Source organism: Callospermophilus lateralis, chromosome 14 (assembly GCF_048772815.1).
Source record: "Callospermophilus lateralis isolate mCalLat2 chromosome 14, mCalLat2.hap1, whole genome shotgun sequence".
Taxonomy (NCBI): domain Eukaryota; kingdom Metazoa; phylum Chordata; class Mammalia; order Rodentia; family Sciuridae; genus Callospermophilus; species Callospermophilus lateralis.
The window spans coordinates 29,451,774-29,595,952 of record NC_135318.1 but is presented as its reverse complement, the minus strand read 5'-3'; the positions used below and the strand labels follow the sequence as shown (position 1 = coordinate 29,595,952).

At 38.4% G+C, this 144,179-nt stretch overlaps 1 protein-coding gene across 3 annotated transcripts; it reads left to right on the top strand.

Moving 5' to 3' along the window:
- The first annotated feature begins 67,567 nt into the window (after positions 1-67,567).
- Atl2 (atlastin GTPase 2) lies at positions 67,568-121,529 on the top strand. 3 transcript variants are annotated; one of them, XM_076833668.1, is made up of 14 exons: positions 67,568-67,701; positions 96,684-96,928; positions 106,244-106,378; positions 106,743-106,847; positions 109,287-109,337; positions 109,837-109,893; positions 111,718-111,810; positions 114,917-115,055; positions 115,847-115,974; positions 117,157-117,213; positions 118,193-118,264; positions 118,865-119,296; positions 120,721-120,735; positions 120,832-121,311. In XM_076833668.1, exons 1-14 carry the CDS (start codon positions 67,584-67,586, stop codon positions 120,937-120,939), a joined length of 1,755 nt encoding a protein of 584 aa, XP_076689783.1. In that variant the 5' UTR covers positions 67,568-67,583; the 3' UTR covers positions 120,940-121,311. The 3 variants fall into 3 exon arrangements, with proteins under 3 accessions (XP_076689783.1, XP_076689780.1, XP_076689782.1); XM_076833665.1 differs by lacking the exons at positions 120,721-120,735; positions 120,832-121,311 and adding an exon at positions 121,318-121,529; XM_076833667.1 differs by lacking the exons at positions 67,568-67,701; positions 120,721-120,735; positions 120,832-121,311 and adding exons at positions 68,062-68,234; positions 121,318-121,529.
- The last annotated feature ends 22,650 nt before the right edge of the window (positions 121,530-144,179 follow it).

Here is a 144,179-nt window from a genome sequence, read left to right as displayed (position 1 = left end):
TCAGTGAGTTTTACATTTTGGCAGGAGGAGCAGGCAGACAACCAAGAAAGAATGAAGTAAATACTCAAAAAGAGGAAAGAGATGGGATTTCAATATGTTGAATTGCTGCCTTCCCAGTCTTCCTGGTCAATAGAGAATGGCTGTCAAAGAGATGTGACCCACCTCCCACTACAGACCAACAACACATTGGTGGACAATTTGTTGAGCACTGATTATGGGCCACACATTGTGCCACACATAATCATCTCTCTAATTTAATCATCATGTCAGTTTTACAAATAGGTACTATTATTAGCTTCATTTTACAGATGAGGAAACTGAGGCTTAGAAAAATTACTTGCTCAGGATCACATTGCAAGTAGTTGCAGAAGTGGGATTTATAGCAAAGTTCAACAAAGTTCAAAGTTCAACACCAAGTTCCATGGCCTACCTCTTCACTACTGCAAACCCAATTCCAGTAAAAGGCAGTGCAGAGCAAGTGTAATTTGTACACTTCTTCTGGATGACTATTGGTCTCTGGAACTGCGTAGAACTCTTCCCCATGCCAGGGGTCCAGGGACTGAGGACCTGAGAAATAGTAACAATTTTAAAGAGAATGAAAAATGTTTATTTGCTATTCTTGCTCTGAATATAAGACTCCTTAAAACTGATGTTTGCTCCAACATGTCTGTGCTCCCATGTGGAGAGGAAAGGTGAGCTGTTTTGCAATAATTCTTTCATGTCTTTTGACTCTGACAACATGAGAAAAATATACAGAAGTAGGACCACACCTTCCCCCTAGCGAGCTCAGCAGAAGATGAGCTCAGCAGCCTGCATTATTTTCTTAAAGGTACAGCTGCAGGATAGCCTCAGCTGCATTGGTTTGGAAACCCTGAAATGGGGGTCAAGACTCTCGGGCTGGTTTTGGCACAGTTGTTATTCCTGATCCCCTTCCGCAGGGAGAAGGCAGGTTGTGAAGACTGCAGGTGCAGGCTTTGGAGAGATAAGTACAGTAACAGAGGATGGCACTGCCAAATTGCAGGCAGAATGCATGGGTGGCTCAGCTTCCTTGCTGCCTGTGTTCTCCTTTTGTACACCTCCCTCTCCCAGGCTCAGGAGGTGCCAGGAGGAAAGCTGCAACAGAGTTTTTAGCTCAGCTGTCATTGGGGCAACACCCAGAAGGTCAATTGCGGTGAAGGCAGGAAGTGAGACTGGATAATCTGAGGATGTAGACATCTTGAGAGCTTTCAGTAAACCCTATCTCTAAGGACCAATGTCATACTTTATGGTCAATCTTCCACTGCCAGCAGAGAAAAGGACCACGGGGCTTGCTGTTTCCTGTCTCTGGTCTTGCTGGTTTTATATTCTCAATGCCTAGCAAGGTGCCTGGCACATAATGGGTGCTTACTTAGTGCTTGCCAAATCTACTGAGGAGGAGGTACTTAGTGGAAGTTTTGAGGCCATTTGGATAATGGCCTTTTTGTTTTAAGGATTATGCTCTAGCAAAGGGAGGAGTTTCTAGATAGACTTGGGATCCACCACAAACCCTAGTCTGGGCCAGGTGTGGTGGTACATGTTCATAATCACAGTGGCTCCAAAAGCTAAGGCAGGAGGATTGCAAGTTCAAAGCCAGCCTCAGTGACTTAGCAAGGCCTTAAGTAACTTGTATTAAAATTTAAAGAGAATTTTAAAAATGGCTAGGGATGTGGCTCAGTGGTGAAGTGCCTCTGGGTTCAATCCCTGGTACCAAAAGAAAGAAACCCCAAAACACTACTCTGGGTACTATCTCCATGGGAGATTTTAGATGAACACAGAATGTTCTGGGGCTAGAATCTGTAAGGACTTTGTGTCAAGGTATGTAAATTCTACAGCTAGAATTATCAAACCCTAGTACAATCTGGAGACTCAGCGATGTTTTCCCCTGAAAACTCAAATGATCTATATTGAGGCTTCAGTCCATTCATTCTGCCAGTAAATTTAAGGACTAGGGCACAAAGAGCTGGCCTTAAAGAATAGAATCAGAGCAGGAAGGCTACTGAAGAAAAAATTCTGGAGGTTTCCAAGCCTTGTCCTGGAGAAAACACATCTGCCCAGCTGAGCAGCAGGTGCTATCAAAACACTCCAGATGCTGAGGTTGTGTTCTCCCTTCTGTGTGACTTCTTTTAAGCTTGTCAGCAGCATGATTTCTTTGTATCCTTTCTTCACAAGTACCTTAAAGGTGCAAGCTGAGTCTCCACCCCAGAATTCTAGGTGATTTAAGACTGACAGGTCTCCCAGGAAGAGTAGCTTTCTTGTTTGAAGATTCCTATCAGGCCTCTCACAGTCCTGAAGTCTGATCTTGCCAGAGAGATAACTGGGTGAGCCCTACCTGTGCTGCCTTGCACCACCTTGCACATACCTTGGAGAGGACTGGCCTGGAACTTGCAGTGGAGCTGAGGCCTCTGAAGGAACTTCACTGTGGGGTTGTGCTGTTCAGTTTCCTGGAGAGAAATGCAGCCTGTTTGGAAGGTGTTCAGTGTACTGCTTCCAGCAGAGGACCTGGTAAAATTCTGACATGCATTTGTGTTCAGGAAGGACTTCTTCCTTCCTTCTTCTTTCTTATTATCTCCACCTGTCTCCCACCCTTCTCTTAGCCCCAAGTACACCTAGCTTTAACTTTGAACAGCATAACTGCCACAGGGAAAGAAGAAAGTGCAGAGTAATCGCTCCAGGGACAGGTATCCTATTTAGTTTCACCACTTCTGACCTCAAGCAGATTCTGACTGATTCCAGGTCTTGCCTTTAGTTATCTCGTTTAGACTTAAGATCTGGACTTCTCTTAAGTTCTTCCTGGCAGGGGAGCCAGTCTTGAGATCTAAATGTTTCCCTTTAATAGTACCTGAAGTTCCTAGGAATCTTGCAGCACTTTGAAAAGATAAAATCCTTGGAGGATTAAGACTACAATCACTAGTATATTAACTCATCTGAACCTTACTCAAGGTTCTCAAAGGAAGAGGGGCTTCTGGAAGATACTAGTTACCTGAGAGAGGGCCTAGCCCTAGGGAGAATTGCTCAGATGACAGTGACAAGCCTCCTTTTTCCTGGAAAGGTAGGCTCATTTCCAAATTTCACTCCCTGTCCTGCTTAAGGGCTCCTCTGAGAGAATGCACCAGAAGCAGGCTGGTCCAAATTGCTTAGTTGAGGTTCCTCAGTATAATATTCCACCCTTGTGCTGGTGAGGCGGGTGTTGGACAGTTGAATCTGAGGTGCTCTGATATAGAGGAGAGATTACAGCATTCTGTAAGCATTGCCATCGTCAGACAATGCCTCTATCTTTGAAAATATCTTGGAAGACTAAAATGGCTCCTGGTGGTTACTATCTTAACCCTTCTAAAGGGCTGGAGGATTACTGGAAATTTCAAAAGGGCTTACCTACCAGGGTGGGGGACATGTATAAAGCAATACTGACCACATAGGACAATTCTCTAAATTCTGACAGAAAAATACGAAAGTGCTCGGGGACACAACCTAGGTCTATAGGTACCAAAGACATCTTCTCAAAGCAGGTAACCTTCATCAGAGTTTTGAAAGAATAATAGTTTCCCCAAAGATGAAAAGGAAGACTATTCTCAGGAAGTGGAATGCCTCCTACTCTTGAGAATATGGAGTTTGAATTGGTTGAACTTTACACTTTCCTTCATTTAAAAAATCCTATTTTTAAAGGAAGTAGGGAGTTATTCAGAGTATGTGAAGGGGAGGAGGGAGAAATGAGGTTGAAACCAGACCTTCCCACCCTTTGGCCAGTCAGCCACGTTGTCTATTAATCCAACCTGCCAAATGCAATGACTCAGTGGCAGCTGTCAGAATCTGGGTCTTATATCCTCTGCTGTCAGTCCTTGTTGCTACCTGCTTGGCTCCTTCAGCCCAGCTCCTCATCTCTTTTTCCCCCCTTTGTCTTTCTTTGCTTTTTTTTTTTTTTTTTTTTTTTTTGGTACTAGGGATTTACCCCAGGGGTACTTTACCACTGAGCCACATCCCCAGCCCTTTTTATTTTTTATTTTGTGACAGGGTTTCTCTAAGTTGCTCAGAGCCTCGCTTAGTTGCTGAGGCTGGCTTTGAACTTATGATCTTTGTGCCTTAGCTTTCCGAGATTCTGGGATTACGGATGTGTACACCATACCTGGCTTTGCCCCCCCTTTCAACTAACCTCTCTGCCTTTGGCTTCTTCCCTGTCCAGTTCATTATTCATACCATTATTATTAACTTAGAAAAATAAATTTCTTTATTTTAAATTTAAATTTTTTAAATTTAAAAATAAATTCCTAAATTACAGGTCTTGTTTTCTCATCTTTCTGCATAGTGTGTCCTAGTGGATTACCATTCAGGATAACCCTTAGAATGGCTTCTGTAAAAGGTCCTTTGTGATCCCGCCCTTGCCTACCTCCTGAGTAGCCACCATTCCCACCTGCTTTGGACAAACCAAACTACAATGTGTCATGTTGTGCCCTGCCTTCAACTCTTTGGCTGTTCCCTCTCCCTGGAACACCTTTCTGCATCTTGTCCTCTCAGGAAATTCCTGTTCATCTTTTAAACATGGACTCAAATATCACCTCCCTCTACCTTTCCATAAAGTCAATCATTGCCATTATTTATTTATGTTTCTATTGTTACTCCAGCTCTCCACTGTATGCTCTTCTGCAGATTCTGAGCAGCTTTAGGGTAAGAAGTAAGCTGATTCATTTTCACAACTCCTGCCCTAGCACAGGGCTGGGCTCATTATGGAGCTAAATGGAACAGAGCAAGTTTTACTTTGCAAGGTGCAGGCTCCCAGGCCTGCTGCACATGACAATCACCAGAGGAGCTGTAAAAACACCCCAGACCAGTTCAACTGGAATGTCAGGAAGTCAGGCTGGATATAGGTCATTTTTTGGAAGCTCCCCCAAGAGATCCTAATGGGAAGCCAAGATTGAGACCTGTTGGGTGTGCAAAGTAGATGGAAGTGAAGATTGAAAGACTTGAAGGCTAAACACTGCCCCTGATTATTTTCACCATGTTGAGCAAATCACTTATTTTTCTGGTCTCATTTTCTAATCTGTAAATTACAAGTTCTGAACCAGAAGATTTCTAAGGCCCATTTCATATCACCAAGGCTTCTCCAAGCATCATTAAATGTTCCTGGGTCAGAAGAGAGTAGTGAGTGCCTCCACCAAGGTTTGGTTCTAGTCTTCACCTCTTCCTGGATGGATGGCTTAGCCCTTCCTGCTTTACCCTGGGCTCCTTCTTCTCTCTTCCTTTCCCACAGGTCTGGGGATTTTCTGTAAGCCAACCTTGCCAGGAGCTGGGAGCAGTTCTGGCAGAAGACGACCTCTGAATGATGGTTGGCTCAGGATTTTGCACTGAAAAACTGGAAAGGGATCACTGAGGGTCACCAGGTGGATCTCTTTCAGGACCCGGGAGCTGATGCCTTTCAGGAATGAATAGACTGTACCTATTGCGTTTTCTTTTCAAAATGTCATGCTGCATTTTTGAGAGCACATGTGGGAGTATACAATTAAAGTGTTAGCAGTAAAAAAATAAATACAAATGGTGCTTCCCTTGGACTTTGTGGTCTGATCTGTAGGAGCAGGATGCTGGTGGGAAACTCTACCGCTGTGAGATCCAGGCTTCCTGGCTGGGCATACGAAGATTCTCCAACACTTAGTCACAGCGAACAGGAGTGGCCTCTTTCAGCCCCTGCAAACAGTTTCTGTCACCCGCCATCCAATCTGTCCTAGTCATGGGCAAGACTCTGTCTTATGGTAATGAGCAAAGACACAGCCCATGATGCCACTATTTCCATTTGTAATAAATCATATCAGCCTGTCCCTGCAGTCTGTAGGAATTTGGTGCTTTGCAAATAAAAGCAGCTCTAACTTGAGCAGACACAATCCGTTATCCTGCCATCTGTTGTCCTGGTTTCCATATAGAGATGATGAAAAGATAGGGTTTTCTTGAAAGCTTGGCACTTTGGGAACAGAAGAAAACACCCTGCTTTGAAAGATATCAAACTGGCTCTCTCAGCTTAAATGCCACAATCTAGCCGTCTGTCCTTATAGTCCCCATGTTGCTGAGCTTCCCATTTCTGCTATGTTGTATTCTGCATGATGATTAGGGAAAAGCCACAAATTCCCCTTTGTCTCCTCAGTTACCTGCCATTTTTGAGGAATATCCATTCCTCACTCTGATTGCACATTAGAATCCCTGGAAAGAGCTTTGAAAATATGCTGGTTCCAGGACTGTTCCCTCCTTTCAAGATTCTGATTTCATTGGTACAGGGTGGGCTCCAAGCTCCTTCACCTTGTAAAACTGCCTAGGTGATTCTAATATGTGGTCAGGGTTGAGAAGTAAGGGACACAGCATTGTATGTGTCCTTATTTTATGAAAATTATTCGTTGAAGTTGAATATACTCTTGTGCATCTTCCAGACTCAACATTTATTGTACTTATGTGAACAGACATTATGTGAGATATGAGATGAACATAGCCAAATCCTTGCCTTCCAGAAATGATAATTTAAAATTGGTTTTGTGTCATAATTTGTATATTACTAGCATTGATGTTTGTTCCTTAAAAATACCAATAAATTGGGATGGGGATGTGGCTCAAGTGGTAGCGCGTTCGCCTAGCATGTGTGAGACACTGGGTTTGATTCTCAGCACCACATAAAAATAAAATAAAAATATTGTGTCCACCTAAAACTAAAAAATAAATATTTTTTTAAGACTCAATAAATAAATAAATAAAAATTTAAAAACCCAACCTAAAAAGACTCTACCAAACCAAATAGAAAACAACAGTAACCAAAACCAAACTAAACCAAAACAAAATGAACACTCTCTGTGGTTATTTGGCAAAATTGTTTTAAGCATTTGCTATAGTGTGGATCTTACATATTCCCCAAAGGCCCAAGTGTTAAAGGCTTGGTTCTTACTTAGCATTTTTGGAAGGTGGTAGAAAATTAAGAGACAGGGTCTAGTGGGAAGTCCTCAGGTCATCGAGGGCATACTCTGGAATTGGTTATTGGGACCCAGACTCTTCCTCTCTCCTCCTCCTCCTCCACCTCCTCCTCCTTCTTGTGGTTGGGCACAATACGTCTATTTATTTATTTATTTTTATGTAGTGCTGAGGATCTAACTCAGGGCCTTGCATGTGCTAGGTGAGTGCTCTACCACTGAGCCACAAACCCAGCCCCTCTCTTTACTTTTTGGCGGTGATATTGAGCAGGGTTTCTCTGTCACATGCTCCTACCATGATGTGCTATCCCTCCTCCCAGACCTAAAAGCCATAGATCTGTCCAATCATGGACTGGAAACTCCAAAATTAAGCCAAAATAAATCTTTTTCTTCAGAAGTCAATTATCACGGGTTTTGTTACAGTAGTGGAAAGCTAACAGTATTAAAATGGGTACACTTTCTACTCAAGAAATTCCTCTTTAAGAACTTATACTGAAAACAATAGAAAAGGTGTACATAATGAGGATGGTCATCAGAACATTTTCCTCCTTGAATCCTCCAGGGAAATGTTGGAAACTAGTAAAATGGTGAGATATTCATATCTTCTAGAACACTATGTATTTCTTAAAAATATAATGCAAAAGATTTTTAATAGATTTTGGGGGAAGTTCACAGTATACTAAATGGAGAAAATCAGATTCTAACACAATATGTACAGTATCATCCTATTGAAGTAAAAGAACCATCATATATTTATAGGGGGGAAAAACACTGAAATTGGAAGTATACCAAAGAGTTAACAGGAAGTATCTTTGCACTGTGAGGCCACAGGTGATTTGACTGTTTTTCTTTTTCTTTTCTTTTCTTTTTTCCTTCTTTCTTTTTTCTTTCTTTTAGAAAGATACGATAAAAGTAGACCTCGGAGAACTAATGAAGGCTGGCCAACTTTAGGAGTCCGAGGATTCTCCCAGGACTGTCAAATTCCTAAGTGTTGATGTGCCAGTGTGGGAGACCTGGGCTCTTACTCTGAATTTCAACTTTGTTCTTGGAGGTGGCTATCCCCATGTCCTTGCAGTGTCAATGTGCAAGGACTGGCTTGAAACATGAGGAATGGTTACTTCGAACCAGTGGCTTCAGGCTTTCATCATGGAAGGACTTAGGGATGGAGGGAGGGGCTGGCAGTCTTGGAGGCCTTATCTTGGGACTGAAAACTCCCCATTCCTTAGACTGCATTCTTTAAATAGGCAGAATCTCTTTTTACAGGTGTCCTCATTCACATTTTATGTAAGATCACGAAAATATCAATTTTTCTATGTTGTACCCATTATTATCATAATGTGGATTCCTGGGGAGAATGAAGAGATTGTGTTGGTTAGAGTCCAATCAGCAAATCAGAAATCACTCAGAGCATTTTATTTTATTTTTGTATTTTGGATTAAGCCCAGGGATGCTTAACCACTGAGTCACTTTACCAGTCCCCCCCACCTACCCTCCACCCGCCTCAAGATTGAACCCAGGGGTGCTTAACCACTGAGCCACATCCCCAGCCCTATTTTATATTTTATTTAGAGACAGGGTCTCACTGAGTTGCTAAGTGCCCCATTATAGGTGTGCACCACCACTTCTGGTATTTATAGCATTTTAAATAGAGGGAATGTAATCTAACAAGTGTTAGATGAGATGGAGAAACCAACCAGAGGACAAAGAGACAACTAAAAGATTAGCAACAGCTGGATGCTACTACCATCCTAAGACTGGAGGGATAATGGAAGGGAGGAGGTGGATTCCCAAAGCCCAGGGCCAAGAGTTACCTTCAATACAATATCTTTATTTATTTTTAGGTGATGCTGAGTATCAAACCCAGTGCCTCACACATTCAAGTCAGGCACTCTACCACTGAGCCACAGCCCCAGCCCCAAAGAGTTACCTTAAATACAAAGGTGGCCCTGCTGTAAGTGCAGCCCAAGGCAGAGGCAGATAAAAGAGTGGAAGGCACCCCAGCTGCCTTTCTCCTGCCTTCCAATTTTGTGCTGGTCTCTCCCATTGTCCACATGACTGTTAGTGAGTGGCACAGGAGTCTTCCTACCAAAGGAGCAGAGAATGGGGAAGGGGGAGGGATGGAGCTGGGGTCACTTAGGCTGGGACTGTGTTATATAATTAGCCAAGGATGGTGTCTGTGAATTGGCCCTTGGGGTTTATTTCTTCACTGCAGGTTGAGACTCTTTGGCACATAAGGGGTGGCAAACTAAAATTTTTACACATACAATTATTTTAAAAATAGCTCAAACAATTTTTAAAGCAATTTAGAGCCTACTTGTTTTGTATGACCTATGAGAGTTCACCTGACATCTGTTAGCCATTGATAAGATAGATATCTATGGTTATATGGCTCTAAGGGGCTATAGCCCTTAAGAGCTCTCCGAGCCAGTGATACCCTGTCCCCAAGCAACTGGACATGTCACTTCCCTGTCTAATGATCCTTTTTCCTGGGAGTTCCTTCTCCTCCTCTGTAAACCTCTGGGGAACAGATTTACCCTCTTGCACAACTCTAAGAGCTGCTCAGTAAAGTTTGTGTGTTGCTGCTTCTGGTAGTTTCCTTGATCAGCGCCCAATCCCTTGAACTCCCTACAGACTGTCATGCCCTTGTAGTCTCTCTTTGGGGCCCCCATTATTTGTGAAGAATTAGTGGCATATGACCTCATGATACTACATAGGTAGAACCTAAATGGTAAGGAAAGAGCTTTTATTGATTTCTTTAAATTGAACTGTATGAATTCCCATTCCTATTTGCCAATACAAAAATGGCAATTTCATATGGGTTTATCCAATGGTCTAAAGTTGACCTCCCTTTCCATTCCATGAGTCTTGAGAACTTGATTATATTCCTGTCATTCATTTACACATTCTATGGGTACATATTGTATACCTGCTTTGTGGTCTTTGCTTACGTGCTTCTTTACTGTAACTCTCTTCAGTACAGGCCCAGTGATCCCTCTGCCCAGATGATTACAATCTCCCTTTCCTTTCTGCTCCCAGAATCCAACTGTGCTCATTAATTACCAAAGAAAGATTAGTTAAAATGCAAATTCTTAGATCTTCCTACTTCATTCAAATTCCATAGGTCCAGAGTGAAGTTCAAACATGCTTCTTCATTGTAATAAGCATGAAGGGTGTTCTGATACAGGTGGGATGTTCACTACCCTGCAAGAAAGGCCATTCTGGCTTGTCGTTCCAAGAGCTGCCAGAATGATCTTTCTAGGCTGTGTTTCTGTGTCGTTGTCCAGCTTAGAGTCCCATGATGGTTCCTCATTGACTACAAGATGAAGCCCAAATTTCTCAGCTAACAGAAAAGACCTTCCATGATCGACCCTTGGCCCACTTTTGGGGCTCTCCTCCTTCCACCCCACTTCTCCAAGAATACTTGCTGGTATTCTGTCGAATGCTTCCCTAAGTCACTCTGTGACTTGAAACTTTTATGTTCTGGGCCTGTGATTTTTAAGCCAGACCCACACACAATGGCTGCTTCTGATAAACATGAGGCTGTGTCCTCTAGTTCTCCTCTTTGCACCTGTTCTGCCAGCTTCTGACCTGTTGACTTTGTCGCCATCTGACCTGGATTTTGTCCCTATTGACCTCTCAGCTCTCTAAAGATTTGGTTCCTCTCTGGCTCTCCCCAATCCAGTTTTGCTTGCCTTTGAAGTTCCTGACCAGCTTGCCTGGCACATGCCCTGGAGGGACCCACTCTGCCTCCTGGTGAGCAACAATTCAAGAGCTCTTGCTTTTCTCTTTCACCTGAAATGCCCTTTCCTCGCTGTTCAGCCAGGGGAGCTTCTCAAGAATTAGTTTAAGAGCCACATCCTCAAAGATATCCTTTCCAATGTCCCCAGGGAGAATTAGCTGCTGCTTTCTCTGGGCTCTCCTGGTCCTCTGTGCACATCTGCAAGGTTACCCTCAGCACATTATTGCTTTACAGATTTGCCTTCCTCTTGGGACCAGGAACTTATCTTAAGTATTCAGTGAATGCTTCCTAAATGTTCATGCAATGAAGAAAGGATTTCTAATTTCCATCTGCTTCAGGTTTACATTCTGGTTTTCATATGCTGGTTACCTAGAGGATGCTAACCACAAGTTGTACCATTAGTAGCAGAACAAAATTTAGAAATGTGCAAAGCCTAATGAGGTCATGTTTCCCTCTTTCTAGGATAGGTTGTTCAAATGTGTTACAGGTATTTTTTGACCTTGTTGCTAATGGTTGCCTTGTTATTCTATATACTGCCTGCTTTGACATTCCTGTTTGACGTCACCTGACCCTAGGAATTAGTCAACCTTCTTAGAACTATATACTGAGTGGTATTCCCAGAGGATAATTACTAGTCTCTCTGCAACTTGTTAATAATTATAAATAGAAGGAAGCTTAACAATGTTTAGTATATGAATCCTTAAAATCTAATAGATGATACTTACAGATAAATGATATGGTTCTTATTCTCACAGTTAGTTTTGACTTTTCCTCTTTATCATTCACCTTACTAAAGACTGACCTGTGAAAGCATGGGAATCTGTGTGGTCAGGTTAGATCTTGTTTAAGGCTTGTTTTTTTTTTTTTTTTTTTTTTTTTTTTTTTGCTGGCTGTGCCCGGAAGAGCTCATTATAGGAGTTTTGCCTGTGACCTGGTCCCACAGCATGGCCTCCAAGGACAGTGCTGAGCCACAGTTGGGCTCCAGTGAATACTCCACAAAGTCACAAGGGGCAAAAAATGCATACAAAAGACCCAGGTCCTCATATAAGTTACAATACTCAAATGCCACAAAAATAGAAATCATGACCAGCATTATCTTTTTTTTCTGTGGGGAGAGGGTGTACTAGGGATTGAACCCATGGTACTCTATCATTGAACTAGATCCCTAGTCTTTTTAATTTTGAGATAGGGGCTCACTAAGTTACTGAGCCTGTCTTGAACTTGTGGTCCTCTTGCCTTAGCCTCTTGAGTCTTTTGAGGATTATAGGTGTGGGCCACTGCAACTGGCCAGCATTATTGTTGTTGTTGTTGTTATTATTATTATTATTATTATTTTGGTACAGGGATTGAACTCAGGGGCATTCGACCATTGAGCCACATCCCCAGCCCTATTTTGAATTTTATTTAGAGACAGGCTCTCACTGAGTTGCTTAGCACCTCACTTTTGCTGAGGCTGGCTTTGAAAGTGCGATGTTCCTGCCTCAGCCTCCTGAGCCACTGGGATTACAAGCATATGTCACCATGCCCTGCATGTTTTAACAGTGATTTGATATTCAGAAACTAGGACTAACTTTGGCTTAGAGATCAGGATATTGTCTATCTTCTCTCACCAGTAACCATGATGTCCACAAAAGAATTTCAATGACACTTCACATTTTACAGGCATTATTATAAACTCTGTTTATAGGCAAGGAGAACAAGATTAAACATTTTAACCAAGATCACAAGAAGGAAAGACTTTGCAGGTAGGCACCTAGATTTAAAATCCAATATTTTATATAAAATGTTGGATTCTGTTTCTTGGGGAGCAGCTGGAGGTGCTGGTTGGATTTTTGTGAACAAGGTCATGTGTTGTATGCACAACTGATTCACTTAGCCACAAGGAGAAAGGCTGTGTCCTTTCGTCCCCACCAGTGCACATGGTTTTATTAGTGCATGTCATTGGGGTTTTAGGCAATTCAACTTTATTGAACATTTCCTATGTTACCAACTTTGTGCTTGGAGCTGGAAATGTAGTCTTGCCCTCAATCAACTCAGAATGTAATAGTAAAATCAAACACATAAAAATACTGTGATAAGGGCTTTGATAGAGGCATCCATGGGCATGAATGGAGCCATATCTCAGAATAGGAGTTGGGGACCAGCAAAAGTTTTCAGGCATCTCCTGATCATACAAGCCTTAACAAGTATTTAGTTAGGGTAATTGGAACTAGCCAGGGGGAAGCACTCTCCAGGAAAAGGAAGGAGAATGTGCAGACACACACTGTGGTAAAAGAGCATGTGATCCAGCATGGGAAGATTTCAGAGAGGTCAGTGAGAGGCAGGAGGGGCAGGCAGAGTCCAAACTGAGAAGGGGTGTGGGACCCACACTGGAGTTCCACTTTATCTTTATAAATTTAATGAGCCATGAAGGACTTTAAGTTGGAGTGGGGGTATATGTTTTATTAAGCTCCTCACCTATTCTGATCAATTGCAGCAGTTTTTTCTTTGCGGGGCTGTGCCTGGCTGCACCTCCACCCACTTCAAGGGGCTGTAGTGGGAGCAACCCTATGACAAAGTGGACCAAGATGCTGCTCCTGAGGATTTAGGAAACCAGAAGAGAATGGAGGGGAGGTCCTCTTTCCAGCAGATGAAATAGAAACTGCTGGTGGCCAGGGTTTCTGCCACTAGGAGAAAGCTGGACTGCAGGGAAGTAGGAACTTGAGCTCTTGTAGGGAGAAGCAGAGAGTGGCAGAGACGAGGCTCCTAGTTTTAGTTGTTTGTGAGGCTCAAATGTATCCCAGCCTTGATTAAGACTGGATTCTCTGATTTTTCCTTGAATTCTACAAATGTCACTGGTATCCATACAGGACAAATCTTTTATTTGCTTAAGCTAGTTTGAGTTTAGTACCAATTCATCAATTCCATCATGAATCCTCTAAAGAGTAATTGGCTCCTAGTTACAAAAACAGAATGACTTGGGAGAGATAAAAGGTAGCTACTAGGTGCTAAGCCCACCTCGGTATAAACAACTACACATAAGGAATCAATGAATAGGCAATATCTCAGCGAGAGAAAATGTTTGTGCCAGGTCTGTTTGAGACTGTTTTCTAAAAGGTTTATCTATCTTAGATGACTCATTGGTCTATGTAAACTGATTGGTAAAATGGGTTGACCACTTCTGGCTCTCTGTGTGTAGTTAGGTTATTTGGATAAAGTGGAACTGCCGGGTGGGCTTGGTAACCACTCTTTCTTGTTGTAACATTGATTTGTCTTCTATTTTCATCCAACCTTCCATGTGGGAAATTAGAACTTGTTCATTAGAGGTTGGGGGTTGAGTCTTGTTGATGCCCTGATATTAGAGAGTGGTCACAAGGCAGCTCCAGAGATAGTACAAGCTCAGTAATGACAGCCATCTGTGACAAGGGCCCAGGAACAAGATGCAAAGCCCCAAGAGTCTCGAGCAGACAGCAAAAAGGAGCAAGGGATCAGAGCCAGGTAGAAAACAAAGGTATGCTACCTAAAAAATGGCTGCTTATGGGACTGGCAAGCCTAAGACTCTCTCGTATTTGTCTGTGACATGTGAGCATAGATGAGACTATTTAGATGAAAACATGGGTTACAGGCGGACAATTCCAGCCACCACTCAAAAATATGGTTACTGAATATTCAATGAACCATGGCCTTGGTACTGGACCTGGTCCATGAAGGCACAGAGGAAGGCAGCAGATTAAGCAAATAGATCTTTCCACAAATCCCCACTCCCAGGATGTCCTTTCCTTCCCTTTTTTCTCAGCCCGTGGGAGTCACATAGCCATGAAGTAGAATCCAACCCACAAGCTTTCCACTTCATGTCAATTTGTGTTAAAGCAACAGACAGGGAATTTCATACAACATCTTTATTTATCCAAACATTTGGTGAGTGTGGGTAAAGATAACTAGCATTATCTGGGCTCTCTGTGGAGGCTCACCATAACATAAATAGACATAGTTGCCCCAAAGCATGATTTTTGTTCTAATAGCTGTCTGGAACTCATCAGTCAAAGCAGTTGAACAAAGTGCTTCTCTCTGATACTATCAGGCATAGTGTCTGCATGTCTGTCTCTTCCCACAAAGAGCTTTTTTTTTTTTTTTTTTTTTTTTCCTAGTGCAGAATTTCCCCCCTGCTTCTTGGCACTATGGGATTGAATCCTCCTCCTCACACATGCTAAACAGATGCTCTCCCATAGAGGTACACCCCTAACCCTCTAGAAATGGTAGTTGAATCAACAAGCCCAGGGGCTCTGTGGTGCTTTCCTGTAGAGCACTGAGTAGAGAAGGAAGCAGAAAGTGACCCAAACAGTGGTGGGAACCATGCTGGGCTTTGGGAGAAATGGCCATCAAAGGAAGGTCAAAGCTAGCTGGCCGGAGGTGGAGGAAGAACTCACCCAGTGAGCCCTCACTTCCTATTTGGGAAGCGGACCCCTGCAGTTCAAAGCTTAGCTCCTTTTGTGTTTCCCTTTCCTGTAGACATAGCTATTTTATAAGTTGAATTAGGAGAAGGTTAGATCCTATTTGGAAGGCAAGATTTTTGTACTGTCTGTAAATTGAGAAGCATCCCTTTGTTTTAAGGGTGTGAACACTGCAAAGTGCAATAGAGTCCGTGGACAACTCCATCCCTGACAGCTATGGGGAAAAAAGTGGGTATCTGGGGATTCAACAGAAGCCTAAAACTTTCTTCCCAAAGCAGAATGTGGTAGAGGTGGTGAGGAAAGATTTTTGATCTTTTGAAGGTCACCACTTACCTGGCAACAGTGCCACACGACTACTGCACAGATCCTTCATCCATTAGATCACATCTTCTCTGGGACTCCTCATTTGCTATAAGACAAGGTCTATACTTCTAGATGATACTTGCTGCTCTCCCCAGGAAAACACAAAAGGAGCCATCTGCCCTTCCAACTTTGGATTCCAGGTCCAGTGGTAGACAATTCCCAGATCACAGACGGCTCTTCCCCCACATGCTTGTGTGCAAGCTGTCTCTCATAGCTGGGTTACTTCTTGGTCCACTTGATGGAGATCCATTCATCCTTGTCTTAGTCTGTTTATGTGGCTATAACTGAATGCTATAAAGAATAAAGGTTTAGGGGCTGGAGATGTGGCTCAAGCGGTAGCGTGCTCACCTGGCATGCGTGCGGCCCGGGTTCGATCCTCAGCACCACATACAGACAAAGATGTTGTGTCCGCCAAATACTAAAAAATAAATATTAAAATTCTCTCTCCCTCTCTCTCCTTTCTCTCACTCTTTCTTTAAAAAAAAAAAGAATAAAGGTTTATACAGCTCACAGTTTTGGAGACTGAGAATGTCTAAGGTCCAACAACCACATCTACTGAGAATCTTTTTTTGCTGGGACTCTACTGTAGAGTTCTAAAGTGGCATAGGACAACATGTGGGTCTTTCTTTTTCTTCGTATGAAGCTACTAATGCAATCATGGGGATCCCGTTCTCATGATCTCATTTTCTGATACACCATTATATATCTGTGGGTTTGTCTTTCCTACTAGAATGTGTGCTCCGTGAAGGCAGGAACTGGCTTTCAATTCATTTTTTATATCCCTGAAAGAGCAGTATCAGTAATTGATAGGTAAGTGGATGAAATGGATGAGTGCCACTCAACAATGACATTAGCTTTGAAAGACACCAGCAAGTGATTTCTGAAGACATGCCAGACATCTGTGTCTTGGTCCCCTTTCCACCTCCTCCCTGTCGGCTCTGAGACTTCTTGCCCTGGCTCCCTCCTAACCCAGCTCACCACCTCCTTCCACGGGCCAGGAAGGGCTTAGCCCAGTGTTCTGCACCTTTGGCTGCCCCTGAGAACCCCTGGGGAGTGTTAAACATACTAAGGCCTAGACCCCACTACAGACCAACTCAACTCTGTGTGTGTAGCTAGGGTTGTGTACTTCCACCCCCCCAGGCCACAGAAAGTTCCACATCACAAACTCTGAGGCAACAGGGTTTTCAAAAGCATCACTCCATGTGTACAGCTCTCCGAATCTTTCCTATACATGGAAAAGTCCAGAGGAGAGTAATAAAAAGCAGGGAGGGAGTGAAACCTATCTTCACATCCAGGATAAGCGCTGCCCTGTTGTAATACACTGGGCAACTGTATTGGGAATATCTACTGTGAGGTACTAGATGTACTTCTGCCCTGGGACTTCGGTCTTAAAAATCAACTGTTGCCCAATCTCCCATGGACATTTCACCCACATCACTGTCGCAGCACTCAGCATGTGACCAGCCTGCCTAGGCTCTACCGGCTCGTGCACTACCATCTACTATTGACTTACAGTTCAATGAAGCCCAGGCTGGCTACCATCCTTGTCAAACCTTGGCGACCTCTAGTTTAATTGGCATTGGCCTTCTCCCAGGAGGTCAAGCTGAGGTCGTGGCTGATTACCCAAGGGCCTCTACCCGCTCCAAAGGTCAGCCGGATAACTGCATAATTGCTGGGACCCATCCGTCATGCCCTGAGGCTGGGCCCCTGGCTTCTGAGCACACTGAGTAACCCAATTTTGACTTTTTCTGCAGCTGTGAGGATCTGGAGCAGTTTCTATTTGAAAATTTACCCATTAGCCCTGTCTTCATTGGCTATCTTTTCTCTAGCTTCCCCTCTGCTAGAAGGCAAGAGACTTCATTAAAGATCCCTTAACCTTCCTTTAAACTTTTGGTCATTTTAATGGGAATACTTGAATTGGGTTCTGCCAGGAGAAACCAAGTCAAAAAAGCAGGAACTTATTATTTCTCAGGATCACAGAGTGTGAAACAGAGTCAGATTTCAGCTATCATAGAGTCTTATGCCTGGCAATCTATTAGAAACACATGCAGAAATTTAAAAACAGCTGATGGCCAGGTGGACTTAATGAGGTGGGCCTCAGATACTGGCATTTTAAAATCCCCCTTGTGAGGCTAATAGTGGTCAGAGTTATGAACCATTTGCTAGTTAAAATTCCTTTATTTTTATGTGAGAAAATTAGGACTGAGTGTTTGGGGTGAATTCTGAGCCATTAGCCATGCTTGGATGTCCAGGTTATCTGAGGAACCAGCACTGTAAATAGTGACAATAACGTTCTGCTCTTTTCTGCTCGTCATATCTCTCTGGACTACTTGCATGTTCTCTTACCTTCCCACGTTCTCTTCTCTTACCCACTCCCTAATTTTCCATTTCTAGGTAAAATCTCAGAGGTTCTAGAATCTTCTTTTCTTTCTAAACCCCTGATTTAACTTTTATTGATTCAGTAGATAAGCTAGAGTACAGAACACCTTGCCCTGGGTTACCCAGCCAGTGACTTCGTTCCATTTTTGGTCCATAGTGGCATAGTGGGCTCTCACCAAGAAGCTTCCAGAAGGATTGTTCATATTCAATTCTTTTTCTTTTTTTCTTTTTTTTTTTTTTTTAAAGAGAGAGTGAGAGAGGGAGAGGGGGAGAGAGAGAGAGAGAGAGAGAGAGAGAGAGAGAGAGAGAGAGAATTTTTTTTTTTTAATATTTATTTTCTATTTATCGGCGGACACAACGTCTTTGTCTGTATGTGGTGCTGAGGATGAACCCTGGCCGCACGCATGCCAGTCGAGCGCGATACCGCTTGAGCCACATCCCCAGCCCCTCAATTCTTTTTCAAAGACGGATGTTGGCTCATAAAAATGTACCAAGTATAACTGGGCGGAAGGCTTACATTTTGGGATTATCTTGCCTCCTAAACAATTTGCAGGTGGAGCTGGGGATGTGGCTCAAGCGGTAGCGCGCTCCCCTGGCATGGGTGCGGCCCGGGTTCCATCCTCAGCACCACATACAAACAAAGATGTTGTGTCTGCCAAAAACTAAAATGCAAATAAAATATTAAAAAAAAAAATTGCAGGTGTTAAATTATTAAGATAACATGAGGGTGGAGTGGTGAAGGAGGAAGAAGTAATCAGGCCAGGACTTGAGTGAGGCAAGCAATAGATGGAGGTGCCAACATTGAGCAGGCAGGTGCTCACTCTCAAGGTTGTGCAAGAGCCTCCTTCCACATGGCGTCCTTGGCCTTCACTTGCCTCACCCTAAACCTGTCTCTGAGGCAGGAAAAAGCGGGGGAGAAAAAGTGGAAAAATTCTACTTTAGCTGAAAAGTTAAATCTAGAATTTATTCCAAGTTAAATAGAGTTGGAATGCAAGTACACTAGTTTTAACCTTCCTTGGGCACCAAGTCCTGTGGAGACCAGAGGCCTTGCAAGCAGAGAAAGCCACCACTGGGAGCCACGCCCCCCCCCAGGGTGCCAAGGAAGTCCTGAGGAAACTTCAGCTTTTCTTCTTCCTTGCTGGGACCTGTCTGCTTTACCAGTCTCATGGAGACTGCAGGTGAAGGAGGCCCCTGGAGAAGCAAAGAATAGGCATCCTCATAAGATGAACTTAAATAGTTAATTTATTTCATTCCTCTTGCTTGAGAATTTGTTTCAGAAATAAGTCAGAGTCCTGAGGCTTTATGATTGTTCCCGCAGTGCAGACCTAGTAGTGTGACTCCAGGGAATGGGAGAGGCTGTCTTCTTAAGCATGGAAACTAAACCTATGGGTCTTCTCATACCCAAGAGTCCAAAGTTAGAGCTTTACACCCTTTATCTAATGTAAACTGCAAATTCCTAGAGTTAGCACACGTATCAGTCATTCCTGAGAGCTGGAAGGTGCACCCCACCCACACCCCAGTCTGTCAGGAGCTAGCAAGGCATCCCTCCAGGGCCAGCTCAGGTTCCATTCCTTCTGAGATGATGTGCACCTCGGCCTCTGACCCAAGAAGATGCTCTTTTCACTGTCTGAATCTGATAATTAACTGTCCTTGACATCTTCTCTGTTGACATGAAAATCTATGAATGTTGCTTGGAAGGTGGGCTCCTGGCATAAAGAACATTACTGGAAAAATTGGTCAAAAGTCTGAAGTTTAGTTATTAGTATTCTACCAATGTTAATTTTTCTTGGTTTGGACAAATGTACCCTGGTTGAGTAAGATGTTAACATTAGGAAAAGTTGGTCAGGGGTCGGGGGATTATACAGGAACTCCATGCTCTGCTATTTATCTTTTCTTTAAGTCTAAAATTATTCAAACAAACATTTTTTTTTAAATGCTTTCATGTTTTACCCTGTAGTGAAGTTGAAAGACTGAGCTTTAGAGCAAGAATCTTGGCCCAACTACTTACTAGTTGAGAGCTGTTGGGAAAATAAGAAACTCAAATCAAGTTTATTTGGCTATGAAGGGGTGATAATGCCTATGTGGTCAGGACTGATACTTGTCCACTAATATTGGTCCTCCCCACCTATCAGTCATAGAACATGGTAGCCCATATGGGGTATTATGACTATTTTGGTCTGGTGACTCTCTGGAAGCTGGGATGGAGCTGACAAATTCTAGATATATCACTCTAGACTGGAGAACTTACATCTGTCCGGGTGTGATGGAGCTTGGATTACAGCAGTGGTTCTTTAATCCATTTTACTTCATATTAAATTGGCTGCGGAGCTTTAAGAAAATGTAGACCACACTCTGGTACTAATCAATTAGTATTTATGAAGGTAGGACCCTGGTATAGATTTTTCTTTTCCTAAGTTCCCCAGGTGACTCCATTGTATAGTAGACTGAGAACTAGTGGATTAGATGGTCTTTAAAATTCCTTCCACTCTCAAGCTTCCAGATATTGTAAAATCCATGTTTTGGCGTTGGGAATGGGTTTCTGTGTCAACTAGCAATGGGTGGATTTGGGAATTCAAAACACTGAGCAAAGTCAGAAGGCACATTCTGAAGGACTAATTTAGGAGGATTGGGAAGTTATGTTTCCTCTTTGTGATCCCCTTCCAGCCTTATCTGTCTCTTCTCAGTGTGTGAAGTTAGCATGAATTTTCAAATGAAGAGAATCACCATGCTACAGAACCATCTTGTTCCCAGATTAGGGAAGTGATTAAGTAGACTCCGAGTAATTTAAGGCAATAAAGAGAAAAGAATTAGTAGGGTCAAGAAAAATTTGCCAAAACAAATGTGATTAGAAAAGTACACGTGCTAGTTGTAAACATTTGGTAAATATAGAAAAAAAAAAAAAGCAAAGAATAAAACCTACATCACTCCTAATATGACTTTCAGAGACAGAGTTATTAACATTTTAGCATATTTAGGTCCATCCTTTTATTTTTATAAAAGTGGGTTGATAGTTGTTTTAGTCACCTTTTTATCATTGTGAAGAAAATAAGACAAGAACAACTTAAAGCAGGAAAGTTTTATTTTGGCTTAGCATGTCAGAGGTTTCAGTCCACAGTGGCTGGCTCCATTGCTTTGGGCCTGGGTTAGGGCAGAACATCATGGCAGAAGGACATGGTAAAGAGGAGATGCTTGTAACCATCAGGAGGCAGAGGGAGGTGGGTAGAGAGCCAAAGAGAGCAAGGGGAAGGTTCTTGGGACAAAATATATTCCCCAAGGGCACGCTCCCAAAGATTCACTCCCTGATCCCACCTCCCACAGCCTCCACCACCTCCCAGTAGTCCATTCAATGGTCAATGGATTAATCCACCTAAAAGGCCAGAGCCTACCTGATCCAATCATTTCTCAAAGCCCCAACTGTGAATATTGCTATACTGGGGAACAAGTGTTCAACCCATGAGCCTGAGGGGGATACTCTAATGTCAAACCATAGTAATGGTGAATATAAAGTTTTTTATCCTGCTTTACCACTTATTATTAGTTTTACACTAAATATTGTTGAAACCCTAATTTTAATAGCTACATAACATTTTATCACATGATTATTTCATACTTTGATTTTTTGGGGGGATCATTAAATGTTTTTCCTTTTTTCAATTTACTTTAACTAATGGATATTTTTGACTCAAATGTTTTTTGTGGTGTGTGCGTGCCCACAAGTATACCTGTCCTTCAGATAGCTGAGGGCTTGTTTTCATATGAAGTAAAAATCTGCTCATGCATATTGTTTGGGAAAGTCTTGTTTATTTTCTTAAGGAGGTCTGGAGGCCCTAACAAATACCTATGGCTTCCTTCTATTCATTTCATGTATTTTTGTTCCAAAGATTTCATAATTCCATCTCCACCCCTGTTATTCCCTAGGGCTATGAGAGAATAAGAAAAATATTTTTTCATAGACCAGGAATTGTATTCTTTTCTTGGCATGTCCCCTCCCACAAAGCACCTTACTTCTCTATATAAATAAATGACACAAATAAAGATCTTGTCGGGGCAGGGAGCATGCCTATTGCTTTTCTGAGGCCCAATGCAACAGTGTTGTTCATATGTTTATGAATCGAGGCTGGTTTGTGCTATGAAATAGGACCAAGTAGAGATGTAAACACATGACATATTGATTTTCACACATAACCCTTTCAGGGAATTTGAGGAAGAAACTGAAGAAAGATGAAAGGGAAAAGAACAAATAGAAGATGAGGTAACAAGGGCCCTGAAAAAAACTAGAGCTCTATCTGATGCTCATTTAATTTCCAGCAGATCCTGTCCACATTCAGATTCAAATTCAGTGGGTCTGCAGGAAGGACCTGAGATTCTGCTTTTCTGAAAAGTCTGCTTGTTGGCAATGCTGCTGCTCCACAGACCTCACTTGAGAAGCAAGGGCCTAGCATGGGTTGCACCATTTTAGCAGCAGTGCAAAGGCACACCCCCTCATTGCTGCCATTATTTATTTATTTGTTCTGATTCTCTGACACTTGTTATTGCCTGGTTCACTGGTGATGCTTTTTGTGTGTGTGGTCATGTAAACAATGAGGATGTTTTTACAAAGCGTCTCTCAATATTGCACAGGAGTCATCTTCTCTCCCAAGTTCCCTCCAGTAGCTTCTCCTTCCCTCTACCATGTGTTTTGATTTCTTGAGCTCATTTCCAGGCTTTTCTTGGCTTAGATGACTCATTCAATCAATTTTTCTGTCCTTTCTTCTTCACACAAACTGGTTTTATTTTTCTAGAGATTGCAATGCACGATCCTTGCACCAAAACAGCCTTCCACCTTTTCTTTCTGGTTCCACCTAAGAATAAAATTACAAATGGGATCTCCCAACAGTGGATGAGTTTCAACTAGACTCAACTTAATACTTACAATCAGCTCCAAGATTACTTCCTCATGAAAATGGTTCACCACAATATATGGTTTCCAGACAGACTGGAAGGAGCACTGATGTTTTTCCTAGAATGCAATTTCTATGACACTGTGGTAAACAGGAATTTTCAGACTTGCAGTCAATGAATGTCTTTAAAATTCTGTTTGGATGAGACTAATCCCTACGGCTGCCCAACCGATGTATAACTAAGGATTTGTTGCCCAAATGGTTGGTTCTCTGATCTAAAAGCAATGATTTGGGTGTGAATCACTGACCACAAATTGTAATGCCTGACATCATCCCTCCAAACCCACTCAGGTCAGTAAACAGTGATTAAGCCAACGAGCTGCAACAAACCTTTCTAGCTTATAAACTAAGTATCCATTTAATTCATGCAAACTTTAAGCTATTTTGGTGACAGTCTCCTTAGGTTATTCTGTAGTGCATAATTCAAAAATGACACAAAGTGGTAGACGTTTGCCCAGCATGTACCAGGCCCTGGATTCCATCTCTAGCACCACACACACACACGAAGAAATTCACAAGTGATGTATCTTTAAGAAACTATTTATGTGCCATTCTATTAAATGAAACTTTCTATTAACTGGCATCTGCACAGATGTATGGTGTGACCGTGAAAGATGATCAGTCACAATGAGCCTGAAGCACCATTCTAGTACCTTCTAAATCATTAAAGACAGCTGTGACTTTCGTTTAATGCTTTTTGGTGTTAGATCTATTTGAAGTCCATTCTTGGGAAATTGATCTTCTGTTGCTTATAATAATTTATATTGGCAGACTGTTTTCTGGATTATCCAACATTTTCCACAAGAAAACGTTATAATCCACATCTTAAAGCTGAAGTAATTAAGGCTAAATGATTCGCCGGAAGTCCACAGGAGGTAGTGAGTAGAAAAGCCAGGACAAGAATCCAAGTCTTGGGCTGGGGTTGTGGCTCAGTGGTAGAGTGCTTGCCTAGCACGTGTGCGGCCCTGGGTTTGATCCTCAGCACACATAAACAAAGTAAATAAATAAATAACATAAAAGTACTGTGTCCAACTAAATTTAAAAAATTAAATATTAAAAAAAAAAGAATCCAAGTCTCATATTTGGCTCACTATGGCTGCTTTATGATGGTTTGTTATTTGATAATTAAAACAATTATATTACTTCTCTAACAACCTCTGAAGAACAAGGTGACCAGATGTTATCCTGGGTCTAAAGTATGACTTATAAACTAAAGAGACAACCTTGGTATAGCACATAGAGGTATGCATTGATAGAGTTTGCATGTCCAAAATTCACATGGACGTTGTTCTTTAATTTATCTGGGGATACTAAGCATTATAACTCCATTTTTCTTTTCAGATATTTTGATGAGTCAACCAAGAAAAAGAAAATGGCTTGCTACCTTAGAATCATAGCCAATTTCAATTCTATTTGATTCAACAAACATTGGTTAAGTATCTTTATGTTTTGCATACTGCTGGGCACTGGAAATAGAAAGGCTGACAGGACACAGTCATTTATCCTTGGAGAGATTCACAGACTTGTTAAATGGTTACTGAGACTACTGGAGCAGCCCAAGAAGAAAATGGTCAGCTGGAGGAAGCAAGTTGGAGGGGGGTTGTGGGGGAACAGTTGATTCTTAAGGATGAGAATGCAATTCCCAGGCCTATGGCAGGCAGGTATTATTCCAGAGTCAGGAATGCTGAGGAGTAGTCAAGTAGGCCAGCAATCTGGACGCCTGAAGGTGAGAATTGGAGGTCATGTCAAGAGACAGGGTTGAGTCAAACACGGTTTTTCACAGTAATGAACAATACTAATTGGAGTTTACTCATTAATAAGTGGAAACCAAAGAAGAATTTTATGTAGGAGAGTAATTGTGGATATACGTAGCAATTCCAGTTTTTGACCCACGCAAGGGTCCTTCTTTCTCTTCTCTTGCTAGTTACCCTTGCCCTCTGATGAGATGTACTTTCTGCTTTTCAAGTTAATAACTAGATAGCTTCAGCAAAGACTCCAAGACCCATCCCAGTCAGGGTCCTCACATGCTCCCACCTCACAGATGGCATGGTTTGGGGTCCTAAATCATATTATGCTTGATGACCTACTTTATTTACCTAAATGCTCATTCACATTACTTAATAGTCATGATAAAGAAAGTGAGGACTTCCCATGAATCAGAACAAAGTGTGACTCTCTGCTCCACGTGGTTAGATAGCCTAAGTTTTGGGCTGTGCTCTTCTAGGTGCTCTAAGAAGAGTGAATTTTAGAGATCAGTAGATGGAATTAAGATTCCAAAAGAAAATCCTTACTTGCTTTCTGATCAGCAGGTAGACTAGCATTAAAAACAGAAATGTCTTCAGTTTCCTCTGCCCGTGGGGTTCTGGTCTTCTTGAATAAGCTCCTAGTGGGGAAGAAACATGCAGTTCCACTTAATGCCTAAACGGCTCCCTTCCTGGTCATGCAAGGCTGTAGAGCCTTTATTAAAAGCAACTCCAGGACAATTTCCCATCTATGTTCCCACATTTGTCTTCCTGCTTGGCTTCCTGAGTGTCCAATCCAAGCCCCTGAAACTGCTGCCCACCACCTGCTACTCCATTTACAATTATCCTGGTTTGGCATGTGTGTCCCCTCCACCCTGAGCACAATGCATTCAAACAAGGGATACCCCACCTTCCCTCAGACTCTCACAGTCAGCTCCTGCCTGGCACAGCAGGAAAACAATCATGGCATAATTTGCAAACTGTGAGAAAAGTAACAAAAGCATTCTCACTCTGGCTCAATTGCTTCATATTTGCTTTGTGCTTATTTGAGGATAACTCAGTATATTAGTCAGGATTCTCCTAATAAACAGAACCAATAGGGTGCATGTATTTGTGTGTGTGTGTCTAACAGAGAAAGAGAGAGAGAGAGAGAGAGAGAGAGAGAGAGAGAGAGAGAGAGAGAGAGAGAGAGATTTATTAAAGGAATTGGCTCAAATGATTATGGAGCCTGACAAGTGCCAAGATCTGAAGGGTGATTCAGCAAGCTGATGACCCAGAAGAGTGGATGGTATAATTCCAGTTCAGGTCTAAAGGACTGAGAGCCAGGAGAACTGATGGGGTGGTTCAAGATAAAAGGGTGATAGGGCTGGGGATGTGGCTTAAGCCATAGCGCCTGGCATTCGTGCGGCCGGGGTTCGATCCTCAGCACCACATACAAACAAAGATGTTGTGTCTGCCAAAAACTAAAAAATAAAAGTTAAAAATTCTCTCTCTCTCTCTCTTTAAAAAAAAAAAAAAAAGGGGGTGATAGGCTTGAGTCCCAAGAAGAACCCAAGTTCCCTGTTTCCATTTGAAGGCAGCCAGGCAGGAGGAATTCTCTCTTGCTTGAAGAAGGACCAGTCTTTTATCTCTTTAGTTCTTCAACTAATTGGTTGATTCCCACCCACTGAGGTAGGGACATCTGCTTTACTCAGTCTACCAATTTAACAGTTAATCTAATATCAAATACTCTTATAGCAATAATCAAAGTAATGGTAGATCAAATACTTTATTATTTAAGGACTGGACTCTATGGTCTAGTCAAATTGACACATAAAATTAACTATACACCCAATATATCAATAAAGTCTATATACTGTGAAGTCATCCATGATTTGTGCAGTATGTAGAAAGTAGATTTATTTTAAATGCACTCAGGATTATGTAAACTTCATCATTTCTATAAGTTAAGCTTGTCAAGTAGACAGTTTTTTTTGAGACAGCACGTTTATTTATAATTTAACTAATATGCAAATACAACTTTTATCTACCAGTACCTCCACTAATATTTTAATTATCTTTGATTCTTTCTTTGAAGGATGAAAATTTTAAAAGTACATGCTTCATATTTCTTTCGAGCCTTTTATCTTATACCTTTCTTGACTTTGTAGATATTTTTAGAGAAATATATTAAAAACTGTCATTCTCAGTTCTAGTGGCTCCTAATGGAAAGGAGGGAGCTAGTTGCAACTGATACTGAATTAGAGGTGGAAGAGAGACAGCTAGAGAGGAATGGCTACAGACCATTCCTCCCCTGGGGAGGAGGGAGACCATGGTCCAAACCACTAAGCTGGAATAGAGCAGAGTCTGATCCAGGCTGGTCTGGGCTGTGGGGAATTCTATCCAAACTGAATAGGCAGGGCACAAGATGAAATTTAAAAGAAGAGTTCAGATGCCATATTTGTGTTCAACATATTTATTCAAGAACCTATCTGTCTTAGGGATAAGACTAGAACAAATGGGGCTCTAGTCAATGTCTCAGAGTTTATGGATAGGCCCTAGATTCAACAGGCAGACGGAAAGGGAACAGAACCAGAAGCCATGGAGAACAGTAAGACAGAGGCCATATTCTGTGGCTTGTGATAGGGGATTATAGTTCCATGGTCCTATCACCCAGGTTAATTTTTACCAAGAACACCTGACACTGGGCATGGGGCTTTTCCAGGTTGCCCTCAGCAGGAGAGAAGGCTCCATATACACCACAAGCTTGGCTTCACATCTGCTCAAGAACCAGGAAGAATGAGCATGAGCTTGGAGTTCCTCTCCATAAGCCATAACTACCCACAGATATTATTGTCTTATATTTACTTTACAGTTTATGTAAGGGAAGTTTCATACATACTGCCTCAAACTGAATCTGATGGTAGCCAAGAAACATGAATAGATGGGGAACTATTAGAGATGAGGAAATGAGGGTCAAGTAACTTGGACCAAGGTTACCTACAGTTAATCCTGGTATTTTGCTCCCCACTCAAGTGCCATCTTTCCATATTTGGAGATCAGGTCCAAGGCATCTACAGGAAGCTTCTGGATTAAAAAAAAAATTTGATGGTTCTGGATAAAGACACACCTGTAGTTCTGCTCAGGTTTGCAGTGGGCCCTGGGAGCCTTATGCAGACAGGTTCCATGGGCCTCTACTTCTTTGGCTCCCAGTCACCTAACTAGGCTTTTCCGGCCTCTTGCTCCAAATATTGTGATGTGTCTGTCTCCGCGCATCAGACCTACCTGCTCTCCTCCCTTTCCTTGAATGACACGTCTAGATGTCTAGATTGGACTTAGATCCTCACAGTTCACTTGCAAAATCCTTACCTCACTCTTTATGGAAGGAAATGGTGAATTAGTCATCTCAAGATCCCTCAGGTGAAGGTCTTGGAGAGCAGATACTTATGAAATTCCTCATGAAAGGGAATAAAATGTAGTTCAGGAAGGAAATATGTATTTCCTTCCTGGAAATACGTAATACGAATTTAATAATAAGTATTATTATTAAATAAGTAATAAGTATTTATTAATAAGTATTTCCTTATTAATAAATAATAAGTATTTCCTTCCTGCATTACATTTTATTCCCTTTCATGAGGAATTTCTTGTGTGTCCTTTAGATGATTTAAGAATTATGTCTCTTGTGTGGATGGTGGTCTTGCCCTTACAATGATCCTTGTCAGAAAGTCGTTGCTGTTTGTAAAATGGGGAAGTAAATCTCCACACCTATGCATGGAAGTGCTAAAAGGCGATGATTACTTTATTTAAAGCCATGAACCTAGTTAGAGGCGAGATAGGACAGGGCTCTCAATCTCTTTGCTCTGGATCTCTTTAACTGACAGGCAACACTGCAAAGCATGGATTCCTCTTCTATTCAACCTGCACAAAGAACTAGTTATAAATCTCCTGTAGGTAGAAAGTGACAAGAAAATAATCAAAAGAGACATGATGGTATTCTTCATTCTTTCCTCATCCTTTGGCATCTTTCTTAACATCCAAAGCAAAATATTTTGAGACAACACAAGGGTGATTGGTTACTGTGTGGGTTTTTATAAAAAGCCAACAATCTCTTTAAACCTTCCAAGTGCCTTACACTTATTCCAAAGGTACATATGACTCTTACGTATGTGTGTGTTTTTGTAGTGCTGGGGTTCAGATGCAGGGCCTTGCATGTGCTAAGCATGCTCTCTACCATTGAGCTACATCACCCCCCACCAACTCCACTTATAACCCTTAATCTGTAGACTTTGTCTGGGGCTCAGAATGAGTCTCAGACCAGGTTGCTGGTCATGGGATAAATATACACAACTCTGTAATAGCCTAAGTGTTGGCTTCAGTGGGTCTTGGAGACTCATAACTTTCTGAGTGTCAAAGTGGACCAGACAGACTTTGGTATAGGAAATAAATGGAATTTTTCTGATAACTCTGTGTCTTAGCTTGGGCACCCTCAAATCTGAGTCCTAGATGGACTCAGATGCACTTCAGAGAGTGAAGCAGGATGTGACAGGAAAAGGAGTTAAGCAAGGATGTGATCTCAGGTGGAATCTAACTTTGAGGTGATCCCAAAGGAGTAGGAATTGCACCACTGAGCTGGTCCCACCTTTTGGAAGGGGTGCAGCTTTTTGTATAGGGGACCACTCCCCATCAATCAGGCAATGTGGACTGTCTTGGAAGTGGGTGGTGTTGTAAACTTCAGGACCAAGGGCTTCTGTGCAGTCAAAGGCAACTCTCTAAAGAAGGAGCCAGCTGTGAGCCCTTCACAGCCACTCAGGAGGGACACAGACAGGGTCCATCTACAATATGGGCTAAATATCAACACAGGGCATTGGCAAAGCCAAGTCAATAGAGATGCCTGTGAAATTCCGGGAAGAAAACGGCTCCCTGGAATTAAGCAGAGCAGGTATTACTAGGAGATAAATCCAGGTTTTCAGGGTCCTAAAGCTTGTTAAAAATTGAGAAACTCTTTCTAAGGAGAAGCTCACAGCCCGTGCATATGAGGTCCTGAAGCTGAAGCTTGTCAGCTGCATCCATCTGTAGGTATTTTAGTTTCCAACACAGAAGAGAAAACTGGGTTCAGAGTTTAAGTGAAATTGACCAAGGACATCAATCAAGGAAGTGGCTCTGTTTCTGGCTCATAGTCCAGCATCTGCTTTGTGATAACACTGCAGCAGACTTCTGGGAAAGCCAGGAGATAACAAACATGCTTTGTAAACCCTCCCTGAAATGCCATGTAGCTGTAAGGCATTAGTATTACATGGACAATTGATCTGTGAGGTGAAATGTTGCCAACTTTAATAATTTGGTCAAAGGGGATATGTGTGTGTGTGTGTGTGTGTGTGTGTGTGTGTATTTCCCCCACCCCTCCTGAGTTTGATGCAGTTCTTCCTAGATTTGTGCAATGCTTTTTTCCCACCCCCCTCAGCATCCCTGGCTTGATTCAAAGTTGCAAACTTCCAAAGTTGGCATAAGTACCAAACTGATAAATCTTCCAGGCTCAAGGTTATTTGCCTGAGCATGGAAACAGAGAATGGAGGCTGTATAGGGGACCACTTTATCATAGAAAACAAGAACACACTGCCTCATCACTCTACCAGAATAAATAGTTGAGGAACATTCAACAGTTCTTAAGAGGCAAGGTTGAGGAGCTGAGAGAAGGAATGGTGGTCTCCTGAATTCTGATAGAGCAATAAATTCCTAAAAACAATTCTTGATTCAAAAACTATGGCCAACTGGCACAGCTGACTCTAAGTCCTGGATATTACAATTTGTGCCAAATGAGTTTTCCCTCATCCAAATTTTCATCATCCATAGGTTGGAGGGGTCTCTCATCCCCTGAAGGTAAGTGGGCATCATTTAGTTCACCCTCTTTTCTGTAGACTGAGCAGCTCTGTTGAATTGTGGGACAGGAGCCCACTGAAAGAGTTGAACAGCTCTATTGAAAATAAATAAATAAATAAAAACTTTCTTTTAGAAAGCTCTTATTCTTTCTCTTGAAGATAGGATAAAAGAATGCAGGAGTACAGAAATGGAACTGGCAGAGAGTGCTATGTGGGAAGCTCCTGTAGAATGTTTCTGGCAGGTGGTCAGCCAGCCTCCAATCAAACCCTTCTAACAATGGGGACTCACTTTCTGATGACTCTTGCCTCAAACTGGGAATTCAAGATGGCTCTTCTTACTCCACCCTGTAATCTGACTTCCTTTTGCTTCAAGCCGCTGATATTTTACCCCTAAAGACTCATTCTGTAACCTCAGGAAATAAGACCCATGACTTTGTCTTGCCTCCTTTCTGTACCTTGCAAGGATTTGTTTCAGATCTGTCTTTCTTGCTACACTGTGCAGACACATTTGACTTCTCTAACACCTCTCTCAGTGTCTGGCACATGGTTGGTATGTGGGATATATTTGTTGGATAAATTAAAGAGTGAATGAATGAAATCCATTTCTTTTACATTACAGATTTTAAAATATTAAAAGATGGTTATTAGGCTGTTCCTCTTGTTTCCTATCTTGTCCTTTTTTCTAACAGGCTAATTATTCTTCAATAGTTTCTTGCAATTTCAGAACCACCTGGCCTGTCTCCTTCCCTTTCCTTTAATATTCCTATTAAATTGTGGCTTTTACAAGTATTTGAAATACCACAGAAAAAGCCTTAGTAGCGTGCAGTAAAGTGGGATCATCTTGTGGGCACGATGACACTTTATCTGAAAGAAGGCTCCATGAGTTCTTTTCAGAGATAATGAGATAGGAGGAGATTCTGTCCCCTAACTCCTACTTAAGCAAAGGAGTATATCTCATTTACAGGATTGGAGTCAGACATATGTAAGTTTGTGCTGGAATTCTACCATTTGCAAATAAATATTCCCCTGGGGTAAATTACTTTTCTATACTTTAGGTTCAACATTATACTGTGTTGAACACTGGAGATAATTGTATAAGTTGTGGAGATAAAATGAAATTATGTATGTAAAGTTCCTGACTCATTTTCTGATCCATACACGGTAGACAAGATATGAGAGCTATAATTATTTTTCATAATCTCTGATTAGGGTAATATCATGGGAGTCAGATATAGGCCAGATTTATATTTAATTAGACTACATGGTAGTTAAAGTATGATAATAAGCAGAGACTCTCAGAACTTTGGGTACAAAAAATAACCGATAACATATTTTTCATTCAAAAAGCAATGTGTATAGCAATTATAAGATCACTTAAAGGTAATATGACAGTAACCTGAAATTTCCCAGAAATTTTTATATAATCTATGAAGTCCAGATAAGCCTGGATTCATCCAAAGGGATACATGGGCAGGATAATATATAAGGTAATGTATACCTACTAGGTTTTTCTGCTCCTATGAGCTATGAGATTATAATATTGTCTAATGTAGTTTCTAGTTGAAAGGAAGCTCAGGATGCAGCACCAATATCAGTCATTGAAAGAACAGACATTGTGAACCCTTGGAGAATGCAGAAGTGTGTTTCCTGGAACTGATCTTTTCCTTTTCCATTACAATTGAACATAGACCCAAATTCATGCTCAGAGAGCTCTGCTGAGTACTTGCAGAGGATACCTAGCCTTGGCACCCTGATCTTTGCTTTGGAGCACATGGAACAGAAAGAATTGCTCCAAGTTTCAGGCTGCAGCAAGACAGTGGATGTTTTTAACTATTCAGATCCTCTGCTCCAATGTACCTAACTCAGCCAGCTGAGAGAGGCTAGCTCTTGGTTGGTCTGTTTGATAACAGAGGACATTCTATATTCACCTCATTTGTCCTGTAAGATCAGTAGAGAAAAAGGGCACAAGGATTTGAAAATTAGTCCTCTTCTATTTATGTCACAAGCATAACTATTTTGCATAAATGGAAATTACAATTGGCATGCTATTTATTTATCATCTCTTACCCTTTCTTGGTTTTCATACAGCCTGGCCTTGGAGAAGGCTATTTAGGTCCAGGAGGGGTTGAGAAGGATGGAGAAATGGCTATGAATGTGGGTTCATGGTATGATGAAGCACAGAAGGAGAGAAGAATGTGTTTTCATGATCCTGGAATTTTAGAATCTTGTTGGCTTAAAATATGGCTTTCATTGCCATATTTGATCCCTTGAAACAAAAGTGGGTCAGGCACTGAGGCTGAGACATGAACCAAAGAGGGAACCCACTTCTTTGGAACCTTCCCAACTTTCCTTCTTTTTTGTACATTCCAGGATTCTAGGTCAAGGCCTGCAGTTGACAACCACTTAAATGTTATGTTTAATGAGGTACCACACTAAGAATTTTAGAGAATAACCCAAAACGGTTTGTAAGAAATTCCAAGAATAGAATAGTGTTGTTCAGACCTTTGTCCATGGCAGAAGACACTGCTTACTATAGCCAAAAAAAATAATAAAGAAAAGCAAATAGATTTTATTATTCTTTTGAAACAATAGAACAATAAAGGATAAGAATAAAAGGCTTGGAGTTTCTGTCTGTGCCAAATCTCTAACTTTGGCCAAAATACAAACGACTCATATCAGTAAAATTGAAAGATGGGGCTGGGGATGTGGCTCAAGCGGTAGCGCGCTCGCCTGGAATGCGTGCGGCCTGGGTTCGATCCTCAGCACCACATACAAACAAAGATGTTGTGTCCGCCGAAAACTAAAAAAAAGAAAATATTAAAATTCTCTCTCTCTCTCTAAAAAATAAATAAATAAATAAATAAATAATCATTACCTTAAGCTGATGATCTAAGGCCCTTCATTTAAAAAAAAAGAAAGAAAGAAAGAAAGAACAACGAGAGTTACCTTTTCACCTAAATCCAGGGTGAATGTGAGGATTGTGATTAGAACTTACTGAGATGGAAAAGAAAAAAAAAAAGGCTACTTAGATTTTTTTTTTCCCTATTGGAAACATTAGGATTTGAGGTGATGCACTTAGGCATGGCCTCTATGGATTGGGAACATTTCTTCTCCCCATATCAACATTTTGAACACTGATCCTATGGAAACAGGGTGAGTAGGGCAAAATTCCCAAAACAAGAGCCCTTCTCCTTGAATAATAACAGAAGTAGCAAGAATTGGTGTTTATTGAGCATGTGCTGTGAGCAGACACCATGGTAAGAGCTTTCTCAGTATTATCACTTGCTTCTCACTTTAAGCATCTGGATTATCATAATTTTTTAGACAAGGAAAATGAGATTTGGGTTCTCACAGAGCTAAAAGAAATGTAATTTTTTCATTTTCTCTAAAGTCTTATTTCCTCTGATTCATATCTGCAATATTTATGTGTATGTGTATATATGCAAACATAAACATATACATATATAACATATAATATACAATATATTATTTTACATAGAATTCTACAAATATATCTTATAAATTTATTCATATGAAACACACACACACACACACACACACACACATTTTTTGCAGTGCTAAGAATTGAACCCAGGGCCTCACACATGCTAGGCACATACTCTACCACTGAGCTACATCCCCAGAGCTTTATGTTTAATTTTCAAATTGCACATAATTATATGTATTTATGGAGTACAGTGCAAATTCAATACTTGCATATAGCATGTAATGATCTGATCAGTATAATTGGCATATCCATTACCTCAAACACTTATTATTTCTTGAAAGTGGAGACATTCAAAATCCTCTCTACTAGCTATTTTGAAATATACAATTAATCGTTGTCAAACATAGTTATCCTACTAATGAAATTTCAACTTTAGCTAGCTGCTAATTTCACTAGCATATGTACAAGTTCAAGTGCATCCAATGGGATAAATCCTACTAATGTTGCAAACTCTGTTAAGAACAAGGATTTTTTTTTAAGTCTTTTTTTTTTTTTTTAATAGAGAGAGAGGAGAGAGAGAGAGAGAGAGAGAGAGAATATTTTTAATTAATTATTATTTTTTTAAGATAGAGAGGAGAGAGAGAGAGAGAGAGAGAGAGAGAGAGAGAGAATTTTAATATTTTATTTTATTTTTTTTAGTTATCGGCGGACACAACATCTTTGTTTGTATGTGGTGCTGAGGATCGAACCCGGGCTGCACGCATGCCAGGCGAGCGCGCTACCACTTGAGCCACATCCCCAGCCCCAGAGAATATTTTTTTTAATATTTATTTTTTAGTTTTCGGCAGACACAACATCTTTGTTTGTATGTGGTGCTGAGGATCGAACCCGGGCCGCACGTATGCCAGGCAAGTGTGCTACCACTTGAGCCACATCTCCAGCCCCAAGAATGAGGATTTTTTTTTAAAAATTAGCTTACACACACACCAGAAAAAAAAAAAAAAGAAAGAAAGAGGATTTTTACTTGTCGTGCTTACAGCTATATCTTCCATTGTAATAGGAATTTTATATGTATATGTCATATGAAAGATTTATTATTGAATATGTGATAGGTCCAGAGAAACTCAAATCTAGGGATATGCTTTTGGGCTGGGATCAGGCCTCCTGAAGCTCTTAAGTTTGAGTGGGCTGTCCCTGGGAAGTGTCCTTTGGAACTTGGTGGAATGGGGAGGGAAGTTGCCCCCAGGTCAGACCTAATGGACTACAGATGCAGAATCCATCTAGAATATGTGGCTGGGTTCTGAAGACTAGCAAGAATGCATGAAATCCCCAAGGTAGCATAATTGTTTGTTCAAGAGAAGTATGTGTACCCTGGATATTAGGACCAGAATAAAACTTTTCCCGAGGCTTCTCATACACACTCTCTTGCATAATAAATACACTATATCTTGAACACATTTGTAAGAGAGATTTTATGCTTTTCTGTGGCTGCTCTCAGTAAAGGTGGATGGCAGTTTCTGGACTGCAATGACATTATCAGGCCCACCCTGGGATGTCATTGAAGAGAGAGCTCCTCCCTGTTTTAACCATTCCTTCTCTTCCATGACTCATTGTATGGGATGCACTTCTGGAGCAGGTGGGCACCCTGGAGACACTTCATTCTTGGATTGTTCCAGAAGCAGCACTAGGAATTTAAACACATCCTCTGCTTATTCACACACACTCTGCGCTTCCTCTGTGGCCCATTACTCACCCCAAAAGACACTAGATTTAAAAGACCATTTCACTTGGAGAAGACTCAAAGGAATGAAAAAGGTCTTGTTATTTTCTAAATAAGATGATGGAAAAAATGCAAAACAACCCAGCAACAGCCACCCAGTTTGATGCTGGTGTCCTTTATTTCAATGCAAATTTAAGACAACCACAGCCTAACAAAGAGAAAGGGTCCACACAGGACCTGATCCCCCCATCCCCATGCAAAATTTCATTCTCTCTGCCATGCACCACTGGTGTGGCAGAGCATTGAAAAAAACCAGTTACCCAAAACAAGCACTTCTAAAACTTTTGAGCCCACAGGGAGTCTTATAATTTTCTTCAGAGCCACAAAATAAATTTCAGACATATCATTTTGTCACTTAAAGTCGCCAAATCTAGGGCCAGAATGATTAGGAATGCTGGCAGAGTTGCAGGAAAAAGCCCTCTCTCCCAAGGCTTTGTTCTGTTTCAGGGAGCCTGCCAGTTCTGCCTGCTGTCCAAGGCCAACAAGAGATTGTGTAATCCCGACGCCCCTGGAGCCTAACAACCCTGAAGGAGCCTGCCTCCTCCTTCAGCCTGGCCTGGCAAGACCTGAAAACAAAGAACTGCTTCTTGTCCACAGAACCAGCTTGGACCACCGTATGCTGGATTTAAAGCTCTAATCTACTCACCTACCTGGCTGGCACTAAGGTGACTAAGAAGTAGCCCTTGACTCGTCTAAGTCAGGATTTCTGAGTGGTGTTTGGGTTTTATGTTTTCCATCCCCCTCATTTATAACAAAAGAGAAGACATAAAGGGTATAGAATCATGAGACATGTAGGCTACATTAAAGGAAGAGTCCCTCGCCTGGGCAAGGGGCAGACACTAGAAATGAACGCTGCTCCCTGAGACTGGCATAAGGGAGTGGGGAAGCTCCGATTTCCCCTTTAGGCCACGTCAAGTAGACTGAACTCCCTCAAAGTTAGGATCTCAAAGGGATCAGCCAGATCCTGTCCCCAAGTCTTTATCTTTTAAATATTTCCACAGTTATGATTTTGTTTGTTATTGAAAGCTGTTGGGTCTTAAAGAATATATTGTTAAAATGTATTTACCTTGTGGGGAATTTTGCCTGAAGTGTGACCAATTTTCTAGTAGGGACAATGACTAGCAAGGAAGGAAAAGCTCTGAGGAGGACCACTGTGAGGGTCAAAGCTTAGGTTGGGTGAGAGGAAGAGAGGCTTGAAAGAGAAGGAAATCTTTCCTCTCCAGATAGTCCTGCCCCTAAGGGCTCTAGCAAGACAAAAACCATACCTGTGCCACCAGGATGCTGAGGACATAGGCGGTTCTGGGAGGGAAAAAGAAAGAAGAGAGGTGAAGAAAGGGGGACATAAAAAGACTTCAAGCACGGGGAGGGCAGGTTTAGCCTCAGCAAGTTGGTTGGAGGGGCCATGCCCACTTGCCCCAGCAAAGGGCTGCTGACCACTGGCTCATGGATGTGTCTTGGGCACAGGCAGAGTGGTGAGGTGGAAGTGGCACTGGCCTGGACTGCAGAGGTTTAAGTCCTTGTCCTGTAGCAACTGGCTGTTTGACCTCTGGAGTTTCTTCTTATCTATCACAGAGGGGGCTGGCTCTATGGTCTCAAAGGTTGCTTCCAACTAGCACAGTTCTTGCACTGTGAAATGGTGTGGATTTTGAAGAGCTCACAGAAGGGAGCCACACCTTACCCAGAGGACATTCCTAATTAACCCAAGGGAGCAGCTCACTCTGGAGGCCTGTTCCCCCTGGTTTCCAGTGCTGTGTCTCCTTGTCGGTACAAAGTTTATAGGAAAAGCGCTTGGAAACTGCTGCTTTTCTTTGCCCTTGAGATAAGAACCCTTTTGTTTGGGTCTCAAGCATGTCTCAGTTATGTAACTCACTTTTATTAAAACTCTCCCTGACTGCTTTATATTCAGCTTCTTAGCTGCCCTGGTTTGCGGCTTTAATTAAATAGGTGGCCTTGTATTTATGCTAATTTTTTGTCTTTTTCAGATCTTGACAGGATAATCGCATTGGTTTGTTTAGTAAACACTGAGACCAGCTTCTCCATCCAGGGCCTGACAAATGGCCTGTGACTGCTCTGGGAAAGCTTTGCTCCTGATCCAGGAAACACTTGCAAAGGAACAAGCCCCCAACCAACCCAGATCTGCCTCCTTTACAAACCTATTCTCCTTGGAGAGCCAGACAACTTCTTTTTTTTTTTTTTTTTTTAACCCTGGGGACAAGAGTAAATCATCCATTCTTCAGAGTGGTTGTCTCTGATGTCCTATCCAAAGTAGTTCTCTACCCCTACCTGTTGTCCTTTTCAACTTGTCTTCCTAACACATACTATTATTTGAAACCAGCTTATTTACTTACTTTTGTCTATAATGACTGTTGTGTTCTACTTGCCACCAGAGCATGAGCTCCCCCTGCCCCTGTCTCCAAGAGCAGGGAGCTAACAATGGCCACACCCATGTCTTGCATGGGGTCAGTACATGATCAAGTAGCCAAGGATGACCTGTAGAGTACCGACCTAGGCATTGGGCTTCCTGGGATAAATGAATCTATAAAACCAAAATGTGTTATATGTTTGGAGTTGTATTGCCAAAATCAGAATTTCCTCAAACCCTCATAGTTTCTCCTGCTAAGTAATGGGAGATCCCCACCCACGGATTCCCACTTGGTGTTGTGCAAGGTGCTGGGGGAAGGGTGAGAAAAGGCAGGGCATCAATGAGTCCAGCTTTTGAGGAATTCACAGACCTGGAGTGGAATGAGCTGCAGGAGGAAGAGGGGCATGTAAGTGAGTAACTGTGAGGTGATGGGATTAGATCCTTGGAAGGGATGGAACCAACTTTAAGGAGCAGTGACCAAAGGGACCGAATGAGAGACTTCACTTTTCAGAGCCCGAGGGTTCAGGAAGAGTTTGACAAGGGAAAACAGGAAGAGCGCTGAAGGCACCAGGAACAGTGTGTGCAAATATGAGAGGATTTGTGCATTGCCAGAATAAGGGCAAGCTGGTGGAGCTGTGCACGGGTGCAGGGAGGGCCCTGGAGGTGGAAGAGGGACGTGGTGGGGAATGGGGCTGGGAAGGTCAGCTAAGGGGGACTGTGGAAAGTGTGGCTCAGGGCCTTGATGAGGAAAAGGAAAGTGAGAAGATCGGCCTATGAAATGCTGATGTCAGACTTCCTGGCTGGGTGGGAGGACTCTGGCTCCTGACTTGCTCAAACATTGATACCTGCAATCTGGGATGTCATTTGGGTACATTTAGAGGTAGGGTCAGGCTTGAGGGGAGTTCTCTTAAAGAAATACTACAAAATTTGATTCAAGAATGCTGGGGTGTCTTCTAGGGGCTCATACAGGGAGGCTTTATGAAGTTAGTACTTCATTAGCTTTGCAGTGAAGCCACCTCTGGAGGCAGGGTATGGCCTTTGTTAAAAATATTCCAAGTCTGATGTAAGAGCTGATTTTGTGAACTCACAATGATTTTCCTGGGAGAAAAGTCTTTTCTTGCCAATTCTTCCTTTACTATAAACAGGTCTGAGTTTTGTGCCCTCTTTTTCTGTCTATACCCTCTTTCCAGGTGACCCAGCTGCCTAGATGGATCATGACATCCTTTGCAGTCCTGCCTCTGCCTGTCTTTCTGACCATCCTTCTCACCACTCTTTTTCTGCTCCCTCCACATCAGCTTCTGCCTGGTGCTCTGGAGCTTGAACTCCCTTTTTTCAGCACTTTTGCCTTGGTGGTTCCTTTTACCTGGATCTCTCTCTCTCTCCCCCAAAATTTCATCCTCATCTTGGGAAGCAGCTCAAATGCCACTTTCTCAGAGGTTCCCAGAGACCTTCCCTAGTCATTCAATCCAAGGACACCTACTTGTCACTTTCTAGTAGCCTCTTTGCTCTGTTCAATTTTCTCTGTAGTACTTTCCTCTAACCAAAGTCATCTTTGTGTGTGTTTGCCTTCTTACTCTGTCCTCTCCTGTCAGACAGCTGTTTGACAGAGGAACTTTGTCCTGTTCCCTTTGCTAGATCCTCCCCACCTGGAATGGTTCACAAGGACATTCATTTGTAAAAGGAACCTCTCAGAGCCTACTGACAACATTCTTGCATAATTATAAAATTTTGCATTTGTACTTTTTCCCCTTCTAGTTTTCAAGACAATTTTACAGACATAATCTCACTTCCACTTCAAAACAACCCAAGGAAGCAATCAGGAGAGAGGCTGTTATACCCATTTTAAAGATGAGGATATTGTGATGAGGAGATGGAGAGGTGGAACGACTCTTCTAAATTTTTCCAGCGAATAAATGACAGCATCAGGTTTGCCATCCAGACCAAGCCTTTCCCAATTCTATCTCATATTCTTCAGTCTTGTGATTTCCCCTAGCAATCCAGAAAAGAATCCATCCATGTGAGGAATGAGAAATCACCGTGTCTTATTCCTCTAAGAGGAAACGAAAAGAGAACTTGGCTTCTGCGTGAAGATTTATTTCAGTTAGCCCAAACTTCTCCTGTGGGTTCCCAGAGCATTGAGCTAATTTTTACATAGTGATAATTAAGTTCAGGACAACAACAACACATTCATTCCCTCTGGGCAGAAGAGTTTTGTAACTTATCATGACAATGGTGAAGGCCTTGAACTTTTATTTTGATTTAATGTCTAAAATACCTGCTGCTTTGCAAGTTCACATATTTCACTTACTTAAAGGCAAATCAGTTGGATTGGGAATGAAGAGTGAGAGTCAACCTTGCTATTTTAAAGAGGTTAATAGACTAATGTTTTTCTAAACTTGCCTAAAGAGACAGTAACAAAATAGATCAGAGAATTTAGAAGCCTGAAATTTCTGGTTCTATTCAAAGACAGTTGAAAACCAGCTTCTACAGCCTCCTGAGCTTCAAATCTCCACTAAAATCTTTAGGAAATTTATAGGACTCAAATGTGACTTGTATCAATTTCTTATTGACAGATAGTATACATAAAAAAGCATGCAAATCTTATGGGACCCAGTGAATTTTCACAAAGTGAACTCGTTCATGTAATCAGCTTGGATGCTCAGAGGTAAAAATGATTATGAGAGGGCTGGGGATGTGGCTCAAGCGGTAGCGCGCTCCCCTGGCATGTGTGCTCCCGGGTTCGATCCTCAGCACCACATACAAACAAAGATGTTGTGTCCACTGAGAACTAAAAAAAAATAAATATTAAAAAAAATTCTCTCTCTCTCTCTCTCTCTCTCTCTCTCTCTCTCTCTCTCTCCTCTCTCACTCTCTCTTTAAAAAAAAAAAAAAAAGATGACGCCCAGAGTGCTCCTCTTCCGGGAGCTCAGGTCTGGGCCGCACTGAATGGCATGAGAACCGTCACCTCCAATCCCTGTGAATGGCGCGAACTTTGAATTGTGCACCTCCAATTCCTCAAGTGGCGCAAACTCTCGGCCAATGAGGAAGTAACATAACAGCTCACTCTCCTTGCTCCTCCTCATCCTGTGTTAAGCCCATAAATACCAACACCCTGTTCGTGCTCGCTGTCTTACTCTCTTCCTCTCCCCCTCCCCCCTCTTTCTCTCTCCTCTGCCCCCCTCTCTTTCTCTCTCCCTCTTTTTCTCTCTCCCCACTTCTGCAACTGGCCACTAAGGTCCTGCTAATAAAATCTCGGACAGGTAAACGCTTGTTTTGGCTTCTTGAGTTTACAGAGCTTTTTCCACCGTTCTTTACAACCACCAGAGACCAAAATCCATGTAAGAGGCAAAGAGGTGTTTATTGCGAGCTAGCTCGGTCCTCCACACGCACACAGCAACTGGTGACTCTGAGAGGCCCCGAGCCCAGGGTTTGCAGCAGTTTTATACACTCTTTGGGGAAGGCAGGGACTTCACATACATCAGAGCATCTCTCAGCAAATCATCACACACGGCGGGAAAATCATAAAACAACTCTAAAACATGATTAGCACATTCACTGGTTCTACCACGCGGCCAGCGCAATGGTTTCATTAATGAGGTTCTTGGCATAAAAGTTAGCTAGCGAGATCGAAATAAACACACAGACTCAGTTACCTTTTTCTATGACCAGGTCCGAGACGGCTCCCCTCTCTGGTTCCCTCCTCTAACCGCCCGGCAGGGCAGCAAGGATTACTCAGGGCTAGCAGGAGAGAGAGAGAGAGAGCACGCCAGGGAGTAGCCTTTTATTGGGGAGCAAGAAATTTAGGGGATAATTCCATCCAATGAAGGTTGAAGGGGGAGCCGCACTCCAAGGTCAGGGTCAGTGATTGGGCCTCCGGGGTCAGTGGTCAGTTACACCCCCACACGGACAGGTTCTCTCATCAGGAGAGGGCCGGGAAAGCTCCGACACAGCCAGAGCGCCTCAGACCCTAACCGGGAGTCACCCAGTCACGTGTGAGAATGGCTTCCGACATATTCCCCCTTTCTTTTCGCAAAAATGAGGCGGCGGTTCACTCTCTGGAGTTTCTGCATTCTTGTTCTGAAGACTCGCCATCCTACAATTACAATGCAATAAAGAATTAGCAGCAAAGAGAATAATCCAATAATGTACCAGGCCGAGTGTTTGAGAATATTTTCAGGGTTGAATCCATTTAACTCCTTCAATATTTGGTTAGCCAAAGAAGAAGGATCTGAAAAATCAGCTCTATTATTTTGAATGTCTTGGATATGGTGATGAAGTTCCAGAATATCCAAGCTATTATTACTATTTTGCCAAATACCTAACAAATGGTTTTTAACCTTCTCCCAATCCCAGAGAGAAGCATTGTACTTGGCAGCTGTAACACACACATACTTATAATTAGCATGGCATTTAAGCCTTTCTTTAAATTTTAAGGCTGAAAGTTCATTACCTATGTCAATAACAGTTGCCTCTAAGGCGTTTAATTTAGTTTCAATCTTTTCATCAATATTTACTTGATTACGCAGAGCCTTGGAAGTATTTTGAGCTAAATTATTAAGAAATTTTGCATGCTGAATATTCTGAGACAATGTCAGAGACGCAGAGACAGTTGATGCAATAAAAGAGACTAGCGCCAAAACACCAACAATTATAACTCCAATAGCACGTTTAGGTCTTGCCAGCTGGGCATGAATTTGCTGTAAGACTTGTAAACCAGCATCAGCATACCATGGCTCTGAAATATTAGCAGGTAATAAAACAAAAGAGGGCTGATGAAGTATCAGCACTCCTTTTCCTCCATTATACCTAGTAATACAATTGGTTAGGTTACATTTATTACAAGTAACAATATATCTGTCATCTATCCATTTAACTTTTACATTTCCAATAATTAAAACATAAGGAGATTGGACACAAGCTCGTAAGCCATAGCAAGATCCCTCTTTACAGTTCTTGCCAATAAATCTTGGTAAGGGTTTGTCTGTAAAATGTAAGAATTCTGAGGCAGCAATTAAACGCCAAATATCCTTTTGAACACCACCTTTACTATAAGTCAAAATATTACTAACAAATCCTGCAGGTGTCATAGCAGAATTTCTTCGTAATTGTCTCTTATCAATTTTTGGAGACCAGTCTAAAATATACCCACTATCTTTAGACACCTTATGTTGTACAGGAAAGGGATTTATACAATCCATCCATTTAGGAAAGGTGCCAATCTCAATTGTAGAACTATTTGGACAGTGGTGTATCTGTGGAGGTTTTGCAGAAATGACTGGCTTATTATGGGAAAGTCCCATCTTAATTACTGATCTAGTATTAGGTTTTAAATCTCCATAAATAGAATTATTTGTCAGTCTAGGTCTACCAATCGCTGTCTTTTCTTCGAATGATACTTTCAGACAGCCAGCATGTTTATCGTGGGACCAACACAAGGGTAATTGGGCACTATAGCCAGAATAATTAAATCTAGTCATATGATTGGGAGTAATATGAGCATCTGTAAATCCTCCCATCATGAATGAGTCATTAGTAAATACTGGAATAGATTCTCCAGTCCACACAGCTGGGTGTACCAGGGGTGGATCTGGGAAATATGTCCAGTAAGTGTCTACTTGATCCCCCTTTACCTGACAGCCCAGTAGGGCAATTACTGTTGTTACCATCATCATTGGGGTCCTGTTTTTTCCTAGGTCTCGAAGTATTCGGGAAGCCTGGGTTGTTAGCTTCTTCACGTCTTCCCATGAAATCAGCTTTTTGGCTGGGTCAATCTGGTCTTTCTTCATCCTTTTCCGATATCTCCTCCTTCTGGATGGGGGCTCCTCTGGGTTGATCTTCAGTCGCTTCAATCTGGGTTCTATCTCTTCCATGTCTGATAGCACGTTCAGGCACCCAAATAGGACGAGAAGAATTTTCTGGGAAAATACAAGCATGCCCTCTGCCCCATATAAGCACCGGGTCTGGGCCCTTCCACTGACCGGTCTTTAAATCTTTCCACAAAACTCTGCCTAAAGGGCCTGTTACTGAGGGAGACATTTGTCTCTCAGCAGCAGTGTGACCTTCTGCGTCACAGTTTAAAAAATTTAAAACAAACAAGGCATGATTAAGGCTATTTTGGGGAGTCATAAGCTTATCCCCCCTTTTTAATTTTTGTAATTGAAGTTTAATAGATAAATGAGCTCGTTCTACAATGGCTTGACCTTGGGGGTTATAAGGAATTCCTGTTTTATGATTAATTTTAAACTCTTGACAAAATTGTTGAAAAGAAGAGCTCACATAAGCTGGAGCATTATCTGTTTTAATTTGCATAGGGCATCCTAAAACAGAAAAAGCTGCTAGGCAATGAGAAATTACATTTTGAGAATTTTTCTTAGTACGTGCTGTGGCAAAAATAAATCTAGAATAAGTGTCCACTATGACATGTACATAACACTGTTTACCAAATTGAGGAATATGAGTTACGTCCATTTGCCAGATTTGATTTGGCTTTAATCCACGGGGATTTACCCCTGATGGCAGAGATGGAGTGTGAATAACACACTTAGGGCATTGGCTTACAATCTGACGAGCTTGTTCTCTAGTAATATTAAATTTTTTACGTAAGCTAAAAGTATTTTGATGATGCAAGGAATGGGAAGCTAGTGCACAGTCATATGAAGACATCTGTTGACAAAAAGCTACGAGTTTGTCAATTTTGTTATTACCTGAAGCTAAAGGTCCTGGAAGATTAGTATGAGCTCGTATATGTCCTATGAAACATGGATATTTTCGCATTAGCACTGCCTTTTGTAAATTATGAAATAATTTAAATAACTCTTGTGATGAAGTATACCCAATAACTGAAGTTTTAATATTTTTAGTAACTCCAACTGCATATAAGCTGTCAGAATAAATATTAATAGGCTCATTTGCAAAGTAAGTTAAGGCACAAATCAGAGCTTGAAGCTCTGCTCTTTGGGCAGAAGTATAAGAAGTTTGTATTACCTCTGTGTGAACACGACTATAAAATCCTGCTTTACCTGAACTAGATCCATCAGTGAACACTGATAAGGCTTCATCTATAGGATGGGCACGAACAATCTTTGGAAAAATAAGTGATGTTAATGATGCAAATTGTATAATCTTATCACGAGGATAGTGACTGTCTATCTGGCCAGGAAAATCAGCAAAAGCTATTTGCCATGGGCTAGAAGTTTGAAAAAGCCAATTAATCTGTTGAACAGAAAATGGAATAATTATGATATCAGGTTCAGATCCAATTAATTGTAAAATCCTAGTTCTACCCTTAATTACTAATTGAGCTATAGAATCATGAAAAGGAATTAATGTTTTTTGAGGGGAGTGGGATAAATAAATCCACTCAATAACTCCTAATTTTTGCCATATGGCTCCTGTTGGTGTATGTTCAGTTGGAAATATTAATAAATACACCATTTCCTTAGGATCAACTCTAGTAAGCTGTGCATTTTTAATTGCATTTTCAACTTTCCTTAAAGCTGTTTTAGCCTCTAAAGTTAGCTGACGTGGAGAGGTTGGAGAAGGATTTCCTTGTAATATCTGAAATAAAGGACTTAACTCAGAAGTAGTTAGTTTTAAGGATGGCCTCAGCCAATTAATATCTCCTAATAGCTTTTGAAAATCATTAAGGGTATGTAACTCCTTAATTCTTATCTGAAGATTTTGAGGACGGATTGTACGTCCTTGAATTATCTGACCTAGATATTGAAAAGGAGACACTTTTTGAATTTTTTGAGGAGCTATGCATGAACCCATTGCTGAAAGCGAAGTCTCTAACTGAGTAAAAATTTCTGAAAGTACCTCTGGATTAGCATGAGCCAATAATATATCATCCATAAAATGAATAATATATGCATCAGGAAAGCTACTTCTTATGGGATCTATCGCCTGGTCTACGTATTTTTGGCACAGAGTAGGACTATTACGCATTCCCTGTGGGAGTACTTTCCAGCAATATCTTTTAACAGGTTCCTTAAAATTAATTGTTGGGACAGTGAAAGCAAATCTCTCACAATCTCCAGGATGTAACCTTATAGAGAAAAAACAGTCTTTTAAATCTATTACCATCAAGCTATAATCTAAAGGAATGGCTGTGGGAGAGGGAAGTCCTGGCTGTAAGGATCCCATAGACTGAATTGCATGATTTATTGCCCTTAAATCCTGTAGCAATCTCCAATTTCCTGACTTTTTCTTAATAACAAAAATAGGTGTGTTCCAAGGACTAAGCGTTGGTTCTATATGACCAGCCTGAAGTTGTTCCTCTACTAACCTATGAATTATTTTAAGCTTTTCCCCTGAGATGGGCCACTGAGAAATCCACATAGGCTCCTCTGTGAGCCAAGTGATTTTTTCAGCTGTCTTAGGGATCGGGGAAGTACTCAGGGCCCCTAATAAAAATTTTGGCTTGGAGCATTTACTAATCTTTGTCGTGGAGACTGGTTTGTAAACAGATACTCTTCCTGAAGGGTCTCCCTATCATCTCCAGGAAAACATCTCTGACTAACTTCCGCAACTGATCTTATAGAGTTTGGAGTAACTAATAATAATCCCATTTTGGTTAAAATATCTCTTCCCCATAGATTAGCTGGTAAAGGTTCTGTGCTGTCGCCACTTTGAAATTGGGCTTTTAAGTCGCGTGGCTGAGAAGAACTCTGAGCCCCTCTAGGAATCTCTTCCAGATTTTCCTCTCCAGGAAGATCGTCTACCTCCCTTGGAGGGCTCTCTAGGACCTCGGAGGTATCTCCTCTCTGATATTGCTCTCCATAATCTTCCTGCGGAGTAGCCTGATTTTGCAAGTTTAAATTTACATTTTTAACTTTGGGCCTGGCCCTTAGCACCTTCGTTTTTAAGCGGCTTAAAGGAAAAGGAATTAACATAGCCTCAGGCGGATTTTCCATTTGAATAGACTTGATAGCCCGTTGAATGCCTTTTAGCAGGTCCTCAGGGGGCCACGAATTTTGGCCCATATATTTAAAAAGACAAACTTCCAAGGCCGTCCAGGTTCTCTGAATATTATCTATGCCTCCAGGTAATTCATTTGAAAGACAGACCTTTTGTAACTTTCTTCCTAATTTCTCCCAAGTAAGTAAATTTGGAGACTCTTGTTCACAAAACCAAGGACAATATTTACCTACAATCTCTAAGAATTGTAATAACTGAGCTTTTTTTATCTGTTTTCCTTTCTGATTAATTATACTGTCTAAAATAGTCAGATACATTTCCTTATCCGTAGAAGTTGAATTTCCCATTTTAATTAATTTAACGTCTCTTTCCTTCAATATCTTAAGGTACTTTTGTGACCCAAATTGTCACCACTTCCTTTTGTGACCCAAATTGTCACTATTTCCTTTATCTTTACTTTTTTCTTTATCTTTATAGCGCGCTCCCACTCAATCTAGCTAATCTAGAATGCCCCCCTCGTGGGCGCCAATTCTACCACGCGGCCAGCGCAATGGTTTCATTAATGAGGTTCTTGGCATAAAAGTTAGCTAGCGAGATCGAAATAAACACACAGACTCAGTTACCTTTTTCTATGACCAGGTCCGAGACGGCTCCCCTCTCTGGTTCCCTCCTCTAACCGCCCGGCAGGGCAGCAAGGATTACTCAGGGCTAGCAGGAGAGAGAGAGAGAGAGCACGCCAGGGAGTAGCCTTTTATTGGGGAGCAAGAAATTTAGGGGATAATTCCATCCAATGAAGGTTGAAGGGGGAGCCGCACTCCAAGGTCAGGGTCAGTGATTGGGCCTCCGGGGTCAGTGGTCAGTTACACCCCCACACGGACAGGTTCTCTCATCAGGAGAGGGCCGGGAAAGCTCCGACACAGCCAGAGCGCCTCAGACCCTAACCGGGAGTCACCCAGTCACGTGTGAGAATGGCTTCCGACAACTGGTGGGAACAAGTTGGGTAAGCTACATGGTTTCCCAACACGTTATCAACCACCATAAACTGCTAGGAGGGTCATCTGGCATCCCAGGTATTTTCCCTGTCTCATGTTGATTGGTGGTTGCTAGGGGGTTGCTATGGCTCCTCACCTAGCCTGAGTCAGGGACACCTGGCTCTGTAGATCTCCCCTGTTATTTGTAGATAAACAACTCAACAAGGTGGGTATGTGCCTTGGACAGGCTTTGCTCTGAGGTAGAGGCTGGTTTCTCAGTAGGACTCTGGGGTATGGCCTTGGACTGTATTTTGTCCATGGTTCCTCTCTTTCCCTATCTCTCTGCTTCCTGGCTACCATGACCTGAGTAGCTTCCCTCTACCACACTCTCCTGCCATGATGTTCTACATTACCACAGGCCCAAAGCGATAGAGTCTTCTCATCATAGACTGATGCTTTGAAAGCCATGAGCTCCAAATAAACTTTTCCCTCCTCTTAATTGTTCTTGTCAATTATTTTGATCACTGCACAGATAGTTTCAACTAACACAGATAGTTTCAACCCATTCAACAAGATGGCAAAGTTCTTAAGGTCAAGAGTTTTGTTCTATGCATCTTTTATAAGTTGATATACCCTTAGTGCAGTGCTGGGCACATAGTGAATGTCCAGTAATTTCTGATTTAATTGGGCTGAACTAAATGATGGAGGTGAACCCGCCAAAGTCAATGGAATATCTCAATGATCACAGTTCCCTGCCTAATCACTTCCCTTTTGTGGTGATAAAAGGACCAGGAATGAGATTTTCTAGAAAATGTCCAGTTCCTCTGTGTTCCTCCAGAGCCCACGTCACAAGCTCATTAGGTAGAACAAGCTCTTCTATTTTTACCTGGATTTTCCTGAAGCATGTTCCTTACGCCACCAGAAAGTGGAACAACCAGCAGAGTGTCTTGCTTTAGGTGGCAAGAGAGCATTGTTTGTGTCCTTCCATAGTGTGTGTGTGTGAGGGTGCTTTGGACTCAAAATGTCTGATCTTATTACACTAACCTGATTTCCCTATTGCTGAGTTCAGTTTGATAGACATTTCTCTAAAGGCCACAAGAATCTCTAGGATAATAAGTTCTCCATTTTGCTGATTTGAAGCAAATCTGACCTAATTTTTGAACACTATTTCTGTCATCTCATAAGCTAAAGGATCTGTACTCAATTGCCCATTTCAACATGCAGTGAGAAACCAGCCTCTACCTCAGAGCAAAGCCTGTCCAAGGAAGGGGGTGTGACTCTTGTCCTTGGGAAGACCCACAGAACACTCCTAGGCACATACCCACCCTGCTAACTGGAGAGATCTTCGGAACCAGGTGTCCTTGACTTAGGCTAGGTGAGGACGCATAGCAACCCCCTAGCAACCACCAATCAGTATGAGACAGGGAGAATACCTGGGATGCCAGATGACCCTCCCAGTAGTTTATGGTGGTTGATAACGTGTTGGGAAACCATGTAGCTCAGCTGTACTCCCCTCGTGGTTTAAACCAATTAGTTCAAACGAATCCCCCTCTTGTACTAGCCAATCACCCTTACCCAACTTGTTCCCACCTGTGAATGTGCTAATCATGTTTCAGAGCTGTTTTATGATTTTCCCGCTGTGTGTGATGATTTGCTGAGAGATGCTCTGATGTATGTGAAGTCCCTGCCTTCCCCAAAGAGTGTATAAAACTGCTGCAAACCCTGGGCTTGGGGCCTCTTAGAGTCATCAATTGCTGTGTGCGTGTGGAGGACCTAGCTAGCTCGCAATAAACACCTCTTTGCTGCTTGCATCGATCTTGGTCTCTGGTGGTCTTTTGGGGGGTCCCGAATTCGAGCATAACAGCAGCATTGTGTCACATTAAGCACATTTTGCATATTGGCTATATATGAATTGAGATCCTGAGATGTTAAGTAAGTACATTTTAGTAGTTTTGCTTTTCTTTGGAATTAGACACTAGATGAATCTAATTGGTAGAAATCTCTCTCCTGGCCTTTTCCTGTTTTTCTGTGACACTCAGTAAGAAAGGTGGCTTTTTTTGGGCTGGGGATGTGGCTCAAGCGGTAGCGCACTCGACTGGCATGCGTGTGGCCCGGGTTCAATCCTCAGCATCACATACCAACAAAGATGTGTTCGCCAATAACTAAAAAATAAATATTAAAAAATTCTCTCTCTCTTTAAAAAAAAAAAAAAGAAAAAGAAAGGTGGCTTTTAATGGGCAGAATCATAAACAGGGAATATAAAAAGGAAGAAAATATTAACCTGGAGAAACATGTAGAAAGTTGATAAAACTAAGTCCATCTGAGTGAGTTTTCAGACTCCATGTGGGCCACTTGCCATCAAGCATATCAACATAGGATGAGTGTGTTTGCCAGAAGGGGATGGTAGAATTAAAAAAAATTCATTCCTAAAAAGAAAAATCCTGAAAGCATATCAGATAGTAATTGTACACTGTCACTAATGGGAACAGGCTTGTTTTGCAAGTAGAAATCATGATCATCAGGTAATCAGATCTAGTGTCCTGGGTCTCTCATGACACAGTGATTGTTGTAGACTAGACCAAGAAACAATGGGATGATTTATTCTTTCCTATTAGGGTTGGCCAGCTTCCCAAGATTTGTGAGAGGGAGGAGGACTGTGAGATCCACAATGTTTTTCCTTTGGGAATGGGCCTCAAGTCTCAGATCTCCTGATGGTTTTCTTTCTTCATCTATGTATTTGCTTTTCAATATGAGATTGAACTGGCTGTGGTTATTGAGTTTATTAAACTCAGGTCCATTAGGAAACTCTATGGGTATTTTTGATTAGGTGCCAGGTGAGCTCTAATGGTTGGGGTGGGGCAAGCAGGGAGCATAGCATGAAGTGGGCCTTTGGCAAGCTGGAGAATCTATTTCCTGACCTGAAGAGGGTCTATTAGCCAGCGTCAGATAATGGTCACTGTGTAGGTGAGGTGACCCAGGTGGTCAGATCTTCTGATGTTTTAAGAAAAACCAGAAATACATATATTTTAAAAATGTGGATAAGTTTCTGATTTTTAACTGTTTTAAGTTAAAGCAATAAAAGAAAGTCACTCTGTAAGTCAACTATATAAGTACCAAACAATAACAACAAATCTTAGTTCCTCTTTTTCCATACTCAACTACTCACAGTTATCTCCTTTATCTCATAATATCCCTTTTCCTGTCTTTTCACCAGAGTCCTCCTCAGAGCATCTGGATCTGCAGTGGTTTCCTGGAGCTCTCCCATATTAATTTTAGGAAATAGCCATGTATCAGTTTTTGGCATATAATGCTAAATCTCCTCCATTTCCAACTCCCCATGGGATGGTTACCAGCTCCAAGGTTCTCATATAAATATGATGAAAGATATTAAAGTCACTTGGAGCTGGGCATGATGGTGCATGCCTATAATCTCAGTGACTTTGGAGGCAAGAGGATCACAAGTTCAAGGCCAGCCTAGATGATTAAGCATGGCCCTCTCACAAAACAAATAATAATAATATTTTTTTAAAAAAGGCTGGGGATATAGCTCAGTAGTAGAGCGCCTCTGGTTTAATTCCCAGTACCACAATATATTAAAATCACGAGGGAACCTAGGAACTTTGGGCAAAGGGGAGGGAGAAAAGGGGAGGGGGCATGGGGGCAGGAAAGATGGTGGAATGAGATGGATATCATTACCCTAGGTACACGTATGACTGCACATGTGGTACAACTCTACATTGTGTACAACCAGAGAAATGAAAAGTTGTACTCTGTTTGTATATAATGAATCGAAATGCATTCTGCTATCATATGTAACTAATTAGAACAAATTTTAAAAAATCATGTGGGAATAGGTTTCCTTGTCAAAGTATTAGACTGAAAGAATTTGGGATTTTAAAACTACAGCAAATTTTATGGTGAGAAGTAACCTGCTTCTCTTATGAAGAACAACTACCCTACCTACACTCACGGTGGGTTTCCCATAGCTTTTCTTCATTGACCTCTCAGTCACCATCAACTCAGGATGGAATAAAAGAAAACACAAATGTACATGAGGAGAGAGCCCCCAAGATGAGATAGAAGGTTTTAATCTTGACCTTTGGATTTAAATTTGTCCACGAATGAGAAGCTAAAGATGCTGATTTCATATGTGGACATGCACATGTTTGATTCTGCATATTTAAAATAAGAATAGGAGGAAAATATTTAATCCATATTGAAATTCCTAAGTCTGATTATTTTAGACATTCATTATGGGGAGACTTGGAACTACTGAGTTGGGACCAAAATATAGCTAGCGGGGACAATATTTATCACTTTTGGCCCCTGCTCCCTCCTCCCAGTATCTATTTGTACCCATTCTGTCACTAATGTACATGGTTTTGTGCTGGTTGATACAATATCCAATGCCCTCAGGAGGAGAGGTAGCATTTGTTGAGAGCAGGACCCAAAGGAAAATGGGGAAGGAGGCACAGCCTCTGTTCCCTGTATATCCTCTTGGAAGGGGTTGGAGACTCCTAGTTAGAGGAGTGAGGACATCAACAGAGGAACTGGCTTCTTGAGACTTTGAGGCATTCTCAGCCAGGGAATGAGAGTAATAAACTGCAAAAATATTCATGAATATGGGAATCCTTTGGCACAAACAGAACTGCCTAGGGAAAAAGTGTGGCCCTGCAATTCTTCTCAGTGGTGGTACCCAGAGGACCAGAGACACTCGGATTATCAGCATTCTACCCAGTTGGCCCAGACCCAGGCTTTTTCCTGGGGAACTGTCAGCATGAGCGAGGATATAACTGTCCTCAAGAGCTCTGAAAAAAATAGATGCTAATGGGAGAAAGGTATTGGAGGGAATAGCAAGACTGGGCAGAGAAGGACATTTAACATCAACACTTGTTTAAGAAAAGAAAGAAAAGAAATATAGATAGATCTGACACTCCACCATAAAAGAGACCTCATAGAGGTTTTCCCAATTTTGGCAATAATCTAAAAAATTTATATGACATTCACAATAAAATGTTATGCACCAACCAGCCTATAAATGATCGCAGTATGTTGCACTCCTGTTAGTTTTGCAAAAATAAAAGAATAGAAATGTTAAATATAGTTCAAAGAGTTTATGTCACAAATCTGGAAGTGGAATCTGAAGATGTTGCTGCTCTAGTTTCTGGATTCTTCATACCAAGTGTGGTTATTTCTGAGGATGACTTTCCATGGATTACAATATGCAACACAGAGTTGTGCTCAGAGTGAGCATGTCTTTGAGAGGCTTCTCAATTGGAGCAGGGGATGGGTACAAGGTGGAGGGAATAAGTTGGCTGTTTTCAACATAGTCCCAATGTGGGATCCACAGAAGAGTGACAGTAGTTGTAAATGCTTCTCCAGTAACAATGTCCTTCCCTTAAGCAGTTTGGGCTCTGGGTCCTTCCCTTAAGCAGTTTGGGTTCTGGGTCCTTCCCTTAAGCAGTTTGAGAAGCAGACTATACTGAAAATATTGGAGCGGCACCTTATCTCTGAGATCTACCACTGATGTCACAAAAAAGCCCAATGGTTGATTAGAACAAATAGTGGAAACACTATGGTATTCAACCATGGCCTTGGACGCAAGAGTGGAGAGAATACAGCCCTTAACTTTGGATCTTTTGTTCATCCCGGAAAGGCACAAAACCCTACTGAAGGAAGAGCCTTTTATTGGGGAATGATCCTGCCAACCCATGGAGCTGTTGGTATCATATTCCAGAGTTCTTCAGATTGCTACAGGCAACAGAACTCAGTAGTTTGAGTGCGAACTCCAAAGTTCTATCTGTGGGGTCAAAGTCCTGGTCCACTATTTTATAAGCTAGGTGACCTTGGGAAAATTATTAAATGTATATTCGCTTCAGTTTTCTCAGTGTAAAATGTAAGAGTACCTTTGTTTTAGAGCTATTGTGAGGCTTAATTGAAAAAAAGTACTATATTATTATGGCAATACAAATTGCCTGGCATTTGTAAGTATCTAATAAATATTAGATGCTATCATAAGTATTCGTGGAGGATTTCAGGGAGTTTCCTCTATGACTGAGAATCTGATTGCAGTATCTTAGCTCCGAGAACAGTACCTAAAGGAACAGGGTTGCAGACAGTCGCAGTGAAGCAGGCCTTGGATGCATGTCTAGATCCCAGTGCTCTTATGTGGGGCCTCACTGGGCTCTCCTATGAGATTCTTACCTTGCATCTTGCACTGGAGTCTGTGGAGTTAGTTGGAATTGGCTGTCCCGTGCTTTGTTCTTTGTCTTGTCCAAGACCTGGTGCTCCTTTCTGCTAAGGTCTTATTGGTGTAGCATACCCATCTGAATCTCACCTACGACCTCCATCTGATTCCTGGGTTAGATTGGATAACCTATATCACTGCCCTTAAGCCTGGTTCTTTATTCAACCAGCTTTCTAGTCCTCTATGGTATGTGTGGTGACCTCTGGGAGGGCCCCAGCTAAGGGAGGCTCAGAAGGGAAAACTGGTTCTATCTAACCATTATGCACCATCATTTTTAATATGCTGCACTATTTCTTAATGGAGTAAGGCTATCCTGTGGAGCATGGGTTTCATTAAGAGTTCCACATGGAGAAGAGGAGCATGAAATCCCTCTACTTTCTGTTTTCGCTCAATCCCTTTAGTATTAACTTCCAGGATGTAACTTCTACAAGGGAAAACCAGGACACACGTGTCCTTGTTTCTATGTTCTTGGGTTCCAAGATGATAGGAAGACGTGTAAGTTCAGAGTCTAAAACTATTCAACAGGGCTGGGGATGTGGCTCAAGCGGTAGCGCGCTCTCCTGGCATGCGTGTGGCCCAGGTTTGATCCTCAGCACCACATACAAACAAAGATGTTGTGTCCGCTGAAAACTATAAAATAAAAATATTAAAAACTCTCTCTCTCTAAAAAAAAAAAAAAAAAAAAAAAGTATTCAACAGTTCCCAGAACCAGTATATGTATGTGGGGGAAAAAAGGCAATATTAAAAAATGTCTGGAGCCAGAAACTAGTCTATGGAAACAATTTTTCCAAAACTGGTTGGGTTTAATTGTAAAAAGAGGATTTTGTCCTCATTAATGATAATTAAAAATGAAATTTCTCTCATGTTTCAAATACAATTATAAAGGCTCCATACATTTTCAAATCAAAGATTATTTGAGGTTGTCATGAAAAGAAAATTTGATATGCCCTGGAACCTGAAGCTCCTACATGAAAAACACTAGATTGAGGTTTTCCCAACAGTTGACAACATTTTCAAAAATTTATATGACAATAACAGTAAAATGTTATGAAGATGAGAGAGACAGAGAGAGTTTTCTATGATATCAACAATAAGAACTTTACTGACTATGCCACAGAATGAAATAAATTGTCTTTTAAACCTCTTTTCAGAAAATGATCTCCCCAAATTGGTATAGTGTGAAGAGTCAACCAAAAATTCAACAGTTAAAAAGTCAGAAAAAGTGTTTTAAGAAGATGTAATCAATAAAGAAATTTTTTGCCTGTGAGTTTGTGGTATGTTAGCTTTACAAACGTGATTTTAAGGGGATTCCTTTTTTCTTTTATCCCAAATAAACATTTCATTTCATAATTTATTTTCATATAGAAGCTCCCCCAAATTTGTAGCTAGTTTAGTGTTGTAAAAATCTGGATCTTTTCTTGACAGGATCTACATGGTCCATAATCTAATTTACAATGACCATCAATGGATATTTGGGTATGCCTATGGGAACATGTTCTGTAGGTGAGTGCTACGTATAATTTGTATTAGTCAAACAAAACAAATTAAGAATCACTTATTGACAGCAAAAACAAATAGGTAAGTTTACCAAAGAGCAATCACCAAGTGTTTATTATTGTTATGTATTTACTTATATGTTTACTGCATATATATTTATGTATGGGTATTTCACCATATGTATGTGTTCTAATTATCTATTTTTGTAAGAAAAAAATTATACCAAAAAGTATTATGTTAAAACAATAACCACTTAATTATACTTTACTCTCTCACTTGGAGGGTAATTGGGAAAAGCTTGAAAGATAAATATTTGCCAAGCAGATTAGGTGGCAGTGTCATTACATACCTATATTTTAGCTGGAACAAAGAACTATTATGGGAAATGGAAAGAAGGAACTGATAGTCTGTGTTATAATTGAAGACAGACCTAAGAATCTTGGGGAAAGGAAGAAATGGCAAGATACTGAGATGAAGTGTCAGAGAGAACTGAGATTCAACTACCAAAATATAATGATGAAACTATTCTAGTGGCAATGAATCCAAGTATGAAAAATAGGTTATAACAAGGACATTGGATTCAAAGTATATTGTCCAGGTGGAGTGTTTCTGTCTGTCAACCAGCCAGTGAATTTTTAGGAGTTTAGAATCAGGGTTGGGTTGTAAGATGGAAAGAAAGTTTTGGCTGTTCTTCAGTTACAAAAAAGTATGTTGATTGTAATAAGGCCAATGTAGATGTTGTCTTAATCTTAACAGAGGCCAAGATATGCAGTTTCTTCTGTGAAGTCTGGATTTCCCACTGACTTCAAAGGCATTCCTGGGGGCAGGCAAGCCATGGGAAACATGTTAGGTGTTGTCTGGATAGCAGCCTGAGGTGGATACCATTCACTACTCTGATCCCAGAGGAGTCTAAAGCACATGGCAAGGGTTGCTTCAAGTTACAACCACATTTTCTGTGTCATGGTGGCTACCTTTGCCCCACCTCCAGAATTATTTTTGAAAAAATGCGATAGAATATGATATAGTTCCTAGAGAGATCCTACAAGCATTTTTTTTTCTACCATTTTTTTTTCTTTTTTTGTATGATGGTTGTACCTTTTTTTTTTTTTTTTTGCAGTGCTTCGGATTGAACCCAGGGTTTTTGCACATTGCCAATCAAGCACTCTATCCCTTCAAAAACAGCCTCTATTTATTCTTGAGGTACTTGAGCTGGTCTAGTTAATAACTTTGGATTTTTGTTGATCCTATAACTAAACTATTTTAGTGACTACATGACGCCAATGAACTCTACAGGAGTTGTTTGATAAGTAGGTGATCCCCCACGTATCCAGGATAGTGCTCCCCTGGTGCCCAGGGATGCTCTTTTTTTTTTTTTTTTTTTTTTGGTGGGGCTGGGAATTGAACCCAGGGCCTTGTGCATGCAAGGTAAGCACTCTACCAACTGAGCTATATCTCCAGCTCCCCTAGGGGTTCTCTTATCCTTAACCTTGTTAATACCAGCCATCTGAAACAGTCTAGACATCTGGAGTGATGTTTCTAGCTACTTAGTGACCAGGACAAATGGTTCTGGCATAGAATTTTCAGTGCCTAGCCATAAGGACAGTGTGCTATCTGGAAATATATGCTTAAGAACATGGGCAATTCAGGCAGACAGAACTGGGTTGAAATTTTGGCTCCTGAACTTACTAGCCATGTGGCCTTGAACAAATATGTAATCTTGTAAGCCTCAGTTTCTTCATTTGTAAAAGGCTGATGATGTAGGGACAGATGAAGCAAGGCACCAAAGACAGCAGGAAACAGTTATTTGGCTGTAGCCAGGTTCAGAGGGCACAGCTTTTGCTGTAATCAATTAATCCCCTAAACCCCAAGCTCAGGTAGTTTTAGAATTTTATACCGAGCATGTCAGGGGAGGGGCTCAGAAGTTCACATAAAAGCAGCTTTTTCTTTCACTGTTCTGGGCAAGTTAACCCTCCAAGGACAACTCCTGAGAAGGGGAGAGCTTCTTTTTCCCTTTCTTTTCTCCCCCTGTCAGCAGTTACCATGGAACCCAATTGGTAACTTCTCTTATCTTAAAAATGTAGACTTCTCTGTGAAGCTCCAGCTCAAGGCCAGAGGCCTTGATAAAGGATCTTTTAAAAATCATATTTTGCATTTGGAAACACACTTCTACAAACTACTATATGGGATACATGTTTGTGAAAAACAAGTAAAGGGGTGTTCAGCACCTGGAGTGCTGATTTCTTCCCAGCCAGTGGCCAAGTAAAATAGAGCAACAGGAAAATAGGAAGTTTAACTACATTGAACTTTTTTTTTTCAAATCTTTATTCTGTTTGTTTATTTATTTTTTTATGTGGTGCTGAGGGTCGAACCCAGTGCCTTATATGTATGAGGCAAGTGCTCTGCCACTGAGCTACAACCCCAGCCCTACATTGAACTTTTTTTAATAGATTGTTTTGCTTATAGCTCTAAAATAAATTATGGTGAAGATTTCTGGAGAAGCTTAGTTAAGATTTTTTTTTTTTGAGGAGGGGGTGCCACTACACTCACAGAGTTATTTTGTAGGTTAGATGAAATTATGAATAGGTATCTTTATTAATTATGCTCCTGCTCTTCAAAGGGAGAAGATCTGCTTGATAGATCTGCTTCATTGGAGCAATAATCATGATGTCTATTATTTATTGACATGTGCCTGTCACTGGGCAAAATATTTACATTCACTGTGATCCTAAGAGACTTTTACTTCAAAGCAGAAGAGGTCAAGGGTCAGGGAGGGTAATCATCTTTCTCAATGTCATAAAACCAAGTGAAAGAGCTGGTGTGTGAATTCCAAAGCTGGTGTTCTTTTTACCAGCTTGAACTGATGCTCATGTGTAAAGTCATTGTGTCTGAGGTTGAATGTGGATGGGGGAATCATGAGTCCTCTTATATTCATGAGAGACAGTGGGCCCTTGCTTTAGAGAAAAATGGACCTCTAATATTAACCAGCAAGGCCAAATGGAAATCTATGGAAAAACTGCTTTCAAGATGGCCTTAATTCTCAACCAGAGACAAACAGGATTATGCCAGGGAGGCATGCACCTGTGCTCAGGCTCCTACAATAAGTTTTAGACTCAAGAAAACCTAAATGTTCTTGATTTTATTTATCTTAGTATAAACCAATAACCCTGGCTCACCAGTTTCCTATAAATACAATCTTCCTGCACATCAATAACTGCTATAGTTTGGATCTTAAGTATCTCCCAAAGGTCTGTGTGTTATAAGCTTGATTCCCAGGGTAGTGCATTTGGTAGGTGTATGCTCTTGAAGAGCGAGTTCAACCCCAGCCCTCCCCTCCCTTCTTTTCTCCTTGGCTTGTTATAAGGTCTGTGGTTTTGCTCCACCATATGCTCCCTACCGTTGCCACCATGTACCACCACTAGAGGCCTAAAAGCAATGGGTCCACTGGATCACAGACTGGAATCTCCAAAACTGTGAGCCAAAATAAACTTTTTCTCTTTATGGATTGATTTTTTTAGGTATTTGTTATAATAACAGAAAGTTGACTCACACAATAACCCAGAGACCTTTTTTTAATTCACATTTACTCCAGCAGGAACTCTGATTTCCCTCTGTCCCTGCAAAAATTTCCTGCCTGGCTTCTCCAAGATGTTTAATTCCAAAGAAGTCTCTATATAGCAAATCAGTTTATTTACTGTAGCCGTTGTGCAACTTCTGGGTTTAATCAACAGCCACTGGCACCTGAGGTCAGGGGAAGTTGCCTGAGAGTCTGTCCTGAGTATGACAGTGACCGGGCCAAATTCACTGCTTTCTGTGCTTTCAGTGTTGCCAGTCCTCAAGGCCAATTCCCCAGCAGCCCCTGCATTTGTTTCCTGGACCTTGGAGCAACAGTGTCCAGATTCCATCCCCCACCCCATAGTTCAGGCAAACACTTGCTCATCTTTATTAGTCACTTTTGCACATTCTTACACACATCTTCAGGAACAACAATTTGCAAGAACAGTGTAGCTGAAACAGTACTTTCAGAAAACACATCACTGAAATGATAATACAGCTCTACATGGAAGGCAGTTTACCCTCAACATGGGCATCTTTTCATTGCCAGAGTGTTATGCTCGAATTCGGGACCCCCCAAAACACCACCAGAGACCAAGATCGATGTAAGCAGCAAAGAGGTGTCTATTGCGAGCTAGCTCGGTCCTCTGTGAGCACACAGCAACTGGTGATGCTGAGAGGCCCCGAGCCTAAGGTTTGCAGTAGTTTTATACACTCTTTGGGGAAGGCAGGGACTTCACATACATCATAGTATCTCTTAGCAAATAATCACATTCCGCGGGAAAATCAAACAACAACTCTAAAACATGATTAGCACATTCACTGGCGGGAACAAGTTGGGTAAGGGTGATTGGTCAGTACAAGGAGGGGAATTCCTTTAAACTGATTGGTTTTAAGCCAAGAGAGGTGCTCCTGCTGAACTGCATGGTTTCCCAACACGTTATCAACCACCATAAACTACTGGGAGGGTCATCTGGCATCCCAGGTATTTTCCCTGTCCCATGCTAATTGGTGGCTGTTAGGGTGTTGCTACGGGTCCCCACCTAGCCTAATTGAGTCAAGGACAGCAGATCTCTCCAGTTATTTGTAGATAAACAACTCAGCAGGGTAGGTATGTGCCTAGGAATGTGCTGTGGGTCTTTCCAAGGACAAGGATCATGCCCCCTTCCTTGGACAAGCTTTGTTCTGAGGTAGAGGCTGGTTTTTCTTTATTTCTTTCTTTTTTTTATTGGTTATTCAAAACATTACAAAGATTGCAGAATCACATCGGTTACACATCCACATTTTTACATAATACCATAATAGTAACTGTTGTATTCTGCTACCTTTCCTATCCTCTACTATCCCCCCTCCCCTCCCCTAGAGGCTGGTTTTTCAAGAGCAAGCAGTTTATTTCATTTGTGCCACAGTAATTTCTCACACTTTTTCTATTGTGGTCACCACTTCATATTTATTTGTCTACCTGTTTCCCCAGCTTAACCCTGCCTCATCTAGGTGATATACTCCAAATCAAGGCAATGGTTTCCATGAATGGAGATCCAGTTTTCTGCATGTTATAGGGAAGACCATTCCTTCTTTCTTACACCATCTTGGCAGGGGTTAACAAGATAACAGGGTGAGTTCCAGTCAGTTCTCAGACTCTCTATGCCCTGTGCTTTCCTTCCCCATAGAAGGCTTGTTAAGAAAATATGTGTCTGACAATTGGCAGTGAAATGTTTTCTTTAACATTCACGGCACCCTTTTCTTTTCTTGGTCAGCCATTTTTTTTTTTTTTTTTTTTTTTTTTAAATAAGAGTTTGACCTTATCTTGACTCAGGTGTAGTAACCACAGACTGGGGCGAGAGTGGGTTTGGGCTCTAGGATGGGCAGAACACCTAAAGAGAAAAGCACAAAAGAGAAAAAAGATTTTATTGATATCTATGCAGGGACAGTAGACTAGATAAATAGATTTGGATTCCTTCAAGGTGGAGGAAAGAAAACCATAAAGGGTGCTATTCCACACCAGATGACTGCATCTTCCTCAAGAATGCTTATGCTAAACTGCAGAGGCTTGGATGAATGTTACAAGCCAGCAAGTTTGTGACCTTGGGTATCAAGTCTATAACACATAGACCTTTGGAGGATACTTAAGATCAGATCCAAACTATAGCAGTTATTGAAGATTTTATTTATAGCCAATTGGTGAGGGTCTCATTGAGTTGTTTAGCACCTTGCTTTTGCTGAGGCTGGCTTTGAACTTGCTGTGCTCCTGTCTCAGCCTCCTAAGCTGCTGGATTTACAGGATTGCGCCACCATGCCCAGCTTGGTCTATGCTTTTTTACATTAGAAATGATTTCTTAAATATTTTAATTTCTAAACATCTCATTTGTGAACCATTTATTTTTTCTATGTATCTCTGTATTTTTGGTTAGTAAATGACAGAGTATACATCTTTGAAAAATCATCTTTTTAAAGTTTTTTTTCTTTTTTCTTTTTTGGTCTTCTCATTTAAAAAGAAAGCACTATGTTCTTGGGGCCAATAATAAAACAGAAAATGTCCACACAAAGTAAGCTCTCCAAATTGTACAATCACAAACACACAAGAAGAATGCTGCTTCACAAGTTAACCAAGAGCCTACCAATTCTTTGAAGGAGAGGGAAGTGTAATTGTTCTTGGGATGATGGTGGTGATTTAGGTCCCAGATTTAGAACATGAGTTATCAGAATATTGTTAAGAGCATGCATATGTTAGAAGGCCCATGTGGCTGTCATCTCCTCCTTCTCCTTCCTCTTTTTTTTTTTTTTTTTTTTGGCAGTGGAGAGTGAATCCAGGAGTGCTCTACCACTGAGTTAAATCCCCAACACTTTTTGTATTATTTTGAGACAGGATCTCACTAAGTTGCGCAGTTGGCTTCAAACTTGCAAACCTCCTGCCTTAGCTGAGATTATAGGCATGTGCCACCACACCCAGTTCCTATTACCTTTAACATCTCTTTCCATTTTTTTACACATCTACACATTTTTATGGGATTGAAGCTTTTTCCTCTTTGACATTATGAGTATTTCCTCTATTGACAAATTGTTAATGAAAGTGATTTTTAATAACTGTATTAATATGTGAAATGTAAGTTTTTATTGATCTTTGATCAAAGGCATTTTGTTTGTAAAAGAAATAATTATTTTATTTTTACATTTTTTTTTGATGGAGAAACCCAAACCTTTCTTGGAAATAATTTCAAATTTACAAAAAAAAAAAAAAAATCAACCATAATACATAGAACATCTGAATAATTATTTATTATCTAGATTCATGTATTATTAATATTTTGCTTAATTTGCTTTATCATTTGTTTTCTCTGTTTCCCCTTCTCTTTCTTTCTCTATATACATATATTTTCTGAGTGATTTGAGAAGAAGTGGCATACATCATAACCTTTACTCCAAATTGTCCCAGATTTGGCCAGTGGGAGCCCCTTCAAGTTAGCTTGAGTTTTGGTGGCATATCTCACTAAATTGTTGAGCAACTGCTTAAATTCTGTCACAGAAACACCAAACCCGAGACAGTTCTAGGATCAGCCCTTTCTTTAAGGACTCTTGGCTCCTTTAGAAAATGGCACTAAGGACCAAGACTGGGCACTGTGTGATAATTGCTACTTTTTTTGGGGGGTGTGCTGGGGGTCTCACTGAGTTGCTTAGAACCCCACTTTTGCTGAGGCTAGCTTTGAACTCATGATCCTCCTGCCTCAGCTTCTCAAGCCATTGGGATTTCAGGAGTGTGTACCCATCTCATTGCTACTTTTGATGTCTTTGCTAATAGGCCTAGGTGAGTTGAGAAATATATATATATTTCTCATATATATGTACACATGTATATACACACATGTGCATACACAAATATACAACTGTATGTGTGTACATATTTACATATTTAAACTTTCATATACCTATTATTTACTTTAGAAGTCTTGAGTCCATGTCAATACCTGCAACTTAATTCATCCCATTGTGTTCATCTTGCTTTTTTCAAAATTTCATTATCCGTATGTCCCATCTTCCCCATTGAGAACACTGGCTCTTAACAGTTTCAAGATAGTCACTAATTTGCTCAATCCCATAGTACATCTAAAATAAGTTCAGAACTATTTCGCCTGTTATCTCTATGAAAACAAGCCTACTAAAAAGGGGTCTGATTTTTTTTTCTGTTCTCTCCTGATTCTGCACAAGAGTGAGATATATTTATGATTTAATAGTATATTTTCAAATTACTTGGCTTGGTTGTCTTTCTTTTTTTCCCTCTTTGGAATAGTATGTTATGTCTTTTTGTACAGATAAGTAGATATATGTATACTTTGTTATTTCTTCTCTTCACAAAAATGGTAGCATACTAATATGCCCTTTTGCTTTTTCCACTTAAGAAAATTTCATGGAAATTACTTGATATCAATTCATAAAGATCTTCCTTTTTTTCCCTTTTATAACAGCTGCAAAGTGGTCCATCATGAGTATTTATCATAGAGTATTTTAAACAACCACTTATGCTTAAACATTTACATAGTTTGCAATGTTTTGCAACAGCAAATAATGTGGCAATGAATAACCTTGTGTAAATGTATTTTTTGGTACTGTTGGATTGTATCTACAGGGTAAATGCTCAGAAGTGAGATTAGTGGGTTGAAGTAAAAGCAAAATAGCTTTGTTGGTTATTGCAAATTCCTTTCTATAGGAGACATATCATTTAGCATTCTCAGTGTATGAGAGTAACTTTTTCCCACACCTTGTCCAACACACTGTAATCATAAGCTTTTGAGTTTTTGCCAAATGGATGAGTGGATTCTTAGTGTTGTTTTTGTCTGCGCTACTCTTTTTATGAGAGGAAGTAAACATTTTTTATTTGTTTAAGGACCATTTTAAAAACTTTTCATTGAATTGTCTGTGGATGTCTTCTGCTGATTTTCCTCCTCATGGGATTTTATATATATATATATATAATTAATGTAAATTATAATTTACATTAACTGAAGGCAGAACACCAGAGTCCCTGGTGTGGTTAAGCTATGGATTCTGCTCTCCAGACACTCATAGTTTGTAAACACTATCACAGTGGGAATGAGCACAAGTTCTGTAATCAGATTGCCTGTCTTTGAATGCCACACCTGCCACTTAAGCAGGTTATTTGATCTCCAATGCCTCTGTTTCTCTAAGATGAGACTAGTAATAGAATTTACCCCTTAGGATTGTTATAAAGGTTAAATGATAACATACATAAAGTATTTTGAACTGTGCCTGGAAGAGTGAACATTCCATAAATGTTAGCTGTTTATAGTCAAGAAATGTTCTCAATCAAGAAAATGTTCTCAATCCATTGTTTGATTTGATCCCATAAAAATGCTGTTAATTGGGCTGGGGTTGTAGCTTAGTGGTACAGCACTTGTCTAGCATGTGTGAGGCACTGGATTCAATTTTTAGCACCACATAAAATTAAAATAAAGGTACACTGACAACTAAAAAATTTTTTTTAAAAATGCTATTAATTGTAAAAAAAATGTGAGGATTTTAGAAGTTTAGAAGCATCAGGTCAATCAGTGGTAGAATCATTCATTTATTTACTCATTTGTTCATTCCACGGGTTTTTATTGAGACTCTATTATATACCAGGCAGTGTCTAGATACTGGAGATAACCCTGAGCAAGACAGATCTTTGAGCTTCGGAGTTACTCTCTTATCATGGAGGGCTCTGTGTGGGGTTTGGAAAGAGACAAAACCCAAGGAAACCCATTTTGTCTTGTTCATTATTTGTCTCTTCAGAACCTACAACAGAGTCAAGATTTATCTGTTAAATTAACACATGAAAAAATGAATGGTGAAGAAGGAGGCTCAATATATGGTAGAGGCTGAATCAAAAGACTTTGCCAACTATTGTTTTTTTTTTCATTTTTATTATTTTTTTCTAGCTACACATGATATTGCAATGATCTTGGCAATTCATACATTTGAATCATTGGGGTATAATTTCTCATTTTTCTAATTGTACAGATTGCAGAATCACATTGGTCATAGAGTCACCTATATACATACAGCAATCATAATGTCTATTCTATTCTGCTGCCCTTCCTATCCCCCCTACTCCTCCCCTCCCCTCCCATCATTTCTCTCTATCCAATCTAATGTGACACACTTTTTTTCTTTTTCTCATCACAACATCATACATATATTCTGTATAATGATGAGGTTCTCCTCCCATCTTCTGTGCAACTCCCCTTTTTCCTCTTTTTCCCTCGCACCTCTCTTCCCTATTTAGTGGTAGTCTTCTTCTCATGCTCTTCTTCCCTATCCCATTTTGAGTCACTCCCCGTATATCAGAGAAGACATTCGCCATTTGTTTTTTTAGGGATTGGCTGCCAACTATTCTGAAGAACTTGATTTAATTTGCAGCAGATAGACCACATGATCAAATCTGCATGTAAGAAAACTCAAACTGGAGGCTGTGTGGAGGATCCAAAGGAGGACAACCAGTTTTTACAGTATGTCTAGTGGGAGCTGATGAATCAAGAAGGAGATTCAGGGGATAGAGGAGGTGAGCAAAGGAGAATTTCAGAAGTCAAAATTGACTTCACATGGGACTTTTGGGTGTAGAAGAAAGGAGAAAAGGGCTGGGGATGTGGTTCAAGCGGTATTGCGCTGGTCTGGCATGCGTGCGGCCTGGGTTTGATCCTGAGCACCACATACAAACACAGATGTTGTGTCCGCTGAAAAACTAAAAAATAAATATTAAAAAAAGTTATCTCTCTTTCCCTCTCTTAAAAAAAAAGAAAGGAGAGAAGTCTGGAATAATGTTGAGGTTTCACTGTGATAAGAAATCGAGGAGAGATGACTAATGTGGGAAAAATGGGAGAAAACTCTTAAAACATGAACTTGAGGTGTTGGTGGGACCAATGATCATTCTCTTGCCTGCTTGCATTTGGCTTTTTGGAGTTAGGAGCTGTGAATTTGTTGGGGCACTTAGTAGCAACCTATGAGACTTAACAGTGTCTAATAGCAGAGAGGACACTAGTTAGGTGACCAACTGGCCAGCAGTGCAACCTTGGGAATCACCCTGACTTTCCCAGGATCGTTGATGGGGTATGCTCAGTGCTACGTTAACTGCTAATAGTGAATGGAAGGTAAAAATATTATCTTTGCATCTTCTCTTATGTCCGAGATGATGCCTTGCACAAAGCAGACTGGACAATATTTAATAGATATCACATAGGAGATGGATGAAAGAAAACACTTCATCAGACAAGTAGCTGCTTAGACTTCTCCAGGAATCAGAAGGAGCTCTCAATCTCTTCCCTTAGTGGTAAAGACAGAAAACAGATGACTAAACAATCCCCAACAGCTCAAGAAAAGTCCCTCTAGAATGGTCCCCTGCAAGCTTCTAAGATACCAATGTTTTTCTAAAGATCATGCAGGATGAAAGGCTGTGAGCTTCAGATTATGAGAAGACCTGAACAAGGCATTTATTTGAATACGTGGACACCTGTTTTTACCCAGAGAAAAGGAGTTTCTAATGAAGCTAAGGATGTGGTAAAAATCCAAGAGATTAGAGACCACGTTTCGCAGACGCTACCACAGGTTGACAATTATTTCAAAAAGTCACCTGAACTTTCTATAGGATGTCACTGGATCCCCACAAGAAGGTTCATTACAGTTCAGAAAGGACCTACTACAATTCATTATCTGATCAGAGTGCTTTCTGGTTTGCCCCTGCAGAGTGCCAGGAACAGGAGGGTAAGGTTATGGTACCTGCAGTTAAGAAGACAGAGGAGAATCTCCTAAGTAATGGAGAGATGGGAAGCTAGTGCAAACAAACTGTATGATGGTGGTAGGAGAGGAAACAACAGTACGGACTTGCACGGGTGAGATAAAAAGACGAACACAAGCAACAATTTGCTGGGTGAAGAGGACGACAAGGGGAACAGCTGCGGAGGCGGTCGTGGGAATGGAAAGGCGAGAAGGAAAGGGGTGTGAACGCAACCTCACGTGCAGGGCACGAACCAACACTAGAGATGTCAATAGAATTGGGGAACTGAATTGGGAAGGAAGAACTTAGTCCTCAGAGATGCCTTATCGGTTTACACAATCCAGCCCAGAGCTAAGGGGGTGTGGTAGGTAGCTCAGAAAGGTGGGCGTGTTAGACCGCGGCGAGAGCCTTAGTGCGCCCCCATTCCTGCCAGAAACACTGGGCGGAGAAATCCCCGTCTCACGACTGCGGGGCGGAGGCGGAGTGAGGGAGCGGATGGGCGGGACGGGGGCGGGGGCAGCACAGGGAGGCGCGGGCTGAGGGCGGCGCTAGGACCCGCTGGCCGCCCCGCCGGCTCCCGGGAGGTTGATAAAGCGGCGGCGGCGTTTGACGTCAGTGGGGAGTTAATTTTAAATCGGTACAAGATGGCGGAGAGGGACGAGGCAGCGCGAAGGCAGCAGCCGCACCAGGGGCTGAGGCGCCGGCGGCGGACCAGCGACCCTAGCGCCGGGGTTAACCATGTCTCGTCCACGACCTCCCTAGGTACGGCCCGGCAGGACAGAGCCCGCAGGGCTCGTGTAGAGGGAGGCGGCCGGCAGCTCGGGCTCGCGGGCACCGGCCGCAGGCGGCGGGGTCGGAGTCCTGGGCTGGCTCCGCTCTCCTCCCGCCGCCGCGTCTGCCCGCCGGGCCTAGCCCCAGCCGCGCCCCGTGCTCTGCCGCGCGCGGCCTGAGAGCGCGGCGCGCGGTTCTCGCAGCTCTTGCAGCTGTCGGGTGAACGGGCGGCGCGCGCGTCTGAACCGGGCCCGGCCCCCTGCCCGCTCGCCCGCCGCGTGGCTGCGGCCGTGTCCGCCCCGGCCCGAGGGGGCGGCCTTGAGCCAGGGTTGCGGGCTGGGACTCGGGGAGGTCGGCGGCGCCGCCGCGCAGTCCTTCGATCTCGGGCGCGGCGAGGCGACCCGTCACCTGGAGGGCACTCTCTGCCCTCTGTGCTTCGCGCGGACAGAGAACGAGGGGCGGCCGGGGCGTGATGGGCCCCTTCGGGGAGAAGGACGTGGGGACAGCGGACACCTCGCTGCCAGGTCAGAAGGCTCTGCCGACACTCTTCTGAAGTGAACCGCAGTCTGCAGGCCGGGGTTGTGCTTCGGACTCGCGTTCCGGGGGTGGGGGGGGCTCAGTCCCCGACCCATTTGAGCGAGTTGCGCGTGGCAAGGGTCCCAAGTCTAGATTTAGGTGTCAAACTGGTGTTTTGAGCCTAGGGTTCCTAGTCACTCGGATCAGACTGAAAGTGTGGTGTTAAGTCACCTGATCCTTCGTTCCCCGGTTTTGCTGAATGTGAGCTCCTACTGTACGTGTAAAGGCGCCCCTGCCCCCTCGAAGGCGCAGTTGCGTTGGCAGCACGGTGTTGTGTGTTTCTCTCACTCATAGCACCCCTATTTTTAGGAGTTTAGCATTTGATCTTTCACTGTGGTGTGAATTAAACGTTTGGAATCCTGATTGAGAATTTTGATGTTACTTAAAGGCATAAAGTTTCTCAAAGGCTTATAAATAGTAAAAGCCTAGAGTTAAGTACGTCGAGCTAAGGTAAGAGTATATTAAATATACTGAATGTGAGCACTTGTTTTTCTGATTTTTTTTCACAATCTGATAAAAGTTTTACTGGATGAAATTTAAAACATTTGAATTTAATATTTAATTAAACACAGGTATTCACTTTATTTTGTTATTTTTGTGGTATTGAGAATTGTACCCTGGGGCACTCTACCTTTGAGGGCTATCCCGACCCCTCCACACCTCTCTGTCTTGATTTTTAAGTTTTGAGACCGGGTTCCATCAATTTGCCCAACTTGGCCTGGAACTTGCGATCTTCCTGCCCCAGCTTTCTGTGCTACCGGTCTGGTAAGGATTCACTTTAATAAAAAAGTTTATTTAGAATAGATATACTTGATCATTCATGGTAGTCCTTGGACATATATAAGGTGATGACATCTAGAATTTTCCTAAGTGAAAAAGAAAAGGAAATGAAGCTTATTGAGTTATTGTTTGCCAACTACAGCACTTGACTGAACTGTTTATAGTTTATAGAAAGATATACTTCCGGAGAGGCTTTGCCTTAGATCTGCGGGTTGTATATCTCAAGTAATTAGCTGCCTGAAATATGAATGGATTAATTTAGTTCTTTTGGGCCCTAGGAGAGGGGGATGTATGTGCTCCTCACTACCCCAAACTCTTTTAGATATAGTTTCAAAGTATTTTATCTACTTGCCTTTTTTAGGAGAAGCATACATTTTGACTCAGTTATGGTTATGAACATTGTTTTTGTGTTGCTTATTGAAAAGAGAGAAGACTCAGGAGACTGTTGATAAATGGGGCCTACCATTTACTAAAAGCTCTTGACTGCTACTTAGAGATTTTGTCTTTCTTCTGGTGGTGGTGGTGGTGAGAGGGTGGAAGAAATTAAATTGATAGCCATTCCTATCAAATGACTGCCTAAAAGAACCCCTGCACCTTCTAATTTGTTCAGAGTCACCCATTACTGCATTAAAAACCAAATAAACTTGTTAGGATTTGAGTTGAAGATAAGAACAAACAAGTTGTGAATTGTTAGGGACTCATCTTTTTTTGATCATGTTGTATAAACTCTTTTTTCCCCCTCTGCATTCTGGAGAAGTAAAGTTGAAGAGTTGAGTTGGGGTGAGTCAGGTGTCACTTTAGTAAGGAAGATGCTGTGTTTCTCTTAAGAGAAATGTTTACTCTTTTAGGAATGTAGGATCTTTAGAAAGCAAATAAGCACCTCAGTACATAAGCATTATTGACTTTACACGTTGATAGGATTCTGTAGATGTGATTAAATCTACTTAGTAAAGTGTTTTGAAATTCTGTGAAAATTTTCTTTTGTGGGGAGAAGAGCTACCTTACAGTAAAGACATTTGTTACAGGGAAAATAAACTATGGTCAAAAATTAAGATTCTGGCCTTAAGTTTAGTGCACATAGGCATGCAGTATTTCAGAATATTTGTGTGTGTGTGAGAGAGAGAGAGAGAGAGAGAGAGAGAGAGAGAGACTGTATTGTAACTTTGTGATAAAGTTTTTGTTTTTGGCTGTAACAGCCCCCCTCCCCCACCTCCCCACAGTAGGATATCAAACCCAGGGTCTTGTACATATGCTCTACTACTGGGCTACATTCCTAGCCACAATGAAACTTAATTGTGGCTAATATTGAAGTTTAATATTCACAAATAAAAACTTTTTTGAAATTGTTAGACCTTTTCCAAAATTAGGCAACTACTTGTACTTGGAACACTGTCAACTAGTATGATGATGCTGAACTACAAGATATATTTTTTAAATTGTGGGACTTAAAAGCAAGACTCATTTAAACATCCTCTTTTTTTTTTTTTTTTTCCCCAAAGAGATAATGTGCACTTTTGACTGACTTGGATTTGGTCTTCTGACTAGTTCATGTAGAATCCAGGGGATTCCCTTGCCAACCTACCTGCTTAGTAAAACTTATTCATAACTTGTGTTTCTATGGTTGACATAAGAACAATCAGTGATTAGTTGAATACACTGCCAGTTAGTAACTCTAATAACTATTGGAGAAATATGTAACTGATGAAAGATGCATAGTAGGATCTCTCTAATACCTTTTACCTTTATTGCAAAATATGGCAAGATGTGTTTAAAAAATTGTTTTTGCTCAGTTAGAAGGCTTGCTTGACATGCAGCTGTTTGGCAGGCTCTCAGTGCCAAAAATGGAAAGGGAGTAGAAGTTAATACTTTTTTTTTTCTTCTTTTTTCCTTTAATGGTGATTTATAGCTCTGTAAAAAAGAGGGCTATCTCTGGGGTGAAGACAAAGAACAACCCCCCCCCCTTTTTTTAAGTGTGGTGGTATTCTGATTTTGTAGCCATTTTGAGATTTCAAAAGCCAGGTGTGTTACTTACTTTCTAGAAAATTTGTCATTGATAGATGTGAACATAGAATAACTGAACTTGATCCTACAATAAATCCATTACTCAACTAAGTTTCTTCCACCCTAACTATCCTTTGCCATTCACCATACAGAAGAACACTTGAGGGCTTTCTCTATAGTTTTAAAAGTGTTTGGCCAAAGGAAATGCCAACCAGAAAATACAGTGGCAATAGGGTAATTTTTGGGACTTTATAAAACACTTTAAAATCTTGTCTTGATTTTATTTCTTAAAACCTTTCTGTGAAGGAATTCTGTATTCTCATTGAAGAGAGTGAATGTGATTTCTCCACAGTCTCAGAAACTACTGAGGCACTCTTAACAGACTTGGAGGAGGCTAGGGGTCCCACATACATTGGCCATTGTTACATATAACTAGGAATGACCAGGCTTTGTTGAATAAACAAAATTTGAAAGCATAAACTAATGAAGGAGAGAGAAGATCTAATGAAGGAGAGAGAAGATCGGGCCATTTAAAAAGGAATGAGAAGGCAAGTCACCAAGTGGACTAGGAAATTTTAAAGTAGAAAGGGAAAAGGTAAATATGAAAGAGAGTAGAACACTTGGTGAAGAAAGTATAACAGTTCTGCTCATTATTGAGTAGCATGAAATGGCTGGAAGTGTAAAGCCAAAGTAACCATTTTGCAAATGATTTCTTAAGTTATTGGTGAATATATCTTTATGTGCTTTGGTGTATACACATATTGTGGATAGAATGGTAACACTGCGTGTCAGCAGCCATCTTCACTACTTTGGAAAATGGCTATACAGTAACTATATGGGCAGATGATAGCTACTAGAAACAATACTGAAGTCATGAAAGACTCATTTAAACATCCTCTGTTTTCCCAAAGAGAAACTGTGCTCTTTAGACTTACTTGGATTTGGTCTTCTGGTCAGTATACATACAATCTAGGTAATTCCCTTGCTAAACTACTAGCTTAATAAAACTTATTCATACAACTTGTGTCTCTATGATTGACATCAGTTAGTGATTAGCTGGATATCCTGTTAGCTAGTAATTCTAATAACTAGTTGGAGAAATATGTAATTGATGAAAGATGCATAGCTCGGGTCTCTAGTACATTTCATCTTTCCCTGCAAAATGCTGATATGGCAACAATGTTTCTTTAATCATAGAGAAGAAAATGTGGTGGAAGAAGAACAAGGAGTCATAAGCTGAGTGACTTAAGCTCTTTAAGCTTTGAAGCCCTCATATATAGTAGTGATGATAATTTCATAACAAGGCTATTGCGGGAAGCAGATGATAGGGTACAAGGGTTTGTAATACTTTACAGTTTGTAAAGCTGTGTATTAGACACAGTAACATGTAAGAATGTGCCAGTTTGACTACTTGTTCTATTATGTGTAAAGTACATTTGCAATCAAAAGTTATGATTTTCTTCTTTAATGTGTAAGGAGGTTTAGTTTGGACAAGGGTGGGGGAAAGTTTTTTTAACTTTATCTGTGAAATGTGGATAATATGTTCATTATAGGGTTATTTTGAGTATTAAATGTGGCAAAACTGCTTAACCCTGTGCCAAATACTCTGTTGGAAGTAGTTATAATGTTTGATTATTTGAGACTTTGAACTTAAATTAATTTTTAAAATAGATGATTTGTGACTTGGAAGGCCTTTTCAGTTTTAAAAATAAAATATAAGTAAATATAAGTATACATATTTCTTAACTCTTCATTTCAGTAAGCATGCATTTTAGAGAATCATGTGACAAGGTCACCTTCTGGAATTATTTCAATTACAGAATTCAGTATGAGTTCATTTCTTAGCTTAAGGTCATGGCAGTTTCCAAATATTGGCTTTTCAAACAGTGATCTGCAAAATCTACTTCAGCCTGTCATATACAAGGAATGCCTAAAAAATGATTGATTTAAAACCACATAAACAGTGACTTCCAATTCATTTAATCCTTTTTGGTAGAGTCATGGACAGCAATTAGAACTGTATCCTTAACATTTAAAAAAACTTTTTTTTTTTTTTTGTTTTGGGTACCGGGGATTGAATCCATGGATATTCTACCACTGAGTTATATCCCCAGCCCTTTTCCTTTTATTTGAGACAGGGTCTTGCTTCATTTCCTAGACTGACCTTGATTTTGTGATCCTTCTGCCTTAGCCTCCAGAATCATTGGGATTAGGGATGTGTACACATCGCCATATCCAGCAAGACTTGAATTTTAATTTTAGGACTATAGTGTTTATCTGAACATTTGTGCCTTCCTGATGGTTAATATCTACCCTATTAAATTTATAGGTCTTTCCTTTTCCTTCCTTTTTGGGGGGTGTTGGGGGGAGGCACTGGAGATTGAGCGCAGGGGTGCTTTCCCATTGGGCTACATCCCCAACTCTTTTTATTTTTTTTGAGAAAGGGTCTCACTAAGTTGCCTATGCTGACTTTGAACTTGTGATCCTCCTGCCTCAGCCTCCAGAGTTGCTGGGATTACAGGTCTGTACCACCTTACAGACTGCTTCTCCTCCCCCAACTCCCTCCTCTCCTCTTTTCCCTTTCTTGTCTCTTCCCTCCTCTTTTTTCTTCATCAGAGAGGTAATATCTATTTAGGCACTTTAGAAACTCTAAAGCATTCTATATAGAAATTCTTAAAGTTGGATTAAATTCACTTTTATAAAAATGGGAGGGCTTTATTTTGAATGACAAGTTGGAGAGAAGTTTTTTTTTTTTTGCAGAAAATCACCCTTGTTCTTAGATTTTTTTTGAAGACAGTTATTGATAAAAATTTCAGAAATTGCTGTTGTATTTTCATCAGCCTTTTTATTTCTTAATGGATATGACAGTATGGACTGGCTATGTGGAACTTTTTGTATAGAATTGAGAGGCTTTTACTGCAGAAAAATGGCTGGGTACTTGGATGTTGTTTCTCAAAAAGTAGCTAAACTTTGAAGTATGCTAGAAATTGAGAAGTTTGAATGATATGGCTGGTGCTAAATGTTTTTTACAAGTGTATATTATGATAGAAATTTGTCATGTTTAAGTTGTAGCAAAACATGTTACTGAACAGGATGATCATAGATTTTTAAGCTTACTGTGTGTAAAATGATAGCTCATGGTCCTAGCTTTTAACTTTAAAAAATTTTAAAAACAGTAAATCTTGCTGGTGTGATGGTGCACACTTGTAATCCCAGTGACTCATTTGGGAGGCAGAGGTAAGAGGATTGATTACAAGTTCAAAGCCAGCCTCAGCAACTTAGTGAAGCCCCAAGCAACCTAGTGAGACTCTGTCTCAAAATAAAAAATAAAAAGAGGTGGGCATGTGGCTCATGATAGGGTAAAGCGCCCCTGGATTCAATCCCTGGTATTAAAAAATAAATGAATAAATCTTGGAAAACACTTTGAAAAATACAAATAAAGAAAATAAAAATACCTGTTAACGGTAACTAAGCACTGCTAGTATTTTAGTGAATATGTTTTAGTTTATGTTCTTTTAAAAAGGAATAATTTAATTTTTCCAAAATTGAGACCTCATTGTAATTGTTGGAATCTGCTTTTTTGTTTCATATTTTCCCATATGATTAAATAATTCCTACAATATGATTTTTTAAAAAAATTGTGATGTAGTACTACTTAGCTAATTCTCTTTTTGGAGATGGGGTTATTTCTTGTGAATAATGTTGGCTAAATGTCTTTGCAGATAAATCACGGCCTTTAGGATAGATTCTTAAAAGTAGATGACTGGGTCAAATGGCATGCACACTTTTAAGATTGAAGCTATCCCTGGCCAAATCCATTCACAAAGGTCACACCTTTTCTTTCTCCAGTAGGGTAAGGTTTGTGTTTGTTTACAAATGTCTTTGTTCACAATGGGTGTTAGTTAAAAATAAATGCCTGTAATTCTAGGTGCTCTGAGGCTGAGGCAGGAGGGTCTCAAGTTCCAGGCCAGCCTCAATGACTTAGTGTGAACTTCTGCAATTTAATTAACTAACCCTGTCTAAAAATAAAAAGAGCTGGGTATGTAGCTCAGTGGTAAAGCGACTCCAGTTCAATCTTCAGTACCAAGAAAGGGGGGAAAATAGGCCAACACATAAGTAAAAATGAGCATTTTACTGTTTTAATTTGTAATATGTACATATATATTTTTGGTGGTACTGGGAATTGAACCCAGGGCCTTATGCATGCTTGGTAAACATTCTAGCACTGAGTTACATATCCAGCCCTTTTTATTTTTTATTTTGAGTAGAGTCTCCCTAAGTTGCTCAGGCTGTCCTTGTACTTGTGAGACTTCTGCTTCAGCTTCTGGAGTTGCTTGAATTAGCTGTGTGCCACAGTGCCTGACTAATTTGTATTTCTTTTTGCAATTGATGTTGAAATATTGATATCACAATTGAAATGTGAATTCTTTTTATTAATTGCTTCTTTGACCATCTCTCAGTTTCTTTTATTTTAAAATCCCTTTTGTATGTAATAAATTATTTTTTATAATTGCCTTTTAATTTTATATTTTTTTGGTAAGGATAGTATATTTTTAAAAAATTAAAATAATTTCTTTCACATGAATATATTTCTTAAATTGGCAACTTTTGAACACACTGACTTTAGTGCCAACCTCCTCTTTAGGTATGCTGTTAGAGTGCTTTGTTTTTTTACTGTTCTAAATTCTTTGTGGAATATTGATTACTTGTGCCTGTCTCTTAATTGCTAGACTATGGGCATCTGCTTTAGTGCCCAGAATTGTGGTAGAAGAAAATAGTGGATAGGTTCAGCTCTCTTTAATCATCAAGCTTCAGTTTTTTTTTTCTCCCCAATGTCATTTTAAACATTTATTTTTTAAATTTGTTATTAGTTATACATGATAGAAGAATGCATTTTGACACATAGTACACAAATGAAGCACAATTTCTCATTCCTTTGGCTGTACATGGTGCAGAGTCATACCAATAGTGTAAGCTTCAGTTTTGTAACTTAAAAAACTTACTTTAGAAGTTTAAGATTAAAATATAATGTCTTAAAAACATTTGGCGTGTACTGAGTGTTCAAAGTTATGCTTTTTGTGGATAAGGGGGAACATGAAGGGAATGGGATTAGTTTTCTTTTGGGATAGAGAAGGGGTGGGTTGGGGCAGGCAAATTGAAGACCATACTTGGGCAGAACTTTTTTTTTTCCTTTTATGCTGTTATTTGACGTTTCATATCTACCTTATAAGCAAGGCTTTTCAGTTGCTTGTGAATACCAGCATAGAAAAGTATAGAGATCCCTGCTCCAAGCTTTCATGTAAATAGGAGATCAGGGAGACCTTAGCATACTTATGAGTTAAGTTTGTAATTTCAGAAGTAGAATTACTGCGAGTGTTGGTGAAGGAAATTCATGGAGAAGAATTATTCGATAAAAGGACAGTATGTTGGTAACCTTACAAAATTAATTTAAGCACTTGCCCCTGATTTTAAAGAATTTTCAGTCTAAAAAGGATTCTTAACAAGTATTTAAAAACGTAATTAGAGGTAACTGGAAGAACAAATAGTGTTAGAACATGTTTAATTAAAAAAAAGGAATATGGGGCTGTTTTTCTGTAGCCAAATAGAGCAAAGAATTGATTTAAATGACTGGATAGTTCCTGGAAAAGCTGTCTGAGTAGCCCAAAATGTGACTTAAAACAGCAGAGTTGTGTTCCCCTTTCCCTCTGTTTTTGAGCTTATGTGTTTATTTACCACAAAGAATTCTAACACATGTACCCTAAAATTGTCTAGCTAGAGAAGGGACAAAAGGAGAGTGTAGTGGGAAACTCTCACTTTCCTATTCCTTTGTTTTTTCAAATTAGTCACATTTTATCTGGTTGGAGGGATGTTTATTTGTTTTTGGCACCATTCCCTTCTTTTTACAGCTGCTCTTGTAGTAGGAATTTTGCCTATTTTGAGACAAGTCTGGAATTTGAATACTTTCTTTTTTTAAATTGCTGCTGTAACAGTTATCTGAGGTAGAGAGATGTAGCAAAATGGAATTTAGTGTCTTATTTCCGTCCTTTTGGCATGCCTTTTTGAAATTTGTCATGATAACCCTGTTCTAAATTTGTGTGTATGTGTGTGTGTGAGAGGGGGGGGGGGTGGGGGGGCAAGCAGGGGGAGATTCTCTTGGTTGTCACAATTTTCCTCTTACCTGTCTGCTTTAACTTCTACAAAGCTAATTTTAGAGCCCAAATAGGAATGATTAAACTATTTGCCTGCATTGAGGAATCCTACTCTGGTTTTGATGGATTCCTGATCTGTGTGTGGCAAAACCTTGGATTCACTGTGCGAAAAATACTTTTGGAAATGGAAATGGAGTACATTGTCACTTAATAAAGAAAAGAAAATGTCCCTTATGAAAAATATGAAGTAGTTTATTATTATCTGTTGTCTAGGCCAAAAGATGGATGTTTAAGAACTAGCTTTTGCATACATCTTTTCCCATTTTTATTGTCAGCTTGACTTTGGACTTCTCGTGTCTAGGCTCTTCAAATTGCCTTTTAGCTGATCTCCCTGTTCTTAGTTCGTTACACTTCTTACTCATTACTTTTAGTTTATCTCTGCAACATAGGTTTAGTCCTGTCTCTGCTCCAAAATTTTCAGTAGCTCTCCTCAGGGATAATGTTTAGCATTCTTAGCCTGTATTTTAAGGTTAGCCTTAACCTGATGTCCAGGGCCAGAGAAATGCAGCCATCTCCAGGATGTCTTCATTAATGGCTCTAGTTTTTGTAATCCTATATAGTATGGCTTTTGTTTTACTCAAGTAGATTTTCTTTCTACTCTCCTTTTATACATCTTTGTGTTAGAATCTCTAGAGTAAGGGTATTATTGGTGAATTGTGCTTCTAGTATCTAGTATGATTCTGTGTTTTCTAATTATTAGTCTCAAGTAGGTAGGGTGGGTGGCCTTCTGCAGTAGTAGTTGTACTGAATATGAAACAATGAGTTGTAAAATATATGCAGGTATTGCCAAGGGCAAATATCCTTTTATTGCATCTTAAAGATCTGCAATTTAAAACTTGCCCTTCTAGAAAATTTATGAAGAAAAAACTTGTGTTCCCCAAATGTTGGAACTTGTATAAATGATTTGTTGGCTATATAAATGATTGAGTTTAGACATGGAAGTTTTGGAAAAAATAGCTGTGTGCCAAAAATTTGTTATAAAAATGAAAGCATCCTTTTTATGTAAATATATTTAATTTTTGGTACTCTTTTTATTTTTCCAGGTTTCTAGAAATCCTAACCACATAAGAATTCAGATCTGATTGTATTCATCAGATATGCTCCTTTAATAATGCAGGTAGACATTGACCGAGTTTATTCAACTGATATTCTCTTTTAGTAATAAAGGTGGAGTTTGGCATAGTTGGAAGATGATAGATTTGATAATCACAAAAACCCGGCTGAGCATCCTTACTTGACTACATACAAAATTTGTATTCTTGCAGATTGTTTAATTTGAGCCTCACTCAGTGTCCTCCTTTATGAAAACAAGGAAACTTGTAACTACACCACAAAGTGATTTTGAAGATTAAAAAGATAATACATGGTATAAGCACAAAGTAGACACTCTTAAGTGTTTTCCTCTCTTCTGTAGTAAAAAAATATACCACCTAAAATTATTTCCCGCTGGGCACAGTGGCACAGCCTGTAATTCCAGTGGCTGAGACAGGAAGATCGTGTGTGAGTTCAAAGCCAGCCTCAGCAAAAGTGAGGTGCTAAGCAACTCAGTGAGTCTCTGTCTCTAAATAAAATACAAAATAGGGTTGGGATGTGATTCCGTGCCCCTGAGTTCAATCCCTAGTACTCCCCCCCCACAAAAAAATAATAATTCACATGGTAAATTATTTTGAGTGATGAGAAAGAAATTAATAATGTTTTCCTTTCTTCTCCCAGATGTGTACTTCATTCACTTTTTCTGCTCAAATGTTTCCTTATTGGAGAAGGTATTGCTGATTACTCTTAGAAAATAGCAATACCCTGTTCTGTTTCCCTTAAACCATTTGTATTTCTCTGTGCTACTTAACACTAGCAGGCATTGTGTGTGTATTCTGTTTCTCCATCTTTAGAATGTAAGTACCTAAGAGCAAGATTTTTATTTTTATTTTTATTTTTTGCTAGTGAATCTTCAGTTCCTAGAACCATGTTGTAGGTGTTCAGTGACTGCTTATAGAAGGAATAAAGGCTAAGGTTCCTCCAATTCTAATTCTTTCATCCTGCACATCAGAATTGGCGGTTGTTACTGGATGCTTGTTAAAAATGTAGATTGGGCCCCCATGTCTGATGAGCAGAACCAAATTCTGAAGGTGAGGTACAAGAGTCTATATTATGAGCAAGCCCTTGGATGGTTCTTAAACTTTAGTATGCATGGCACTCATTGTTTTACCCTGTGGTTATGGCTAATTAAATACTGATATTATAACTCAGTTGTAGACCATTTATAACTAAATTACAATGGGTTGACAGTTCTGGAGCAAGAAGACCTCCACTGTTAATGAAGGGTTATGTGTATCTGTAGTTCTGATTATTTTGATTACTCTAGTTATTGTCCAATAGTCCAGTTTTATCTGGAATGTTAGGGATCTAGAAATCTCAAATACCAGAAGTAAGTTAACTCACTTTTTCCAAACAAAAACAAACCCTTTAATCCTATTTATATTCTGTACTTGTCAATTTTTACTCATAGTAGATGAGCTAGTATTAGGATTCATTTTAAATGTTGTGTCATTAAAAAAATGTGGTCTGAAAGTGGAAGTATTAGGGAACAAAAAATTTTTTTTTAATTTTATTTTTTTATTGGTTATTCAAAACATTACAAAGATTGCAGAATCACATCGGTTACACATCCACATTTTTACATAATACCATAATAGTAACTGTTGTATTCTGCTACCTTTCCTATCCTCTACTATAGGGAACAAAATTAACCAAAGTATATTGTTATATTATGTGCGTGTACAAATATGTCACAATGAATCTTACTATTTTGTATAACTATAAGGCACCAATAAAAAAAAATTTGGAGGGGGGAAAAGCAGCTCCCAACCAAGAGAATAAAAAAAAGACTTGTAGGTTCTCATTTGACTGTTTTGAGCCTCCTTACTTTATCTGTTTATGCCACTGGGGAACAATGAGTGATATTTATATAAATTATCCTTTAATATTGAATAACATGAAAAAGCAGTTTGAAAATAGCATTGTGGGGGGCTGGGGATGTGGCTCAAGTGGTAGCGCGCTCGCCTGGCATGCGTGTGGCCCGGGTTCGATTCTCAGCACCACGTACAAACAAAGATGTTGTGTCCGCCGATAACTAAAAAATAAATATCAAAAAATTCTCTCTCTCTCTCCTCTCTCACTCTCTCTTTAAAAAAAAAATAGCATTGTGGGTTTAATATAAAGTAGAAATCTTGATGTATGTACTACATTTTAGCTGTAGAATTTTGAAGAATTTTTTTAAAAAACTTTTTTGAATCTATACATTTCCTCCATCTGAAATTGGGATGATAGCTAGGTCACAGGGTTGTTGAGAGTATTACACTCACAGGGTGAAAGTCATTGAGACTGTGACTGTAAGTTCCCTCTTTGGGGAAGTAAATTCTGAGACAGTATGTTTCATTAAAAACAATTGTAATATGCTTCAAATTTACAAACGTGACAGATAAAGATACAGTAGAGCTCAGGTTCCTTTTGCATACAACTTATTACATATTTGCCATATCAGTTTTGAATCCTTTTTTGAGGGGAATGGGTACCAGAGATTGAACACAGGGGCATTCAACCATTGAGTCTCATCCCCAGCCCTATTTTGTATTTTATTTAGAGACAAGGTCTCCCTGAGTTGCTTAGTGCCTCACTTGTGCTGAGGCTGGCTTTGAACTTGCCATCCTCCTGTCTCAGTCTCCAGAACTGCTGGTATTACAGGCATGTGCTACTGTGCGTGGCTTGAATCCCTTTTAAGAGAGAAATAGGACAGTTAAGGAATTCACGCAATACCTTTTTATATACATACCTATCCTGATCATGGCATATATTTCTGGTTTTTAAGTAGTTTTATGATGTGTATGTGTGTTTCATAAATAATAGATATAAAAATTTTTGTGTTTAAAAAATCATAGTAAGTGGCTGAAGTCATGTATTCTTTTGTGGCTTGATTTGTTTTTTCATTAAATATTGATTTATATCAATATTTAGATTTTATTTATTGATTTCAATTTTCTGACTTACGGTTTATCCATGGGTGTTTAGGTTGTGCTGTTTTATTTCTTTCTTCCTTTTTAAAGGTTTTAATCTAGCCCCTCCTTTTTTTTTTTTAAAGAGAGAGTGAGAGAGGAGAGAGAGAGAGAGAGAATTTTAATATTTATTTATTTATTTTTTTGTTATTGGCGGACACAACATCTTTGTTTATATGTGGTACTGAGGATTGAACCCGGGCCGCACGCATGCCAGGCGAGAGTGCTACTGCTTGAGCCACATCCCCTGCCCTAGCCCTTTTTTTTTTTTTTTTAGTATTTTTTTTTTTGGTTGTTTATAGACCTTTATTTTATTTATTTATGTGTATGTGGTGCTGAGAATTGAACCCAGTGCCTCACACATGCCAGGCAAGTGCTCTACTGCTGAGCCCCAGCTCTAGCCCTCTTCCTTTTTTTTTTTTTTATACTTCAGTGAACAAGAAATCATGTTTCTCTTACATATTTGTGCAGGAATTCCTCTAGGATATATAAAAAATAACTTCCTTAAAAATATTAAACTAAAAAGTTGCATTGTTTTACTCTCACTTTGGGCAACAGAATAAAATTATATTACTTTCCCACTTCCCCCAAAATACCTGAGAGCAGATCTAGGATCCTTTTTATTTCTTGAGATTTTCTGTAAGACTTCTCTTTGGAAGAAAATGGAGAACTACTTTAGTGAGAGGATTTGGAGAACCTAAATAGAATGTTGCTGAATTTTTGTGCTGTTGCCTAGAGTCCTCTGAACCATCACTTATTCTAGCATCTCTTAAATAGTCAATAGAGTTGACTTCATGAGCTGCAGCCTTACTTCATATATCTTTTAAATTAACTTTTGTATTTTCTTTAAAGTACACTTATATTCAAGTGTGTGCTTTAAAGAACTGGTTAATATTTGATGGCAAGCTTTGGGAAAATTGCTTTTGAGCTTACATATTTATAATCTATTTTACATTTTTCTTCATCTATTTAGATAAATACATAAAAGCATTTTTTTTTTATGCCGTAGTGTTCTTTAAGTTGGAACAGCAAAAATTGTGAGACATCAGTGCTGGTTACTATGGAAACGTTAGATTTCAAGTATAAAATAATATATGAATCTTACAGGAAAAACAACTCTTTTTTTTCCTGATTCGATAGTAATGGAGGAAAGAGATGAACTATATTATAGCCTCTTGAGAGCATTTTTAAAAGCACGGGTGTTTTAGGACAACTTGTTGTTGGCCAAAGAGGCAAGACTAGTGGGGAAAATATGATAACTGACATTGTTGATAGGTTCATCTCTGGAGTCTTCAGAGTTTGTGTTTTTGCAGGTTGTTATTTTATAGGTCCAGTTTTGTATGAGAGAAATTTAACTTGATAAATTCCTACTGACATTTTATAAGAGAAAATTATGAATTAAAACTTTCTTATAGTTCCTGATTGGCTAATAGCTGCTTCTGTCTTACTGAAGTACATGTTATGTTTTGTCAGTATTTCTGTTCCGAGCTGCATTATCCTGGGAGGCAAGGCCCAGTATTGCCATAAAAGCTCACCCATGTGACTAATGATCACTTTTGACCTTTAGTTTTCAACCCTAGTTGTGTATCATGTTAACATTTTATAACATTTTCTCCATCTATTTTTTAAAAATATTTATTTATTTTTAATTGTAGTTGGGTACAATACCTTTATTTATTCATTTTTATGTGGTGCTGAGAATCGATCCCAGGGCCTCGCACATGCTAGGCAAGCACTGTACCGCTGAGCCATAATCCCAGCCCCATCTATTTTTTTTTAAGTAGTGATAATTTTATGTACCCTGTCTCTTGCACAAGAATCCCCAATAGGTAGTATGAAATGTTAGTTGTATCAAGAGTGTGTGTGTGTACGCACATCTTAGGATGGATAGAATGTTATAATTTAGCCTGATTTTTTTTTTTTTCCTTCCTGAACACTTTGCTTTAGCATCATTAGGCTACATGAAATAAAACTAAATGTATGGCATTTACACACTAAATAACCTGTAAAATATTGTGACCCTTGTTATTCTATACATGTTCTGAGGACCAGGAGTGTAGTGTTGGCATCATTTTGGAGTTAGCTAGAAATGCAGTTTCAAGCTGCACCCCAGATTTAAGGAGTCCAAATATACAGTTTTCAGAAGATCTTCAGTTGATTCATATATATATTAAAATTTTGATAAGCACTGCTATAACAGGAATAGCACCTAAATCCTGGCCCAGCTCCTCCTCCCTACCCCCTATAGTGGTTGAGTTGTGTTTACTTTAGAATGAGTGAATAGGGCTTCATGATCTCTAAATTCTCTGTGAGTGATATATTTAATTTTAAGTATCGAGGCTAATTTTTGAGCATGTGTGCTAGAACTTGAATGTATGCCTTGTGCATCTTGATATAGTGTATATTCTAGGGAGCATTCTTATGTTCTATTGATGCATAAAACACTTGTAGAACTTAGAAAATGCCCTTTGTCCCCATTATGAAAAAATATCTCCAGAGTTTTTTAAGAAATTAAGTTATTAGTAACTTCATAATCACTTTTTGTTTTTTAACCAAAATATCTAGGCATGTTCAGGGACTGTATTCACAGTAATTCATCCAGAAAAAAAGGATTTGTCAGCATTGGAGACATTGAAATTGTTTTCAAGTCCCTATATTCAGGTTATGAAAAAATATTTTAAATTTAATTTAGTGAAAGAATTGGAAGACAGCTTCAGTTTTTAATTATATTGGTATAACTTTCATGGGCAATTATCCTAGAAGCAGACAATACACCTGTAAAATATTGGGACCCTTAGAATGTTTTTTGTTCTTGAAGGTGATTGATAAATTGGTTGTATTGCTTTAATTCTTGTGTTTGATAAATGAAAGAGGTAAGAAGAATAGATCACATCTGATTTTTAAAAAATCTGTCTGTTGAGATGTAATTTATATAAAACTCACTGATTTGGGAGCACAATTTGAATTTTGACATTTGTAGTTTGACCTTTTCTACAGTTGTGATACAGAATATTTCCAGTACCTCAAGACATTCTGTAATGTCCTTTCATAGTCAATTTTTTCTTTACCCTTTGCTCCTGATAACTACTGATCTGTTTTCTGTCAGTATAGTCTATACTTTCTCTAGAATTCGACATAAATGGAATCATACAGTACAATACTGTGTGTGTGTGTGTGTCTATGTGAGGCTTCTTTCACTTAGCATGTGACTTTTATTAGATTTACCTGTTTTTGTGGGTGTATACACACGCATAAAATTCTTTTCTGTTTATGAATTTAACACATTTATTCATTTTCTAGTAAATGAACAAATGTTTGGGTTGTTGCCAGTTTTGGACTCTGACGAATAAATCAGCTATAAGCGTTTGTGTTCAAGTCTTTTGTTGTCATATGTTCCAAGTGTGATTACTGGTTGTTTTTCAGGCGAGCGCACTACCACTTGGGCCACATCTCCAGCCCCATACTGGTTGTTTTTCAAATGTTTAATTTTTAGAAGGTTTTGCGAAAAAGTTTTTTTGAAGTTAACTGTATCATTTTACACTTCTGCCAGAAATATACATGATGGCCGTGTTTTCTTGCAATGTCTCTTACTCCATTCTTTTGTTGGTCTTGTCTATTTTAGCCATTTTAGAGGGTGTGTAGTAATATCTTACTGTGGTAAAAATTTATATTTCCCTAGCATCTAATGGTGTTGAGTATATTTTCATGTGCATGTTTGCTATTGATATATTTTCTTTGAAATGTCTGTTAAAAATCCCTTGCCTATTTAAAAATGGAATGGTTCTTATTTAATTCTAATAGTTCTTTATATATCCTGAATACTAGATTTTTGAAAAAAAAATATTTGTAGATGGACACAGTACCTTTATTTTATTTATTTATAGGTGGTGCTGAGGATTGAACCCAGTGCCTCATATGTGCTAGGCAAGCACTGTACCACTGAGCTATAACCCTAACTCCCTGAATACTAGATTTTGATTAAAGGTTTCGTTATGTGTTCACAAGGGGTATTGATTTATAGTTTTGTTTTCTTGCAATGTCTATCTGTGGTTTTGGTATTAGTAATAATAGTGACTTACAAAGTGAATTGTGAAATATTCTCTTCTCTCCCCTTTTTTTTCTGGAAGGCTCTGTAGAATTGGTATCATTCTAACTTAAGTGTTTGATAGAATACACTAATGAAAGTCATCTGGGCTTAGAGTTTTCATTGTAGGGTGTCAAGTGGATTTGATTTTGAAGCTGATTCTTTTCAGTCTTCCATACCAATAAGTGAGTACCTTCTTTTAATCAGTCACCTAATAATGAATCTCTTAGGGTAGAGTTTCTCCTTCCAGAATATAGGAGAAAATAATTACCTTGTGTTTAGAACTTATTTTCGAGTAATATGTTAAGGGGTATGGTGGAGTGAATACAGAATTTTGTAATCACACATCTTGTATATTTTGAAAACATATTTGGCCTTTTGTTGGTACCCTTTTCCCAACCCCTTTGCTTTTGTAATTTATTTGTTCAGGTTAGTTTAGTGGAATTACCTATACTTTGGATATTTCTGTAGGGATATTTAACATGTTTTTCTGCCTCCTGTATTTCCTTCCTTCGGGTTAGAGCTAGAACTTTGATCAGATTTAGGTTTCTTGAATATGTTTTCCATCAATACATCTTGCTATGCTTCTTGATGCATCATATCAGGAATATGCAGTGTCTGGTTTTCTGTTTGTCATGTTAGGATTGATTCAGGGGAGTTAGGTGTTGATCTTTTTTTTTTTAATTAATTTTTTTAAGAGAGAGAATTTTTTAATATTTATTTTTTAGTTTTCCGTGGACACAACATCTTTATTTTTTTATTTTTATGTGGTGCTGAGGATCAAACCCAGGGCCTCATGCATGCCAGGCGAGCGCACTACCGCTTGAGCCACATCCCCGGCACCAGGTGTTGATCTTATCCATTATAATATATAGCCTTTTACCTTGAAGTCCTATGTGTTGTTCATTGCTGCTTTTTTGAAGTTCTCATTTCTAGGGAGTGAAGATTGTTTTTTTTTTTTTTAATAGAAGACCTTAGACCTTACCACTTAATTGGTTCCTGGATAATACTGTTAAGTCAGATTATTAGTTTCTGTAAATGCATTATTTCTCTTTGGGATTCTTTTAGGAAATCTGTCTTATTCTGTGTTGTACTTGATCTTAAAGATAAATGGAAAAATCAGAAAAATATTTTACATACAAATTAAGAACAAATATCAGATATTTAATATAAGCAAATTCTTATTTAATAATGATTGTATGTACACTAATGTAACTTAAAAGAATTTTTCTTTGTTAACTAGGTTGAAGCTTTTTAGATCCTCTTTTAAAGCTCCTTTTCTACAGACAATTAAAACTCAGGGTCTGTTTCCTTGATAGATTTTGCTTTAGCAACCATAGGAGGACTATATTATTCCAAAGATTTTACAATTATTTCCAAAGTTGTTATCATCTGGTTATTATTTTTCTTGTTGGTGCTCTATAATTTTGAATAGTAAATACTAGGGGAAAGACATTTTTCTTTAATGATTCTTGTTTTTCCACTTGTGAAGTGCTTTGTTGATGAGATCTCTTGGGTGAGATTCTAACATTCAGCTAAGTTTGTTTTGAAACCTGCATTGCTCTTTCTTGGTATTGTAGCTTGTAACATTTTTCTGAGAGCATTCGTGTTCCAAAAAATTCCTTTTTTATTGATGGTGGTCTCAAATCATAGTTACCTTTTTAACTTCTAGGAAACATTATTGCAGAATTCCTCTGTACTTCTGTGATGGCACTTCCCACTGAATTTCAGTGTCTGCCTGTTCTCTTCCTAAACCTCTCATACCATTTTATGTGCTAAGAATGTATTTCTTTGATCCAATTTTAAGCATTTGATAGTGTGTCTAAGAAAATTGTTGCTTTGATTTAGAGTTTTATAGATTTCTTTCATTTACTGATATGTTTAATTTACAAATTTTTTTTTCACATTTAACAAATTTACTGGTAATTGCACTGGCTTAGAGATATGTGCTTCCTTCAGTTATGTTTCCTTGTCCTTCACAACTGTGCTTTGTTGAATGTAACTAAACCTGGATGACAATTCACACTCTACTCATTTTTTTTAGATTTAAAATGCCATGCCATCTTTTTAGAGTGGCAATTAAAAAAATTTCTTTAAGCAGTTTGACTTTTGGTAATTTATTTTTTCCCCCAAGATCATAGCTAAGCCAAGAAATTTCAAAAATTGAAAAAAAAATTATGAAAAACAGCAGAATGCATACCTGTGCAATTCCGCATACCTGCACAATTCCAGAATTTTAAGCTGGATTGTTAGCCCTGGCAGATTACACAGTGATCCTTAGCTTATAGTTGCTAATAATGTTTAGATTATAAACACCGTGAATCTTGATTTATAAAATTGTAAATTTATAAATTTGAGCTTTGTTTGTGGGCATTTTAATTATGGCAAAGGTCATGAAATCAGGATAGGGCTTATTGAAGACATATTTATGTTTGAGGCTTTGGTTATTTAAATAGAGGCTGTGATGGGGCCTTATAGATCTTGCTGTCTGTGGTCTGTGTTTATAGCTAGTTCTAGTTTTTTTCCCCCTCATTCAGTTAAGAGAACCACATTTAACTATGAGAAAAACAGTTTGTGTTACAAAGTTAAGTTGAAAGTTGCATTTCTGATGGAGGGTTCTGTAGGAGTCATAGATTATAGAAGCAAATAAATAGTAACTATAAACCTTTAAAATTAGTTTTCAGCATTAAATTATTTACTTGTACAAAATACCTCAGTAGGGCTGGGGGTGTGGCTCAAGCAGTAGCGCGTCCATGCAGCCTGGATTCGATCCTCAGCACCACATACAAACAAAGATGTTGTGTCCGCTGAAAACTAAAAAATAAATATTAAAAAATTCTCTCTCTCTCTCTCTCTCTTTAAAAAAAAATACCTCAGTATTCTCTTAAATTTTTATGCAGTATGTAAATTCTTTTGAATTTATAAAACTATCTGTAAAATGCTATTGAAGCATTTGTTACTATAGAATTCAAGGGACTTTTGAGTGATAAACTGCTTTACTTTCGTAAAGCTATCTAGATTATGAAAAATCATCCATATAGGATACCAATACGTATAGAGAAATAGTCAATTAGAGCAGTGCATATTAAAGCAATATGGAGAGCATGAAGAACAGAATTTGATTTTAGTTAATTTACATTTAAAAAGTTTTGTTACTATATGGATGCAAATAAGAGTATAATTTTTTTGATATTTAATTCAGTTATTTAGTAGAAAACTATGTTTGGAGCAACTTGTATATGTGAATGTACTCTTTCATTGTAAATGCTATGAAACATAAGTGATATTTCTGATAAACATTTTGTGTCTGGGGGCTGGGGATGTGGCTCAAGCGGTATCGCACTCGCCTGGCATGCATGTGGCCCAGGTTGGATCCTCAGCACCGCATACAAACAAATATGTTGTGTCCGCCGAAAAAAACTAAAAAATAAATATTAAAATTCGCTCTCTTTCTCTCTTAAAAAAAAAAACATTTCATGTCTGAGTTGAGTATATTGTACATGTTAAATTCACAGATTTGAAGACAGTATGAGGGAAAGTATCAATTTTAAAAGAATTTCAGTGTTGAAATGATAATATTTGGAGTATGTTGTTAGTAAATATAAAGAATTATTTATTTTTGATTCTTTTTGCTTTATAATGTGATTACCAGAAAACCGAAAATTTATGAATCTGATATTTCATATGCATTGGGCTGTCTATTCTCATTTAGTGTATTTACATTTGATGTTATTATGGATTTAGTTGAGTTTAAGTTTGCCATCTTACTTATTTTTCCCCTTATTCTGTCCCTTTTTTTTGTTCTTTCCTTTTGGGTGAGTTGAGTATTTTATAGTATTACATTTTGATTCCTTACTGCTTTTGTAGCTATACCATTTATATTTTTTAAAGTCATTGTTCTAGGGTACTTCTAAAGTGTAATTTCATTTACTCATATTTTTATAACATTTGTCTTATTTTTTTTTACTTCTATGTATATTATAAACCCCACATTACAATTTATTATTTTTGCTCTATGGCCAGTTATCTTTTAAGAAATTACTGGAAGGAATCAATTTTTTATATTTGTAACTATTGACTACTTCTGATTCAGATCTATATGAAGTAATTAAGAGACTTTCCAATAAGTAAATTATGTTTTAGCCTGAATTAACATCATTTTGCCTGTTATGTAGCATACATCTGCTGGCAACAGATATTATTAGCTTTTGGTTATTGTGTTTATTTTGCTGCCCAACTCTCCATGCTGGGGTTCAAATCCAGGACCTCTTGCATTGACCTACACTCTCAACCCCTTGCTTTTATTTTTGAATGTTAGTTTCTGGGTTTGATACTTTTTTCTTTAAGCACTCTGAAGATATCATTCCATTCCATTGTCTTCTGCCCCCCTATTTCTTCTTCTTCTTTTTTTTTTTTTTTTAGAGAGAGAGAGAGAGAGAGAGAGAGAGAGAGAGAATTTTTTAATATTTATTTTTTAGTTCTCGGCGGACACAACATCTTTGTTTGTATGTGGTGCTGAGAATCGAACCCGGGCTGCACGCATGCCAGGCGTGCGCGCTACCACTTGAGCCACATCCCCAGCCCCCCTATTTCTTCTGATAAGAGGCAGTTATTTGAATTATTTCTCTTTGTGTAATATGTATCATTCTTTCACTCCACCCTCTAGTTTCTTGAAAGATTTTCCCTTTATAGTTAGTTTTTAGCAATCTGACTTATCTGGTTTTCTTTATATGTATCCTACTTGAGATTTGCTGAGCCTTTTGGGTCTGTAATCAAATTCGGTAACATTTTAACTATTGAAGTATTTTTTCATCTCTGTTCTTTGTCCTACTTCTGGTTTACTAGCTACATGTTAGATGTTGCTGCATAGTTCTCTTGAGTCTGTTTTTCTTCATTTTTGTTTACCCTTGTTCTTCAGATTAGAGAATTTCTGTTTTCAAGTTTACTGACCTTTTTTGTTTTTTAAACTACCTACAATCTACTTAAGTCTATCCAGTGACTATTTTATTTAAATTATTGTAATTCTCAGTTCGAATATTCTCTCTCTCTCTCTCTCTCTCTCACAGTTAACCACTGAACCACATCCTCAGCCCTTTTATTTATTTATTTTTGAGAGAAGCTAAGTTGCTGAGGCTGGCTTTGAACTTTGAAGAGGGATCCTCCTGCCTCAGCTTTCTGAGTCCCTGGGATTACAGGCATACCCAATTGTGCCTGGCTTCATTTATCTTTTAATAGTCTGTTTCTTAGATGAGATGTTCTGTTTATTCATTTATTATTAAGACCTTATTTGTTTGTTTGTTTGTTAAGTCCTTGAATATATTTACAGTATCTACTTAAAAGCTTTTCTCTGCTAAGTTCCCAGTCTAGGTCATTTCAGGATTAGTTTTAATTTGCTGTTTTTCCTTCTTGACTATGGACTACATTTTCTTCTTTGTATGTCTAGTAATTTCTGATCATGTATATTACATGTTATGCATTGTGAGATTCTGTTATCGAGATTTTCTTGTTCCAAGCAGTTCAGTTACTGGTAGATCTTGACCTTGTGTAGGCTTGGCTCTATATTTCATTACTGAGGATCTGTGGAAAGTTTAGGAGACTTTTCCCCATCCTCCCAAATCTTCAAACTGTGTGTCATGCAGATCATTCCAAGTCTTGATTTTAAGCTTTGCTTTGGATGGTCTTTCAAAAGGCTTTATTCTAGAAGATGGTCCTTAGTTCTAAGATGTGGCCTTTCTAGTGTCCTAGCTTGATGCCACCTGAATTGTAAGGTAACTCCACTCTGACTGGGTCAGAACTCCAGTTTCTCAGAATTGTTTGACTTCCTGTGGCTTTTTCTCTCCTAATCCTATAGTAGCTGTCCCCTTGGTGTTATTTCCATGCTGAAGACTCTGGGCACATATCTGCACAACTCCTTTTCCTCCTGCACCCTGCCTTACAGATTCCTATTATGTTAGTAATCCTGGGATCTTTATTTGCTTGTGTTCTAGTACATCATGCTGTGGAGGGAATTGTCCTGTCCAAAGAACTGGGGGAACAATTCACCTTGTGTTGCCTTAGGGGTTACTGTTTTATATTGCTTGAGTAAGGGTTTGAAAATAATGCCTTAATTTTGTTATGTCTAATTTTATCGCTGCTTGTGGTAGAGAATTCTGGTACCAGTTGCTATAATGACTTGAAGTCTCCAATCTTCTCATGCCCCATTTACCTATATTTTTATAGGTTCAAAGTAAAGCAAAACTGGGGATAATCTATATTTGTAATCTGCCTTTTTCCTACTAATTAAAAAAAAAACACTCCCTATTTCTTAAGAGTGTTTTTAAAGCTGTGTAATATGGCTCAAAGTTCGGCCACTTTCCATTTTGAGACACTCAGCATTAATCTTAACTACCAAAAATAACACTGGTAAACTTGTACATCTTTGTTAGTATCTTTGTTTATTCCTTTAAAATAAATTCTTAGAAATTAGGTGTACCTAGGGCTGGGGTTGTGGCTCAGTAGTAGAGTGCTTGCCTAGAACGTGTGAGGCACTGGGTTCGATCTTCAGCACCACATAAAAATGAAATACTACAACTAAAATATAAATATTAAAAAAAGGTGTACCTTAATGTAACCTCTTTAAGGCTTTTAAAAATATGTGCTAGAATGAACTATTGAATGCTTAGCTACTATTTTCATTTGAATATATGTTATAAAAGTTTAGGTCTTAGTACTGGACTCTAAAACATTACTTTGCTTTCTTTCAGATAACTGGTTTTATAAATGGACTAAGTAGATAGAATTAAGGTTACTTTCCATAAAAATTTGAGATTTCTGTTTGAAATATGAATAATAACCTAAAATACACTTTAATTGCTTCTGAAAAGCAAATTAATTTTTACTTTGTTCTCTTCTTGTAAGTTTAGTTTTGAGTCGATGTAATCTAATATTAGTAACAGTTTATTGTAATGCAGATTTATAGCACCATTTTATTGTCTTATCTAAAAATTATGCTTGAGGTTTGCTGACAGATCTAGGTCAGCTCTAAAGTGTAAATTTTGCTATTGGAATCCATGTTGAATGTATGAATTTGACAAGATTTAAGATGAAGTATGATTAAACAGTAAAAAGACAGGTGTCTTTTTAAAGTAGATTTTATTTTATTAGAGCAATTTTAGATTCATAGCAAAATTGAGCAGAAAGTACTGTTCCCACATTCCTTCTCCTTCCTCTACTACCAGCATCCTGCATGAGAGTAGTTCATTTGTTAAAATTGATTAATCTTCCCTGACACATTATTATTATCGAAGTCCATAGTTCACATTAGGGTTCACTCTTTTTTTTTTTTTTTTTTTAGAGAGAGAGAGAGAGAGAGAGAGAGAGAAGTTTTAATATTTATTTTTTAGTTTTTGGCGGACACAACATCTTTGTTTGTATGTGGTGCTGAGGATCGAACCCGGGCTGCACGCATGCCAGGTGAGCTCAGCTACAGCTTGAGCCACATCCCCAGCCCCCTAGGGTTCACTCTTGAGGTTGCATATTCAGTGGAAAATGTATAACATCAGGTATCCACCATTATAGTATCATAGAGAATTCATTTCTATGCCCTAAAAAAATTGTAATTCATCTTTCCCTCTCCCTTAATCCTAGCAACCATGGGTCTTTTTAAAGATAGGTGCCTTTTTGTAGGACTTGTGATGAATAGATTATTAGATATACTTAGTGCTAAGGTAAGGAGAGAGATTTGAGAAAATGGCAATCATCTAGTTGTCTTTTAGCTTTAACCTTGAAAGACCCACTTTGGCGCTGAGTAGGGAGAAATGACTTGGAACTGAATCAGGAAAAATACTGTAGGACTGAAATCTACTCGTTCCGGTACTTTGGCATATAAGAATGGAAATATAATAAGTATTCTATACACAAGACTTAATTGACATTTAAAGTATTAGGTTAAAATACTAAATTCAGAGACTTGTAATTGTAGGTAATCACCAGATGCTGATATTTACAGGTATTCTAATGAAATTTTTCTATAGTTCTCTTTTATTCAGTTGCCTTTATCAGTGTTTGATGAAATATTTTATGTTTATTTATGCCAAATATGGTGGAGATATCTTCATGGAGTTAAGGTGGTGAATCACATCATTGTGTTTTCCATTATATCTTTGAAATATTTTTGCCACACTTGCATTTTAAAAAGTCTTTAGCCTCTGTGTGTGTTTATCTGAGGTCCATATCTTTATTCATGCCTATGAAAAAACTTAGCCACAAGGTAATTATATCTAACTAATCCAGGTAAAATTTTATGTTAATAAAGGCTTTCTTCCTAGGGTTTTCCCCCCTCTCTTTTTCAATTAAGGAAAAAAAAGAAAACTAATACTTTCTTTACAACGAGAACAAAATTGTTGGTTTTTTACAAAATCACCAATCTCCACATTTGGTTGTTGTGATATTTTAGTACTTAACTAATTTTAAGTTCCTTTTAAATCAAAGTGTTTTACTTTGTGGAACCATCAGTTTTCATTGTAATTTTGTGGTCAATACCCTTAACTACTCTTGACTTGCTTTGATTTCCCCAAACTAATTAATTATTACATTTGCTTCTAAAATAGATAATGGTAGATGTAAGACTAATGAGTGAAATGCTTAAATATATTCTTTCAAAAAGTATTAAGCATCTTCTAGGCTATAAGCATTGGTTAAGGTACCGGAAGATAGAATGAGTGATCAACAAGATGATTAGTGTTGAACACATTGTATGGGGGGGGGTCTAGAAGATACAAATGTAAATAAATGAAAAAGGGTTATTTTAGATATTGAAAAGGACTATGAAAAAAACCCTTTAAAGACAAGATTCTAAGGTGGGAAATGGGTTTATTCTGATAAAAGAACAAGAAGAAGTCCAAATGGCCCAGGGCTTTAGGAATGAACAGGGGTGTGTAATAAGAAATAAAGAGGGGAGGCAGGAGTCAGATCACATGGTACTGTGGAGGCTGTGGTAAGGAACTTAGAGGGTGGGTGTTTTTTTTTTTTTTTTCCCTGTCTCTCTCTGTATTTTTTTTTTTTTAAGAGAGAGTGAGAGAATTTTTTAATATTTATTTTTTAGTTTTCGGCGGACACAACATCTTTGTCTGTATGTGGTGCTGAGGATCGAACCCAGGCCGCACGCATGCAGGCGAGCGTGCTACCGCTTGAGCCACACCCCCAGCCCTGGCTTGTTTTTCTTAATACTCTGGTTATAGTCGGACGATAATAATTGAGTTTCAAGCAGTGGTTTGGTACTATAGGAGGGGAGACATAATAAATATGTACTTACATAAATATTAAAATATTGTATTAATATAGAAGGACTAAACTTGGTTAGGAGTCTCAGGGAAGATTATTGTTCTTGGGAAATGACATTTAAACTGAGAATTAATGAATAAATATGAATTGATTAGGGGAACACCATGGGAAAGAGTATTCCAGGCAGAGAAATGCCACAAATCAAGTCTGAGTCTAAAGAGAACTTAATGTCATACGTATCTAAAAAAAAAAAAAAAGACTAGTTTCGTTTAAAGAGGGGAAAGTAGCACCAATGCAACCAGAGATTGGCAGCATGTACAGGATCTTGTAAGGCATGTATAGGATTTTAATCATTAGTCTTCTGTAACAGTGATTTTAAGAAAGAGAGTAACAATCGAATTTACATTTGACTACATTATTTATTTCCTACTCTGGAGGTTGAATTGGTTTAGGGGAAGGGAGTAAGTGCCTTCATGACGGAAGAGCAGTTGGGTACTATAGTCTAAGTGGGTCAAAGTAGTGGTGATGGGGATAGAGATGCTATCAACAGAAATTGTGACATGAAGGTGAAGTTAAGAATGTGGCTATTGATTAAATTTAGGAGTAATGGAAAGGAGAGATGTTTCAAGGACAGCTCTCAGATTTGTGCCTGAGCAAGTGGGTATATGTTGGTGTAGTACATAGCTACGAGGCAGATGAAAATTACTGTAGTGTTTTGGCATTTCAAGGTGTAAATTAAAGCCTCTCCTGTTGGATTGGTTATTTTAAAACTACTGTTATTTAAACTTATTATGTACCATATATGTTTCAACTCATGTAATCCTGATGACAACTTTGTGAGGGAGGTCCTGTTATGACCCCCATTTTACAGATGAGAAAACAGAGAAGCTCTGACATTCCCTGAGGCAGTTTTGCCCTCTGGCTTGTGGTCTTAACCATTGACTAAGATTGGAAGCTTTTAATCACAATTTGCATACTGTTTTATTGTTTATCTGGACTTTCCTAATGATATATTAACTTGGAATTTAACTGTATTGTGTCTTTCCTGGAAAGTCAACTTTTTGTGCATTTATTTATTTATTTGAATTTTTTTTTAAGTTGTAGATGAACACAATACCTTTATTTTATTGGTTTTTTTTTTTTTTTTTTAATGTGGTTAGGGTAACAAACCCAGCACCTCACGCATGCTAAGTAAGCACTCTACCACTGAGCCACCTCCCCAGCCCCAACTTTTTGTGCATTTAAATAACATATCTGGCTATAGTGGTATGACAATGAAACAGTGATAATATCTTCTTTAATTAAATATTGATTTTTTTTATTTCCCAAAATTTTGCTGCTCAAGTTTCTTTCTCTCTATAATGCATTGTCACTGTTTGTGGCACATTTTAAAATGTGTTGTTGACTAAAAGAATTTAATAAATGCTATACTACTAGGTTACTTTTTTTTTTTTGTATTGGGGATTGAGCCCAGAGCCTCATGAATGCTAGGCAAGTGTTTTACCACTGAGCTATATCCTCAGCCATATTAGGTTACTCTTATAAAATTCGGGACTTAGTTTTATGGTGGTATTTTTGGAAGCTTCTTAGGACCTTAACTTTGCCCTTTAAATTCCAGAATGAATTCATATATTCAAAATTCCAACATTCAAAATTCATATATATGTTTTAGTCTTTGTAATGTGGAATAATTTTTCAGGGAAAATTGGAATCTGAAGTATCAGGAAAAGTTGATTTTATTCCCTGTCAGTTTGTATTTTCTTGGTGCATACAGTAGCAAAAAGCCTTTACAGAAGGATGCAGTGCTCAAGGGGTAAATGTGACCAGCATTCTTTGTTCTATTACAGAAGGAGCGGGAAGTCCAAAAGTACTTGACTGTCTCTTTATTAAATTATTCTCAGATGAGAACGGGTGGTGGGGGGTGCATTTGAACTTTGGCTGTAGATGTGGTTCTTAATGAAAAGTTTTGTAATACAGGGATTAAAGTAATTTGTTTCTTTCTTTTTAAAATTCTAGGGGAGGATTATGAAGATGATGACCTAGTAAACTCTGATGAGGTTATGAAGAAACCATGTCCAGTACAGATTGTCCTTGCTCATGAAGATGACCATAACTTTGAGCTTGATGAAGAAGCTTTGGAGCAGATACTGCTACAGGAGCACATACGAGATCTTAACATAGTTGTGGTATCTGTGGCAGGAGCTTTTCGTAAAGGGAAATCATTTCTGCTGGACTTCATGCTTAGATATATGTATAACAAGGTGAATAGTGTCTTTTAAGTTGAATAACTTAAAAGTTATTGGCAGTTGAATAACTGCCAACCAGTTATTTAAAATATATATATATATATATATATATATATATATAAATATATAAAAACAAGTATTGTTTCTTTAATTTTACAGAAATATAGTTCTTTAATTAGACTTCTATTAAGACAGTAATGTAAGTTTGAGCTCTTGATTCTTCTTTATCTCTGTTGTTCCTTTTGGGACATAATACATATTGATGCATATGCTTGAACCTCTATATTCTAGGCAGTGTAGTAATAGTCCAACATGTTTGAATGTATCCTGAAAATATTGGAAGTACTACTTATCTTGTCTCCCTTTTTATTATTTTTTCACTTTCATCTTCCTAGATACTTTTACTGTTAGTGAAGTTTTCTGATAGAGACCTTTGCAAAAGTATACTTGTGTTTCTCAAATAAGTCACTTTTAGTGAATAAAGTCCAATTCCTTAGAGTGGCTTCTATGGCCTTCCATGGTATCTGAGCCTTACTGCTTGCTTCCTTACATCAAGTATGCTGTAGTGTTTGCTCTTCTCCTAGTATGTCATATTATTCTCAAATCTCCTATTCTTTGCTAATCTTTTCATAGTAGGCCTTTCTCGATGTCCAAGTTTGTTAATTCTCTTCCCAGCTCTCATGGAACGTTTTATTAATATTACTTTAGTTTTCTGGGTGGTTTACCTTTTTGTTAGTGGTGGGACTTACATTGATTACCCTGTCTCCAGTAGTTAGTGCTACTGTGTGTTGTTGATGTCTCTTTGACGGATGAATCTCCCTCCCTCTACACACTTTTGCTTTTAGATATTTACTATGTTCTCCCTGACTTTGACTTTCAAAGTCAAACACAAAACAAAAAATAAAAACCACTTGACTTAGTGTTTTTCTAAAAGCTGGAGTCAAGTGAGAGGGATTAAGTTTTATAGGGACCAAGAAGAAGGATTTGAAAATTTTGGAGTGGAGCACTTAGGGCAGATGGCTTTACAGGAATTTTTGACATAAGCCACTAGAAATAAAACTTTTAACAGAATTATGTAATTATCTGAGTGTTCATCTTTTTAAGTTTTGTGTAAATCTGAGTTTGCCTTGAAATAAGGTAAACTTTCCCAGTTGGTTTCCCAAGAAGCTTTTTACTAAATTCTTTTTATAGGTATCTCTTTTCAGGTATGCCTGAGTATCAAGAAGGTAGTTCATATTAATGAATGACATTTTAATTAGGAAATTAGGAATGGAATGTTAACGATTTTTCATTTAGACTTATTTTCTAGAGCTTAATATCTGAAATAGAAAATGTATAAATAGTGGCATATTTTAAAAAAAATCTATAATTTGGAAGATATTAAAGAATTTTGATGTTTTTTAACTCCTTCTTGTGTATTTCATATTTATCTGTTTCTGAGCTGTTCACTGTAAATGTATTTGATTCCAAGTAGGTCACAGATAGTAAGTAGAATGTTAGAAGGGGAAAGAAGCTTAGATTGCTTGTCTAGGAATGACAGATAAGTTTCACCTCAGGTAGCATTTCTGATTCTATCTCTGGTCAAATTAGTGAGTGTTAGAGGAGGAGTAGCAGCCTACATTTGTCATATATTCACAATTGTGGAACTAACAGAACTCCCCCTTTCTGGAGGAGGCACTGAAGCGGGGTAAAGGTTCTGATGACCTCAGTAAGGTTATATACCTAGTTACTGGCTTCTGTGGTGACATTATCTTTATGCATTTTAACTTACAGAGTTTTCATATAGAATTCCTGATATAAGTCACATTATTTTGTTAATCAGAAATTATATTACATAGTGTCTGATTTGGGGGATCACATACTGATTTGGTGGTTAATCATTCTTTTCCCACGAGATGTAAGTAAAGAAGGAAAACTAATAATGGGATAGATTTGAATACTTTTCCTCAACCTATACACCTGCAAAGATGATATGCTAGCTGAGAGAAGTAGAAGAGCAGCAGTTTTTATCATCTTTTAGTGTCTTCTCTACTGACATGAGTCAGTTTATGTAAGTGTGTGTTCACTAAAGAAGCTAAATGTGTAAACCTTTTACTTTATAGTTTAGAAATAGATGAGTATTTTTATTTTGAGTAATTAGTAGAGGAATACTAACATAAGGCTGAATGTGAGCTTTTTGTTAGAAAAAAGCAAGCTTTTAAAATCTAAGATTATTTTGAGATTTCTATCTTAAATCTCTAAATATAGGGGAAATTCAGATTTTTAGGTCTCATTTTCTTGTGAAGTTAATAGCTTTTTTTATGGTTTCTTTTTGAGTTACTACTTGATATTCATGTTCCCGCCACCCAGATGAAGATATAGAGCATCCCTCTTTGTTCTCTCACTCAGTTAATTTTTATCCCCTCAAGTAACTATTATTCTGAACCTCTTATCATAAATTCTTTTTTCCCATTTTTGAACTTCTCATGAATAAAATCATACTGTAGATATTCTATATATGGCTTATTTTGTTACAGTTCTTACTGTAAAATGTACACATCTCACAGTTCATTATTTTTGTTGCTTTAATATTCTGTTTGATTATATTGTGCTTTATTTAGCCATTAATCTGTTGATGATCTAATTATTTTTAGTTAGCTGATTTTTGTGACACGTTTTCAAAGTGAAATAGATTGCTCTAGTATCAATAGGAATTGTTAGAAAAAAGCTGATCAACTTGTCACATGGCTACCATAAAAGTACTTTCAATTCCTGGAATCAGTCTACAGAAATCAAAAATTAATGTATTGAATTAAATTATGTAATTTATGTAATACTTAACACCATGCTTAATATATTGACACTGTAAATGATAGCTATTGTTGAACTTATCTAGTGATCTTAGTTCTATGCAGAGTTGTTTCTACTTTATATCATTTCTTATTTTTTCTTTTAAAAACTATTATAAAGAATTTTAGGGCTGGGGATGTGGCTCAAGCGCTAGCGCGCTCGCCTGGCATGCATGTGGTCCGGGTTCGATCCTCAGCACCACATACAAACAAAGATGTTGTATCCGCCAAAAACTAAAAAATAAATATTAAAAATTCTCTCTCTCAAAAAAAAAAAAAAGTTTCCTTAAAAAAAAAAGAATTTTAAACACATGTCAGATTAGACTATCATATAATGAATGCCCACATTCTTATTATTAGAAATCATGAACTCTTATCAATCTCATTTCATCTGTAGTCCAGCTGACTCCACACCTGAATGTGTTGTTTTGAAGTAAATCCCAAGCATATAATTTCATTTGTAGATATTTCAGTATCTCTTATAGAAAAGGACATTATAATAATGTCATCATACAGAAAAGTAGTAATAATTTTTGAATATTGTGAAATGTTTACAACCTTTTTGTTGCTACAGATGCTTTTTATGTTTTAACAGTTTGAATCCAACCAGATGAGATCTACATTATGACTTGATGTTTTTAAATTGTTTTAAGCCCTGTTTCTATTTTTCTTGGCAAGTTATTTGTTGAAAAGACCAATTGTGTTATAGAGCTGCACATTTCTGGATTTGTTAATTTTATCCCGTTGATGTCGATTCTATAGACTTGATCAGAACAGGTTTTATTCATTTTCGGCAAGAAGACTTCATAGATGAAGATATATTCTTCCTCAGTATCTTTTCATATAACAGTATTTGAGTATTCATTGAATTCTAGGTACTGTGATTATTAAGCACTTAACAGGTATTATTTTACTGAGTATTCATAATAATTCTACATAGTAATATTAGTATTTTTCTAATACTAATATTACTAATTTTACTAATATTACTAATATTAGTATTAGTAAAATTTCAACTTGCTTAGTTTTTAAGAAATGAGGTTCAAACTAAGTGGCAAGGCCAATTTCATTATTTTCCCACATATTTCCAGTATGTAGTGGTTCCATATAGGATGTTCCTACACTATATTGCTCTTTTATAAATGTTTGCTTTTCACTGTTTACTTCAGAAGGTGAAATAGACTTGACAGAAGAACATGTGCTAGTGCAAATGTAGTAACGTTTCTTGCTGTCCAATAAATGCATAAACCTTAGTATAGCCAGTTAATTTTTAAATGAGTATGTTTTTTAACCACCACTTCAGATCAAGACAGAACACTTTCTGCATTTTAAAAGACTCACTTATTTCTCCTCCCAGTTATTACTATTCCGGCTCTCAAAGGCCACTATGCTGACTTTTATTACCTTAGATTATTTTTGTCTATTTTGGAAGTGACATGAATTGTAAAAGTATGTATATTTTGTGTCTGATTTATTTTACATTAAGTCTAAGAGATTTATCTGTATTGTTAAATGCATCAGAAATGTCTTTGTTGCTAAGTGATATTTCATTGGAGGAATATATCACAATTTAATTATCTCATCCTCTATTGATATACATGTAAGTTGTTTCTAGTTTTTGTTTCTTCTAAATAAAGTTGTTGTGAATATTCTTATACAAGCCTTGGGAATATACCCAATTCTGGTAGGTTTATATCTAGGAGTAGAAATTTGGGTCATATGACAAAATACCTTTTTAGCTCTACTAGTGGCTGCCAAATATTTTTGCAAAGAGGTTTCACCAATTGCACTAGGCAATATAGGAGACTTATAGTTGTTGTATTCCTTGTAAATGTCATCTTTTAAATTTTAGCCATTCTGATAGGTGTGGATTTTTTTTATTTTAAAACATCATTATACTTTATACTTGTTCATTAGTCCATTGAACTATCTTCCAGATTTAATCTAGAGGTTTAGCTTATTCATTTAAGCATTTTAATTGAATTTACTTTGGAATATTTCACTTTTTTTAAGTGAAGCATTGTAACTCTTATATGATAATCTGAAATTTTGAATTTTCTATCATTTTTACCAATGTGAGAAACAAACAGAATTTGATTAGAATTTTAAGTCCATAAGGAAAATAAAAATTGTAGGCTTGTTAGAGGGTGTTGGAGTTGGCTAGATAGCAGTTTAATAACTGGTGGTGTCTCCCCTTTCTGTTTTGGTACCCCTCAAGGCCACCTTTTTGTTTTAAGTTGTGGTAAGATAGGCAAAACCAAAATTCACCACATTAGCCATTTATAAGTATACAGTTCAAAGGCATTAAATTTTTTTATTAATTCTGTGCAGCTATCACCAATCACCTTTCATCTTGAGGACTTTATTTTCACAAACTAAAGCTATGTTACTATTTCAGTGCTAAATCCATTTTCCTCTCCTCTCAGCCCCTGGCAATCACCCTTTTACTTTCTGTCTGCATGCTTGACTACTCTAAGCAACTCATATGACTGGAAACATACATTTCTCTTCTTTGTCTGATTTATTTCACTTAGCAAAATGTCTTCATGGTCAAAGATGCATTTAAGCAGAACTTAAATTATTAAATTTCTCCTTAGCAAATCTGTAAGTTCTTAGAAATGTTCTTTGCTTGACTTTGTGACCTGGGTCAGTTGTAATGCCAACTATTTGTCCAGCCCTGGAAAGAGGAGTTGGACATGAGGGCAGGGATAGGGGATCAGTAAGATTAGGTGACACATTTTAATTATTTCAGAATTAGTGTTCCATATTTTTTTTCTGGGACTTGAGTTTTCTCACATTCAACTGAAAATACTAAGCTACAATCAGTGGTTAGAATGTATATACCAGTTTTCTCCACCAGTTTGGGTATTGAGTGTTAAAAACCTGTCTCCTGAATAGGTACTTATTTTATACAGGTTAGAATTTTCATTTGTGGGGCTTTTAACTAGGGATGATCTCCTTCTTTTATTGTAATGCTAATTGGGTCTTAGTTTTATATTTTTTGTCTTTTACTCCAGTCCAAGCTGAGTTGTTATGGCTTCTGGATGGACTTTTATTTTTTAAGCCTAGCTGTTGTGCAAGGAGTCAGCAAATGGGAAGCTGGTGTGTTCTGATGGTTGTGGGCTTGTCTGGGCTACCAAACTCTGGGTATAAAGCTTATATAGCTGTTGTTTCATTTTGTTGCTACAGACAATTACTGTTCCTTTGGTGAAATATGAATTTGTTTTTTACTATTTAGAGTTTATTTATTGCTGGTAAGTTACAAAGACAAGTCTTTTTTGGCATGTGCTGTGTTTATTCCACCATTTGACTACATTTGAAGTTCAGATGACTTCAGATTGCCTTTGCAATTGAGAGTTATTCTTTAAGATCTCCTCTTTTCCTACTTTTTTAAATTGGAAGAATAAGGTAGCTTTTGGAAATCTGTGAGTTTTGCGGTTTTTTTTTTCCTCTGTAGTAGTGAATGGAATCAGATTAGTGTGTTTTCAAGGTCCAAGATTTGCTTTTAATAAATTTTGAGAGCATATGGGGTCTGTAATCTTTGGGACATAATCATTGAGACTGTCTCTAGAACCTACTAAAATGTTCTTGGAGAGGAAAAATTTTGTTCTTGTTCATTGCTCTATCTCTAGAAACTAGAACAGTGACTGGCAATTGGTAGAGGTTCAGTAGATTTGTTGAATGAGTGAATGAATGGATGAATGAATGAATGTATTTTATGAAAGCTTTAATGTTCAGTATGTTAGAGAAATAACAGATTTCAAAATTTTGAAAATCTGATTAACTTGGTTTTCTGATTTACCTTTTTTTTTTTTTTTTTTTTTTGTGAGAGAGGGAGAGAGAGAATTTTTTTAATATTTATTTTTTAGTTCTCGGCAGACACAACATCTTTGTTTGTAAGTGGTGCTAAGGATCGAACCCGGGCCGCACACATGCCAGGCGAGCGCGAGCGCGTTACCACTTGAGCCACATCCCCAGCCCCTTCTTTTATCTTTTTATTAACTAATCCATTGAATATTTTACAATATTCCCATTTACTAAGAAGCAATGATATATAGTAGATTTTTATGAGACATTAATTCTTTTAAAAATTTTTTGAAGGGGGGTTAACAAGCACATTAGCCTATCCATAGTTCAAAAATTTTATTTTTACTGCTTTGTCTACATAATTTTGTTTCTAGAATAATAAAGAAGCTCATATTTCTTCTGCATCTATTACCCATGCTCAGAAGGGAGCACAAAACTTTAATGTTTTGGATACCTAACTACAAACCAGGCACTATTTGACATGCTGGGAATTCATGAGAATGAAACAAAACTGCTCTCATGGAAATTAATTTTGTTTAGAGAAGTAGTTTTGTTAGAGAAGATAGAGAAGCAAGATAAATAAAATGTGACTAAAAGTAGACTTCTCTAAGAGGATAGTATCTTTTAACTTATTTGTGTAGGTTACACCTTTTAAAAATGGTTCATTCAATACCAGATTTCTTTGACATTGCGAGAGAATGAGTAGGTTCTCACATGTGGCATCGGATTCCCCCACCATGTCAAAAAATCTGAGTCTAGGCAGAGAAAGGTGTTGATGGCTGAACAGTGTATGCATTTGGGAAATGGCGATATTTTTTTCTTCTTCTTTTTTTGGTGGAGGGATATGGTAGAAACTAGTTATGCAAGTATTGGTTGGGAATATCAGAAACAGAGAGAGAAAAAATAGATTAAAGGGGCATTCTTATGAAACAGGTCTCTGGATAGATGGTCTTATAGGTATTGGGGAAGCCATTGATGGAGTTTTAGAAAGACAATGACATGATTACATTTCTTGTGAAAATTAGCTGTGACAAGAATTGGGGTAGAGTACAGCAAGGAGGTACAAGAACAATTTGGAGCATCTAAAATATAGGCCAGGGGCAGGACTACCAGTTGTGGTCGTCTATCCTCAGGAAGGGTACTTTGAAATATGGTTCTATTGTATGTACTATGATGGAGTTGTACCATGTGGCAGTCTGTAACCAGCAGAGGTGAGGGCCTTTAGTTGAAGTTATTGAAACCTGAAGAAAACAAATAGAGAATTTTATGACTTATAAGACTGAGTTTTGTGAAATGATGATTATAGATTGTTTAACGTTTAAGGCTGTGTGGTCATATTACATTATGGGATGACTTATTTTTGCCACTTTATACGTGCTCTTCCTAAATTGTTTCATCCTTCATTGATCCTGCTTTAAAACATCATCTTCCTACCAGTAATTTGAACTTTATAATCTATTTTGGATTAGATATTCAAGCTTACCAGAAGTATTTCTGAAACCAAATTTTTCCTTGGAGATATGTTGAGTAAAGGACTTTTAAGTATACTAAAATAGTCATCTTGACATCTGTCAAAGGTATTCATTTATGTCCCACATTTAATTTTCTAGATAAACTACCTTATGATTTATTAACTGTTATATTATTTACTTATTTATGGTGCTGGGGATTGAATCCAATGCCTGTACATATTAGGTGAACACTCTACTAGTGAGCTGTACCTCCAGCCCTGTCATGTGTAATTATAGTAGTACGGCCTTTAGTTTTAATTAAAACATTATATTATAGAAAATTTAAAATATACCCCAAAATAAATAGGATAGCATTATGAACCCCAGCATTATCTACATCAACATTTTGCTGGTCTTCTTTCATCTGTTTTCTGTATGTGTATATGTGCCTTTTGAAATATTAAATGCCAGGCATATCCTTTTACCACAAATACTTGAGTATCTAACATACAAGTATTCTTTTAGCTATTTCTTAATGCAACCATGACGTCATTCATATCAGACACATATTTATCCCAACTGATAATGTAGTCTGGGTTCAGATTCTGTTCATTCAAGTAAGACTTTTTTATACTTGGATCATTTGAATCAAGTTGCAAACAAGACTTGGTTTGTTTGTTTGTTTTTTGGTGGTGGTGCTGGGGATTGAATCCAGGGCCTTATGCATGCAAGGCAAGCACTCTACCAACTGAGCTACTATCCCCAGCCTAAGACTTGGTCATTTTAAAAGTTGATTATGTTTTAAAGGTAACAAGGCATCATAAAAAACATTTAATATAAGGTCTTCTAAGAGAGTGATACTCTTTTTTGACAGTCATTCTTTCTGAAACTTAGTTTTACTTTTCTGTATAAGAAGATATAGCTGGTGTCTGATTTTTGTGTTAAACATTATAGGAAATCTTTGCTGAAGAGGGAAAAATGGGTGTGACCCCACTCACCTAAAAGCGGAGTGGAAATTTGAACTGACTTGAGAAGGTTCAGGTTTGAAGGAAACTGCATCCTTATAAAAATCCACATAGAATTTAGGACTGCTTTTGTAACTACTTGGATGATGTTACATAGTGTATTTTATCTTTGAACTTACCTTCCTCATCTGTAAAATATGGAATGGGTGATTTTTAAAGTTTTTTTTTTTCTTTTGATTTTTATGTGTTTTATTTTACATTTATCTTTGACTTTAACAGGATTCTCAAAGTTGGATTGGTGGAAACAATGAACCATTGACCGGCTTTACATGGCGAGGTGGTTGTGAAAGAGAAACAACAGGCATACAAGTTTGGAATGAAGTATTTGTGATTGACAGACCTAATGGAACAAAAGTAAAATTCCACTTATGCTTTTCTGTTTTTAATCTTCTGTATTTTTTCTTGAGCTACTTTCTGTGTTAAAAATCAAAGGAACAGACTGGGGATATAACTCATTTGGTAGAGTGCTTGCCTTGCATGCACAAAGCTCTGGTTTCAATACCCAGTAACCCCCCCACCCCCCTTCCAAAAAAAAAATTCAAAGCAACACAGAACTTAATGTCTGGCAACTTTAATGTATAGATTATTATGTTAAAATGTGTAGAGATGAGTGTTCTTGATTTAATTATTGCTTTTGAAATTTACCATTTAATATATGATTTTTATATTTGTTTTTTTGTGACTGTTTACTCAGTATAATAAACTTTTGAATTCCTAGGTGGCTGTGCTGCTAATGGATACCCAGGGTGCCTTTGATAGCCAGTCAACTATTAAAGACTGTGCAACCGTATTTGCTCTGAGCACTATGACCAGCTCTGTGCAGGTGAGATAGGGATTAAGTAATGACATCAGTTCCTATGATCCTGGTACCTTCAGCTGCTCCTCAAAAATGCCTTTTGATTGAAGAAAAATTTTAATATGATTAAAATTAAAGACCACATTGACATTTCTTATTGGTTATTTACATTTCCATGCTTACTGTTCTGACTTATAATGTGAAATTTTGTATTTTGGATAGTTACAAAGGAAGCAATATGCCAGAAACCAGTTCCTTCGAATTTTTTGTAGAATCTAGGCTTTCAGCCTTAGAGGGCTGGGGATAATGGCTACTACACACTAAGTGATACTATCTGGGACCCTCAGAAATCTCTTTTTCCCTTCTTATTTTTTTTTCTCTGCTTTTGCAAAATGGCACAATTACAGTAGTATAGAAGCCATCTCTTCATATTTGCCTTATCATAGTGTAGCCCCTCAAGTAAGCTAGCAGTAGACTTTGCCTTAAATTATAATGAGGGAGTTCTGTGTCTTACTATTTATTATTGGGGTTCAAACTTGGGGTTCTCTTGTTTGTTTATTCAACTTTTTAAAGATCTGTCTTTGGACAGTAACTTAAAACTATATAGTCACTTTCTTATCTGCAAAATGAGAGTTTTACCCATTTTGCCTACCTCATGTGTGGCTGTTGTTAAAAGAAGAGATCTAAATAAGATAATGCATAAAGTGCTTTGTAGACTCTAAAAAACCAGGAAGATTAGATATCTATTATTGCTTTCTTCCTGACCTTGGAGGTTAGTTTTCTTTCCTTAAATAAGTTCTAGCTGATAAATCAATAACAAATTGACCTTGTCATTTATTCTTTCAACAAATTGTTAGCACCTATTATATCCAGGGTTGTTAGCACCTATTATATCCAGGGTAGTATTCTGAGTACTAATGATCTAAGATAAACAAGTCTGTGTATCTCTTTACTATTTGCCTGGCCCTGACAATGAAAAGATCTGGACCTGTTTTCTAAAAGCTAAGGTCCACTGGATGGATAAGAATAGATTAGTTATACTGTCAGGTTTTACTTTAAATCTGAAGTTTAATTACCTCAGTCATTAATTACTTTTAAAAATACTCTTTAGAATTAATTATGACTTGAGACTATCATTTTAGGTTTGCTGAACTTATAACCATCAAGTATATGTATTCTTGACCTCCAAGTTATCTGTATTTCTCCCTTTGGAGTACCCTTATTTTCTTAGATACAAGTTATTTCTTAGCATTAGGTGCTCATTCTTCTCCAGTTATAGCCTGAATTCTCTTCTGAAGATCTGTCTTGGAAGGACTGGACCTAACTAATCTTTTCTCCAATTTCTCTTTTCCTGAGTGTGTACTTTAGAGCCTCTATTATAGCTCTGGTCTGTTTTGTCTTTGAAAATCTTCAGAAAATTCTGGACAGGACAAGAGTGCCATCTACTGTTACTTTTATTAGTTTCCAGAGGCTGCTAAAATTTTTCTGTTAAAATTGTTTAGACTGATGAGTTTTAAGTAAAAAGAGAACTATAGTAGAGTCAATGTTAGATGAGATTTCCACTGATCAGTTATATACTTTTGCCCCTCGCATTAACCAGCTTGGAAAAATGGTATATAAACAACCTTTACTTTTTAGTTTTCTTTTTAAGTTATTGTGACATGAAACTTTGAGGAGAAAAAGAACCTATTATACAATATAATTTTTAATTTTTTTTAACTTTTAAAATTTTGTTCTAATTACATGTGACAGTAGAATGCATTTTGACACATCATACATAAATGGAGTATAACTTCTCATTCATCACACCGGTCATGCAATCATATATGTACATAGGGTAATAATGTCTGTTTCATACTACTGTCCCTCTTCCTCCAATACCCCCTCCCCTCCCTTTACTCTCCTTTGCCTAATGTACAGTACCTCTGTTTTTCCCTAGCCACCCCCCTTATTGTGAATTAGCATCCACATGTCAGAGAAAACATTTGGCCTTTGGTTTTTGGGGACTTGCTTATTTCACTTAGCATGATATTCTCTAGCTTCAACCATCTACTGACAAATGCCATAATTTCATTCTTCTTTAAGGCTGAATAATATTCCATTGTGTTTTTATACCTCATTTTCTTTATCCCTTCAAAAGCATCTAGGTTGGTTTCATAGTTTGGCTGTTGCAGTACACTTTTTTTTTTTTTTTTCCCAAGTATCTGCCAAATTTAGGCAGTGAATATGCATTTATTCATGATTTTCACATATTTTACCACCACTCCTTCCCCCTTAATATTTTATCACTTGACTATTATGAAAAAAGAAAAAGTCCTTTTTGTATGCCACTGATTAAGATAGTGGCTGAGTGATTAATTTGTGGTAAGGCATAAAATAGTCTTAATTTTCACAAGGAAAATTATACTCAAGCTGGGTATTCAAAGTAAGACACTAATAAAAACAAAATGAATTTTGTTTTAATAGGTATATAATTTATCTCAGAATATTCAAGAAGATGATCTTCAACACTTACAAGTATGTACGTCTCAGAATATATGCTAAAGTTTTAAAATTGAATTGTCATGTTATTGTGAATTTATACTTAGAAGCCTATGATGTAATAACAAAGTTGAATACTATATGGTTTAAAACTGATCTGTGATTTCATTTTTTTTCTTTTAGTACTGAGGTTTGAACTAAGGGTCACTCAACCACTAAGCCACATCCCCAGTCCTATTTTGCATTTTATTTAGAAACAGTGTCTCACTGAGATGCTTAGTGCCTTGATTTTGCTGAGTCTGGCTTTGAACTTGTGATCCTCCTACCTCAGCTTCTTGAGTCACTGGGATTATAGGTGTGCACCACTATGCCAGGCCTATGATTTCAATATATACCCTGTGTGTTAGAAAATTAAATACTTAGCTTTCAGATGATATTAAAAGTTCTGATAGCTTGTCCTCTGATATAGAACAATTTTATAAATGTCTCTGTCAATTTCCCTGGGGATATTAGTTTAAATAACTTGATTTTATAGTTATTTACAGAGTATGGAAGACTTGCAATGGAAGAAATCTATCAGAAACCATTTCAGGTAAGTAAGTGTTTTATCATTTTATAAGACTTATGAGAAGCTCACCTCAGCTTTTAACTTTGGAGATACAGGGTATTATGACGTTTGTAGCAATCAATTCAGTGGAGTTGAATCTAAATATTGGTGATGTCGTCACCAACTTAATACCAGTTTGAGGCCAACAGAATAGAACAAATAGAACAAACAAATAGAACAAACAAATCTAGTTTGATTAAGGGGGTAATACTTCTGTTAGATGTTACTTAATTCCAAAACTTAAGACAGTGAGAAATTGAATAAGACAGTCATATCACATTTCTTTTATATGTGATACACTACTAGAAAATGTTGTAGGTCTATTTTTAACTTAATTTTGTTTTGCAAAGATATACACATTTATTTTAGCAATTCAAACAATATGGTATTATGTAGAGTAAAAAGTGAAATTCTCTTAAAATGACTCCCTCACATTAACCAGCTTGGAAAAATGGTACATAAACAACCTTTATTTTTTTATTTTTCTCTCTAAAATTATCATGACATTAAACTTTGAGGGGAAAAAGAACTTTATTATATAATAATAGGTGGGCCCTTAATATAACCATGAGTAATGTAACTTTTCTTTCCAAAAATAAGGGTCAGCTTCTTTTTTGTGGTATGTTACAAGTCGAAGTTAGTCCTGATACTCTTTATTTTGCTTTAATATGAAAAAGTTCCAGGTAGGGTTTTTTTTTTTTTTTTTTTTTTTTTTTTGGTACTGGGAATCGAACTCAGGGGTACTTAGCTACTGAGCCACATCCTCAGCCCTATCTTGTATTTTATTTAGAGACAGGGTCTCCCTGAGTTGCTTAGCACCTTGCTTTTGTTGAGGCTGGCTTTGAACTTGTGATCCTCCTGCCTCAGCCTCCCAAGCTGCTAGGAATATAAGCGTGTGCCACCATACCCAGCTACTTTATTTTTTGAAGCAAGTACAATTTGCAGGTTGCCATTAGTAATGTTTGGTCAGTTGCAGTTAGGGTGGGGGAGGATAGGAAATACAACAAAGAAATCTAGATTGATTGCCCATCAGTGTGTGAAGTCCTTCCTCTGATAGCATTGCTAGTGATTATTAGTGGGTTTACATCAATTGTGTCTCATTCTCGTCTGCTGTTCTGGTTAAAGCAATCACTTTTAATGAAATGATTGGGCAGGTTTATGGCTTCCTTTTATATATATGAATAAAATATATCATCTGTGAGTTTTTCTGCACTAGGGTAATTTTGCCACCCAGTAGACATTTGCCCATGTCTGGAGACATTTTTTGTTGTCACAGTTTGGGGGAAGTTAATGCTACTGGTGTGTAGTGCATAGAAGCCAGAGATATTGTTTAATATCCTGTAATGCACAGGACAGCCATGCACAATTAAAGATTATTTGGCCCCAAATGTCAGTAGTGCTGAGGTGGAGAAACTTAAGTGTATGAATTAAAAATCATTCTGTGAAATTAGTGCTATTGACATCAAATCTATAATCCGTGTAGAATTAGCCATCTTGATTTGGTTGGTCTTGTAATTATACAACCTTGATTTAAAATTATGATCTAAATGCCCTGCTCTGCCTTTTGTTCCTTTTTAAAATCATATTATTGCTTGGGTGACTTTTTTCCTTGTATGTAGTGAAATTCAAGTGGAGGTGATTACTTGGTATGGGGGCTGAGTATGTTGTTGGTTTAGGTGGGCCCTTAATATAGCCATGTACTCACTTTTAGTAAGAATTGTTTAGGGGAGAAAGGAGGTGTTAACTATTAAAGTTATGGTTTTTCCTCAAGATTTTATAAGAAGTGTTTTGTATTTTTTCTGTGTGTAGACATTAATGTTTTTGATTCGAGATTGGAGTTATCCTTATGAACATTCATATGGTTTGGAAGGTGGAATACAATTCCTTGAAAAGAGATTGCAGGTAAGCCCTGTGTCCTGGAGAGGAGAGCATAAGCACCACACCAGGCAAAAGGCTGGGCTGCCTGGACTGTGCTTACACTGTCAGTTACTAACTCTACATAAGTGGTTACCTGTGTTTTCTCTCCTGAACAAATTGTCCCTCAGTAAATATTCAAAGAATCAACCTTCCCACCTTTCCACCTTCCCTCCTTCCCCGCCTTCCTTTCTCTTCCTTTCCCTTTCCTTCCTCCTTCCTCTCCTTCCTTCCCCTCCCTCTCCCTTCTCCTCCTTCCTCCTACCCCTTACCCCATTTCTTCCATCCCTTCCTTCCTTTCATTCTGGGGATTCCACCCCTAGCATGCCTGGCAAGTGCTCTATTACTAAGGTATTTTTTGAGCCTTATTTTGATTTTTTTTGAGACAGGATCTCGCTAAATTGCCCAGGCTGGCCTCAAGAATTTTGGTATCCTCCTACCTTAGCCTCCTGAGGATCAATATTTTTTAAGGAGATTTTGGTCCACTTAGAATATTCACAAGTCTCTTTCTGGTCAGCTCAGCTTCTCAACGTTTGGGACAGGCTGGTTAACGTTTACATATTGAACACAGATGATATGAGAACCTCTCATATCTCTGATAGAGTGACAACATATAGAGCTAGAAAAGGGATTTTAAACATATCCCTAACCTTAACCCTAACCCTGAACATATGTAGTTCATCCTTTTTTTTTTTTTTTTAATTTTTTTTTTTAAGAGAGAGTGAGAGAGGAGAGAGAGAGAGAGAGAGAGAGAATTTTTTAATATTTATTTTTTAGTTATCGGCGGACACAACATCTTTGTACGTGGTGCTGAGAATCGAACCCGGGCCGCACGCATGCCAGGCGAGCGCGCTACCACTTGAGCCACATCCCCAGCCCATCATCCTTTTTTTTCTTCATACTTTTTAGTTATAGTTGGACACAATACCTTTATTTTATTTATTTGTTTTTATGTGGTGCTGAGGATCGAACCCAGGGCCTTGCATGTGCTAGGTGAGTGTGCTACCACTGAGCCACAACCCCAGCCCCTCCTTCATATTTTTTATTGGAGCGTTATAATTATTCACAATGGTAGGATTTGCTGTTACATATTTGTGCATGCATACAAATTCTTTTCCTCTTCTCCTTTCTCTCTTTGGTCCCTTTTCTTTGCTCTACTGATTTCCCTTCAGTTTTCATGAGACACATGTTCTATACCTTTTTTTTCCTTTTTCCTTTCTAGCTTCCATAGATGAGAGAAAACAAACAACCCATCTGAGTTTGACTTATTTTGCTTAATGTAATATTCTCAAGTTTGATCCATTTTTTTTTTCAGTGCAAATGACATCATTCTATTCTTTATGGCTGAAAAAATGTCATTGTGTATATATACCACACACCCTACCACTTCAGTTAATCCCATTAGGGATTAATTCACTGATTAGGTTAGGATATAACCCAATCATTTCTCTTCCAAACCTTTCTGCATTGTCTTGCATGTGAACTTCCGGGGGATACCACATCTAAACCATAACATACACAGTGAAACTGGAGCCTGGAAAAGTAACTTGCTTATGGTCACTTAACTAATTATTGATAACTGGGTTTAGGATCCAAGTACTCTCACTCCTTTATGATATGCCTCATGAAGCCATTCCTGGAAAATAACCTCACCAACACGATCATCATCTTTTATCCTTAAAGTACCTTCCTGTGAAAATAATTAAGAAACCTGCAGGTCAGATAATTACAGATTACCATCTACTAACATATACAATATGTATAACATCTCTATGTGTAGAGATCCCTTTATTAATATAGTAGGTTAATAAGATTTTATTGTCTGTGGAATGATGCACTTGGTTTCTCAATCACATTCCAAGACTTGTGGTGGAATAGTATGATTTTCTTATTCCTAAAATGAGATTAAGACCAATTCTTCACTCTTGGATTTTCAGCTCCTTCAGGTAACTGCAATTATCACAGCTTTTTTTCTGGTTTGTTTATAAGAAATTAACAGACTATATCTGAACTAGGTACCTCAAAGCAAGAAGGATCTTAAACTTCTTACCAGTGCCATGCATGTATTCATAAGATTGCTCAGGTCATAATGTGTAGCTTGGTAACTTTGTAGAAAATAAAACGAATATAGCCATAAACCTACACCCAGAAGCACCACCTCCAGGTGCTTACTTACCCCCACCCAGTCCTTAACATTATCCTTTTAACAGGCTTTGTTTTTGTACTTTTTATGAATACAAGCACTTACACATATGTTATTTTGTATTTAGCTTTTTTGCCTAATATTTTGTTTCTGAGACTAAAACATGTTGTTGCATGTAGTTTAGTTCATTTATTTTCATTGCTATTTAGAATTTCACTAATCGAATAGACAACTGTTTTTCCATTCTGTTGCTGGAGATTTAGGTGGTTTCCAGGTTTTAATTATGAATAGCACATGTTTTGTTACAATGGCCATCGAGAAGAACCTTTTGAAGAGTGTGTAAATTATCTATCTCTAAATGAGTTAATAATTATTCAAAATGTTTCTAAGATTTTCTTCCAGAAAATAAATATCAGTATCTCTTTTCTAAGCTCTGATAACTAGCATAAATTATAGATAATCACATAAAGAGAGTCCTAAAATACCATTTCTAAGTTAGTTGGGACTACACTGGAGCTTTTTGATCTGGCTCTTATTCTGGTCAGGTGCTAACCCTTTTATCTGGAGGCATATGAGTATTTTGTTTGTTTGTTTTGTTTTGTTTTATTCTGACATTATAAATACTTTAAAGGTAAATCTTATTTATAAGTCACAGCCACAACTTGTTATTCAGACATTAGATACCATAATTGATCATTTTTATTTATTTATTTATTTATTTATTTATTTATTTATTTATTTATTTTGGTATCTCAGGCAGCTTACTTAGGAAGAAACATCTTTTCTGGTTTTAAGAAAATGTGAGGTCTTATCAAAGTGTTCAGAAATGGGCCTTTAGAACCATCTGAGTTGAATGTATATACATGCAAGTATACGTGTAAATTTCCTTTTTTAACATTAATTTTTTTTTTTTTCTCTTTGCACCATTACCCTGTCTCTTTCTGCACTCAGGTAAAACAAAATCAACATGAAGAATTACAGAATGTAAGGAAGCACATTCACAATTGTTTCTCAAATCTGGGTTGCTTCCTTTTACCACATCCTGGTCTTAAAGTTGCAACTAATCCTAGTTTTGATGGGAGATTGAAAGGTGGGAATTCCCATTCTTGCTAAAATCAAACATTTTTAGAGACTGAAAGTTTTTTCAAATACATGATTCCTTAAATTTCCTGTCTTATTGATAAAGGATATCATGATGTATTAATACTAATGTGCTTAGATTGCTCTCAGTGTTCTTTCTAGCTTTTATTGGTTTGTTTGCTACCATCTAGCATATTGATTAACCTATTTTATAATGTGTTCCTTTGCTCTGGACTGAAGTCTTGAGAATTTGGAAGGCTGAAAACATTTTAATATTTTATCTGCTAAAAAGCTCTAACCATTTTATTGTATTGATGCAATTAGACTTAAATTTCTGTGTTTCATAGTTGATAGCATAATTTTTTGTGGTTTTAGAATTAATCTAAGTGATAGCAAAAGGCTTGAGAATTAAGAAAAGTTACAGTATGGTTAGAAAAACAAAATATAGTATTAAAATTTAATTTGATCTCTTAAATTGTTTGCCTCTTGAAAAGGATGCTTTAGTTTTAATACTTGATGTAGATATTATTTTGGTAGTCCAAATTTGAACTGAAAGAATTATGGGGGTGTGGGAAAACGGTGTACTAGGGTTGTGGGGATTTTTGTTTTTTCCTAAGAGATATGGCATTTTTGGATGAACTTAAAAAAAAAATGATTGTATTTAAGTGATAATTTGTCCTCTTACAAAGTTATAAAATAGACCTTATAAGTTATAAAATAGAACTTTAAGAATTCTTATCAATGAGGACTTTTTTTTGTTTGTTTGTTGGACTAAATGTTGACTAATTTCATGTTCACCAGATATTGATGAAGACTTTAAACGAGAGCTTCAAAATCTGGTTCCATTGCTGCTTGCCCCTGAAAATTTGGTGGAAAAAGAGATAAGTGGATCTAAAGTCACTTGTAGAGATCTTGTAGAGTATTTTAAGGTAGGCAAATTCTTAAATTGAATGACTATCTAGGATAGAAATGTAGCCAACTTAGGACTCATCTGTATATATAAGAAGTTTCTTAACCTTTACTTTAAAACAACAACAACAAAAACCCATATTTGGGCCTCTGGGTGTATCGACATTTAAGGGTACTTAAGAGATTGTAACAGACTACTTGTATCTTCTAGAAAATGATTTTGTTTGTTCACAGAATTATTCTACTTTTCCTCCGTCTGACATGGAGAGAAGAGCCATTTATTATACTGAAATACTGCTTTGTCATTTGTGAGTGATAATAGGGATTGGAAACATAATTCTGTATTCTGAATTCTTCAAAAAAGCATTCTCTCAGAATTCTGAGGACTCAAGAAGAGCAGCTGAAAGTATCTATTACTGATTTTTGAGTTCAAATGAATTTTTTCATTGGTTATCCCTCTCTCTTAGTTATTCTTTAGCTCTTACAGTTTGCCTGCCAGGTCAAGACTATTGTAGAGGGTTGTATTATTATTGGTCATTATAGGTAGGTGGGAAGGAATAGTTAACTAAGAATGTATTTTTATTCACTTATTGAATGCCTGATCATTTTCATACTGTATTTGTTTAGTTATAGATTAATATTGAGTCAGTAGAAAGTTGAGATGAAAGACACCTGTATGGACATCAGAACATTTTTTCCTATTAAATTACAAATTAGGTGTTTTTTTTCCTTCTTAAGCTGAGATAAAATTTTAGTCAAATACTGGGTTAAAATATTTTCTAACATGTTTATTTGAAAAATTGACAGTAGGACTAGGGATATAGCTCAGTTGGTACAGTGCTTGCCTTCCATGCACAAGGCCCTGGGTTCAATCCCTAGCACTACCCCCCCCCCAAAAAAAAAAAAAGATTGATAGGGAGAATTATGGATTTTTTTTTTCATTAAGGGATGGCATTTTATGTATAAAACTTTTAAATATGAGATACAACTTATACAAGTTCAAAGTACAGGTAGCAACATTTCTTCTAGGTGTTATTTAGCTGTATGTATTTAATAGTTTTGAGAATGTGATTAATTTTGTTGAAATGAGAGTATATTTCCTTTTAATGGTGCAAATTATTTTTGTATTTAATTTTTTTTTTTTTGGAGATGTCAAATCAAATTGTGTAACCTACAATATAATGAATCCTATGTCTTTTTAGGCTTACATTAAAATTTATCAAGGAGAGGAACTTCCACATCCAAAGTCCATGCTTCAGGTAGAGAGAGATTAAGACACTGTGTGTGTATGTATAAGGCGTTGGGGGAAGGGGCAGGAGGTTGTATATATCCTTATTTATGAGAACAAAAGTCTTTGCTTTAAAGAGAAATTCTGGGAATGGCAATGTGGGGAATTTTTTTTTTGCATGGAAATACATTTTATATATTTAAGGCAGTATGTGTCATGAATTCTAAAGTCTTTATATGATTTTTTTTTTGTAACTGCAGATTGCAGACCTTGAGCCATGTGTAGGCCAATAGAAATAAAGCCCTTTATACCTTCTCTTCAGATACTTAGTGTAGGAACATTTCTATTGCATTAGATGGTTTAATGTGGGCCTTTCTGAACTAAGCTACTTCTGTTCTTTGAGTCTTTGAACAAAGATTGTTGTTTGAAAAAAAGCTTATTTTCATTTGCTATTGATTTAGAGCTGCTTCTAGTGAATAGGCTCCCCCCCCACACACTTTAAATTATGTTCTTTTATTATGAATTAGTATTGTTTAATTCAGGTTCTGTTTTTTTAAGACTTACTACTTCGGGCAGCTTCTCAGTTTTATAGTGGATTAAATAGTATTTTCTAGTAAAATTAATGTAGTAAGAGTTTTATAGGTTTGAAAATATGTCTTGTGTGAATCTGATTGTGAAAGAACTATATGTAAGGAAGGAAATCATGATTTCTTACATCTAGCGCATTTTAAGATTATATCTGTATCTGTCCATTTCATAACACATGGTACTTTCTGAAAACCTCTTTAAGCATGAATCTAAGCAAAATAAACTTAGGCAACTATCCTTTTAAAAGTCTATATCATAAGCTACTGATATACTCTCCTAAAGGAAAGGAAAACTTTAAGTTGATATTTTTTATGGTTCAATTTAGACTTGTTCACTGTATATAATTTATTATGTTAATCAGATTTTGTAGAGTCATAGGGTATTTTTTGAACAATAATTGTGCATTTAATTTTATTTTTTAGGCAACAGCTGAAGCTAATAATCTTGCTGCTGTAGCAGGAGCAAGAGATCTCTATTGCAAAAGCATGGAACAGGTTTGTAACTAAAATTTAAATTTGATACTAGCGGGATAGGAGACTTTTATATTTAAAATAATGGAGCCAATTAGTGTTCCTTACATTGTTATATTGTTTCACAATTCCCCTTTATAATCTCTGTTGGAAATAAACTAAGAATAATTCACATGATTAGAATTCAGGTGGTAAGGTATTGCATAACCTCTACTAAAATGTTTTCTGACTTGTGATTTAGAGCACTGTTCTTAATAGCCTGTGATAGAAGTTAACATTGGCTTAAGGCTAGTAGCAACTTCTGCCCTAAACTTGTTCTATGTCAGTATGTAATCTTTATCCACTCTTGTCAGCCACCTGATATATTAGTGGGTCAGGTGAAGTCAGGTGTCAAGTGTAAAGTTTTTTTACTTCAGCTTGAGTAGTATTATTCATATTTGGAAAATTACTTAAGTCAGTTAAACCTGTAAGAAACAATAGGTTATATTAATCTGCAAAGTATTACATACAAATTTAAAATTAAATCATGTAAGTGGTTTGGTTAAAACTATGAGCAGGGAACTTCTTTCAAGTGTTAATTATTTCTGGCATGTAATCTCTCCTACTGTAATTCTGTCTGTACAGGTATGTGGTGGTGACAAGCCTTATATTGCACCTTCAGATCTGGAGCGAAAACACTTGGATCTCAAGGAAGTAGCACTTAAACAATTTCGTTCTGTGAAAAAAATGGGTGGAGATGAGTTCTGCCGTCGTTATCAGGACCAGCTTGAAGCTGAAATTGAAGAAACCTATGCAAATTTTATAAAGCACAATGATGGCAAAAATATCTTCTATGCTGCTCGTACTCCTGCCACACTGTTTGCGGTCATGTTTGCTATGTATATAATCTCAGGACTGACTGGCTTCATTGGCCTGAACTCTATAGCTGTCTTGTGTAACCTTGTCATGGGGTTAGCACTGACATCCCTTTGTACTTGGGCATATGTTAAATACTCTGGGGAGTTCAGAGAAATTGGAACAATGATTGATCAGATTGCTGAAACACTATGGGAACAGGTTGGTATCTATCTTTTAGTTTTTCAGTGACTAATCTCATTTTCCCCGTGACTCCCTTTATTCCCCACCCCTCCCCTGCAGTGTTTATATAAAACACAACTACTTTTCGTTACATGAAGAATGATAAAAATATATTTTATGTTTTGTTTGGATACAGAATGTACTAATTAAAAATTTCTTTTTCTTTAAAGTCATAATGTATTTTGGTTAGCTTAAATCTGTAATATTCTCAGGATAGATTCTTAGTTATAGGCCTGATTTTGCCGTCAGTGGGTAGGATCAGGATCTCTAATAATATTTTTTTCGTTTGAGAAAATAAAATATAATCAATGAATAGTTTTAAAGGTAAGGAAAAGGAGTTTGGAAATATAGTCATGCTTTTGGAAAGAAAAAGAAGTTTCTTACACCAGCAAGAAGCAGTGCAGGAAAAACATTGGATGTCAGACACCTGTCATTGCCTTCCATGAAGAAAGTGGTGATTTATTGATATACTACAAGAAGCAATCCCACAGAGAGTTTTTTCCAAAGAAACTTTGACTTCTATACCATGGAAATACTAAAGGACAAAGTAAAGCAACCATGAGCTGAGAAACCAACTTCAGTCATAATCTTTTACCTCAAATTACAATTCAAAGTCAGGCTGTGAACTCTTGTCCAGCAAGTATCTACTAAGGAATGCATTTTTATATATCTGCCACCTGTATGTTGGATTTGCCTGTGTAAAGATAATTCTCCTTAAGGATGTCATTAAAATGATCATCATGAGATACCTGAACATCATGTCAAGGACCAGAATAAAAGCTGAGGTTATTATTAATGAATGATGTGAAGGAATATTTTCATGCTCCTTCTGGGCCAGTAAGGTGTTGAACCTATTTAAAGATTTAGGATTTGCAGGTGCATGTTTGTTTTGGCTTTAAAGACTGAAGAAGCAGACCATTTTTTGAAGAAAGTTGATTAGATGTTGACTTTTCTTGTAATAGTGTGTTAATTTGGGTTTTGCCTTTTCTCTTTAGAAAAGTATTCTATTTGTGTTTGGATATTTGTTAAATTTTAGAATTTTATTTCTTTATAAATCTTACTACTTCATGGTCCTTTGATAATTGCTAATAGAAGATGGATTAAAAGCTATCACCACCTCACTTTTTATAAGAGTGTGATCTACTTATCATTTTGAATCATTACTGATTTTCTGCACCATGAATTTCAGTAATTTCACGTTGTCTTTTTAAAAAACACTTTATCTGTCTAGCATTGATTATAGGATTTTATAGGTGCCATATTACAAAACAATTAAATGATGTGCAAAAGTTATTTTCAGTATGGTATTATTGAGGTAAGGTGCTCACTAGTCACTGAAGCTCTGTGTTGTGTCAACAAACCTTGTCTAAAATGTATTGCATTTCTCTTTTCTTTTGCTTCAGAGGAGTCCCAGGAAGGTGAGAAACCTACAGTCTCAAATTCTTGTAGTCTTAAACTCTTTAGCATCAAGGCACTCTTGAGTCATTCTCCTAACAAATCACTCCATGTTTTAGGTGTTTTCCAAACTGTTTGAAGTTACTAGACGTCGAATGGTTCATCGTGCTCTTTCATCAGCACAGCGACAGAGACTGTCATCCAACAATAACAAGAAGAAAAATTAGACAGTATTTTTAACTTTTTTCTCTATCTGAAGTGTTCACACTCACACATGTAGGACAATAAGCAGGACCGTCTGGGCCGGTCTGCATAAATGCTGTATACATACCAGATTTGATGCTGCATATAGGGTATGGAATTGCACATCCATCTCATAGGATTTGTAAATGGTTTGAATAAGAGGAAAGTAATTTTTGTTGCATTATAAAATGTCTAAATGCATTACTTGTATCATAACTTTTTTTTGGGAGAAACATCTTTTTATTTCTCACATTCCTGGTTATTTTTGTCATTGCTTTGAATTGAATTTTTATATCTATTTTTATATGTAACTCTTTTTTTACCTCATGTTTTGTTTGTTTTGCACATTTCTCATACCACAGGTATTGAAGCCCCTGGGTGATAATTTGATGGAGGAAAACATAAGGCAGTCTGTAACAAACTCTATCAAAGCAGGCCTGACTGACCAGGTGTCTCATCATGCCAGATTAAAGACAGACTGACAGTTCATCTCCTCATGGACTCTACTCTCCCTTTTTTCATGCTTGCTGTACAATGAGAACTCAAATAAAAATAAACCAAAGTTTACAATCAACTGTAGAAGTAGTTTAGTATAACTGGCTTCACAGATGGCTGCCACAGAGTGTGAAAATTGTTTGTTGGTTTTAAGCATTCATTTAAAGGCTCCTAAGACCTGGAGATTGGGTGAGGAGCATTATTATATCATGCACATTTGTGCCATGTTTAATTCTTTTTTTTTTTCCTTCTTTTTACTTAATCTAATGTTAGTGAAATTTGTCTTATGTAAAAGGATATTTCAGGGAAATATTTTAAGAAATCTATTTAGAGTCTCTTTAACACAGTGTCCCATTGAAATTTTAATTTTTAAAGAATTTATGAATCACTGTATCAAGAATCAGATCGGAATGACAATGAAGCCTTTATTGAGCCACTACATTAAAAGTATATATTGCTTTACTGCCTTCAATACCAGTATTACATAAATGCATGTATCGGAAATTTCACAAAAATTACATGGCAACTCTTGTAGCTAAGAAAGTTATTCTGAGGTGTACATTTGTCTTGCCTTTTTAAATTTATAAACCTGCCCTAAAAGGAGATGCATATCTGGGAAACTGAACTGTCTTTTTGCAGTTTAGCCTTCATGTACATAAAATATGCCATTAATTTTATTGGGGGAGAAATTCCATCCAAAAATGTTGCCTACAGCTATGAGTTAAGAGTGTCTGTACAGTGTGTAGCTTTTATTTTCTAAAATCACAGATAGGGCATGTATATGAATTATAAATATATAAATACGATTTTGTATTAAAAGTTTTGTAGTTTATGGCAAAATCTGGTTCTGTGGTAGGCTAATAAGTACAGTTTCTGTGAAAGGAATGTTTGTGGCTCACGTCAGTGTGTGAATGCATAGACAATTTGAAGTTTTTGATATATTTGTGATATTTATCTTCCTTGAGCACTGCAATTCTCACCCCACCCCCCACCCCAGGGAATTCAATGGGAATGTTTATTGTGATTTGTCCTGTGTTGCATTTTAAAGTTATTTCCTGTAATTTATTTTCAGTACATAATTAAAAATTTGTTGTATATATAAAATGAAACTTGTGATTCTTTTTTAAGGAATTCTTCAAGTATATGTTCCACCACATAAACCATATTTGTTTATACTGAAAAGAGCATGAGCAGGAAACACTCAAGTGAGAAATCTAAGGTATTGTACCTTGAAGCAAAGCTTGTAAAGTTGTTTTTCTGTGTCTATGTAAGAGAAAACTTGTGAGTAGCTTAGGTGTAGCTGAGGCTTATTAATTTCTCCTCTCCCTTTCTCTCTTTTTTATTTTTTTGGTACGTGTTAGTGTAGTATATGCAAGGCTGACCTTTTAAGAATACTTTTGTAGCTTTCTTTACAGTAAAACACCTACTAAAGCACTTAGTTTGGTTTTTAAGTAAAGAAAATTCAGATGTTGAGTTGCATGCATGAAAGTTCTAAATTTACTTTGGTTGGTATATCTTCTCTCCCATCTCCATTCAAATCTTGTTTTTATATGGATTGTATTTGTTTTCCATCTGTATTAAATTACTGCCTACTCACCTGTTCTTAAACATAAAGAATCCACCTAAAAAGTATGTCTCTTAATTTCTTCTACCACCCTGTTTTATGAATGCCGTGGACTGTTTTTATGAATGAAAAAATAAAAATTTGTTATAATAGCAATTGTTCGGAAATATAAGACTTAGCTTACCTTTAAAAAACTTGTGAAATCTAGACCATTTGATTTCTTAGTATTTCTTGTTAGAGTGTTTTCTCCAAAGATGGTATAATTCTATACAGAATTCCAAGAAAACCCTTCAGTTTCGGCTGAAGGACTCCGATTGTTAACCAATAAGCAATAAAAGGGATTAAAGACAGACTCAAAATTATTGACTGAAATAACCCTTTTGGTGTTAGTATTTCTGTGGTATAATTTTTAGTAATCAGTATTGCAGCTTAGGTTTTTTAAAAAGATGAAGATTTTTCTGAATGATAAGTGATTTCTCTGACTAATTAAGACACAGTTTACTTTTTTGAGAGGGGCAATCGTTTGTGACCCTGCTATTGAATATGCCTTGTATGTATATTTCTCATGAAAATAAATGGCTAGTTATTTTTGCCTCAGTGAAAATATCCTGTTTTTAGAATTGAATACCAGTATTTCACTTTTGAGGGTTATTTTCAGCAAACTTCAAGATGAAGTTTATTTTACTTTCAGAATTGAGCTGGTCTAGAATTGGGTGGTCTAGAAACCTTACTCCTGATGTAGACATGAGTGCTATTAGTTTTAGTTGGATTGCTTCATTATTATGGATTTTTTTTTTTAAAAAAAGAGTTTGGGTATTAATTTGGTTAAGAACCATTAAAAATATTCCATCAAATTTCAGAAAACACAGATGTCACTGTTAAAGGTTTGCTGTGTAAATATCCAAAATGGCCTTTTGGAAAGCAGTTCTTAAGTTGTTGATTTCCTGGTCAAATAAAGCCAATTTGGGAATTTCCCAAATAGCGTGGAATCACCACCCTCTTAAGTCTTATATTATATTCCAGGAACTTCTCTTCTCAGATTTGCTTTTTTTTTTTTTTTTTTTTTTTTTTGAAATTTAGGCTGTGGAATTGAGCGGTTCCTAACATTCTGCAGTGAAATACAACTTTTATGTTCTTTAAATTTGTGACTTTTTACAACTCCTTGCCTGACCAAAAATACCTAAAGACTTAAGGAAGGGGATCTCACCTGTTGCATAGTTTAGTAAAATATTTCCACATATATATTTGTACTTTTCACATTCATGACAGACCTGTGAGATTTATAGGAAATCACATCATCAAAAACAAAGTCTTAGGTATATCAGGCTTGCAAACCTAGGACTCAGATCCATACATACCTCCAGATGTTTGAATCAGTATGAAGCTTCAGACACAGGTGAGTAACATCCCTAACTCAAGATGCAAACTCTTTCTTGGCTGCATTCTAAAAAGTTGAATATGACTTTACTGAAACAAGGTGAAAATTACCCATAATATTACCATGTAAACAAACAAAGAAGTCAAAAATCTCCCTGTCCATTTGATTTGAATGGATACCTCCGAGCTAACCATTATTTAGTTTGGTATATGTACTATTGAAATCTGTGCTTATTGACATGTCTGAATGTGCATAAAACATAATCTTGGTGTTATTTTACACAATGGGATTATCCTATATATATTTTTATATAACATGGATATTTTCCTAAATTTTTAATTATTTAATATTCAAATGGTTCCTTTGATTATTCTGAGATGGTAGATAAAATTTAAAAAAAAAATTTTTTTTTTTTTTTTTTTTTTTTGAGTTGCAGTCTCACATGTTGCCTAGGCTGACCTCAAACTTCTAAGCTCAAACGAACTTCCTGCCTCAGCCTCCTGGTCTATAATTATAATTACGTGCCACCATGCCCGGCTGGTAGTTTGGGTTTTGAGGAGAGAACATCAGGTCTTGTATTACTGCTAAGAGATTTTTTTTTTTTTTTTATAATGATAGTTTTCCCACTGCCACAGGCTTGAGAGAGAATCAAATAGTAATATGTGAAGGGTGCTTGGCAAGCAGATTCAGGAACAGAAAACTGCACTCTCAATTTTGCTTGTGTTAAGGTTCCATCTGTTGACTTCATTTGGCCCTCTGTACTTGATGCTTGTTCATAACTTACTTTCCCCCCACTTTGTCATTTAGGCTGTTAAAGATTTTTGTTTTATGACAGAGACGATCATAAACATATGTAACCTAGAGTAGAGGAATACTTAAATTGCAATTCTAGGAAAGGAAAATGGACCTTAGAGTTAAACCTCAGGTTTAGTTCCCAGCACATCCACTTCTAAGCTTTGGGAACTTGAACAAAGGCAAATGTAACAGGGGAGCCTCAGCTGCTTTGTCTATAAAATTGGGAATAATACCTGTCTCGTGGATCTCAGGAGAATGTAATGAAAATGTATGAAAACTGATGTTTCTGGGCTGGGGATGTGGCTCAAGTGGTAGCATGCTTGCCTAGCATGTGTGAGGAACTGGGTTTGATTCTCAGCACCACATAAAAATAAAGATTGTGTCCACCTAAAAACTGAAAAATAAATATTTTTTAAAAAACTGATGTTTCTTTAAATTCTTTGTGTGGAGATGATATTTGTTAAAAAATGCATCTGTCTTCCAAATTATACCTATTTTTAACTTTGTACCTCCTGCTTTCTAAAGAGAATAAATAAGATGAAGTTTGGATGATAGCGGCCATTGCTGTTTTGTCTATGGAAGAAAGCATTTATCAGTATTTTCCTCAACTGGATTAAGCTTCTTGGAAAGAAGAATTATACTGTATATGTAGTTTTATGACGTGTCTTTATACATAGTAAATGCATGAAGTGTTTAAAAATGTGCTAGAATAGTCAACTTCATCCCCTCTACCCGCCTGCCTGCCTCCCTCACACACATAACATCTGTGGATGAGTTAGCTGGTTGTCCAGCAACCCATTTTCTAAATATCAGTGGTTAGGTTTTCTCCTTTTGGCATCAAAATACTAAGCAACATGATCATTAATTAAAATTTGTGGTAATATAACTAGAATTTCAGTATAGCATTTTGTTCTAATGTAGCTTTTTAGGCATCTACTCCTAAATTCTCCCCCAGCTTATCTGTTGAGAAGATAAAATCCTTATTATGGGTTATTGTGTATCTAAGAAGTTCATACTATTTTGGACAGGCTACTACTCTTTTTGGGCGAAGAGTGAATGTTTTATAGGGAGAAGAAATCAAACACATTTACTATCCAAATGCTACCCGTTCCAGTGCAATAGCTGAGTGAGTATTTTCATCTCTGTTTCTTATAGAAAAGTTATCTGAGGCTCAGAGTTTGGTCACTTGGGGTGGGAAGCAAGGCCTACAATGGTGTAGGGTAACTGGAGGGCAGAGATGGATGTAGCAGTGGAAATGAAGTTATACAGACGTGGGCCAGATGGTGAAGGGTCTTATGGACAATATAAGGGAATTGATGTTTAGGTTAAAGATACATTGATGGTTCTTAGGAAAGCAGAGGAGTTATGTAGTAATTCTAATACTTTAGGATAGTTTCTTAAAGTATGGGTTTGCTTTTATTTTTAATCAGAATCACCAGAAGTACCTGTTACAGGTGCATATTCTTGGGTTTCATCCACACTATGCATTTAAATGTTTCTATTAGTCTTCAGATCATTCTGATACATATTGCAGTATAAGATGCAGTATTTGAGAAGTTTCATAATGGATAGTAGGCTTATGGATTTTTCCTGCTGTTTTCTGCTTTTTCTGATTGGGGAAGGTTTAATTGTTGTATTCTGTTTTTTTCCTGAGAGAGAGAGAAGTGGGGCCTCTGCTGGGAAAAACAGATACTTCTTGGGCTGGAGTTGTAGCTCAGTGGTAGATGGCTTGCCTAGAACGTATGAGGCACTGGGTTCGATCCTTCACATAAATAAATAAAAAAGTTAATTTAAAACACTAAAAATAAAATTTAAAAACATTTACTCTTGTGCATTAAAATAGATCACAGATCCATCCATTCTCCCTCCCTCCCTCCCTCCCTCCCTCCCTCCCTCCCTCCCTCCTTCCTTCCTTCCTTCCTTCCTAATGATATTGAGCACCTTTATATATCTGTTCACCATTTTATGTTGTCTTTGGAGAAATGTCTATGGAGGTTCTTTACCCAAGTTTTAATTGGGTTATTTGCTTTTTACTATTCAGTTGTGAGTTTCATGTATATTTTGGATATTAACCCCTTTTCAAATTCATGGTTTTTGCATTATTTTCTCCAATATGTAAGCTGTCCTATTATTACATGTTAACATTTTTATGATAATTTTTAAATAAATATTTTGATAAAATGACATTGTTTTATACTTTTGCAAATGAACAAATGATAGGCTTATCAGAAAACAGCTGGATTCTCATATCAGCTTCTATATTCATGTTGTAATATATTGGTTTGGTTGAAGTATATGAAGGAATCTGACCTCACAGGTAATATAGTTAGAAATGAGGAAATTACGGAATCCCAAAAAGTGTCTTAGGGGCTCCCAGAGGTCCCTGAACTATAATTTAACAATCACTGCCCTATATTAAGAAGTATCTTTGGCAGGCAATGCTAAACAAGAACTCTAAATGACTTTGAAAGGATGTAGTGTCTTATGATTTATTTCCAAGTTTTTGGGTTATTTTTCTTGATACTTCAAAAATCCTGTCATGCTTCTGTTGCCAAAGACAGATTGGTTCAGACCAAGTTCCAGTTGTAAACACTAGGGATCCGGACTGTATTATAAACCCTGTTCTTTAAAATTCCCTTTTTTTTCTTCGGTATAAAATGTGTGTTATACCAGAAAATTCTAAAGTATAAAAGAAGGTGGTTCCAAGGTCTGGGGAATGATTGTAGGTATTATTCAAAAGGGGTAGAAAGGAGGCAGGTATGAAGGGGAATTCCAGGACAAGGGGTAGAACAGTAAGAGATGAGGTCAGCCAGGTAGAAAGGAGGCCAGGTCATGTAGGTCCTGTCAGCTATTTAAAGGAAATTTTAGTAGGAGGAAAACTAGGAACCATTAGGGCATTTTGAGCAGAAGATATCTTGACTGGATTGTTTTCTCTATTGTGATGAGAATATTTTTGGGAGAGGAGGGGACAGGGTCTTGAAAGTTCATTTAGGAGGTGACTGAAATAATCCAGGTGAAAGAAAATGATTACCTGGATTAGATGGAGAGAAGTAGATTTGGTATATTTTAATGAAATAAGTCATGATTTGACTATTTCCTAGGTAATAGATACGTTTGCGTATATAATTGTGATAAATAATCACAATTATTTCAAATCTTTACAACAGTAATTGTAAATTGTAAAGATGAGGAAACAGAGAGGCAAGACCAATTGCCCCTTGGCTATTAAACTTTTCTAGCAGGCTTTTTAGTTTTCTCTTTTCTTTGGTGCTGGGGATTGAACCTAGGGGTGCTCTACTATTGAGCTATATCCCCAGTCTTTTTTTTTTTCGGGTACTGGGGATTGAACTCGGGGTTACTCAATCACTGAACCACATCCCCAGCCCTATTTTGTATTTTATTTAGAGGCAGGGTCTCACCGAGTTTCCTAGAGCCTCACTTTTGCTGAAGCTGGCTTTGAATTCATGATCCTCTTGACTTAACCTCCCCAGCCACTGGGATTACAGGCATGCGCCACCATGCCTGGCTCCCAGTCCTTTTCTTTTTTAAGGGTTTCCTTAAGTTACTCAGGCTGGCTTCGAACTTGTGACTATTCGCATCAGCCTCCCTAGTTGCTGGGATTTCATGAGTGTGCACTCTGATGCCTCAGGCCAGCCTTCTTAGTTCCAGCAACAGAATCCACTTGAGATAATTTAAGTAGGAAGAGAATCACAAAGGCTAGAAACTGGCGGAGTTTTTAGAGAAGTTGGGCATGCCTTCTTGGAATAGCTCCAACAAGTGGAGGGGGATTGTGGCATGACATAGTTTCTGCTGTGTGGATGGTGAAGATAGCCGTCATCACCACTGACCATTACCATGCTGCCTTGGCTGCCTGGGTCTTACTGCTTTTTCCAGAAAAACTCACTTCCAAAACAAGTCGTGCACCTGGAGATCTTGTTGATAGAAACTAACACACCTGTTGATATACTAATTTCTAAATTTCAATGTGCTCTATAAAAAATTCTGTTTGAGGAAGGTAGGATTCATACTTGGAGAATTATCAAATTGAGGACAGTATTTTGGAAGACTTGTGGTAGCTCTAAGTGATACACTTCCCTGTAGTTCACCCTCTGGGTGTTCAGCATCAATGCACATTCTTTTTTCATCTTCAAATCTCTTACCTGTACAATACAATGGAACTATCCTTTGTATGAAACTTGCTTTCTTCCTAACAAGGGGAATCCCCAAATCCCAATTAGGATTTGGTTTGATGTTCATTCTCCTAAGCACAATAGCTTAATTCTGTGAACTGTGGATGAATTACAAAATGAATCAACAGCCAATCTAAAATAATCAGGAAGGTAGAGGGTATTAAAAATAATTAATACATGTACTTATGTATATAACTCACAAAGGAAAGAGAAAAATAAGTCTGCAGTTGATATTTTCCCATTTTATGTTCCCTTTGTATTTAGAATTTAGCCTTTATCTAGCAGAGTGACCAAACTCAGTGACCAAATCGTTAATTCCTGAGGGATTTGAGTCTCTGGTGGTCCTTTATTCACTAGGGTTGCTTTAGTCTGTTAACTTTCATTATTAAACAAGACAATAGAAGGATATTCTCTCAAAAGGTCCCCTAGTTTCCAAATGTCCCTTCCAAATGTCCCCCATCTCATGTAGCATCAATCCTTCCCTTGATAACCAGTACCAGTGGCCTCTGTTAAAATAGTAAACATCACCCCCACCTGGCCTTTCACTTGCTTATTTAGTAATGTGGTGTAAGGAAACTCAAGTGGCCATAAACACCTGGTGGGAACATTTTATCTCTTGTACATCAATATTTTTAAACCAGCAGTCTAAAATCATCAGAATGGCAAGTGACAATTTTTAAGTGGATCAAAACGTTAAAAGGGGAAGTTATCACACCTGCTTTTATTTATCAATTCCCAGAGAAATACTATCATATTACTGTTGAAAAGCATATCCTACACTTGGTAGGACAACACCCAGTTCTATATAGTGTTGTCTCTTGGCTGGTACTGGAGATTTCAGAAGACCATTCCTCCATTCCATAAGGTCACCTGCTTCACAGTGAAAGCTTTCACTAGTCTTCCCACATATCCTGGAGCATCAGCTTATTGCATTATTACTTTTCTTTGCAGTGGAGGGGGAGGATACTGGTACTGGGGGTTGAACTTAGGGGCACTTGGACACTGAGCCATATCCCCAACCCTATTTTGTATTTTATTTAGAGACAGGGTCTCACTGAATTCCTTAGGACCTTGCTGTTGCTGAGGCTGGCTTTGAACTTGTGATCCTCTTGCCTCAGCCTCTGGAGCCACTGGGATTACAGGTGTACACCACTGCACCCGACTGCATTATTACTTTTTGTTGTCAAGTGAGTTCCTTCATAAAAAGCACCTTTTAGGGGGATATGACTACAATTAAGGTATTTAGAACAGCATGCAGAGAAGACAAATCCAGAACCAGAGTGTGTGTGTGTCCCAGCAGAGACAAAACGTAGTGTGTGTTGAAAGGGGTCCTATGTAATCACCTATCCATATGGTAAACTGGTCTCCCTTCATCCCCCCACCCAATTGGAGGCTCAGAGTTGGTTGCTCCAGTTGAGAGGTGAGGCCCTCAACCATGCATATCAGACTTGGTGGGAAGTCTGTTTCTTAAACCCAGACATAATCTCTGTTCTTTCTTTCATGGCTACTGAGTTCATTAAATTATTGATCGAACACTGAAGTGGCTTTCACATTATACTACAGAATTTCTGGCATTCCTACTGTATTTAATGGAGGCCACTGCAGAGTCCAGATTTCAGGACACAGATAAGCAAACAATTAGAACCTTTTCCCAGTTTGCGTATTTACATTTAGAATCTCTGCCAAAGAAATCCTTGTCAAAAGTTTAGCTACATTGACCTAGTGTCTCCGAATCTATTTTGATGAATGTTATATAGATAAATAAACAAAACTTGAAATTTTCGTTTGTTTTGATAGGTATTCTCTCCGGGGTTTGATTTTTGTAGTTGGTCTCACGCAATAAGTGGATGTCACTGTAAAAATAACAGGAGGAAAACTGGTGTTTTATTGACATTAACTGTCAGAGTATGCTAGATTGGATCCGTTTCATGAGAAAAAAAAAAAAAGCCTTGCTTCTCAAGAGTGGCTCAGGGACATGCTCAGTCTGTGTCTTTACTCGGCCACTTGCCCCAGTCTGAAATGCCATTTCCACTTTTTTAGGTTTATTTGATTCATGCATGTGTTCCCTAAAGCTCAGCTTCTTGGAGAAATCAGGCCCCTACCATAACTCATTTCACATTTAATAAGTGTACACTAACAAGATGGTGTCTGACTTTTTCCCATTCTTGGAAGACCTGTGGATAATCACTGGAGGTCTGGCAGCTGCAAAAGTCCCCTGGAGCAAGGGATGAAAGATGACGGGGAACTTTATATGATCTCTCAACAAGTTTTGCTTCATTGGAGACAAGTCTATGGTTTTCTTCCCTTGTATATTTTAGATCCTAAGCTTTCAAAGAATTATTTCTTGGCAGTCATTTAAAAAATCTGCCTGTATCTTTAAGTGTTAATATTTTATTTTAGCTAGTTTGTAGTCTAGTGGAATTATTCAAGGGTTCCAGATTTGGGATTGTTGGGAACGCATGCCCAGTGGGCACCATATTATTTTCAAATGCTTACGAACACTGCATTGCAAAACATTTGCATTTTTTTTCTTGGACTGGTAAATTTTGGTATTATACCTACTCAGGAGTCTGTAAGCATACCTTCCTTACCTGTATATTCATTCACCTAGCACATTTATTAAGTGTATATTGTATGCTACATGCTGGGGACACAGTGGTGAACCACATGCCCTATTTCTGCTACTACCATAGTCTTTACATAACTGCCAGGAAAGTTACTACCTGTCAAGTAATCTATCTCTGGATGCTAAATTAGGAAGTCCTGTCATTCACCTAGAGTACAGCAGGGGGCAGATGAAGTCCACTTTACAAAAGTGTTCGTGGTAGTCCAGCATTTCTAACGCAGATTGTTAACTCAGTTCAGCTTTTGAAGGAAACTAGCATCTGATTTTGCATTTATGTTTATTGCTTACCTGACTTTGGGTGTCCCTATTGTAAAAATCTGGGAAAAAAACCCTACACGTACATTTCCTCTTTCAGAGTAAATATTTTTGGGGGGATAGTTACATTTCGGATGTTTGTGAAAGCCATCGTAATAGCAACAGCCCTTTTTGTAAATAGGAAGAAAACGAATCTAGAGATGATCATTTCAATTATTTGATTCAAGCTTCTTCCAGAAGCCAGAGAACTTTCAACACTGGCAAATCAAATTGATGATTCTGTCTCCAGAAGAAAATCAATAATTGCTCTCTGAGGCAGACAAATTACAGGAACCACAAGTTCCACTCTGTTTCGTAATCTCATGACAAACACCATCTGAGTTACTTACAGTTCTTGGGTGGGAACCTTTTCTTACTAGGATCCCATTGACCATACCCAAAGCTGGCTGTGTCTCCTCTCCTAGTTTTGTCACTTTGCTCAAATGACTTGTTTGCATTCTGGCCTGTTGTGATCCTCATCTCGTGGTTTGGTGAATTTCCCAGTCCTCCAGCACCAGCCAATTTCCACAGAGGGTCCTGGGAAGCTTCTTGGACTGGCCACTAACTGTTGGTCCTCAGCTCTAGCAATAATGTGCTAGGCTGAAGGCTTATTTCGTTGGAAAATTTTCCTCGTTTTGGCTCCACCTGTTCTGCTCACCCCAGCTGAGAAGTGTCCTTTTGTATCCTCGGGAGAACCACTGCCATCATCAGCTCTGGAATTCAATTTGCCCTGAGCTAGAGAAATGCCCCTGTGTCTACTGCCTCAGAAGAGTGTCTGTGCCTCCACCCTTATAGGTGGCTTTCCCTTCTCCTGTGGGTGAATTTGTACCTGTTACTAAGAGTCTGTGACTTGTTTCTCAGTGTCTTTATGAAGGTTATTTGGTTGTAAGGGAAAGATATTCTGATGCCCGCCCAATTGTGTACAATGTCAAGGGAAATTCAGAGAGCCAAGGACAAGACTGAGTTCAGCCACTTGGAAATGCCACTGGAATGTTGGGAACTGAGTTGTTCTATTTAGTTCCAAGACCCACATCTCTCATGTCTTTCTCTCTGTCTCCTCTTTCTTTGATGGCTTCTGGTGCTTGAAATGCAACAATATGGCTGTCCCAGCTTTATTCCACATAATATTTCAGTTCGGTCACTTTCATCTCATGATTTATTATCTCTGTGACAGTTCAAATACTGAAAGAGTATTGTGCTTTGTCAGCCAATTGATAGATTTTTTAAAAAAAATTTATTATTCTTAAAATAGACATTATTATTGCTGTATGTATATAGGTGACTGTATGACCAATGTGATTCTGCAACCTGTATAATCAGAAAAATTAGAAATTACACCCCATTTGATTCAAATGTATGAATTGTCAAGATCATTGTACTGTCATATGTAACTAATAAAAAAATTATTATTCTTTTTAGATATACGTGACAGTGTATTTTGATATATTATACATTCATGGAGTATAACTTATTTTAATTAGGATCCATTGTGATTGTACATGATGTAGAGTTACAATGGTTTTATATTCATATATGAACATAGGAAAGTTATGTCTGATTAATTCTACTATCCTTCCTATTCCCCTCCCCCTCCCTTTCTTTATTCCCCTTTGTCTAATCCAATGGACTTCTATTCTTCCTTCCCTCTCCCTTTATTGTGTGTTAGCATCTGCATATCACAGAAAACATTGGGCCTTTGGTTTTGGGGAAGACTTATTTCATTTAGCATGATAGTCTTCAGCTATATCCATTTACTGGCAAAAGTCATGAAGTCATTATTTTTATGGTTAAGTAATATTCCATTATGTATATATACCACATTTTCTTTGTCCTTTCATCTATTGAAGGGCACCTAGGTTGGTTCTATAGCTTAGTTGTTGTAAATTGAGCTGCTATAAAATAAACATTGATGTGACTGCATCCCTGTAGTATGATGATTTTAAGTCACTTGGGAATATACCAAGAAGTGGGATAGCTGGGTCAAATGGTTCTATTCCAAGTTTTTGAGGAATCTTCATACTGCTTTCCAGAGGTGGCTGCATCAATTTGAAGTCCCACCAGCAATGTATGAGTGTAAATTTTCTCCCACATCCTCACCAACATTTATTATTTGTATTCTTGATAATTGCCATTCTTTTTTTTAAAGAATTTTAATATTTATTTTTTAGTTTTTGGCGGATACAACATCTTTGTTTGTATGTGGTGCTGAGGGTCGAACGCGGGCCGCACGCATGCCAGGCGAGCGCTCTACCGCTTGAGCCACATCCCCAGCCCTTGATAATTGCCATTCTGAATGAAGCAAGATAGAATCTCAGTGCAGTTTTAATTTGCATTTCTCTAATTTCTAGAGTTGTTGAACATTTTTTTCATATATTTGTTGACTGATCATATTTCTTCTCCTGTAAAGTATCTGTTCAGTTCTTTTGCCCATTTATTGATTCAGTTATTTATTTTTTTAGTCTTAAGATTTTTGAGTTCTTTATATATTCTGGAAATTAATGCCTCTATGTGAGGTACAAGTGCCAAAGATTTTTCCCCCATTGTATGCTGTCTCTTCATGTTCTTGATTGTTTCCTTTGCAATAAAGAGCTTTTTAGTTTGATATCATTCCATTTATTGGTTCTTGATTTTACTTCTTGGACTTTAGGAGTCTTGCTGAGGAATTTACTTCCTAGGCTGATATGATGGAAAGTTGGGCCTATATTTTCTCTAGTAGGTGCAGGGCCTCTGCTCTGATGCTAGGTCCTTGATCCACTTTGAGTTGAGTTTTGTACAGGGTGAGAGATAGAGGCTCAATTTCATTTTGCTACATATGGATTTCCAGTTATCCCAGCACCATTTGTTGAAGAAGCTGTCTTTTCTACAATATATGTTTATGCTACCTTTGTCTAGTATGAGATAAACTACGATTGTGGGTTTGTCTCTGTATCTTTTATTTTGTTCCATTGGTCTTCAGGTCTGTTTTGGTGCTGATTGATGAATTGAATCAGAAGTCAACCTCTGTTGTAATCAACTTTGGCCAGAAGGTAGGTCCATGTGATAGGCATTGGCTAAGGTCAATCCAGGAACTATCTAGATCACATTCCTAGGCCTTCATGTGTATATAAAACCCAATAGTTCACAAAGTACTTTTAAACACACAATGTTTTTTTTCTTTTTTAAAATTCTAATTTGTTATATATGATAGCAGAATGCAATTCATATTACACATACAAAGCACAATTTTTCATGTCTCTGGTTGTATACAAAGTATATTCACACCATTCGTGTCTTCATACATGTACTTTGGATAATAATGACCATCACATTCCACCATCATTTCTAACCCCATGCCCCCTCCCTTCCACTACCACCCCTTTGCCCTATCTAGAGTTCATCTAGAGGATCTCCCTATCTAGAGGATTCTCCCTTGCTCCCCCTCCAAACCCCATTTTGAATCAGCCTCATATCAGAGAAAACATTTGGTTTTTGGGGATTGGCTATCTTCACTTAGCAGTATCTTCTCCAACGCCATCCATTTACCTGCAAATGCCATGATTTTATTCTCTTTTGTTGCTGAGTAATATTCCATTGTGTGTGTGTGTGTGTGTGTGTGTGTGTGTATCACATTTTCTTTATCCATTCATCTACTAAAGGGCATCAAGGTTGGTTCCACAGTTTAGCTATTGTGAATTGTGCTACAATAAACATTGATGTGGCTATGTCCCTGTAGTATGCTGTTTTTAAGTCCTTAGGGTATACACTAAAGAGTGGGATAGCTGGGTCAAAAGGTGGTTTCACTCCCAGTTTTCCAAAGAATCTCTATACTGCTTTCCATATTGGCTGCACCAATTTGCAGTCCCATCAGTAATGTATGAGTGTGCCTTTTCCCCCACATCCTCGCCAACACTTATTGTTGTTTGTATTCTTAATAGCTGCCATTCTCACTGTAGTAAGATGAAATCTTAGAGTTAGTTTTGATTTGCATTTCTCTAATTGCTAGAGTTGTTGAACATTTTTTCGTATATTTGTTGATTGATTGAATATCTTCTTCTGAGAAGTAAACACACTATTTAATTTGCTTACTTCTTGAATTCATTTGTTCATTGAGCATTTATTGAGCATGCCCTATACCAAGTACTGAAGAAGGTAACCCTTACTTGGCTCCATGGTCAGATAGGAGTATGTCCTTCTAAAGACAGTTGTATCAGGAAGGGTTCAGGTTTAACAAAAATGCAGGAACGTGATATAAGTGCAGTGGCAGAGAAAGTTAGCTTGCTATGGACAGATGGAGAAAATATAAATGGGATAGTGGTAAGGCAGGCAGCTTACTGTATGACTTAGTGATATTTACACAGCATAGTAATCAGGAACTTGGCAAGACAAGTAAAAATATCACCTGACTTGATTGATGAGATTACAGGCTCAAAGGGGTTAGATGATTTGCCTGGTATTATACAGCACTGAAACCAGGACCAGGGTCCAGATGTCCTGCCTGACATCTGGTCCTCACCTGAGGTACAGCCCCTCCCACCTTAAGTCTGCATTTTGGATGCATTGGTAGGACCCCTCAGTGAGGTGCTTGGAGACTTGCTTTGGTCATCTTCTCAATACCTGCTGGTCGTAGTCTATACAGAACCTAGAATTTTCAAGGGTAGGGTATCAGGAGAGGGTGGGGAAAGGGAAAAGGAGTTTGGGAGGTTGCCATTACTTTGCTTGGGAAGGGGTGATTGGAGGTCAGAATTCTGCCTCAGAATTGTGACAGGGGATGTCTGATTCATATGACCATATGGTTAGCCTGGTATGGTGGCACATGACTATAATTCCAGCTACTTTGGGAGCTGAGGCAGGAGAATCACTTGAACACAGGAATTTGAGGTTAGCCTGGGCAAAATAGCAAAACAAAACAAAAACTGAAACACACCTCCAGTGGGGATGGGTGGGGAGGAGAAGAAATCAGATCCCCCGTGCCTCTCACAGGTTCTGAGATGGAATTTGCAATATTGGAATTTGCCCAGGGCAGGCCCAGCTACATAGACCTCACTGGATGGCTGTGTCCCAGTAGGTGACAGAGCTATCCCTGGTAGTGACATGAATTTGGCTGAGGAAGTGTTTTGGTAGAAGTCAGGGCAAGAGGAGGTTTCCTGTCCTTTCCCTTTAGCCACTTCCCTCGCAATTGGCTTGCCTCTTGAGCCACATCCTTTTTTCTGTTGCCAAGTAAGAAGTGAGGACCGTGTCATATGGACCACAGTCACAGAATCACATGCAGTTGTTAGAATGTTCATTCACCCTGTTTCCTGCCATTAGGAAAAATGCAATTTCCTTGAGACTCAACTCATCCCATTTCTTGTTCTTTTTTCTTTGCTCTTTTTTCTTGAAGCATGAGATCACCTGGGCCTGTTTTTGTTAAGAAAGAAATAGGTTAGAAATATAGAAAATGCCTCTTTACTGGAAATAAATCAATCCCAGGGGCATGATCCATTGCAACGGATGCTGAACCTTTGTGTCGAGGAGGCCACAGGTGGGGCCTAAAGAAGGTGTGTTCCCTTCCACAAAAAGCAAACTGGTTCTCAGTGCCAGGGAGAACCTGGGGTCACTGGCTCTGTTTTTTAAAGAGATGCTAGAAATCTGAATTGAAAAATAAAATCAGCATAAAATTGGCGCACACTTTCTTAAAAATATAAAATGGAACAAAATAGAAGAGGATTTGGCTTAAAGGCAAGTTGGTTTGTAACTTGGGAGCTACTTCTTTTCCAAAAAGAAATCCTTCCCAGGCACTTCCCTCCTGGGTATTCTTCCTGAAAACCCATAATCCTCATGGAACCATGAGACATTATTATACAAACCCAAATGGAGAGACATCCTACAAAATATCAGAACAGTACCCTAATGATGAAGGTCACAACAAAGGAGGAAAGGCTGAAAAAACGTTGCAGATCCAAGGAGACTAAGGAAACATGAGGACTAAATGCAGCGTGGGATCCTGGACGGGCTCCTGAACATTAGTGGGAAACCTGAAGAAGTCTGAATAACCGTCTGGAGTTTGGTTAATGGCGTCTATCTCTTCATTTGGACACTGTAGCATGGAAATGAAAGATGTTAACATTAGTGGGAAATGGATGAGGAGTATGTGGGAACTCTCTATTGTATTTTTTACTTTTTTTTTTTTAATAACAAATTACTCCAAAATAAAAAGTTTATGAAGAAGGAAAAGTCCCTTTCAATCCTGAGATAAACTTTGGTTGTTATGGCCTGAAAATGAAGTCAAGTTTCTAGGGTCAAAACAAATGCTGTGTCATTGGCATGTTTCTCCCAACCTGTGTTGAGCTCAGTGGTCATTTCCCTTGAATCTAATGGTACCAAAGACTCTGAGCGAGGGCCTTGGATTAACCCAGAAGCACGTAGGTGGTCATGTAACTGTCCTAGGCAAAATGACATCTCCCTGCTGTTAGTGAAGGCTTTTCTGTTTAATGTCCTCCCTACCCCCACCCCTACCCCCACCACGGTTGTCCTGTAGTGGCTGGAGTTAATTTGAAATCCATAGAGTTTAGGTGCAATCTGAGGGCTGACATTTTGCGTAAGGGTATGGTGGGTTAACCTGTCAGATTGTGGGCTAAATGATTTTCCAAGCGGCTTTGGGCTTTGTGTGGTGAGATCCAAGGAGGCCCCCTCCTTTCTAAGAAAACATTCCCAGTGTCAGGAAAATTGATGAGGCAGAAAGGGCTGAAGTGAGTCATGAGGGGAAAAGAAGGGACCAGCATGGAGCAGCAAAGAGCCCCTTCCATCTAGCTTCATCTCTCTGGAGGAGTTAAGTTTCTCCGAACTTGTGTTCCCTCCAACTCCACAGGGATTATATCACTCTGTAGGATTCCCAGGCAATTATTCCTCCTCGCAAGGCAGAGTCTCTCCTTTCAGGACCTAATCAAGCGACCACAAATCAAAGATAGCTTGGACTCGTTCCACTAATAGCATGGAAAGGCATTAGTTGAAGTCATTTGCAAAGGGAAGTGGCTCAGATATCTCTGGTCTCACAAGAAAAGCTTCTGTAATGTCCGATTACGGTTACAAGAGGCTCGGTGGATTGAGGCATCACATTTCTCATAATGAGAGGTTATTTATTACCCACTGAACCAACAGACTCTCTCTTGCACGTTTGTGCAAGATAAGAAAGAATGCTCTCAAGTTGAATTAATTCTAAAAGGAAAAGCAACACACATGTTCTCAGCTGATGTTTGTTTATTTTTTAGCTCTAGTTGTATAGGGAGGGTGGACTGAGGGGCTGTGCATGGCTCTCCTTGCCCTGGTGTTTAATGCTTGAAGTTGGACTCACTGGGAACATTCCTTTTGGTCAAGGCACTGGATCCATGAGAGACTGTCAAAATGTTAAGAACCTGTACCATTCACCATCATTAATTTAACAGCTACTTCTTCCCTGTCTCCTCCTTTGTGGCTTCGAGTAATCCTTCTGGCTACAGTGATTGGTTCAAGAATGGGCAAATGACAGAATCTGGGCCACTCAGAGTCATTCCTAGGATTGTGCTAAGAAGAACTGGGGGTGAAGACATCCAACTCAGGGGGACTGGAGGGCTGTTTTCAGCCACACAGAGAAAGCCCATCTTTACTGAAAAAAATTGAGAGGCGAGAAGGAGAAAGGAAAGAAAGAAAGCATTGAGGCTCAATGATAGTTACTGAGAGCCCAGATGTGCGTGTGTGTGTGTGTGTGTGTGTGTGTGTGTGTGTGTGTCTTCCAGTAAAATCTCCTTTCAGTAAGTCCCACTTTAATTAAGCCCCTTCTCCTAGATGGGCAAGAGGAGGCCTTCCTGCGGGCCTGCATTTTCTGGTTTTAGAGGCCCTGGCCACCATATCTGGGTTCTGGGATGCCAGGAATCTGTGCTTGTCAGGAATGAAAAGAGAGTAAAATAGAAGGAAAGTAAAAAAGGAAGGGGAAAAAAAAGAAAAAAGAAAAAGAAAACACCTTGGCCTGGTAGAAGGGAAACCAGAGAGCTGAAGTGTGGATTCCTCCTGGGTTTTTACAGATTTTGCCTATTTGGCTTTTTCATAAGAGACTTTTGAAGAAAGGGCTCTGCTGCGAGAAGAGTTTCGTATTTACAGGCTTAGAAGACCTCTGCCTGACTTTCCAGGTCTAACCTTCTTTATTATTCCACTTGCCTGGTCACCTGGCTTGGAACTGGCTGTGTTCAGAGTCCAGAGCTGGCTCAGCAAGAGATGGAGGGGGAGGGAGGGTCATGTGGGCTGAAACAGGACTAAGCTCACACCAAGGACTCACAGTGGCCTCAATTCCTTGTCCCCCACTTCTGCAGGCCCCTGCTGAGATAAGCCTGGGAATAAGTCAGCCATGTCAGAGTTTCCGCCTCAGCTGGCCACCCGGTCACTCTTTGATGCACCACTGCAGTTAGAAGGGCGCATGCGGGTGTGCAGGTGGTCTGCGGGTCTCTGGTCCAGCAGGGAGGCGGCCGTCTGCCAGGCAACAGGTGCTCTGAGGCCAGGGAACCTGGAGGGCCTGCTGCGAGTGAGGCAGGGTGTCAGGCCGGAGGAGAAGCACGTGGGGGTGGAGAATAATAAACTCCTTTATGACTCTAAAGGCTCTTGGAGCCTACTTTTCAATTATAAATAATCCCAGGATTTGTTCAGAGCTCAGCAGTAGCCCCTAGTGCCCTGCAGCTGGGCAGAGCAGCCCACGTGACTTTTTAGATCTTACTCGTGTGACAACCTCCCAATTCCCAGCCTTGAACAGTGTAAGAGAAGAAATTCTAGAAACACAACCAAAACACATTCACCAACTGAAATCAAAGTGATAACAATATTTACTTCCTGGGTTTATGTGCAGGTATGTTAACAAGGACTCTGTGCTTACTGTAAGGAACTTTCAATGTATACAGCAAATATTTATTGAATACCTAGTGTGTGCCTGTATACCAGTCCTGCACTGGGCAATCAGGTGGAAGGGGAGGCATGGATGACAAATGTCAGCATTCTTGAGTGTATTACAGTTGAGCTGGGGAGGCAAATAGAAGAGTCTGTTGAGATGCTAGAATCTAGACCTTGTTCAAATGTTCTAGAATGGGCCGCAGAGCAATGAGCAAGGCCTCCAGGGTATGCCTTTGTACTGGTTCTTTCAAGAGCCATAAGAGAGCTAGAACTAATTCTGAGTCCCTGCAAGAGAGTCCAGGAAGCAAATGAGAATCAGAGTCCAGCACGTAGGAGTCAGAGGAAAGAAAGAATCCCATCCCTCAAAGCAAAGGGTCTATTAGAGAGCTGTGTGAGAAGGTCTGTACAGGACCCAAGGACCAGAGGATGGTGCCTGTAGCTGCCCCTAGCAGGAGACGGGAGGGTGGATCTTTTGTAAAACCTGCTGCTGGTGATGATCTGGAAGCAGCCTGATGGCTGGAGAGGGTGGTCCCTGGGGTGGGAGGCACTTCTTCCCCTGTTGCCCAATCACAGTCCAAACCTGCCTCCCCCATTCTATAGTTAGCTACAGCCTGTGCTGAAAATGCTTTGATTTGAAAAGAAATACTTTCCAGGCAACATCAAGAAGTCTCAGAAAACATGTTATTCAAAGAAAATGTCTTTCAAAAGTTTTGATATAGGTAGAGGGACGATGGGGGAGAGTTCAAAGTCATGTTCAGGAACATGATGTCCTTTCAAAGCTGCACACATTGCTTTGTTGTTTTGGGAATGCCCTAGACTGGAGGGGAAGATAAAATGATCTCACTGTATTTTGAGGAAAATAGTCTTATTTTCTTCTCAGTTTCCTCAGAAGTGAAGACAAACTGTGTTAATGCATGTTGTGTTGTGTGTGTTGGGGGTGCTAGCTGGACTATCAGATGATAGGTTGTCTAACAAAGGACTCTCATTTGTGCTATTCAATCAGTTGCCTTGGAAAGAAATTCTTAACATATTTCAAAATTAGTGTTTCTAAGCTCACAGCAAAGATTTTACCGAGAATTGTAGGAAAAAACATCTTTCCCAATGCCATTCTAGTACTCTTTTTTTTTTTTTAAAACAAAAAAAGCCTTTATTAAAGTTTTTTTAAAAATTAGAAAAGTATAAAAATAAAGTAGATTTTAATAGCTGGTGTAATATAGCTCTAATAACATTAACAATATAAACAAAGATGTGAACATGGCTAGACAAGCTGATCAATGTATATATCTTGCAAATACATCAGTAGGCTGAATTCCTACAAGCAGAGTTATTTTTTTCAAAGGGTTCATGTTTTTACAAATTTAGTAGATGTCACAAAATGCCTCCTGAGCAGGACATTAATTTATAATTCCCCCAAAATATTTGTGTATGTATGTAGTTTCTTTGTTAATTTGCCCTTTTAAAATATTGTTTATTTACTTTTAACTGACAGAATATTTGTATATCTGTCAGTTTGTATACATTGTGATGTTTTGATCTACATACACATTGTAGAAAGATTCAAAGATATTAATATCATCACCTCACCAATTTATGACTTTGAAGACAAACAACAATGAGTGTTGGTTAGGATGTGGGGAAAAAAAGACACACTCATACATTGCTAGTGGGACTGCAAATTGGTGCAGCCAATATGGAAAGCAGTATGGAGATTCCTTGGAAAACTGGGAATGGAACCACCATTTGACCCAGCTATCCCTCTCCTCAGTCTATACCCAAAGGACTTAAAAATAGCATACTACAGGGACACAGCCACATCAATGTTTATTGCAGCACAATTCATAATAGCTAAACTGTGGAACCAACCTAGATGCCCTTCAGTAGATGAATGGATTTTAAAATGTGGCATATATATACAATGGAATATTACTCAGCAATAAAAGAGAATAAAATCGTGGCATTTGCAGGTAAATGGATAACGTTGGAGAAGATAATGCTAAGTGAAGTTAGCCAATTCCCAAAAAACAAATGCCGAATGTTTTCTCTGATATAAGGAGGATGACTTATAGTGGGGTAAGGAGGGGGAGCATGGGAGGAATAAAGGAACTCTAGATAGGGCAGAGGGGTGGGAGAGGAAAGGAGGGGGCAGGGGGTTAGTAATAATGGTGGAATGTGATGGACATCATTATCCAAAGTACATGTATGAAGACACAAATGGTATGAATATACTTTGTATACAATCAGAGATATGAAAAATTGTGCTCTATATGTGTAATAAGAATTGTAATGCATTATGCTATCATATATTTAAAAAATAAAATAAGTTAAAAGAAATAAAGAAATGCAGGACAAACTGAAGTTTAACTTCTCCACATAGTGACCACAGTTAATAATGATGTACTTTATATTTCAAAATTGCCAGAATAGTTCCAGCACTCTACTTTTTCCCACCTGTAGTGTATTCATCGAAAGCAAGACAGTTGTCTAAGGGAGGAAGATTCAGGACACTGTACCAGAACTCTCTGTTCTCCTACAAATCCCACCTCTAAAATTCCTTTTCCAAACTTTTGAAGTCTTTGTGGGTATCTTAGAAATGGATTTTTCCCAAGATGAGAACATGTGTCTGTAGTCACCCTGTAGTCACCCAGGGCTTGTGGGCTCAGGCTGTGCTACAGGGTTCTGTGTGGCTGTTGCATAATTAGGGGGGATGCTCACTCAGGGAAACCCAGAATGGGGGTCAGGAGCCCAAAATATGCAGCAGCTGCAGTTTGCTGGGTGCTTAGGTCCACTGCCCTCTAATGTGGGAGAAGAGGCTGGCTCTGGGCAGCCCAGATCACCACAGGATCGGGAGAGGAGAGGCTAGAGAGTCTGGGCAGGGGTGGATATGACTCCCTAGGAACTTGGTGTGCTTCAGTGAAATCCTGGCTCACCTCTCAAAGTCTAATGATGGAGGAAGTTTCTCCTGCCTAACTCTTCCCTTTCAGTTTCCTAAGAAGGATGCCACCTCATCTCTTGGC

Coding starts and splice junctions, on each gene's coding strand:
- Atl2 (XM_076833668.1), top strand. CDS start 67,584: ATGGCGGAGAGGGACGAGGCAGCGCGAAGGCAGCAGCCGCACCAGGGG. Junction 106,848..109,286: donor CTATGACCAGCTCTGTGCAG/GTGAGATAGGGA, acceptor TTGTTTTAATAG/GTATATAATTTATCTCAGAA. Junction 115,056..115,846: donor TTTTGATGGGAGATTGAAAG/GTGGGAATTCCC, acceptor CATGTTCACCAG/ATATTGATGAAGACTTTAAA.